This window comes from Serinus canaria, chromosome 1, assembly GCF_022539315.1.
Source record: "Serinus canaria isolate serCan28SL12 chromosome 1, serCan2020, whole genome shotgun sequence".
Lineage (NCBI taxonomy): Eukaryota > Metazoa > Chordata > Aves > Passeriformes > Fringillidae > Serinus > Serinus canaria.
Genome location: NC_066313.1, coordinates 83,187,378 through 83,313,166, shown reverse-complemented (window position 1 = coordinate 83,313,166; position 125,789 = coordinate 83,187,378). Strand labels below are relative to the sequence as shown.

General features: G+C 40.3%; 2 protein-coding genes across 12 annotated transcripts; one reads left to right on the top strand and one right to left on the bottom strand.

The window, feature by feature from the left end:
* The first annotated feature begins 12,050 nt into the window (after window positions 1-12,050).
* CNGA3 (cyclic nucleotide gated channel subunit alpha 3) lies at window positions 12,051-42,208 on the top strand. Of its 3 annotated transcripts, XM_030235017.2 has the most exons (9): window positions 12,051-12,141; window positions 21,201-21,332; window positions 24,942-25,058; window positions 26,325-26,504; window positions 28,065-28,118; window positions 31,770-31,889; window positions 33,953-34,060; window positions 34,960-35,066; window positions 38,292-42,208. In XM_030235017.2, exons 2-9 carry the CDS (start codon window positions 21,232-21,234, stop codon window positions 39,695-39,697), a joined length of 2,193 nt encoding a protein of 730 aa, XP_030090877.1. In that variant the 5' UTR covers window positions 12,051-12,141; window positions 21,201-21,231; the 3' UTR covers window positions 39,698-42,208. The 3 variants fall into 3 exon arrangements, with proteins under 3 accessions (XP_030090877.1, XP_030090875.1, XP_030090876.1); XM_030235015.2 differs by lacking the exons at window positions 28,065-28,118; window positions 31,770-31,889; XM_030235016.2 differs by lacking the exons at window positions 12,051-12,141; window positions 21,201-21,332; window positions 28,065-28,118; window positions 31,770-31,889 and adding an exon at window positions 23,800-24,168.
* A 924-nt stretch (window positions 42,209-43,132) lies between these two features.
* On the bottom strand, window positions 43,133-102,690 carry UBE3A (ubiquitin protein ligase E3A). Of its 9 annotated transcripts, none has more exons than XR_007776968.1 (16): window positions 102,542-102,676; window positions 98,741-98,948; window positions 93,210-93,277; window positions 85,595-85,741; window positions 84,873-84,991; window positions 81,437-81,481; window positions 71,404-71,714; window positions 67,062-68,317; window positions 59,071-59,215; window positions 55,455-55,660; window positions 53,145-53,309; window positions 52,595-52,750; window positions 52,426-52,499; window positions 51,811-51,954; window positions 46,547-51,593; window positions 43,133-43,563 (listed from the first exon to the last, which is right to left on the bottom strand). XR_007776968.1 is itself a non-coding variant. In XM_050971427.1 (15 exons), the coding sequence occupies exons 5-15, from the start codon at window positions 84,890-84,892 to the stop codon at window positions 51,473-51,475; spliced, it is 2,643 nt and encodes an 880-aa protein (XP_050827384.1). In that variant the 5' UTR covers window positions 84,893-84,991; window positions 85,595-85,741; window positions 93,210-93,277; window positions 98,741-98,830; window positions 102,542-102,685; the 3' UTR covers window positions 43,133-51,472. The 9 variants fall into 9 exon arrangements, 5 of the variants coding, with proteins under 5 accessions (XP_050827384.1, XP_050827378.1, XP_050827397.1 ...); XR_007776970.1 differs by having other exon boundaries at window positions 43,133-46,720; window positions 47,881-51,593; XR_007776972.1 differs by having other exon boundaries at window positions 43,133-48,296; window positions 48,464-51,593.
* Window positions 102,691-125,789: the final 23,099 nt, after the last annotated feature.

Sequence of the window (125,789 nt, the reverse complement as noted above, 5' to 3'; positions counted from 1 at the left end):
GCAAAACTGTGTGAGGGATGATTTCAACACGTTGTAAGCTCAGCCTTCTAATTACAGGGCTGTAAGAAAAGGCCAGAAGCAAACAAATACAAACACATCTGTGACCTAAACTAAACACCAGCTTTTTTTTGCCCAGTTCTTCCACTCCAAAAGCTATTAAGGTTGGGGTCTCAGCACTGGCAGTGTCATCCCTTCCTGTGAAAGTTGCCCCATGTCTCAGTCCTTAGCAGGTTTAGAAGAGGTAATTGTAGGTAACTGAGAGCTGAGCATTACAGCATCCAAGCAGCTGCCTCTCTGCCTCTTTTCCACATGATCTTTAGTTACTTGTGGGTTTTGAGGAGAGGATGTTGGGAAATTTGTGATACAGGCCTTGACATGTAGTGACAGCTACCTGCATGCACTGATCTAGAGCTCAGATTTGTGACTGAAAGCTGAGTTTTTGCTACATCAGACAGTGATGAGGAGAATGGGGATCCCTGCACACTTCACCTTTGTTTTATATGGTATGTATGCAGATTTTTTTTTTTGCAAACAGCTCCATCAGTGCCCTGAATCAACCAGAAGCCACCTGACAGTGGCTGTTGCAGCACTGATGCTGCATTGACTAGCCCAGACAAGAAGCAGCCTGCAGTGGTTTGAGACCCTCTCTACAATACTGGTGCTACACAGCTGCTCACAGGCTCAGAGTTAATGCAGAGCTTGGGTGCTTGTGCTTGAAAACAGAATCTGGGACAGCAGTAAGTAATAAATATTTGGGGATGATGATTTTTCAAGCCCACCATTCTCCTCAGACAGATGACTGGCATGCCACCCTCCCTGGAGTGTCCTGTTAGCCCCAGCCTGAAGGCACAGCGGGTGCCCCTGCCCCGCAGCACTCCAGGCGCTGCTGCAGCTGCTGCAGCCTCTGGCTCTTCAGGTCTTGGAGCACTGCTCTCCCTGCTGGCTGGGATGTGTGGGACTGTGCTGGGAACATGACTGGGGGGCCTGGGGGGAGATGGTCTCCTTACATGCCAGAAATTCACAGCTTCACCATCTCCCCATGCTCTTTCTAATACAGCATGCTGTGAATCTACTCACTTTTTACAGACAAAATGGAAACCGAAGTCTTTAACCAAGAAATGTGGGAGGGGAGAAAATTCAGGCAATGCAGTGAGTACAGATGGCAAATATAGCAGAATTGGTTTTTATTTTCTTTCTACTATATTTCATATTTTCAACCTTCTCTGCCTGTCTGCAGAGCCTGGTTTTGTTCTGAAAGTATTTTCATGTGTAGAGCATTCGTTTACCACAGATGCTGCCTGTTTATTCTCTTCTGTTTTCATTGATCTAACATGAAAGTCACCTTGAACTGAAAGAGCTTTGTCCTTGCTAGGTGTGCAAAATATTAAAAGGTATAAATACAATCATACAAATACAAGGACTAAGCAAGATTTTGTAGGGGTTACTGCTACAGGAAGTCATGGGTACTGAATCCGAATTGTCCATAAAAAAGCAAGATGCTCTTGGATTTAATAGATAGCTCACAGAATGATGGCAGACTAAACACCAAGGCAGGGTGTGCTATATGTGTTATACCTTTCATTATTTATCTTGGTCCTTTTCTTCCTGAACAGAAATATATTTTGGCATTTACTGACCATTTTTTTTACTTATATCTTAAAGGGTGACATGAGTTAATTTGCCTGTGGATAAATTATAAGAGGTATAGCACCAGAAAAAATTTCTTTCACAAGAAAATTCATGCCAGGATTTACTATCAATATTTATTTAATGCAGCTGCTTTACAGATGAAGGAAACTCAGAGCCTCCCTCAACAAACAAGAGGCAGCACTTCAGTCTAACAGCTTTGTATTGAGTGCCTAAATCTCTTTTGCACGTGAATTTAACAATATGTTTCCAGACAATTGCATTGTGAGTATGCCTGCAGGGCTGGCAGCTGAGTGTTGGCCTGTTTGTTCCCTTAATTAAATATATGGCCAAATGCATTCAGCCACGTCAGCTCTGGCTGGGATGAGCAATGCTGTGCTTGCTGATCCCTTCAGCTCTGCCAGCCCATGTGGTCAGAGAGCAGCTACACTCTGTCGCTGTGTTTTCAGCCCGAGCACAGAAGCTACACAGACTTCCTTTGTGTGCTGAGGACAAAAATTAATTTTCTCTGCCTCTTCTTTCTCATTATGGAATCTTTAGCTTAATTCTGGCTGTAAGAGGAGCAGGAGATTGCAGGTTTTAACTCCACAGAGAAATGGGTTACATTGGAAAGCTTCAGGGGTTGTGCTTTTTATTGGCACAAAACAGCAAAACCCCAACATTGTCCAAGGTTGGTGGCAATTTTGGGAATCCTTTCTCTCATAAATGTGTAACATTTTGTGCAGGATGTCTGATCCACCAAGAGGAACTTTCCTAGTGACAAACTGGCAGCTGACTAATAGCTTGTGGTCCTTTTTTTCTCTGTTTTCCAAGCCTACCCACTTTGTGTTGCTTTAAGAGATCAATACAATCAAATGACCAGTCTGACCAGTTTTGACCATTACCCTTACAACTGGGCTGCAAAAGCCTTGAAGTTCACAGCATGCCAAAGCACTGAACACAAAATTCCTCACCTCCCACCAGTGACTAAAACTCTTGTTCCTGTATAAATGTGACCTCGTGTGTACGTGGTTTGCAGGTGCTTTGCAGTGGCAAAGACTTCTTAACTTCAAAGAAGTCAGGGGGAAGCTGAGAGGACAAGGCCACTCCTGCACAGAAACCAGCAAAGACAGAGGTCAGAATATTTGTGCAGTGGCTCTGGCAAAGTAGGTAATAATCAAGAAAGTTTTATTATACCTTGTATCTACATGCACATCTATTGCTGTTTGGCTTTTTTTTTTTTTTTTTTTTTTTTTTTTTTTTTTTTTTTATTAGACTATGAACACTTCTACAAGGGCTTTGGACTTCTTACAAGCTGTGTGATGCTGAGCTCAGTGGCACTGCCCTTTTTTGATCCTCCCAGCAGCGGTCCCCGATAAGTGTGAGGGCTTCTTGTTGCAGGAACTCTGGACACAATGTGCCTTCAGTTAATTCCCCATAATACTTACCTGATTATATACACAATAAAATACAATACTTTAAAAATGTGTCTCATTTATGATGTTCATGGGGTTTTATGAACTAAAATGTACATTGAAATGTACAAAAATAAATGTAGCCAAGTTTGTGGTAAGGCCCACACAATTTTCATCTGAGAGTTGAAATCTAAATGCAAGCACTTGGTGTGTGTCCAGGACACAGATTTAGCATCCAAGTGAATGGAAAGGGAGGAAAATCCCATGATTCAGGATTTCACATGTGATGCTCACAAATGCTGTAGCCACAAATATGTTTCCTGAGGCCCTCTGAATAAATTAAGGAATTTTTTAAATCTCTCTATATATTCTTTCTCTTCAGACCCACAGATTTGAAACAAACAGGATGAAGTCCAGCTGCTTAAGCATCAGTCCAGAGCTGTCTGAGATGCTTAAGGGTGCCCAAGACATCTGGTTCAGGCTGGCATATATGACATAATACTTATTAAAGACTCATTTTTTTCTGGCTGCTAGATGCTGGGGGAAATAATCCACAGCACCTAAAACAGCACTGAGCCTGTCAGTAAAGTAACTCCCTCTGGTGAGTACTGAATGAGAGGCTTAGGTTTGTCCATTTATATCCATTACCATTTATATCTGCCTAATTATGGGAAGAGTGGAAGAAATTGTTTTGACATTAGGAAACTGCAGAAGACATAGGCAAATCTAGTGATACTGAGACATGCTATATAAAAAAAAATCTACTTGAAAACATTTTCTGAGCTGCTATCCAGAAAGTCATCAAAATAATAATTATCCAATCTGCAAGCTACATTGAAAAATCATTCAAGTCTACTAATTAGTCAAGAATGACATAAAAACAAAGGGGCAGTCTCTTCTGCCAGGTAACAAATGACAGAATGAGAGAAAATGGCCTCAAACTGTGCCAGGAGCGGTTCAGATTAGATATTAGGAAAAACTTCTTCACTGAAAGGATTGTCAAGCACTGAAACAGGCTGCCTGGGTAATGGTGAAGTCATCATCCCTGGAGATATTTTTAAGATGTGTAGATGGGACACTTGGGGTCATGGTTTAGTGGTGCCAGATTAATAGATGGACTCAATGATCTTAGAAGTAATTTCCAATCTAAATAATTGTAAAATTCTGTGATTTTAACAGGAGTTTGCTTGCAATTCTCTTTTTTTCCCCTTTACTTTGCTCTTGAGGTGAGGTCATGGACAGGTTCCCTACTGCCATTAGCACCAAGACACAAGGTACTTCCCAGCACCTGATTTTTTCTTGTTGCAAATTGTATTAAACAGAACATATTCCACAGAGTTAACTCAAGTTTTCCTTTAAGCTAACACCCTCTACTGTTCACTCCTGCATATTATCCATAAACAAAACATAGCCATGATTAAAGCAACTACTGACTTTGGTGTGGTACAGCAATTTCTAGAGTATTGTCCTAATTTTAGTTTTGTCATTCTTTGAAAGGAGTGCAGCAGTGACTTAGTCACCCGACCTCCCTACATCTTTCAGAAAAAGAAACATGCTGCAATGTCCCTTTTCAATAGTTTTGATGTAGTACACATCTTTATGATTTATTTTTGAAAATAACTGTGAGTCCTGCAGTGCCAAGAACAGCCTGATCACAATTTGATGTTGTTGAATGCTGGGGTATTACTTTAGCAACCAGAAGATTCTGAAGTTGACTTCAGTCATTTTTATGCTGTATTTTTGACATAGTTACGAAAGTTGAATGGAGTTTCCTTGTGAATGATGATTGCTAACATTTCAAGGTTTTGATTTTGGAGAAGACAGTCCTCTTCTGTCTTTAGAGTCCATGTGAACGAGTTATCTGACTCAGAACTGCCATGCAAACCAGACATCTGGCTTGCCTCCCTCTGAATTACAGCCATATGCCAGTCACCAGCTGTTTCTATACTGATCAGTTCCTGCTTTGAGGGTGAGGACAATGTAAATGAAATAGCCCCAGAATTAAATATTATTTGTCACTCAGAGAAGGGTGCTAATGCCAAAACGACTCTTAGCTCTTCTCTAGAAAAGACAGCTGCATGGCAATGGAAGGGGCAGAAGAAACTGCAGAGCTCTCCTTGCCAGTCTCTCAGTAGTGTCACACAAGTGTCTGAAGCTCAGTTTTAATCTCTTTTTTCTGTATAAAACACCTAGGACATCATGCTTTCTAACAATCCCCACCTCCCTTGGCAAGAAAAGGGTTTAAGGATAAACTTTAGGAATGCTTCTTGCTAAGCTCATGAAACTTGTCCTTCATGCTATTCTTCATAGGTAATATGAAGAATATGCAATAAATGGGAAGCTAATCTTAATGAATATATTCTGTGAAAACACTCCTTCCCCTCTAACCATTACCAGCATCAAATTAGCCCCTATTTGTTGTTCTGTGCATGGGAAGGTGCAAGCATTCTTAAGTCTTATTAGCTACTCAGGATTTTAGCAGTGTTAATCTCATAAATTATTGTGTCTTACTGCCATCCTCTGAAGCTTTTCCCAAAAACTCCCTGGGGTCTGCGTCTAGCCCTCAGGAAAACCACTCAAAGTTTTCCCTGAGTTTCCTCTGTGCTGAAAAGAAGGCACCATTCCCGGAAAACCCTTTTCCCAATGGCAGCTGTGCTGCCATGTCTCATTTGACTTTCAAGTGACATCAGAAGATTAGCTGCAATCTCTTTGCAGGCTGCTAATCCAGAGAGCTGCATTACGCTGCCTTGATGTCCCTCTGAACATGACATTATTTGACAAGAAGCAGAATAGTGTTCATAGGTACAACAGAGATATTGGCAAAGACATCTTGATACCCCTGCCTTGAGGCCCATAAAAATAGCTGTAACACCCACCCCCTCCCCCCCCCCAACTCCCAGGCAATTCCACAGGTCCGTTTGGGCAAAGAGGCACAACTTGAGGCTGTTGAGGCTGTTTTGTCTTGTCCTGTCACTGGCTATCTGGCAGAAGAGACCTGGCTGCACCATCCTCTCAAGTGGCTGTAGACACCAATAAGGTGCCCCCTGAGCCTCCTCTTCTCCAGGCTAAACAACTCCAGCTCCCTCAGCTCCTCCTCAAAAGTCCTACTCATTCCTCATGCACAGGCAGCATCAACTTTGAAACTTAGGTTTTGCTGGTAGTTACTGCATGGAAGGTCTTTGACCACTGTTACAGTGCTTTCAAGTGTGTATTAGTTTGCTGAAATAAAACTCCTGTTGGTATGGAACTGGTACAAGCTGGCTTGGAATCAAGATGATTTCACTCTCTGGGGGAATATCTGCATTCTGGTCAGCTCTGATGGGCTATACCAGGCCATGGTAAGCTATCGTGCTGTAGCCATGTGTGTGTGTAACCCAAAAGGGGACAGGCATGGGTAGCCTGGCACTCTACAAAAGAAGGCATCTCCCCCCAAAACAGACAAGAGTCATCCAGCAGGAACCTGTCTCTCCTGCCAGGATTACAGGGAGAGCCAGTAACCTGCTCAGATCAGGTACATCATCAGAGCAGCACAGCAGTCACTGACCCCAGCCCTCAGACAGCTTGTTTGTTTAAGTAAAGCCTGTATACAGAATGTTCCCATTGGCAAAGATTTCCTGGGTCTTTGCCTTTGTTTTCTGTGGTTGTTTCCACCTCACAAGACAACAGTTCCCACCTGTCCCAGCCAGTGATATTTGTTCTTTAGAAGCATTTCTTATTTTAGCATTTTGCCTTTGCCTTATCTAACTTGTATGAGCTGGACTGCTCCTGCCCTGCTGTAATCTCTGGTCCACAGAAACCCTAGAGACATTTAACAATGACAGATAAATGAAGATTCAGCAGAACTCAGCACTCTACTGAAATATTGAACATTCTGTCACATTTTCAAATGCTTGCTTTTTATGACTACTGTAACATGAGTATTAGTGAGACATATCTTACACCTTGAGCCTTGTAAACAGCAGGTGGAAATAAATGGTGTTGCCTAAAAGCAAATCATAGAATGGCTTGGTTTGAAAGGGACCTTACAGATCATCTAGTTCCAACCCCTAAAATGAAGTGGATAGGATTTTTTCTTCTCCTCCTTCCTCAGTTGTTGAGGTAAATCACTGCTACCTGCTAAGGGTCATTTGACTACTCAAACTGCTGTTGAAATGAAGGACAGAACAATGAGGGCCAGAACAAGGATCCTTGGAGCTGTCAGCTCCTAGTAGCCCTCCTATACACATTTTTTAGTTCTTTGATTTCTGTAGTTCTAAGTTTACACCTTGACACAGTGCTTACAGAGATCTACCACTCTCTGACAGTGCAGTCAGAGATCTACCACTCATCATTTGTCTCCTGTACCTCAGAACAGTCCATCACAGAGCCTGTGCAGGCTTAGATCCAAGTAAAGATATTTCTGAGTTCATGAAAGAGATGTCTTTAATCTGTGATTACCAACATTTGGCTGCAGATTTGTCAGCTGGCTTTCCTCAGACTCATTAGCAAAGCCCAGCAATGGCAGTGACTGCCATCATAGAGCACGATGGGAAAGGTTTTTAAGCCCTAATTTATATTTCACATAAGTGTCTCTCTTTCCTGTGCTTGCTGCTAATGGACCGCCATTATGTGAAATGGAATTCACAAAAATGGAAATGTCAATTCATTCTGTTTGCAAGAGCTGGGCCGTCTCCCAGTCTGTGCCTGACTAGCATTTTGCTGAAAATCCCTTAAGAGACAGCAAGATAGTTTTATTTTCATTAAGAGATAGGATTGTCCTGAGAACCATAATAACAAAATAAGTGCTATTGTGTATACTTACTATCTGCAGCTAGCCACCTGGGGAACACTAACAAGGCTACATTTACGAATGTGTTTGTTTAAATAGAGGAGCATGAAAATTCACAGGAGAATTCCACAGCTCCCTGCTCCTCTGTAGTGCTGGCTCACAGAGCCGGTGTCTTCAGGCAGTGTGACTCACACAGGATGGTGAGGGAGCTCACAGCTCGGCTTGCAGTCAGCAGGAATTTCCACACCTCTCCTAGGCCAGGAGCCAGAGTCCCTGCTAGCAGGTGACCGTGTGCTCCCCATCCCTCAGGGCTCTCTCCTGTGACAGAGAACAGGGCTGGGGCACCTGTGACAAAACTGCCCCAGCTGAGTGAGCAGTGCTGGGACAACAGGCAGGAAGACTCCTCTCCTGTCTGCGCCCTGCTCTGCTCTTGTGCAATGCCTCCGTTTGCTGAGGCAGGAACACCAACCAAAGTTAGAGGGCTACCATTCATTCTTTGCAGAGTCCAGCCTGTAAGGGCTTGCACTGTGATTTTGCTTGGAAAAAATGACTGGTTTTAGGTGGATGCTAAGGCTTTTGTGTATGTAACAAGGACCCAACCCCATTACACCAAAACCTGGGGGATGCTTTTCATTCATTTCAAAGGGACACAGTGCCTACTTGCATTCAGCATTCATTTTTACTCAAGCCAGGTAAGAGCTCATTAATTTTGATTAAAAAAGAATACCAGATTCCTATCTTGCCCCCTTACTGCACCTCACCCCAGTGGTGCAGAGTAAGGCAAAATAAATATATTGTTCATTATACTTAGGACACCATGGAGCTTTCAGTGTAGAACACTACACAGGTATTTGTGACCATTTTCTTTTATTTATCAGGACTTCCTTGGCTCTGGTGGGGCTAGTTTATGAAAGTAGCTTGGCTGTGTTCCGTTTTCTACAGTAGTTAGTTCTTCACAGGATCAGGCTGTTCAAAAACTATGAAATACCTATGATGTGGATTTCACATGCCTCATTTGGATGTTTCTATTCTTTGTTTCTATTTATTCTGTCTTTTGAATCCTTTTGTCTTGCATTTGCACATGTTGACTTTACAGTTTTGTTCAGTGGAGCTCCAATCCTGCAGGTCCTCTCAGAATCGTAACTCACATTGTTCAAATGAGAATGGCTTTCTAAGGCGGATCTAATCAGCGTTTCTCTTGGGAGCAAAACCAAATGAGCTTTTCTAAGGTTGGCAATTCAGTCCAATTATTTCACAGATCTTTGTTCATTTAATTCCTCTGAAGTGGAACAATCAGAAGAAACAGGGCAGAACTACAATGCAAACAGGAAATTATGGCTTCTCAATTTGAAGAAAATGAGATTTTATAACACATTCCTCTATTTATTTATTTATTTATTTATTTATTTATTTATTTATTTATTAAGCCTTACTCTTTTGTCATGCATACTGGCAGCGCTTCACTGCAGAGCACAGCAGTTTTGAGAGAACTATCAGAGTAATGTCAGAGCTCCTCAAAATGGAGCTGTGCAGACAAAGCCACAGGTACTGTGAATAAACTCAACTCCATTGATTACCTGGGACCTGTATCAGTTTAGAGCAACTGAGAACTTGCAGTTTAATGCAGTGAAAGGATGCTTTCTTCACTCCTTTCTATCATTATATAGAATCATAAAATATCCTGAGCTGGAAGGGACCCACAAGGATCACTGAAGTCCAACTGTGCTGGAATTCCAGATTTTCCCTTTCTTATTAATTATAATTTCCAGTCACAAACTATAATGGAGGCTTTGCTTAATTGCATACATCATGGTACAAGATTAATCTTTAGTTTGCATATAAAACTGAAAAATACTTTGTTGAAATTAGACATGGTAATTCAGGGTTGTGTTTTAAAGAGGTGTCTATCTAAGACAAATAACTTTAGGCCACTGAGATAAATCTCCAGTAGTGCCTTGATGAACATAATAATTTTGATGGATGATACCTTGCAGCTGTCAGCAGGTTGAACATACTTGTTGATGGCTCTCAGGGGACTGGCTTAATGATTGTACAAATGAAGCAAGAACTAAACTTGGAAAGAAAACATGGAAATGATGAATATGTTGGAAAGAAGCAATATTTTCTCCCTGAATAAGCATGTTCTAATTTATACTTAAAAATTCAGAAAATGGAAAAGGAAAACAGATTTTTTTATTCCTGTCATCTTCAATTCCTAGGCAACTGGTTTAGAGGTACTGTGAAGATGTTTACAACTTTAACCCAGTCTTTTCTCCAGAATTCCTTGCAGCAGTACCACTGAATTCAACAACAGACTTTGGACGGTGATACCATTCTGGATGTGGACATTCATTTTTGTTCATTCAGCCTGATCCCCTTACTGTCCATATCTGGGACCTTCTGGAAGTCTCCACAACTTTTTCTTGTGTTCCAGTCACAGGCTTCCTTCACGTAGCAACCAGAACATAAGGGCAAGATGTACAACCAGACCTTGTCTAAGGAGTAACACAGGACCTGCAAGGGGAATGCATCTACATGGAACACCTGGGAAATGCAACCAGTGCTTGAGCCTTTGAAAGGACGACAGTAGCCTGGCACTTGGTGCACACCTGGCTGGTCAGTTGCGGTCCCAGTGCTTTCAAAATGCTGCCTGGAGAACTCCTGAGGGGTCAGCCCAGCATGAAAGGACATAAAAAAGGATGCTCTTCAAATGTTTTCTGCCTTCTGCTTTTCTGCCTTCTGCTTTTCTGCCTGGGGTTTATATTCTAATCCTTAACAACTCTCTTACTCTGAAGACTGGTGTGTGACAGCTATAGGAGACAGACACCACGAGAATCTGATGGGTTTAAAGAGTTTTAGCCATGGTCTTTTCCTCTCCTCAGTCCTTTTTGCGTGATGCGGTTCATCTTTCTTGACAAGCACGATAGTAACTCGAGCACTCAGTGCTTTTCTAATGTCCCGTTGTGTTCAATGTAGCTCAATTGACACGCAGAAAAGTGCAGCAGCCTTTCAGTTAGGAATGACATGGCTTCTGCTGACATTTCCCAGCTGAAGAATCATTTTATGAATCATACACACTCTTTGTTTCCAACTCTCCTGAACCCTGTGAAAAGCAGAATCAGAACTGAACAGATTGAGGTCGGGGGAGTGTAAAAGCCTTGAGGGAGCTTCAGCACAGGAAAATGAGGGTCAGCACCCTCAAGGAGGTCAGGGAGCAAGGGCCAGAGAGCTGAAGAAGAAACCTATTCATCGGTACGGCGAGGAGATGCGCCTCTTATGATGGAGAGGGTGTCGGCCCCAGCAGCAGTGCTGGGAGCGGCTGTGGGGTTCCATCCGTCCCCTCGCGGTTCACCTCCGGCAGGTCCCGCAGGGACGGCGGAGCCAGAGCCCCGGGAAATACACTCCCCGACGGCTGCCGAGAGGGAAGCGCTTCGAGCTGGCAGCGGCACGTCCCCACCCGCCCTCCTGAGCATCCCCGCTGCCTCCGGCCCCTCCGCCGGCGGCAGATGAAGGAGCCGCGGGCGGCGTGTGCGAGGGGAGGGCGGCGGGAGCCGGCTCTCCCTGCCGGCCCCGAGCTCTCCTGCCGAGCGCGGCCGTGAGCGCCGCCGAGCCCCCCGCTCTACACGGGCCCTCCCGGCAGCACGGCCCACGGCGGCTGAAGTGCAGCAGGAGACGGATGGCGGCAGCCGGACCCTGCCCGGCCCAGGGGCGCTGGGGCCGCGGCCCCCGCCCCGGCGAGCAGGGCTGAAGGCTCTCCCGGCACGGCTCCGCCCCGCCCGAGGCACGGCGGCTGCCGCGGGCAGCGGGGCGTGTGGCCGCCCGCGGCCGCCCCTCACGGCCCCGCCGCTCCTCGCATCGCCGCCCGGGGCTGCGGATCCTCGCTCCGCCGGCGGCCCCGGGCCGGCCCTGCCCTGCCCTGCCCGCGCCGCGCTCCCAACTTTCCTCGGCGTGGCACGAAATGTGCCGGGCGCCGCCGAGCCCCTTTGACGTCTTGATCCTCTCCGAGAACTTAACAGGATCGCAAAGCCCTTCGAGCGGCTTTTCCCGGTGAGCCGGGCTTAGGCGCTCGGGCTGCGGCCGTAATCCGCCCGCGCCGCGCAGAGGGGCGGCTCGGCGGGCCCTGCCCTGCCCCGCCGCCCCCGCCGGGCCGGGCGGCTGCGCTGCCGCGGCTCCCGGCGCGGCCGGAGCGCGTCCGGGCCGGCCAGGGGCAGCGCTGCCCGCAGCGGCGCCAGGGAGAGCGCCCCTGGGCCCCGCATCCAGGCAAGCGGACGGACGGACGGACCGACGGAGCTCCAGAGTTCGGATGCTGCGGAGGAAGGAGAGCGTGGGCAGGTGAGTGTGGAGCAGGAGGCAGTAAGCCTTCGGTCGCGCCTGTGAGAGCGGCATCGTGTCCTGCACCAGACTTCAGTTCCAAGCCTTAGCTCAAAAGCTTGAAATGGAAACGTAAACTTTGTTTATTTATTTATTTTTAAAGAAAAGTTGTAATTTGATTAATTGATGCAGAGATCTCTGTGCTTACAATTAAATTGGATTCAGGGCACAAATCTGAACAGAAGTGGGGCTGAGGGGATTTATTCCACTCCTGCTGACTGACACTTAATTTTACTAGCTTGATCCATGTCTCTCTTCACTTCTCCAATGTCCGGTGCCTGAGGCTATTAAATCCTGTATTAAAAAAATGCTAGCAAATACTACAAGCAGTGAATAATTTTCTGGTGATTCCTGATGCTTCCCATAAATTTACCTTGGTTCTAGAAATATGACATCTTTTGCAAAAGTCCTGTACTGTAACCCAGGCCATAGTCTGCCTAAGAATGTAGAAGATAAGGTAATAATAAGTGTCTTTCTGTAATGCAAGATCCTCTCACTTGCCAAGAGGAAAAGTCTAAAGAAGATAAGGAAAAATGACCTGAACAGTACTTTAGATCTCTGAAGATATTAAGTGTAAAATGTTGGTACCTGTTGATCTACCTGCTTTAACTATATTATGTTTTCCAGATACGTAGTTGCTGGATTCAAAGCAAATAATTAAAGGATTGTTGTATTTAAAATCTGTAATTTTCATTTTTACAACTGAGTAAAATTACATCTGCAGTTTCAGATCTTACCGATTTTGAAATAGCGTAACTGTGTGTATTCAGTTAGCACAGTCTTTGTTTTTTTCCCTTGCTATTTTTCATGTTGTTTTCTTTGAGTATGCATGCTACAACCACCTGATTAGAAAAATACATGTTGCAAATGAAAATGGGACTGTCGGGATGTTGAATCAGCAAGGGTAATCATTGTAAACAAGTAGTGAATGGCTTGAGGGAAGAACACATCAGCTTTAAAAAATTATACCTCATCCTTCCATATCAGCATGTGTCAGCTTTGCCTTCTGTGTATCCCGGTCTTTGTCATCCAATTTGCACCCAAGCTCAGTCATTTCGGTTCAGCACGTTGTCCGGCAGCCTTCTCCAATGTTCCCATCTCTTTTCATTAGCATCTTTTAAATCCTCTTCGGTAGGATGCCTCCTTACGGCTTGTGAAACGTGACACGATTTACCCCTAGTGTTCCTCTTCCCCAGGCAAATGAGATGGCTCCGATGGTTTGCATAAAATGGGCAGGGGGTGAATTTAAATGGGTAACAGTCACACATATGCACGTGCACACCTGCCAACATACATATTTATTTTATAGGCACACATTCAGGACTGTAAACCTGCTGTGTTCATGCTGTATCCATGCCCCTGCTATGTTTACTTTTAAGAGTTACCTTGATATATGAATGCATTGACAGGAGACATTGGCAGAACCAGTGAATTTTAGGCAGTGGCTACAGAAGCCTTGCACAGAGCTTATTTGCTGTATAGAAACATGGACACCTGTGCCGTGTTAACCCATGTTGGCTGCAGAAACAGCATGATAGGACTTGCTTGTCCAGTCAGCTGTAATTTTTAATTTTCTGTGTTTTAATTTACAATATTAAATTCAATATCCACAGCTAGTTTCTCCTGAAAAGTGTCCAGTCTAAAAAAAGAATTCATCTGCAGAAAATGGTCTGCAGAAAACTTTAGTAAATCTTAGAAAATTGAACTATATTGCTAATAGTTCATAGTTACAGAAGGAAAAACTTCATCCAAATAATTTGGTTTATTTGAATGATTATTTTGGTACTAAAAGGTGCCAGAGACTCAGGCTTCAAATAGATCAAAGGTAATCATGTGCATTTCATTGTAAAACTATAAATTATACATACATGAATAATGCAATGCTTTATGAAGTGCATGCACATCTAAAGTACCTGTGAAAGGTAGAGTATTTGACATCCTTGGTTGGTCCTGAGGCTACTGGGCTATGCATATGAATTATGTGCATTCTCAGGAGATGTCAGTGCTTCATAGACTGTAGAAAATGCAATATGATGTAGCAGAGAGAAATAAATTTTGAAAAGTGTGCTTTTAAGAGAGGCCCTAGAATTTAAGAATTGTTGATTTAAACTGTAATGAATTCATGAGGGTAAGTTGGTACTGCTGATTGTTTTTTTCAGCTCCCTGAGTTTGATCTAATAGCCTTCATACAGAGCTGATTTCCATATGAGTGTGCCAGAGTCCAATGTGCAGGTGAATTTGCAAACCTCCTAATCCTTGAAGAAAAGGTTGTGCCTTATCTTCAAACCATGTTGTTATTTAGAAGTTCCAGTGTCCAGTCTTTGATGTCCATTTGTTGCCATTAGTGGTTGCATCACTGGAGCTGCAGCCTGTCGCACAGAACACACACAAGATACATAATGCACAGCTGAGCTACAACTATTAGCAAGTGATGTAACAAGGATCATGTAGGTGGAGGTCAAATCCCAGAATAAATCCCAAAGACTTATCAGGGTTGAACCTGAGAGGCTGTGTGAGGATTTGGAATGTGTCTTAACTAAAATGATGTTAGTGATCCTATGAAGCTTATCACTGCTTCTACAGCAATAAAATGCTGAAAGCTTCAAGAAAACAGTGTTTTAAAAACTACATGAACACATAGGATGCATTATAAAATCGTATGTAAAGTCATCTTTTACTTTGTGGTGGTGATACATATTTCACCTTGAAAAGCTCTTTTTTGAATTTTGCCATGTTTTCTTTCGGGAGTCCTTTTACTCTAAACAAATAAGCATTAAGAAAACTAAGTGGTGGTATAAATAGCTTGATCTGTCATTATTACTTGATAAACAACTACATTTACTTTGTATCAGGTGTATTAATTCTTGGTTGGTTAACAATTTTGGATTAAGTTAGGTTGGGTTGGCATATTCTGCCCCAAAAGGGAACTGCTAGAGTAGCCCAAACATCAACTCTCAGTGCTCTTGAGAGGGAGACTGCAGTGATTCAAAGATCCTTCATATATATTTGACAATCTGCACAGCTCACTTTGATGGCTTAGTGGATAGCTATCAACTTCCTAATTTTGTTATAATTTGTAATATTAAATTGTGTGCTTGTGTGCTGGGGTTTTTTTTTCTTGCTGAGAGGGTGCAAAATTGTCTGAAACCCAGCCACAAAGCTGCTCAGAGGCCTTGACTGTGTCCAGATTGCAATGGGTGCTGAAAACAGATACTGCTGCTGCCATTGGTGTTCTAAAGCACTGAAAACCCATGAGAAAGCTATTTGGAGCCCATAAGCTACTGGCAGCAGGCTCTGGAAGAAGGAGGAAAATTGGTTTTTTCTTGCTTAATTTGAAGCAGGCTTGAGAAGGTTTCTCATTTTTGAGGTGCAGCTGCTCAGCACAATGCAATTTTCTGCAAATAGCTGAATTGACTTCAGAAAGAGGGGAGTTATGGCTGTGAACTGGGTGCCACTCCTTTGGGCCTGGAATTAGAAGCCCAGTCATTCTTCATATCCCAGTTTGGTTTCAGTCATTTCACATATGTACCTTCCTTCTTAGTGCCATATTCCTGCTTACCTGCATTTCTGCATTCCTACTTCAGGAAATCCAGTGGATGGCAGAGCTCCTGAAATTTAGATATTGCAACCTTCATAGCTCTACTTCTAGGTCTTTAATGATGTAGCCCTAAAGAGACAAGTAGAACCTGATTTTCAAAATTAGGAAATACTTACGTGAATCCAAAATTTTCATATGTTACTTGAACTCATACCTGTTGTCAAACTGGCTGTTTTGTTAAAAATGCTTCTTTTATACCAGACAGTGCCTTTAAAATAGTTTGACACAAAACCTCAGTTGCTATTGAATCCAAAAGGAAGAGGATAAAAGAGCCTTACCATTTACATTTCAAATAGGAAGTACTATCATGTATGTAATAATTACATGTATGTAATTTGTTACATTTTTAGTAGGATAATACATGTCTCGTTTAGCTGTAGTTTCAGTCTCAGTGATTTAGGCACTGAAGAGGAATATTCTTGAGTGTGGAATTATTAATCTCTTTCAGGTAAGTATATTGGGTAGCAAGGAAGAAAAGACTAGGAGAGAAAGCTTGTTAAAACTCTCCTTAAGGCATTGGTAAAGATGCCAGTCTTTCACAAGCTAGGAGGGATTCAAGTTTTATTTTGGCTGGTGACTAGACTGAGGCAAAGAGGACAATGTGTCTGTCTGTCTATCTATTCTTTTGTTAAATGACTTGTGAGCTTAATACCTGTTCTAAGTGCCTAATATGGATTTATCAGACTTGTCAGCTTTTAGGTAATCAAGTTTTACCCTCAGTGTAATTATTAGCATTAAATATTCAGCAGAGAATGTAGTTCCCAGGTAGGAGCTGTTATTTATAAAAGGCAGGTACCAGGGTGGATGCAGTGTCCATGGCCTGGCAGGGGCTGTGGGGCTGATGTGAGCAGCAGCCAGGGCTGCCTGTGCTGGACACAAATGGCTCCAGCCAGCTCCAGCTCATCCCCTGTGGCCAAGAGGGAAGAAGCACTTCAGAAAGAGGAGGATGCCACAAAGGCAGTGTGAGTGGACTGAGGGGAAAAGAAAGAGTGAAAACCATCTCTGCAGAAAGCAAGATTGGAGAAGAAGCAGAGGTGGTGTTGTGAGCATTGGAGCTTGATTCCCCTTGGAGCTTGATTCCCCTTGTAAGTCTTGGAGGGCTCCATGATGGAGCAGACATCCACTGTGGAGGACCCTTTGGTGGAGCCGTTCCTGAAGCAGCCAGTGAGAAGGAGCCAGTGCAGGAACAGGTTCTCCCAACAAGTACTGTGGTCCATGGAGGACCCACAGTGGAGCAAGTTTATCCTGCAGGACTGCAGCCTGTGGAGTGGACCCACCCTGGAGCAGTTTGTGAAGAACTGCAGCCTGCAGCAAGGACCCACACTGGGTCAGGGCATGGTGTGAGGAGGAAGGAGTGGCAAGGAGGAAACATTATGGACTGACTGCAGCTTCCCATTTCCCAGACCCTGTGCTGCTCGGTAGGGTAGAGGAGCTGGAGGAGTTGGGAATGTAAAGTTGAATCTAGGGAAAATGAGTGGTATAGTGTTTTGTCTTTGTTTCCCACCATCCAACTCCATTTCAATTTGCACTAAATTGAGTTTTCCCCAGTTTGAGCCCATTGCCTGTGATGACAATTGGTCTTCCAATGTCCTTTTCCTTCCTGTTTTTTCCTCTTGCCCCATGATGAGCTTTCTCATCTTATTTTCTCCCACTGGGCTGCTGAGGAGGGGAAGTGCAATAGCAGCTCTGTGGGCATCTGGCAGCCAGCCAAGGTCAACCCACCACTCTGCCTGGTTTTAAATATGAAACTGAGCTCTATTCACTTCTTAAAACTGCCTTGTGAGAACCAGTGTTTAGTGGCAGTTTTGGGATTGCAGGTCCCAGATGGTTGGAGCTCTGTGTGGCCCTGCAGAAGGTGTTTGTGGAGCCTCCTGATTCCTCAGGACTTTCCTGCTGGCTGACTCCTGTTAAGTTGCTCCTTAGTTAATTACTTGCCGTATTTTGGATCCAATGTTGAAATGTCAATCTCCTCCCTAGACTATTAAAAATATTTATTATTAGGGTTCTTAGAGGCCTGTAAAGAACAAATATTTCTTCTTCATCTTCTTCATCAGATAGTTAGTAATTTGTCAGAACTTTATGGGCTTTATTGCAGTGCCAAACCATGTTGCTTCAAGAGATCTCAGCACCTGCACTGTACCCAAATTACCTCGCTGTTTCTTTCTATCTGTCCTGTCTCTCTCTACCATAGCTAGGCACATGTAACACACTTTCACCCACTCTTCCTACCTCTTTCCAAAAATATATTAATGTATTTTATTGCTTAATAGTAGAGTTGTATTTCTGTGGAATTTTCTCCCCCTCCTTTCCTCCAGTGTAGTGCAGAAAAAGAGTTCACATCACACTGTGTATCGAACGTGAATTTTACAGCTGAAATGATTGTAAGGGATCTGAAATGAGCTGAAATTTTACCTACATATTTTTATCTTATAACTTTTTAGTCTTCACCTTTTAGGGTGAGCAGGCCCTATTTTCCTTTCTCTCCCTTTTCCAGGTCTTTAATCATTCTTGCCATGCTGTTATTCTGCTTTGTCTTTCTACTTAAGAGAAGGACTTGGATTGTTCCAGATAAGTCTGCACTGTTGTTTCATGGAGCAGTTTTAATGGTTTTTGTGTCATTAACACGTTCCATGTAACATTGTCAGTTGTTGTGTCAGCAAGGCTGCCCTGCAGTGAGCACGCTGTTCCACTGAGCTGTACCTGTGTCCTAAGTTCCTAAGTTGGTTTGGGTTTGAAAGGACCATAAGGACCATGTAGTTCCAACCCCTCTTCCACCAAACCAGTTTGCTCAAAGCCTCATCCAACTTGGCCTTGGACACTTGCAGGGATGGGGCATAAACAGCTTCTCTGGACAACATGTGTTTCAACACCATCATAGCGAAGAATTTCTTCCTAATATTTAATCCAAAACTACCCTTTCAGGTTCCCTTTCTGGGTGCATATGGTTCATTTGGAAGCATGTAGGGCAGTGGTTTGCATGCTGTTCACCTGTATTCATGGGTTGTATTTGCTTGTGTTGCACATCACTGATCAAATTGAGAAATTGCTGTAGTTGATGTTGGCCACCCTGAGGTTCTCTGCAGTCGTTTTGTTTCTCTTGCCTATACAATTTTTTGCCATCCTGAGATCTTACTGTATCACCACTTCATCTTTCCATCAGCATCATTAACAACAGGTTTTCCACCAGAGCCCTGAGGAATACTGTTAATAAACTTCTGCAGTGGTGAAGGTGACTATTTTGTTCTGGTTTTCCTGTCTTCTTGTTTTTTTTAATTCAATATAGTGTTTGGCTTCATATGCTATTATTTTTTTTTCTTCTTTAGTGAAAATCTGAATAAGGTTTCCTGTATTCAGTGCTCCACTAGCATACTCAAGCCTTTCAAGAGGTTTGGAATATGTAATTCCAATATCTATTAAAAGTGTTTAATTCCAGATTAGTAATATCCAATTTCAGCCATAAGTGTAAAGAAATACTGTACTTCATGTTTTTTAATCAAACTTCTGGGAAATGATGCACAAATGCATCTGGAAATCCATGTGCCACACCTACAGCATTTGCAACATAGAAAGGCATTGTTCACTCATCTCCAGTTTCAGAAGCAATATGTCTTTTCAGTGAGAGAATCCATGGTGTTGGTAGCAAATTATCTACATCACCCCAAGGCTTCAGAAGGTTTCATTATCTCATGCTTTTATTGTTTTAACAGTTTTATTTCTTTAACAGAGTTGCTTACTTTGTTGGAGGTTGTAAACCAGCAGGTTTATAAACCAGGTGACCCTTGTTTTTAAGAACTGCTGTAGGTAGACATCAATCTGGTTGTGAATCACCAGAACTGATAAGTGCAACTGATAAGTGTCAGAACTAGTCAAGAGCTTCACTCAGTGCTAAATTTGCTCTGAAATTACAACTTTGGAAAAAAGGTTAATGCTTTGTTACTTATGAATAATTCTTCCCACTGTCAAGCTTTTAAAACTCTAATTTATGTTTTTAACATAAATTACCTGCACTTTAGAAGTTAATTCTTCTGAGTGAACGTTCCAATCTGAAAATGGGTTGAAAGAATTGAATTTTTTCGTATCAGTGTGTCATAAAAATGCCCATTTTTCCCCCAGTTAGACTTCAGTTAATCAGCATGAACAAGGCTCAGTTTAAGGGGAAACACAGACATTCACTGATTTAAATTGAGGCAAAATTAGTGATGGGGAGTACTAATAAAATTTTTGAATATTAAGTGATGCCCAAGGCTGTTTGTTTCTAGACTAATTTCATTATTTCTGGATGAAAAAAAAATCCAATTTAAAATATATTAAATAATTTTTTAAATTGATTAATTGTCTGGGAATTGAGTGGGGGTAAGTCAGTATGTTGTTTTCAAGAAAGTGGATGCATAATGTTCTAATAATCGATAGTGAGCTTTGCTTCACTTTTGCTTCAGGAATACTTCAGGTCACAAAGTTGGTTTCTGAAAGATCTGTATTTCATTTAGTGTTGAAGGTGGATCTTGTGTGGTCAGTGAGACAGAGGATTACAGGTGAAAAATGGACATGACCTAGTGTGAGGGAGTTGATTGATCCTGAGAGAATTTCATTCTAGTCATATTTCAAACAAAATAGGTTCCTGAATGGAGTTTCTAAACATTTTTTTTTCTTTTTGAAAAATGCAAAGCTGTCACTGAAATTCTTTCAGTCCTTCATTTGTAAGACACTTGTCTTGAGTCTTAAAAATAATTTTGTAAGTAGTAGATATGATTTGAATTTGGAAAGGCATTAAAGATCAAATCTGGAAAGGAATTCTGACAAATATTTTAAAACCTGAAGGAGTTGAGCTGCTAAATATCTTAACAGAGACTGTTTTGAAGCACTGTAATAAAAACCCCTAATGTGTGTTTACTACAGAGTTTTAATAATATAGAATTATAGCTTGGCCTGCATTAAACTAAAGGGTAAATATCATTAATTATCTGGTTAATATGGATTTTTGGAATAAAAATCTTCATCATAAAATAGATAAAATTAGCACAGAGGAATCAATGTAAAGTGGAATAGGTTGTCCTAGTACATGTATTACCTGGCCTTTTTTGGTTGACTTTTTCACTAACCTTCTTTTAATTAGATTTTAAATGCAATTTCACTATGAATAATAAGTATGGTAGTGTAGGTAGTCCATAAAGTCCAGAGACTAAAAGAATATGATGTCATGTTACCCTTCTTCTTTGGTCATGATGAATCTTTACTAACACATTTTTTTCTGTCTACTGCAAATAAATCAAGAAACACATGTCATATGTGTGTATAAATATCACTGACCATCTTTCAAATGGTTGACATTGCTTTTTGCTGTTCTACTGTTTTAATAAATAACTCTTTTTGAGTACTGAGCACATTCCTTCTGAAGCCTTCATAATTCTTTTTCCCATTTCAGCTGTCATTTAGATGTTGATATGTAAATCAAAATGGCAAAAATCAACACCCAGCACTCCTACCCTGGTGTACACAGCCTGTCTGTCAGAACTGCTGATGAAGATATCGAAAGGATTGAAAATGGTTTTATCAGGTAATATGTTCCTTTCATCACAGTCAAGAGGACAGATTGCTGCATAGTTTGTGGAACTCCTGTAGCTCTGGGAATGGAAGGTAGCATTATGGGAATGTTGTGTTGTGGTATTGTTGGCCCAGTGCACTTTACAGCCTTGACAACATCTATCCAAAGTGTAGAAGAGACAGACATAGGGAGGTTGTCATGGTTTGCAGTTTTGGAACCAGGAGCTGTATTACCTCAGGAAAAAAGCCTATTTTCACATCAGTGGGAATTGTACTGACTCATTAAGGAGAAGAAACCTCTTTCTCAAGTCACCACACAGATAGCACACAGGGTCTGTGCTTCCAATAGAGTATCTAGGATTTGGTCAAGAAAAAAATCCTTTGAGCACCATGCAGTGAGAAGCCTTGGGAATGTTTGTTTTTCTTAAAGCAGCCTCTGCAAATTGCCTATTCATGTGATAGGGAAAATCTGTAGTGTATAAGGAGTATCAGCATTTTTGTGCTGGATTTTCAGAGTGTCCCACTGTATAGAGGAAATATAATAGTTTCTTTACATTCACTTTTCTCTAGTTTTGATAGTTTTAAAGTGAACTGTGCAAGTGAGCTTGCACTTACCTATTGCACAGTAGCAGTCATTCCTCTAGACTGGGCAAAGCCTTCTGGGCCTGTGGAAAGATGCCTGATGATCCATAGCATCCCTAAAGGCTGGAAAAAGTTTTCTGCTTTTGGCTTGTTATGGCAAACCACTTCGTCTATGTGGATCTTGTCAGGCTGTCTCTTGCTGTTCAAATGCACACCCAGACTAGAGCACCCAAAATCCTGATGGGCTGATGGGACTCCCTGCATTATGGTGATTTTTGGATTGCATGTCCCTAGCATCTGCAATGGATACTCTGCTTGAATTGGTGCTTTTTTTCTTCTTGCTTTGCTTACATGATACCTGCTGTCACATAGATGTACCTACAGTAGTGAAAATGGATCTGATTTGTTCTGCACAGTAAGGCTTGCCTCCTGTTGTTGCACTATCCCATGGTCTCCTTAGGGAGATTTAAGAGCCCTGTCCCTTTCTCTCCATTAACACTGCTGTATTAGAAAAAGTGAAAACACAGATTGAAATGAGTCTCTTCCTTTCCTTTTTTTTAATGTCCTGTTTGTAGTGGATGTCAGTGATTGGCAGCTCGCAGAATGGAATTACTGTCTGCAATGTGAGAGCGGGGTTATAAAGGTTTAAACGTAGAATTAAATCCCTGCGGTCATCTGCAATTTCAGAGGCAATGACTTTGACAGAGGGACTGAAATATGAATTGCACTTTATCATCATGGTGATGGTCTTGAAGAGGCATTTTTTTAAAGGAAAGTTTAATATTATCAGCATTAATTGCAGGGCTTCATAGATGGGTAAGAAGATATAGTCTTGCTCTGTAAGAGATCTCATATTTAAGGTTTCTGGATTTTTGAAATGAGTGCTGCTAAGTTTATACAATATCTTTATAATACCATTAATTATTTTTTTAAATTCACATTTGCTTTAGAATATGTCTGTACCAAAAGATAGAAACCATCCAGGATTTTAGGTTTTCTCTATCTTACATCAAAATACACAACTATAGATATTGGGGAAAAAAGCACATTTGCTAGAGTTAGCAGCATTCCTTCTTTGCCTTTGCTTTCCTCCAGTTCTTCCTATTTGCTATAGTTCAACAGAGCAATTAAACACATTACTTAGTTCTTAATAAAGTCAGTGGGTGTTAAATTTATGCTTAATGCTGAGGATGTGCTTAAGCACTTTTCTGCTGTGAAATGAGGTGTCACCAAGAAAAGCATTCACTGCAGCAGTTTACAGAAAGCTGCTCCTGATCTTTAAAATGCTGTTCTCGTTTATGCTGCAGTGATTCATGTACCCATATTCTTACTCTCTAGTGTGTTATAAAGTTGGTTCATTTTGTTAAAACAAAAATAAAAAAAAACCTCCAGAAATAACAAATTAATCTCCATTTTTAAAACCCGGCCTCTGTATAGAAACAGCTCAAATAGGAGAGGCAGCACATCAGCTTATAGACACAGGTTGGCTATCTAAAGTTGAAAGTAGGATTCAGCTGTGCCCTGTAGACATCTGGATTTCAGTGTCTTCATGTGAGCAGGTGCCTACATTCCTGCTGTCCTGAGCAGAGATGTAGTCAGTTCTGATGGTCAGCAGCACCCAGGGAACTGCTCAGCTTACCCTCAAATTCAGAAACTCTTCAGGCTGCTTTGGCTCCCTTGATTATGAGAGGTATTTTGTTGCCTGAAATAGGCATCTAATGCTATTTGAGATACTACAGAGTATTTGAAGCATTTAGCTGGCACTAGTGGATGTGAGGAGAGAGCTGTGTGCTCTGAGAAGTCCAATAACGTATTCAGAGGTGTTATAAATTGTACCTGATTCTATTCTGAAGCAGATGAATCAAGCCCTGAGATGGCCATTGGCTATAATGGGAACTTAGATGCTTCTTAGGCACTGGCATTCCAATATTAGAATTTATTGCTAAGATCACACAAAATGTATATTACTTGGTAAACGAGAATAAAATACTTAAAACCAGCCATGGTAGTGCCGTCTAAAACACTGACTAGTTCTATATCCTTTCTCCAGCAGGTCTGTAGGCAATTTCTCCAGGAAATACTAAAAAAGGTGGACAAACTCTTCTATTCTCTCAGCATTCAGCTCAAGAGAGTTCTTGGGCTGAGTGTGAGCTCTGTGAATCTGGTAATCTGTGATGAATGCCTGTTCTATGGGTTTGTTCATTGTCCCTTAGAAGGATGTTAACTTTGGCAACCATAATATTCTCAGCACTGGCAACATAAACAAGGTAGTAAAAGTTTTTCAATACTAAATGGTGTTTTGTTAATGGAGGAGAAGTAGAAAACAGTTAACAAGCTGAGAATCCTGGGACTGTTTAGCATTGTTCTTTGGGTAGAAATAATAAAGTTTTAATTCTTTGTTTGTTAGTTTCTCAGCTGTGAGTGCACATAAAATTGAGCTGCTGATTATCCCTTTGTGGGCATTCACAATGCTGCTGTCAGCTCTTATGAAGATACTGCAAGTATCATTTTTGTCAGTGTTTTCCTGGCAATACAGATTAACAGACCCATGTGAGAATTCTTGTTTGCATTACAAAGAGTGAAGAAAGTGATTCTTAATGGACGTAAAAAAGTCTTGTAAAAGTGAATACTAAGGACTGAAAAACACAGAGAAAACCAAGGAGTACTATAAAAAAATCTGGAGTGAACCCTCATAAAGTCCAGCTTCCAGTGAAGTCAATTTCAAAACTCTGTTTCTGAAAGATGAGGCTAAAATTTAATCTTTTTTCCTCAAATGCAAATTTTTTAAGAGCTAATAAGTTGTCTTTAGTTTCTGAGCTTGCTGGAATGTATGGCAGAGCCTCCACTGACTTCAGTTCATATTGGATGGCTCCAGAAGAATAGGGGCACAGATTAGCAATATGGTTATCAAATATATGCCGTATTACTAGGGAGAGGACAATGTGCTGGACTGTTTCCTGATGCAGTGGTGGAGAGAACCAGATGGAAGAAGGCTCTGTGGTATTCCCTAAAAAAAAAAAAAATAAATTTTTTTTTGCAGAACCCATTCACTGCACGAGGATGCATCTTCAGAACTGCAGGGAGTCATTTCTGTGGAGGGAGGACATGTACCTGAATCCCAGGCGAGCTCCTTCACTGGCAGGGGAGCAATGGCAAGGTAACATACTAACTAATAGAATGTTATCTAACTAATGGAATTTCAAGTATTAAGTTCAATTAGCTGGAAAAGACTGGTCACAATCTGGAGGTAAAGAAAAAAGACCCATCACTTTCCAAAGAAAATTTGCATTTGTCCTTGATTCATCACTTATGTATTGCTAATAAAAGTCTTAGAATCTGACAGAGGCTGAATAAGCCCAGAGAAATTTTTAAAATATAAAAAAATAAAGTATTTTTACATAACTGTACCTGAAAATACTGAATGCTGGGGAATGCATGAAGTGAGGCCAGACTGTAAAATAAATGGGTAAGTGTTTGGTTCTGGCTGATAGCTGGCACAGTGTTTGTTTCCTGTCAAACAAAACATGATTGTCTCCTTTTGGGAGATGGCTCTGGAAAGGGAGGAGACAGGGGGTCTTTGTGTTTTGAGTGCAAGAATTTCTAAAATTTCAGTTTTTAGAATCCGGTTATGTTTATAACAGATTTGGAGCCCTAGTCAGCAAAATTGAATCCAACCATTGTCTAAAGTTGTTTGTGTTACTGGGACTTAAATATAAACCTGAAGTGGAGCTTCAAAACTTTACTGTGTCTGCTTTGTGTCTGAGACTGCAGGACTCTGCCTTCAGATACCATTGTTCCACACAACAGAGACCACAGTCACTTTAAGCACAGTGTATTTCAAAGAGCAAAGAAAAAAATTATTGTAATAATTATTTCAGCTAATGGCACCACCAGATGTAGATGACAAAGTCTGCAAGAATTTTTGTAAACATAATGCACATGAATATATAAATTCATACTGAGAGCTTCCTTTTTAATCTTTGTTTATCCTTTTTTCAGGATAGATTGAATTATATGTGTGGGTAGTTATGTATGCTCTGAATATACAGGGAAGTTTGTAATGTAAACATGAATGCCTAGTAATTTAAATATTAGGGTAACACAACAAGACTCTTGAATGGAAATTCCCAAGGATCTAAGACGACTGCATTGGATGGACTTCACTGGCTATCTCACTTTGAGATGCAAAGTCCCCCACTCAGCACGAATATTCTGTTGCTCCTACAGTGGGGATACAGTAGAATAAGAACTGATGTGTGAGGTATTTTCCTGATCCACTGCAGAAGGTGATCTACGACATCAAGTTTAATTTCATCACAGGTGGAGATGTGGAGAAAAATCCTGGCTGGTGTTTGTGGGTATGTTTTAAGACACCTCTTGTTTCTGTCTGGTTCAGTCCATTTTGTGTGTGTGTTCCACGCAGGCTGTCACGGTTTGTCTTATCCGTAAGGTCATGGGCCACAAGACACTCACACCGTGAGGACCAAAGGCCTGATTCTTTCCTGGAACGGATCCGGGGCCCGGAGCTCGTGGAGGTGTCCACCAGGCAAAGCAACATCCGCTCCTTCCTTGGTGCCCGTGAGCGGCCCGGGGGAGCAAGCAGGTAAGAAGACATATTTGTACTTGAAGATGACTGAGGTTATCATGTTTTCTTGGTAATTAGGATATTAGTTGTATTTTAAGAAGAAAGTAAGGAGCTTACCGTGGGAGATGAACAGAGTATCAAATGCTGCCCAGGAATCTTCACATAACTAAAGTATTGCACTTTCAACAGATTTTCTTCTTCAAACACTCTGTGACCAAGATCTTGAAGTAAAGGACTTTGATCATGCTGCTTCAAGCAGAGTGATTTCTCAGAACTGGAATTTTATCATATGCAAATTGATGTTGCTAAACTGCTCTCTGCAGAGGAGAATGCAATTTCTGTTTCAAGAATCTACGTTTTTTCTACTTTTGGCTTTTCAGGATCTTAATGTGCATTATCTGCAAGTGTTGGGAAACTCTGAAGAAGCAGTTGTGCAAAATGTGTAATTGCTTTGTTATATCTACTCAGAAGTCCATCTGATAACGTTACAGAAAGCTTCTGATGCAGAAATGACAAAATCATTTGGGTGCTGACTTCACTTATTTAAGGTCTTTGGTATTGAAGGCAGGTTCAGTCTTAATTTTTTTCCAGTAAAACGAAAGAGAAACCTTTATGTGTTTACAGTTCCTTGACTTGATAACTTATTATTACTCTATAAATGTATAATACAGTGTTTTAAATTTAACTCCAGCTAAAATGGGAAAATGAAATCCCAAGACAAAAGCTGTCTTTCTGTTTGGCATTAGGCTTTGAAGCAGAGACTCCTATTTTTTTTTTGCATGATAAAGACTGGTAGGTAAGCAAGTAATTAGTTTCAAAAATCTCAGCAAGCAATTCAGATTAAAGCAAAAACCTTTGAGTATCTGTGCATTACACAGGTTACTTTGATTGTTGCAGTCCAGCACAGCCTTATTATCTTCACTTGATCTGCTTCTTAGAAATTCATCTCAAGAGCACATTTTGTAGAATTTGCCAGACTGTTGCCTGATTTCTCAGGTGTCTGGATCAGTAGCAACTGCAGATGGGAAGTAATTAGGTAGAGCAACATTGATCATAGGCCAACAAACCTCTGCATAAGGCTATTTGAAATTAATTTGAGGGCACCCATCCTTGCCTTCTCAGTTTTATGCTGGTGGACAGGAACTCTCAGTTGTTGGATCATGAAGGCTTAATTCTGCAGCAGTGGGTAGGTATGCTCATTACTTATCCACAAGTCTTGGCACTGCATCTGTGAAGAGGACTTGAAAGGATTGAAGAAAGTTTAAAATAGTAGCCCAATGAGTACAGGGCTAGAAATAGTGAGGTGCATCTTGCCGTGCACTAATACGCCTAAGAACAGGCTTCAGACATCAGATGTGGTTGCAAATGTGTATGCCAGGCACATGACAGAAAGGAACTGGTGCCATGAAGCAGTTATGCAAAGGGGCTTATCACAACAGTCAAAATTGACCTTGCTAATCTTATCAGTGCCTATGTGAGAAGCTCGTGAATCCATCTGTCGTGTCAGCAAACACGTGCGTGAAACCCTAGCAGCCTTTACTGACACTCTTTAATGTGTTTTATTTAACTTGCTTGCAGTCACTGGCCCTTGGCCAGGTTCAATGTCAACTTCAGCAACAACACTAATGAAGAGTAAGTACTGTTAACTTCCAAAGACCTTTCTACTACCAGAACCTTCTCTTTTTCCCTATCCAGCCTAGTAACATTTGTAGTATAAACTCCTTTGTTCTATGCCTTTCCTAAGAGTGTAGTTTTATTATAGAGAAATGTCTAGTTTTCTTAGTATGAAAAGCATCCTTTGTGCTCCCTGTGAACTTCTTTTTGTCTGAAGTTACCCCTTCCTCTCGAGGAGTGAATTTGACTAAGCATTTAGTCCCTACCTTCTCTAGTTCAACTGGCTGATTTTACTGCATTACCAATTGGTGCATTTTTCAGTTTTTAAATGAGATTCATGTGTAAATTTTCTAATAGTGGTTTTCCTCTTTTAGCACTCTGGTCCCTTTTTGCAAATGAAGTGCCCCAAAAATTTCAGGTTGTCCAATAAGAAGTGGTAACTGATGAGGGCACCAAACCCCATTTATTTGTCCATCTTTTAAAAGTGTGTGTTTCAGTTCATCAGGTACTGTTGTTTTAGAGAGAGTGACAGGCACCATAATAAGGCTGGTATTGCCACAGAGTGTCTGATAGAAGCTGTCCTTTTGAGTTTATTTCATATAATTTACAAGCTATTTCAGTGTTACACCAAAGAGAAATTTATGAAACAATGTGAAGTGCTCCTGTAATTTAAAATCACCCAACATCAATGTTTCTTGCTTGTCTTAAACCACAGCAATCTGAAGACATATCTGCTCTTTAGTATCCAGCAGCAGATCTGTTCTCATGCATAATAATAGTAGGTTTTTTTCTTTGCTTTCCAGATGAAAATGAAAAATTTAAAAGTAATCAGTACATCTTTTGATTGTGTCAGAAATACTTCTAGAAAACTCTTGGTTTCTTTTTTCTCCAAATAATTCTATCATAGGCAAGTTTATATTGTATGTGCAAAACCTTTGTGCACATAGCTGAACAAGAGATCTTCCTGCTCCTAAAGCAACTTTTTGGTTTGGTTTGCGTAACTTTTATTCAAAAGGAAAATCTGTGTGCAGTGAACAGTGAGAGAAATATGCAGGGTTTTATTTAGACTGATATGAAAGAAGTGCTATAAGCTTGGAGCCGAGCCTGCTAGATGGAGCCCAAAGGACTGGTTAGGACAGAAATACTTCTGCCTTACTCTGTTTCTGACAATGACTCAGATACCTTGGGCAAACCTTTCATCCTTTCACTGTTTCATTGTTTTTAAATGAAGACAAGACCTGTCTGTCTACCGGCCCGACAGTCTGAAACATACTTGATTTGCAAAGTACTTGACAGATGAGAAATGCAAATATTTGAGTCATTCAAAGACTATGACAGTGTTTTTATAAGGGCTGATGAAGTAGATTTTAAAGTCTAAAGCTGCGCAGAGCTTAGAAACAGCATGGATTCTGCTGTGTTGAGGTCAAAGAGGACAGACACAAACTGTTTTATTAGTTACTGGATTCCAGTTTACTCAGTGTTACTGGTAAAGAAGAATAAATGTGGACTTTTCGTTATGTTAAAGACCTAAGTGTGCCATGTCTGGGGGAGCTGTACATGGTGCTTTCAAGACTTTGATTATGGGCAACCTTTTCCTCTGAACTACTTCCAGTCAGACTGCAAGTAGATGTGAATATGATAAATTGGGAGTTACCACAACAGGAAAATAAACAGAGGCAACATGAATGGAAGAAACTCATCTACTAAAGGTACCTGTAGTTGACAGATGAGTTTGTAGGAGATCTTGGGCCAGGGAAAAATAAGTGTTGGCATTAGATGCTCTGTGAAATATAGTTTTTTCACTTTTTAGAAAATAAAACACAAACATAGGAGGGAGTTGGAATTGTCAAAATACTCCCTCCATAGTTCACCATCACTGAGACTTTTTAGCTGATTCTTAATCTCAGCCTACATTTCCCTGCATAACAAGATCCACAAAAGTATAGGTAGCCCTTCCCTTTGAAAATTTTGCTTACTGGTAGTTCTTCCTTTCTGCTAAGAATGACAGGCATTTGCAGTATTGAGGATCTACATTAATGCTAACAACAGCAACTGAGCATTTGCCTTTAGATCAGACACCATGCATGGCAATCTGAAGTGAAGTCCTGACATGTTTTTTAAACAGGAAGGAGTTTTGGGGGCACATTGGAAAATGAAGAGGTAAAGTTCTGGACAGTCAGTCCAGAGAAATAAATGCTTGAGAAGCTGTTCCCACTGCTGTGTAGGAATCAGCTTTGGGAAATGAAAAACTCTTTCTTTGATTTGAGATGCAAGTAGAAATAGAAGATCAGTCAGGCGAAAGGATCTTTTCCCCTCCAGTTCTGCTCCCTTGTCATTTTGAAGGTGTCAGTGGTGTTTGTCAGCTTGGTAGTATTTACCTGGATGTGGCAGGGTGTGGGATCTCAGCGTTTTTTAGCAAATGAATCTTGGCTTTTCCAAAGTACACTGTTGGTTATGCATCACTGGAAATGTCTGAGTGTAAGGACTGGAACAGGTGCTCATTGCTGATTGGTGAAAGTTGCTACGGTCTTAAAATTGGTGGCTGTCATCTCCATTGAAGCACTTCCTTCTCCTTGTATCAAGCACTTTGCTAGGTCTGACTGCCATTCACAGCCCAGACCTTTCTGTCTGAACAGTATGAGCAGGTGTGCCTGGAAAGCACAAGTCCCATGAGCAGCACTGTTACATACTCTGTCCTTGCTGTGGGTGTTATTGTAATTAAACTCATTTGTCCTTTCTTGACACCAGTGCAAAGGGAGACTCAGACCCAGTCTTGGCAGTTCAGAGGAGAAGACAGAGCTCCCATGGGAGCACAAATCCATGGCTTTCATTTACACCAGACATTATGTGTAGGGAGTTTTGTTATCCACATACACTGTAGTGTGAGGAACACTCTTAGGCTTTTCTGTCTGAGGGGGACATTTCCTTCTTCAAGGACTAGAAATGTTTCAAATAAAAAAGGAGATCTCGGATGATGGATTTTCTGCTTCTGCGAGTGAGCACCATTATTCACAACACATTACCTGATTCTTGACCAAGGCATGTAGCAAATCTAGCTTTAAGATCAACATCTTGAGAAAGATGTTGACTTCCTGTAAGTTTAAAAAGTATTTGTGGGCCTGTCTGTCTAAGTTAACATATTTCAAGACTCTTCTGTTCAGACAAACCTAAGAATGGGCAGTTCAGATCCAGACGCGATTAATTAATTAAAATTGTGCTGGTTTTAAAGAAACATGAGTGGAGATTCATCCTCATTTTTTAGAATTGCTGTGAAGGCTTCAGACAGTCGTGTTGAGGTTTTAGCTGTGCAAAGAATGCTGACTGTTAAGCCATTTCACATTCTGTCATCATTTGATAGGTTTCTTTTTAAGTGCCTGGGTTCTTAAGAGTCAATCAAACTGAAAGCATTTACTTAAAATCAGCCTGGTACACTGATGTCTGAAAAGGTCAAGAAGGTGTGGGTGACTAATGCAGAGAATCAGCCAGCTGGTTACCTGATGTGATGGTGTGGTGGTGTCAGGGTGAGAGGTCTCAGCCCGAGAACCCTTTTTTCCAGTTGGATCCTTGTCCTATTCTGTCTGGAGTTTAGAATAGTTTCCCAAACCTTCACCCTCTCCCTTAACTGCTCAGTTATGGTAATACTGCTAAGCCTTGCATTATGTTGTACAGCAAAAAGGAAGAAAAGAAAGAGGTTAAAGAGGAGAAAAAAGAGGAAAAGAAAGAGGAGAAAAAAGAGGAAAAGAAAGAGGAGAAAAAAGATGACAAAAAAGATGATAAAAAAAAGGAAGAGTAAGTATAAAGAATGAATGTGTGATTGTAACATGTCTCCTACTCTACAAAACATGGTATAGCATTTCATTGTAATGTTTACAATTGTTCTATAAACTGCAGATTCTTAGCCTGTCAAATCTTTAATATATTTTCCCCTTTGGGAAGTTTTCAACTGCTCAGCAAAGTTGTTGTATCTTGAAGACCCATGTTTAGATCTTTTAGAAACAGCTGCCTACATCAGTAAAAGGGAATTGAGCTACCTTTGGTCACTTTGAGCTGAAGATCACTTTTCAATTATGACAACTTTAGGACAGAAGCCTGCTTTGCAGAGCTGCAGACTTTTCATTGTTCCAGAATTTCCATAATGATTCAGAGCAGATGAACCAAAAGTCTGGTTCATCTTACCATGTAGAAAATTAAAGGTTTGTTAATATGTTTACTTATTTCACTGACTAGTTATTTAATTACTTAATACAGTGCAGTTCATTGCTAGCAATCACTAAAATTTGCTTCTGTTGGTTAGGGGATGATGTATTTCTGCAACAAAATTAGCTAATTTGAATGATTTTGACAAAAATGGATCGTGTTCTTGCTTTGTTTCCCTAAAGCTGGCCCAAATATACTGCAACTTACTATTACCAGTGATTAAAAGTAACGATGATGGCAGATAAAAAAAAAATGCATTTGAGTGCATTTCACAGTTAAGGAGTATGTTACAGTAATATATTGTAAGTTTATATGTATGTATATGGTGGCACTCCATATACATACATAGACATGAGGGCATTCCAAATGGAATATGATTGATCCCAAGATCTTTAATAATCAAAGCTTTTATTTTTTTTTCCAATTACAAAGCCTTTGTTCTAAACACTCTCTTTTGTCTTTAATTACTATGCAGTGAAAGTGTAAGCTTTGCAGTAGCCAAGAGTGTTTTAAAACATTTTCTCAAAGAAAATTAATGTTTTAATGCCTACAAGGTAGTATAATCTGGTGTATCATGACCATATTTCATGGTCACCAGTTTTGAGATGGTGATGAGTTTTCTAGAAGAAATGGTTTAAAACCAGTAGTGAAGGTAGGAAATACATTTCAGATTAAAGCCTCTTCCTTTACTCACATTGCCTGAGTATTCAGCTAACAGCAATGGCAATGCCAGAAATACACACAGATTTGAAATAAATTATCATTATATTTTAATATATTTGCATTCTTGGAGATAGGAAATGTCCCACAAATACATATTCAAGCTTTGCCTTGCCACATATTCTGCACACTATTATACAGTCCCCAGATCACAGTTTTACTGTTGAAATAATTTTGCAGCTGTGGACCTCAAATCCACTGGTGTATATTTCCTCTGATTACAAGCCTAATTGCTCTCTATTCCATATCAACCTTTCTCATGCTGGAGGTGAGCACTTCTGAGCATACCCTGTGCCATTAGCCATGCTGTTCTTCAAATCTTTACATTCCAGACCTGTATGCTTCCTTTAGCATCACTTCTTTGTTGTGAGGCCTAAGGAGCCAGGACTGTGAATGTTTGAAATTTGCCTTTGATAAAGACATGTTTTGGCTCTAGTCACACACACTGTATGTGCATATGGACACAGAGTTTCTTACTTGTACAGACATGTATTTGGATACATACATGTTTTACTTGTTCAAATGCATGCTTATACAGTCAAATTCCATAGAATTTGCTAAAAATCAATAATTAGCCAGCAAAGGAAGCCTCTTTCTCTAGCCATGAAATGCAACTTTCTAATCTGAGTGATAATTTAACAATTAAGGTGGTTTTTTCAGTGTGGGGCTTTATACAGAAAGCTGTGGGTTTCACCCTGGGAGATATGAATGTCTGTGTTTTTCTTTCCACTCTTACTTACTTACTTTTTCCAAAGCTGTGTCAAACAAAGAAGTAGAGCTTGTCAGATGGTATCTCATCTGCATTGCCTGTGTGGATACTTTCTCTTCTCGGGCAGCTGTGAGTTCATGGTGAAATGAGCAGCCTCTAGAAGAGGGAAATCCAGCAGGTTGCTTGCTTACATTTCCAGTGTAAATCTGCATGTTTTGCTTTCCAGGCAGAAAAAGGAAGTCTTTGTGATAGATCCTTCAAGCAATCTGTACTACAACTGGCTGACTGTAATTGCAGCACCCGTGTTCTATAACTGGTGTATGCTAGTGTGCAGGTATGGATTTAAGTTAATAACAATTTTACATTTCAATCATTATGTTTCCTATGTAAATCACCCTCTTATGTCCCTGCAGTATCTTTTGAGTGACTTACCTAGAAGGTTTACAGTTCATATTCCCTTAGGGATGCATCATATGCCTACCACTGGAAATAGATTGCCAGTGTTTCTTCTTTTTTTTTCCTTTTGTCTAAAAGCAGGTGGATGTCACTTGCCGTGAGTGTCCTCATGAGCGCTGGTGTGGCCTTTGTGTGCCACCTGGCGGCTGAGCTGTGTCCTGGCCACTGCATCCCAGGGCACTGCCAGGGATGAAGGCTTCATACCACCCAAGGAGAGAACAGAAAGGAGGGATGGGGGGAGTGGTGGGGCCTCTTAAATTCATATAATGCATCTTTTGGATGCTCGAAGGGCAGGAAGATATAACTCAAGTATTTCTTTTCCATGGTAGAATGTAGAAATCAGTTTCAGTCAAAGTGATGAAGAGCTGTGAGTAGAAAAAGATATGGTTTCCTTACGCTGTGTAAGATGGTAGGGAGAGATGAGGATGGCTTGCCACTGAGAAAAAAACCTTTTATTTGGGAATTATCTTCATGGAGATATGTATCCCATGAAATCTGATGCACTTTTATTGGAGGAATAGGTGTAATCCTCCCTAAGTGCACTTGTGTGGCATTTATGTGTTTGAGTTTTATTCCTGTCCAGAACACCTGAATTCTGAAAGATCCTGGTATCTGTTTGGACATAGCTTTGCTGTGCAGAGGTCTGGACGTGGAGATATGCTGTAATATTTTGGGAACAGAAATGTGCACTAACATGCTGTGACGACATGTAATGCAAGTACTCTGCTTATGCAGTTGGTCTAATTTTTTTTTTTTTTTTAATATTTATTTCTTTAGAGCCTGCTTTGATGAGCTACAAATGGACCATGTTAAAATGTGGCTGTTCCTGGATTATCTCTCTGATATTATCTATGTCATTGACATGTTCGTCAGGTTCAGAACAGGTGAGCCTTTCAGGGATTTGTTTTCTAATACTTCATGTATTTAAAGGCTGGAAACAAAAGTTGCCCTGTGGGGTATGGCCACGGTAATATCCTGTCAGAGTGCAACAGTAGAGGCTTTTGGAAGGTGAAGTGTCTAATCAGCTTCCTTTTTTTAAGGCCATACATTCCAACACTTGCTCTTCACTTGTCTCTAAATTCAATTCTGTCAGTAATAGGCATGCCAGATGCTGAGTGCATAGCCACTGTAAGAGGCTGTGTGGGGAAGGGACAATAGGGAACTTGGGGGAGGAAACCAACTGCACCCCACAAGTGCTGTTTTCTTAACCCAGCTGTGTAGCATCCTGGTCAGAAGTGGTTATTGAATTGGTCAAGTGCAAGACCTAGCAACAGTCTCAGCCTTCAGTCCTATGCCTGGAACAGGCAGTGTGGCCCCTCTGCCACCATCTGCCACCATCTGTGCTTCCTGCAGGCTCTACGAGGTCCTGGCAGGGTTTCCTACTGCCTGGTGATAGGATAGGGTTAACCCAGGAACCTCTGCTTAGGTCTTGGCTTCCTGGAGGAAGTGTGAACCCAGAGGATCTGTGCCATGCTGTGTGTGAAGTGTTTATCTTCAGCTTCTTGTCCCTGTTTCTGTAATCCAGCAGGCTGAGATTCCAGCCTTAAGGTGGTATCTGTTTTAAATTGAGCAAGGTCATAATATAGGCCTAAGCAATGACATACAGTGATCCATGTCACCAGGTTACTGAATAGCCCTTGATGCACTTTGGTGCTTGTGCTTTGGTCCATGCCAATGAGCACCCAGTGTCTGGGGACAGCTAGGAGGACAGCAGAGGTTGGGTGTTGTTCATGGTGGTGTTTTTGGAGGGGCCTAGAAGAACTTACCTGTGCATAGAAGCTGTCATGGTAGCCGGTCTTGGGCCAGAAAACATCTGCTGTCTCATTCTCTTCACTGGTACAGGCACAGCTTCAAAATGTCCCTTAAAAGGGTCCAAAACAACACTGATCATTTAAAAATGAGAGTAATTTTATATCTTTAATTTTAACATCTTATCCATTTTTATCTATTTATTTATTCAACTTTGTGCTGACAGCTTGATGTTAATTATGGCCTGTGAGAAGTTGTAAACATAATTACAAGATGGGCTAAAAATGCTGTCATGTGGGAAGCACACAACCTATGGCAAGCCAAATTCTTAAACTTAGCAAGTACCTTGTTCAACAGGAAAGTCAGTTTCAGGTACCAGCCAAAATCACAAGACTGCTTTATTTGGGGCAGGATGGGGAGGGGTGTTCACCTTCTTTATGTTGTTAAAATGTCAACTGTGCCAACTAATTTACCTTCTGCAGTTATATCTGTTAATGTAATGGGAAATAACAAAGCAGAAATTAGGCATGTCCGGGCAAAGCAAGTTATAGATATCCATGGGCTGTCCTGATAATGATTATATGGCTGTTAAAGCCTGACTGGAATTTGAATTTTCAGGCCTGGCTTGCAACTGCAGAATTGCTGGAGCTGTCTCCCAAATGCTTCAGTGCAGGTGTCTGCTGTAGTTCCAGGCACTTCAAGAAAGAATTTGCTTCTTTTAGGTGGCAAAATCTTTGTCAGCTCTCTTAACAGTTCCTCCTGGCTCTGCCTTTGCTTGCTGCCTTTTCGTGTGAGTCCACAAGGTCCATCTGCCCTCGGGACAGAGGTTCTGGAAACCTTTGGGGAAGAGTGAGACTTTCTGAGGGCAGGGTCTGCCTTGGAACTGAGATCTAGGTAGCCCCACGACTACTCTGATCATCAGCTTCTCCATGGTGCATTTCTGTCTAGCTGCAGGGCCAGTTGGACTGCATTTCACCTGTTTGGTGACTGTGCACTGTGAAACAGGAAAGATTCATGTCTCAGCAGCTGGTTGTGTTTAGCATAACCTGTGTTCTAAAGCTTTCAAAAGATTTTACTGTAAGACTTTAGTTCCATAAGGGAACAAAAAGCCAAGAGATTTTATCTCCTTTCAGAAGGAAGGTGTTTTCAAAGTTGGAAACATACATATCTGTATCAGAATTGATCAGTTTGCCCAGCTTTTCTGTTTAATTGTACAACTAATGGGCATATTTGACCAGCTTTTTCAGCAGTGTTCTGGGAGGCAGCACATGCATGGCACAGGAACTACTTCCGTTTGTAGTCATCATCAGTTTGCAGATCCAAAGCCAGATACACCCAAATAGATGTGGCATTTACAGATGAACCACACATCCCAGAAATACCTTGCTGTGTAGGGCACAAAGAAATGCAGCTTGGTGTTCCTCAGCAGAGGCTTCCCTGAGAAAGCTATAGGTGCCTTGTAGATTGCTAAGGGGTTAGTAAGATGTGATAATCCAGGATATACTGGGAATGTTTTGGTGTTTTCTCAGTGGACTTTTTCTCCTGAGTGGCCCAATGGGCTGACAGTTGGATATCTCCATTGCAATTGCAGCAAGTGTTTTGCAGTGCATAGGTTGTTCCTCGTGGAACATTTTTAATGCCCTCAGAGGCACAAAAGAGAGCTGTGACTGTACTGTCTGCAGTAAATGTCTCTCACTGCAGTTTATATATGTTTGTACATTTTTTAAATTTAATACTTTTCAAAGTCTTTGGAATGAGGAAATACTGATGTGTGAAAGTCTCCTTAGTAGCTCTCTCACTAGAAACACAAAATTCAAACCAAGGAAAATCAACATCGGACACAAGAGGAAAAACATCGGACACAAGAGGAAAAACATGACTTAGAGAGGGGGGTAACTGCATTTCTTTTTCTCAAGGATATTGATATTGTTTGGAAAAAGTTTCCAACAATCTATTATACCTACTTATTCTTGGTCTTTATTTTAAAAAATTCCACTCCTATTTTATACACAATTGCTTAACACTTGCTTAACTTTAGTTATGACTCATGCCAGTGATTCATGAAAAATTAGACATTTGAATATCCCTGTTTTTTTGCAAAGATACTTTAAAGAAAAAGATACAGCTGTTGCAGGAAAGAGTGGAAAGCCTGAGGGAGCACTGTGGTGATAATAGAGTCATTGTTCTTAGTCATCATATATCAGCTTTGAAGCTTGATTGAAATATTTAAATATGCAATTAAATGACCTCAATATCTGTAGGCAAACAGTACAAATTTTAACATTCTTAGGCCTGGAATGTTTAGTTACTACTGTTGATGGTATTTTTACTCTGACGTAAAATCTTTTTATTCTCTGAAGGCTTCCTTGAACAAGGCTTGCTAGTTAAGGATGAGAAGAAATTACGAGAACATTACACCAAAACTGTGCAGTTCAAACTGGACGTGCTGTCTCTTGTGCCAACAGACCTGGCATATTTCAAGCTTGGTTTGAACTACCCCGAGCTCCGATTTAACCGCTTGCTGAGGATCGCTCGGCTCTTTGAGTTTTTTGACCGTACCGAGACCAGGACAAATTATCCAAACATGTTCCGTATTGGCAATCTGGTGTTATACATTCTTATCATCATCCACTGGAACGCCTGCATATACTTTGCGATATCGAAGGTGATCGGGTTCGGAACCGACACCTGGGTGTATCCCAACGTGTCCGTCCCGGAGTACGCGCGCCTGTCCAGGAAGTACATTTACAGCCTGTACTGGTCAACGCTCACACTGACGACCATCGGGGAGACGCCGCCCCCGGTGAAGGACGAGGAGTATCTCTTCGTGGTCATCGACTTCCTGGTGGGCGTGCTCATCTTCGCCACCATTGTCGGTAATGTCGGCTCCATGATCTCCAACATGAATGCTTCCAGGGCAGAGTTCCAGGCCAAAGTGGATTCCATTAAACAGTACATGCAATTCCGAAAGGTGACTAAGGATTTGGAAGCCAGGGTTATTAAGTGGTTTGATTATCTCTGGACCAACAAGAAAACGGTAGATGAGAAGGAAGTTCTCAAAAATCTGCCTGACAAGTTGAAGGCTGAAATTGCCATCAATGTCCATTTGGACACGCTGAGGAAGGTGCGTATATTCCAGGATTGTGAAGCTGGACTTCTCATTGAGCTGGTGCTGAAGCTGAAACCTACGGTCTTCAGTCCTGGTGACTACATTTGCAAAAAAGGAGATATTGGAAGAGAAATGTACATTATTAAAGAGGGAAAATTGGCTGTGGTGGCGGATGATGGCATAACCCAATTTGTAGTCCTAAGCGATGGCAGCTACTTTGGTGAAATCAGCATCCTAAACATCAAAGGTAGCAAATCTGGCAACAGGAGGACAGCCAACATCAGGAGTATTGGTTATTCTGATTTGTTCTGCTTGTCTAAGGATGATTTAATGGAAGCCCTCACAGAATATCCAGATGCCAAAAAGGCTCTGGAAGAGAAAGGACGTCAAATTCTGATGAAAGACAATTTAATAGATGAGGAGGCAGCAAAAGCGGGAGCTGACCCAAAAGACTTGGAAGAAAAAATAGGACGACTCGAAGTAGCTCTGGATACGCTGCAGACTAGGTTTGCGAGGCTCATGGCAGAATACACTGCATCTCAACAAAAGGTGAAACAGAGACTTGCCAGAGTAGAAACCCGAGTGAAAAAATACGGTAGTGGCAGCTTATCAATTGCAGAAGCAGAGGGTGAAAAACCTGAGGAGAAAAAGCAGTAGTGGAGTATTTATAGTTCCTCATTTATTGGAGAAAGTTGAAGCACTGAAAGCCATAAATGTATGTAAATATGTGTGTGCATACATAGACATAATTATTTTTATATGAACTCAAGAGAATGGTTTTTAGCATTTTTAACTGAAGCAGTATTTTCTTGTAAATAGAACGCTGCCACCTTCTTCTTGGGGGGAGATTTGGTCCAGCACTTGGTACTTTTTTGTACTGAGAGTGGGCTTCTTACAAGTCATGCTCAGAATGTCTGTTGTATTTGGTACCTGTAGGTCTTGACACATTGTCTCTTCCTGCGCATTGTGTGTTAAGAAGGCATCGTACTTGAAGTAGAAGAGATTAAATTTTTCCTTTTTAAAAGCTTAAAAAATGTTTATAGGGTACCCTGCTCTAACTTGCCACTTTGGTAGCTGATTAAATGCATGGATGGATGTCTGGGTTTCTCAAAATTTTTGTTCTTTCACAGTCTGGTCAAGCAGTTGGACAACAGCTAAGCAGTGTCAGGTACCTGGCCATTGCAGTGCACCCTGCACGTGTCTGAAACAGCTGTGCACTTGATGCTTTAGTGTGATTCTCTCTAATGAGCTGGGCTCTGCACAAAGGACCATGCTGACAGAGTAGCAGTGCTCATTCATGTCCCTTCTGGCAGGGTCTGTGACAGCCATTGCTGCTCTGCAGCTGCTTCACTAGGGGAGAAAACAGGGGATGCTCCCTTCTGGTTTTTTTAGCCCAGTTTCATCAGCGCTGGTAAAATCCTCACTTGGAAAGGAGTCCCCCTAAAGCTCACTGGTGGAAGGGTAATACAGTTTCACCAAACCAGGGAGGAGAAGAGACGGCCCTGGTGTGTGCAGCTCCCCTATGTAGGGTGCTGAGTGAACTCCCTGGCAAGTGAGCAGTCCCGAGGGAGGCTAGTGAGAAATCCCATGGGCTGGCAGGGCAGGCTGTCACTGCCTGCCATGCAGCTTCCCCCCACAACAGGCTTTCTGCAAGACAGGGATAACAAGCCCTGTGTTGCAAAGCCTTTCTGGTCACTTAGGCCTATGTTTTCTTCCTTGAGGATGTCTACTCCATCTCCTTTTGCTCTTAACTGCTGTCTTTTCTCCAAAGTAGTTGTCACACTACCTTGTTTGTTTGTTTGTTTGTTTTGTAGTTAGGGAGAATGCAGAAGATACTAGCTTTCATTTTTTGCTGTACAGTATTTTGCTGTCTTGCAACTTTCCCAGTGTTACTTTCATCTTCCTGTATCTCACTGGCTTTTGGAAGGTTTGGAATAGTGGAGGCTGTTGAGCATGTATGGCATGGCATCCTCCAGTGGCATCAGGTGTTACTATGGGCAGTGCTCTGATTTTAGTTGTCCTCAGGCCTGAGTTATGACAGCATCTGGGATCAATGGCCTGTTGGAAAATTGGTGAGGAGCCCACTGAGAAGAGGGTGGTTTAACTGGGTGGCAGTGGAATGGAAAGAGACAGTTTTGCTAAACTGAGTACAACTGCTCAGAGTAAGTCCTCGTCTCCAGGCAAGCAGCTGTTCCCTTCTATTGACACTTCTGAGCCTGCTGAGGGGGGGAGACAAATCTGTCAGTGATTAAGGAATGGAGCTTTGCCAGCAACACTGGCCAAGGGACAACTGGGTAGTAATATCCACACATGGCCCTTGTCTGAACTCATGTTAGTGTTAGCCTAGAAGCCAGCTATGCTTACAGATCCTCCCTAGATTGGACTTAACCTCTATTATCAAAATATCCACTGATTGTAATAAGTAGTTTGGGAAGTAGTCAATATCTCTTTGTGGTCAGTGGCACTCAGGAGTATTGGTCCATCAGCTGAATCTTGTCCTTCTTTTCTTTAAGGGCTTGAGAGAAATGGGGGAGCTCTGAGAGGCTGGTTTTGGCAGGGGTGTAGTGCCCTTGGTCCCACCCAGAGGCTGGCAGGGCTGAGGTGGAGCTGGGCTCCCTGCAGGGAGCCTGAGACAGCACAGACAGTGCTGTCTCAGGCTGCTCAACTTAGAACTTCCACCTTGTGACAGAGCCAGGTACCATACTCACCTTGGCTGACATTCACTGGTGTGTGACTCAAACCCATTGTATGTGGTAAGGGTTTCATGCATATTGACATGTTCTCCATCATTCTCTGTAAATACCTATCTACCCAGCATAGCACAGCTGTTCCAGCCCACTAGGTATGTATGAGTAAAACTGTTTAAAGTACTCTTTATACCAAATTTATACCTGTTTAAAAACCCTAAAAACCACAGGACTGCGTCTTTACCTGATGGATCAGAACAGCCTAATCTATCAGTTTGCTCTTCCCTTTCTGTGCCTCTTTATCTGGTTTTCATACACCAGAAAAGGAGCATTTTGATGCTGTTGGCTTCAGTCACTTTGAAACATACAGCTTCTGGCATGAAATCACATCCTTTGGCATCTTTCATCTCTGTAAGATGTTTTTTCCTGTTCTTTAATGTGGCTACAGCGTGTACATTAAAATATTTTGAGTAATGTTCAAGCAACTCTGTTTTCTCTTACCCATATCCCTCTAGATTTTAGTGTTTCAGAAAGATGTTGATCATTTCACCATTACATGGCCTGGAAAATTGCTAGCTGGAACAGAGATCTGAAGTGACAGAAAGTTGTGTGGGAATGGTGTCTCCCCTCACTACAGGGCAGCTGGCACACAGCTTTGGTCCTGGGCCCAGTTTTGACAGCATCCCTGTGTTTGCAGGTCCCACACAGGCACAAGAGACTGACCATTATGCCACTGCCCAAGGGGTTCCAAGTCCCATGGGGCACAGAACTTGCCAGGCTGCTGCCACCCATCTCCTGTCTTCCCTTCCAGCTCCAGGCAGGGTGGCACGGCAGGGACAGTGGCTTGTCTAGCAGAAATAAGCGTGTGCAGCTTTCTGCTACTCGCACACAGGTCACCTGCAAAAATTGCCTGGCACAGACTGGGCTGGGCTGGTTCCTCAACACTGCCACGAGAGAATTTAAGCACAGGGCAGTTCTTACAGAGCATTTGAACATAGGCCTGAATCTAGAAATAGGTTTAATGGCCACAGCACTCACTTCACATGGGCCTAAGCAGGTAGCCATGGGCTGGCACTGCTGCTCCAAACTGCCTGTGCTGAGTGAGACACCAGATGGGCAAAGTCGGAGAGGTTTGAACATCTGCTCCACATGCAAAAGGAGAGGAGAGGTGGTGGAGTGGCACACCATGCTCCAGCTGCTGCTTGGAGTGAGCTTTTCCAGGGAAAGGGCCTCAAACTGTGGACCCTCTACCCTGACAGTAAACAATTTCAGTCTTGCTCTTCTCTGAAGTTCTCTCAGGGCTCTCCCTATCCTTTCACCCTCATCCCCTATTATTTTACATTACAGTTTTTACAGCAGAAAACTGCCCCGGCAAATTCAATGAACTAGACTTCAGAAGCAGCAGTAACAGCAAAACAGCTCATGTATTTGTACAGCCAAGGATTGGGGTTTTCTTTACAGTGCAGTTCTTTCTTCAGAAACAGCCCAGGGAAAGTACAATCATGCTTTTCTCCAAGGCATTTGCTTTAGAGTTTCATTCCTGCCAAATATTTATTAATGTACAATACAAGGGCTCTACTTTACATTAGAAACCAAACTGCTCATTGTCCTTGGTGCTGTCTCTGAGCTGGTCCGTGTGTTGGTGGCTTTGGAAGACACACTTGTGTCTGTATTACTGCTGGCACCAAAGATGAGACATTCACAGGCCAAACCTAGGCCAGGCTGTCCAGTGGTGACACAGGTGGACTGAAGGAGAGCTACTCTTCACCCTCAAGAAGATGACAGCATTTGCACTTGGCTTCAAGGTCCCCCAGCTCTTCTATTAATGTTTCCAACCTGGAACAAACAGAATGAATCAAACCCTTGTCTACATAATTCAGCATTTGCAAAAACATCTCATGTATCCCTGAGAGCAAAATGAATTATGCACTAAATGGATCTGGCAACTGTACAGGCAGTTAAAGCACAAGATTTCAGTTGTGGCAGCTTTCCTGAGGGAAGCCATCAATCTGGGACTCTCCTCTCCTCCCCAATCCCATTCATAGCCCAGAGCATGAGAAGGGTGCCTGAAGGGGGAAACCACACAAGCTCTGAGGAACAAGCACTAGGGCTGAAGATGGTCAGGCCTTTTGTTTCTGAAATTCAGATTTTGCAATCATTTCCAGCTCACGAGGGCTGAGGCTTGCTGCTGCCAGCTGCTCTTGCAGCCTCACTGCAGCAAATACAGTTCTGCTGTTTTGTGTTGGCAATCCTCCCTCTTCCATGCCCTAGGAGCAAAGGGAGGAGGAAAGGCTTGCACTCTTTAAGCAGTTATTTAAGGATGAGCACAAACATTAGCTTTACTCCAGAAGCAGCAGCAGTTCTCACAGATTTCCTTCATCAGAAGCTGGGAGATCACCTGGGCTCCTGCAAGGAGAGTGCAGGTTGCAGTGCCAATGGCTCAGCTTCCATGGGCTGCCTTCCCAAGAGGCTGAGAACACTAGCCAGCTCTAACAGAGGCCTCTCTTATTTGTACAGGTAAATCAGGAGTAGAGTACTAAAACCAGAAGTGCAGAAGTATGGAAGGAATTTACTAATGGATGCTATTCCAATTTTCTTTCCTTAGCATTAGTGGTGCCTGGTACCAGCCTTTCTGTAAGAGGGCAACTGAAGAACACTAATGTGGAAAATCAGGGAAAGCATGGCTGTATTTAAAACAATGGGCAACTTGATAAAGAGCTATTAATTTCTCAGCTTTTTAATATGTAATTTCTTTAACTTTCTGACGAGGAAAAAACCCCACACCTTTGTGTTCTTCTAGCCAACAGTAACATCCCCTCATTTCCCTGAAAGAGGAACCACCTCCAGGTGCTTACACCTGAGCAGCCCCTTTAGGTGAGTAGCATGGGCATTACTTGCCTTTCCAGAGAAGGAGAGAAGCACAAAACCTTTTTTTTTTTTTTTTTTTTTTTTTTTGTGTAGCCTGCCACCCGGTCTGATGAATCAGTTCAACCGTGCTGTAAAGATCTGCTCTTTTTAGGAGAACCAATTGCCAGTTCCTCATCAAAGTACAAATATTTCACTTGCAGAATAATGCAGGTAATTAACCCAGCTTCCTGCAGTAGGATTCCCACTGTTTTCAGATTACTTGTTAATTTAGGCTGTTTTAAGCAAGTCCTCAGGGTGCTTGTTCACAGGTCCAATGCTTGGCACAGAAGTCCTCTCTTACAGCAGCAGCTTTGGGTACTATCAGTGAAGGTAATGATCCAGAGGTGGGAATTTTAAGTTCTGACTACTGAAAACCCAGTGCCTCATCTCCTAGCAATAAAAGCTCCCTCTGACCACACTTGCATCAAGGTCAGGAAAAAAGCTTATGTCTAGCAGCACAAAGCTGCAGAGCTTTTCTAGCAAAGCACCTCATGCCTTTCCAAACACATTGGTTGCCTCCACAATTCATTTAGCCCGTCAGCCAGAGCCAGGCTTCTTGGTGCATGGTTCAGCCTGAGCACTGACAGCACAGGCAAGGCTCGTGGCTCAAGGCAGATTGACACAGGAGCTGTCCCAAGCAGGAACACTTTCAGTTCAGGGCTTCAAGGCTGGCAGTTTCATTGCCACAACCTGACTGCACCAGCTGTGAGCACTGGCAGCCCAAGAAGAGAAAGTGTGGTGAGGAAGAAGAGGAGCAAGAAAAGAGCCATGCAGCACCTCTGGGGAGCTGGTGGCAGTTCAAAACCGCAGCCACCCTAGAGCAGGGGTGACAGATGTGCTGGGTAAGGGAGACACCCCAAGCTGCTCAGGTTCCTGTCACCAGGGAAGGGAGGTTAGTACAGAAGTGATACTGCAATCTGGAGCCAGAGAGAGAAAGCAGACAGGGGAGCCCCTGTAGAGTTTTCTAAACTGATTTACACTTTGGTGGCCAGAAGGGACCCGAGCCAGACCAATGGGCAACAGGAATAACTCCAGAAGGGCATGTTCCCCCTCCCCAGCCACTGCCAGTGCTGAGAGCAAACCTGCTGTGCAGCACAGCAGTGCTGCCTGCTCCATATAGGGCTCAGTCCTACACAGCTTCACTCTCAGTTGGGCAGGGCAAAGGGAAAATTTCAGAGCAAACTCAGGACGTGCTGAGACCAATTGGAAGAGCCTGTTTTTACCACCCAAAACCCGGCAGCACTGGCTTGGAGGCAGCAGGCAAATCATTGCCACCAACTGCCCCAAGGGTCACTGCTGGGCTGCAGCAGGACATGGTGTTCAAAAGCGCTGGCTCCAGGCCAGCCCTTGTTCTGGAGAAGCCAAGAGCACAAAAGAGAAAGAAGGGACTAATCTATCCTCTGAAGGTGGCAACAGAGGGCAGGGGTGGTCCCAAACCCAGGAAACCTTTCCTAAGGCTTAAACAATGAGAAATCCTCTCCTCCAAAATCAAAGCTGTTTAGGATGACAAAACTTCTTGTCCAAACTGCTGCAGGTCTGGAGCAAGATTGCTTCCGAAAGGCCTGAGGATATTGTCTGGAACAACTCCTGGCACAGCAGCAATGTTCTCACCTAGTGCAAGAGCAACCCTTATCAAATGCTCACAAAGAGATCTGTGTTGAGCTTTTAAAGGAAAATACCCATATTGGAGAAACCAAAATGTAATTTATTTCAGGTGCCTTGCTACAAAATTCATTGTATTCTCCATGCATAGATGACAAAAATTAAAAATCAGTGTGCATGGCACAAGGGAGATTTTTCTTTTGAAAACACTCTTTCATCTAGAAAACATTCTTGTGCCAAGTTTCCAATTTTTATTAAAATCAGTTATATTAGGAAACAAAACCCCTTCAATAGTAACATATTGGCTTACCTGATCTTTATCCCTTGCTGCTCAAACACAGATGCTTGCAAAAGGAAATATTAAATCAAAGGCAGCAACACATGATGTATGGCAGCTCAGCCTGGGACAGGGAAGTTCAGCTAGTCGCCATTTCATGGCCACTTGCTCCTGAGCACTGTTGCTCCCTCTGCTGTCCTTACAGGTCTGCAAGCAGAAGGTTGCAGTGGGAAGACAGTTTTAAAGGACTTTCTCTGTACATGACCCCAGTGGCACAGCAGATACACCAGAGCCTTTGGTGATATTAAGAAAGGCTTCATGTCAGCTTTGCATGTAGCAGCTGAGCCACAAATCTCTGCAGTTTTTATCTTCACTTGACATTGGTCAGTCCAAGCTGTGAGCCAAGGCTGCAGGAGCAGCAGCATCCCTGCATGTGCAGTTGTTTGCCATTGAGCTGTGCTGCCTGTCCTTCAAAGGGCAGAAGTCTAACTCCAGCAATTGGCTGTCTGACTTTCACAGTCAGCTCTGGTCTCAATTTTTAGGTCTCAAAACTATGCAAAAACCTACCCAGCAAAATAATGTAGGAGTTCCTAACACAATCTTATTGTCCTAAAATAGAATAATGATTCCCACCCTCCACTTGCATCTCCAATGTCTTCGTTTCTGGGACATTTCCCCACACAGAAATCCCAACGCAGGATCTATATTGAGCAAGACATCCATCAACACAAGCACACTAGGCAAACTTCAGCTGTTTATCAGAACTGCTCTCTTGATGTATTCTACAAATACAGAACAGAACAAAACTATACTTGTATATCTACAACTAAAATCACCTTCCCACACACTTTTTAATTGGGTTAATGAAGAAGAACAATAAGAACCAACAGCTGAAGACATCTTCAGATGGATAAAAGTACTGACATTTCATGGATTTCATGAATTCATCTGGGTAAGAAATGACCTCAAGACTAATGCCAGTATTAACTCTTATTTCCAAAGCAGCATTCCTTCCATGATTCAGTATAAATCTGAATTTTTAAAAATTAATTTTATTAAGTCCCCACTGGTCTTACAGATTTTATGACAATTAAATTAAACTTTCAGCTATGAACAAGAACTGTAACTAATCACAAACTCTTGTGACTCAGACTAAGCATAATAAACTCAGATCTTGTTAGGAAAAGCTTGGTTTTCAATAGCTTAACTTGGAAGAAATTCCTGCTCCATCTTGCATGCTGAAATGATGGAGTTTTTCTGCATAATAAATAAAGCATAGCTCAAACATTCCACCCAATTCATATTCACATAAAAACTCTTGAGGCAACCAGGAAATTCTTAATCCTCATGTGAGAATAAAAATCTACCTGGAGGTAACTGGGTGCAGCAATGCGAAGGAAACACCTTAAAGCTGATGATGTGGGGATTGTCCTTTTCCAAAACATCAGCATGGAACCCTTTGTCCTGGAAACATACAGCAGCATGGAAACCTGTGTCCAATTCCCTGCTCCACAGAGCAGAAGCCCAAGCAGGCATGTGGGCAGCTCACACTGCAGCTCCTAGTGGGAGGTTGAGCCCACTAGGTCCATCACACCTGTATGGTGTCAGATGGGACAGGAAGCTCCTGCTTCAGCAGTGAAGCCACTGCTGGATGAGAGGCATGGACTGACTACTGTAACACGGAGTTCCTTGGAGCCCTGGGCCCTTTTCAGCATCAGCTCTCCTCAGAATGCAGGGTTGGAGGTGTCCACTTGGCTGCCACCATTCTGTCTCAGGCTGCTGCCTGCCAAGTGGAAGACAAGCCCAGTGAGAAGTTCACAAAACACTATTCCTTAGTTAACTGAACTATGCTCACTGCTGACAGCTGTTCCTGAAATCTTTTTAGCAAGAAGCAAAAGCTTTGATCTTTCAAAAGGTGAGTCTCTGTTTATGCATTATGTGCTAACATACCTCCAGAACTAAACAAAATCATTTCTTCACTCCTAATTAAATCTGAAACAGTGCCACATTAAGATGACTCTTTACACGGCATTACTTCTCTTGCACTACTATAATTTTTGAAGCATGTGATGGTACAATACACAGAAGCCTGATGGCCCCTTTGCACTGATGTTGGAAACATTCAGGCAGTCGGTTAGGGTGCAGAAGGAGATACTTGAAGAGGTATTTTTCATTTGTCAAATGAGGCAGTGCTGAGATGTCCAAAATATTTTCTTGTCAACACATTGGCACCCTGTGGAGAGAACATCACCACACTGGCATCAGACTATTGCCTTGGAACAGGAATCTTCTGTCTCACTGAAGAGAGGTATTTCCATGACACATAAGTACACTTAAGTCTCCAAGTTTTGTAGACCTAAACTTTGCTAGACACTGTGAAAGACATTCCAGGTGTGCCAGGAGCCAGGAAAAAAACCCCAAATCAAGTCCAATTTAAAATGACATTTTGCCCTTCAAACAGAACACTGGCTGAAACTTCTGTAGGACAGGAATGCAGCCTGCAGCTATAAGACTTCAAGATTTATTTATTTTAAACCTTATCAGCTGGTGCTGCCGAGCAACTAGTGCACTTACACCAGACCTAAAGAGATAAGGTTCTAATACAGTGGTATCTGGGGGGAGGCAGTATATATTTACATGAGAAATCAGTCAAATATTATGTATTATATCTTACCTGAAAATGATTCCTTGAAAAACAACTTATGCTTTTGAAGGCCAATACCATTATGTATTATTTTAATCTTAATGCTAAAGGAAAACAGAAAGAGCATATTTACAATGTCAACAATTAAGAGAATGTTGTATTGCTATCCAGTAATGCTGTCTGCACAGCTTTTGGACCTATATAAAAAAAACCCAACATGAATCACATACACCTGTCAGCTGGGTGCAACCACAAACCACAGCTAAATTAGTGTAAGAAGAGTTACAGGGATAGAGCTTAACACATCAGACTGTGAACACAGTATCATGATGTGTTCATGCTTGCAGTGAATAACCTTAAGGCACTTGGCAAATGTTCTTACCACCTACGCTACGAGTAAGAGTTGCTCCAAACTTGAAGGGCTCAGCAGGCACTGTTGTCAACCACTCTACACTGAGAGGTAGGGTATCTTGTGGTTTCCTCCTCTGGGACATACAACAAGGTAGACATACAAGAGGGCAGGCCCTAAGGGCCACCTCTGAGATGGGCCAGAAGACAGACAGCACCTTTCCCTCCCCAGTAAGTTTCAGTCCCATGTGTCCGGGCCATCTGGCATTGGCTTGAATTTGAGAGGAGAACATGGCTGGACCCGACATCACTACAGTTCACTTGTGGAGAGCTTTCCGTACCTGCAACCTCAAATTATTCAGTACTACAACAACGTCTAATCAAACCATTTAATATCTAATTTATCAAAGTAAGAAAGTAACTTGTTTTCTTTTTCACTGAACCATGGTGAAAAAAGGTCATTGTTTTATTCAGCATCATAGTTACATAACAGTTGTCTGTTTCTATTACTAGAAAGAATTTATTAAAATAGTCCTGAAAGACATCTTTTCTTTTTCCAATGATTTCAAAACTAAGCCTTTTAATGCCAATTCCACACAGTCACGGGTTGGATCGCTAGTAGCCAGTTATAGCAATTGTCAAGGCACAAGCTCAGCTCTGCACACCCGCTGCAGCTTGTATTGGAAAAGAGATATGCCAGTTCCATCTGCACTTACAAATGCAGAATCCCTTCATCATATATTGCAACAGGAGAAATTAACATTAAACACAGACTAAGAAAGGTAAAGGATTTATTTCTGATATGATTTGTAGAGTTAAATTAAAAACCTACTGAATACTTTATGTAGTAGATGAACATAACCTTAGTACTTACTTTCTAACAGTTTATTTAATGGCTGGAAGTGTACAACATGAAGTAGGCCTCACGTTTAATATTGTTCAATTTTGCTTATTGTTAGATGAGATTAAAATACAGTAGCCATCCCTTTAGACTATGGTGCAACACTGATCATGTGCCTTGATAGGTAGGAAAAATGATTCATTAAATAAATGATGACATAACATGTAGGGAAGACTTTGGATTGTCTATTTTAAATGTCAACATAATAGGCAATTAAGAATAGAACTTCATTTTAAGTGCACTTCCACATGCTTTGTTTATAATATAGCAAAAACTTCCTATCTTTTTTTCCAGACACTTCACTCCCTACTCTAAAGCTGTTCAGTTGAAAATGCACTTTCCCCAGTAAACTTTTTTTAAAAAAGTAACTAAAATTTCTACCCTTTCATATGCTAAGAAATGTTTCCTAATTAAAAACACAGTTTATTACAAGACATGTGAAGACAACATATAGTGAAATGAATTTTAATTGTTGTGCTGTGACTAAAGTAAAGTTCTCAAGGCTGCAATTTAACATTCCAAGTTCTCCCTTCCATCTTTATTGATTCTTAAGATTTTGCACAGAAACTCTTTGGGGGCTAGAACAGCAGTAATTGCATCACACTGTTTTTCAAGACTTCAAGTTTCAAAAGCAAACTCTTCAAAAAGTACAGTTCTTGATTTGATTAGATACAGGGACAAAAATATAGCACATACTTGAAGGTTACATGGTCTACAAATGATGGCAATATTTTCCTTGGGAGAGTACAGTTTGTTTTCTTGTAAATACTCAAAAAGGCTCAACTTCAAGCAGTAATAAACACAAGCAAAAGTGATTTAACCCTTAAAATAAATATTCAGGAAAACCTCTCTGTACATACAAGTGAAAGAATATGTAACACTTTCACGCTAAAAGAAAAAATAAAGATTTTGTTCATATAAGCAGCTGAAATCTGCTGTTCCAGCCCAATGTCCCCAGTAGAGAAGGGAGGCACAAACACAGGTGACTACTGTAGCTCACTATCTTATGGCCTTTTTGGACAGGGACATCATCACCATCATTTTTAAATCCCTTTTGTTATACTTATTACAGCATGCCAAATCCTTTGGCATATGTGATGGCCTTCAATAATCTTTCTTTAAGCTTTTCTTTGCTTGAGTACTCCGGAAGCAAAAGTACATTAAAGCATGTGTGAGATGTAGGTAACCTGTGGGACAAAAATACAAGAATTCAGATTTTGGAACATGCAAAAGAAATACATCTCTATTTAACAAGTTGAAAAATAATGAATTTGAAGAAAATAAACTTTTCTTACAGATTCAACTTTCAGATTTAACTAGGTTAATAATATAAAAGCACATAATTCACTTCCATTTATAAAAAAACAAGCAAAATGCAGATTTTTTTTTTTTTTTTTTTTTTACCTCTCTGTATCTGGGCCATTTTTGGCTATGATCATCTTTAACTTTCCAAGTCCTCCCACAGGGGCTCTGTCTGTGCCTGTTGTAAACTGTAAGAACAGTCTTTTCTGTTCATCTGTAAATGAATGGACTATTTCCCAGAATTCCCTATCAAAGAAGAAATTAAAAAGTAAATAAACTGTAAACTTTCTTTGGTATAAATATGAATTTCAAAAGTAATTGAGCTTTGAAGGTGTAATAATTCTAATCAGTCTTAACATCAAGTTTACAAGTTGCATTCATAAACCAAAACTCTCAGAATGTATTTACCAATAAATGAGATTCAGAAATAAAAATCAGAAATATTACTAAACACTGCAGTTTAACTGTCTTTAAACATTAATTTGGCTGTGTCCTGCAGCTATTTTATTATTCCTGTTTCCTAAGGAATTATATTGATTCAACAATGCTTATACCATCTCCTCTTCTGTAATGACAATACTTGAGAAAAGTGAAATTACACATATGACATTTGCATCTCCAGTACTACAAAACTACTAAATCTTACAATATTAAAATCATTATGAAGAAACAAGCAGATGAAGTGCTTTTTATCTTTACAAAATTAGAAAAAATTACCTAATAATAAGAGAGTCTCTTGTATAGCCACCATCATATTCTGTAGTTTCTTCTAGTGCTTGAAAATCTAAATTCTGTAAGAAGATGATATTTTTAAAGATGACCACTAATTATATACTTAGTATCAAAAAAAAAGCTCCACTCTCTAGTGTGTATTTAAAATTCTTACCCTACTTCCGCAAATAAGTAATTCAATTTCCTCTGGTCTAAATAAATATTTCAAAGGAGATTCATTGGTCACCATGTGGAATCCTCTCCGAAAGGCCTTGAACTGCTTTTCTACTGATTTATTGAGTATATAGTCAGCATACAGATTGACAAATTCCTGCAAGGAAATACACCCCAAAAAACCTTAGTGTTTCAACACATGCCACTTGAAATACCTCCCAAAAATACAAGACCCCAAAATAGTACAGAACATATAGTTCTGTAATTGTATGCAAATTATCTGAGCTCAGTTTTTATTCAGCAACACAAAAGAACAAGTCTCAAATACTGCTCAAACAGGTCATACATCCCACCCAGAAGCTACATATCCATGTATCAAAACTTTCTTTAATAGAAGCCTTTTCTGTTCACAACCACACTGTGCTATGGCAATTTTAAAAGCTTTTTAAACTTAAAAATTATAAGTGAAACCAAACCTTTGTAGGGTTCTACACAGTTCTACATACAGTATATCAAAGAACTCCAGATTCTGTTTAAAAAGCTGAATGTACCTTTCTGTTTTCATTTGTAATAGGGATTTTATCACCGTTTTCCTTTAAATCATGCATCATTGGATTGCCAAAGAGATCCGTGTGAGATATTTGAAACGTTATCATCATATCATCTTCCACACTTCCTTCATACTCCAGTAAGTCTCTCAAACTCTGATACAGAACCTAACAGAATAAGAAATACATGTCTGTCAAAAATAAGCTTTGATAGATTCCACTGAGTAATACATAAAGACATGAAACCACCCGCCTCAAAAAAGGGTTGTTATATTCTATGACACAAGTCACCTAAAAATCTCCCACAGCAGTCCAAACAATTATTTATTATGCTCAGTATCTGTACAGAGAAACAATAGAAGATATTAAGGTAAAAAAGAAACATGATAATCAGTGAGGACTCCCTTAAAAGAGCCTTTTGGTACCTACCAATCTTCCAAAATGCAATGGTCAAACCTGCAGTTTAAGAGCCTTCAATAACATCTCAAGTCTTTTGAATCTGTTTTTACTTTAGGCATCCAGAATATGTTACACAAGTAAGGGGAACATTTATAAGTTAAAAATCAAAGAAATCCCAGTATTTTATATCAGATAAAATTCAGACAGCAGGCTTCCATCTTCCACTTTTTATTTAAAACTGAAACCAACTAGGAAGAAATCCCAAAACAACACAGATGGGGCAGTTTTAACATAAGAAGACATTTATGAACCAAAAATAAAAAATCACAAGTTTGATCAGAATTTACCAAGTGGAATCTGAAATTACCTGTAAAAGTTTGCTCTATGCAAACGAGCAACCAGCTTTCCTTCCTGCTATACCTTAGGAAAAGCCTAAGACTCTCTTGGAAACCAAAGCCTATGCAGCAAAGGAACAATTATCTGGCTGCAATAGAGGCAGAGTGGCAAAAAAACACAAAGCGAAGGTGGACGTGACAACTGTGTGCAACTGTATTTTTATAGTGAAATACAAAAAATTAATTTCCCCTTAATGTTTTAACTGAAACATGAAAGTTAATATGTAAGCCTCAACCTCTCATTGTGTGTTTTTGATTCTTCCACAGGACCTTTAAAAAGGACCTTGCACTGAAAAGTCACTGGACTTGGAACCATTGGTGGTGAGGGTTGGTGAACATCCTATTCTCCATGCTCTACAGGATTAGAAAAAGCACTAGGAGGCTTGACTACTGTGAATTTCATTTTGGGTTTCAGAAGCTCTAAAATTTAAGTCATATGAGAATAGAAGGAGTTAACAAAGGATTATTTTAAAAGAAATCACCATAGGTATTAGAGAAGAAACCTAAGACCAGGCGAGAAAAATTAGAAAATGCCCTGACTGTCCTGTTCTATAGACATACATTCACTTTTTTTTGTCACAAAAAGTTTTGAGTATGTAATAAAAGCTAGAGAAAACTCAGGGCACTATTTCTCAACATTATACAGAGAAACTGGTCAAAACTGGCATGTTGTTGTATGTAGCCATCCAAAGCAGACCAGGTAACATATTTTTTGATGAAACACGCTTATTTTCAATCATGAAAGCCAAGTTCTTTTTAGATAATATCATTTTACTGATCTTTTTGGAAAAGATGAAGATTTTGTATAACTGCTTATAAAAGGAAAGTGTCCCATTGTTTAAAACCAAATGAAGCTTGCTAAAAACTCCTACCAGCAACCTGAGGGGAAGCCACTGGTGATCTCTGACTGCAGGTGGAGCAGGGCCAAGACATCCTGCACACACACTTGTGTGCTCTATCTAATAAAGCACAGGTACAGCTCAGTGCTTGTGAACAGCCACTGGCTGGGAATGGGTGTGTAAAGATGGACACTGATCACTGCTCTGATATGACATTCATTAACTGTAGGGATATTCATAAACTGCCTCATCTGTCTCTTGCTTTAGACAAAAACCAGTAAGAACATCACATCTTTGCATATTTATTCTTACTTGCACTTCTTTTGGGTAGAAATTTACTTCTACAAATAGCTGTAAACAGCCAAATTTTACAAGTCTCTTTGAGAAGAGACATGCTTGTTTATACTTAATAATTCTTAGTAACATTTGGAAGTTTATATAGCAAAAAAAAAAGCTTTATTGATACTGAGCCCTATTCATTGATGTTACAATTTGCCTCCTCCAAACTGAATGTAGCAAGAAGTTTTCTTGCTTATGAATTTAACAAATACAGACTTGTAATGCAAGTCACTGGTTATTTCACTTTCACTTCTGACAGTGATCTTGTGTTTAATTGAAATATAGATTAAATTATTGCATGGAAAGTGCACTATTTAACTTGAAGAACATAAGGAACTTACAGGATGAGAGTCTGCCAGATCACGGAAAGTTCCTTTTTTGCCCATTAGCTTCCTGTAGACAACCATGGGGAAATGTACATCCAGTATACAGTTGTTGTAAATAGCCAGTCCCAGTACTATGCCAATCAGGGTAAACTGACCCTCAGTTTCAAAAGAGGACGGATTAAACCAAAACAATTTTGTAGACTCATCATATGTGAACATCCCTGTTAAAAAAAAAAACCCAACAATTATGGTTACAATTCAATAAAAATGGCACATAAAACCATTATAAACCCATTTGCACTAGCCTTTAAGCAATATTTGACTTAACGTTATACTGAATTGAATGGCAAAGATAAACTATTTGTGGTAACTGGAGCTGCTCAAAACACTTGTTACATCACCACTGAAAGCATGTAAGAGACCTGTGATAAAATATCCTGCAACACTCACTGAAGCTGCATGTACACAAGCCTTCATCGCCTCCTCTACTGAGGAACCAGCAGCACACTGATAACAGTGATTCTGACTTTGATAAATACAGCAGTACAAGAAAAGAACACAGTCAAAAACACGTGGATGAAACAATCCCAAAGGACTCTAATTATTAAGAAGTGACAGCCTTTCCTCAAAGGCCAGGTCCAGCAAAGGAACAGGACTAGATGCAGCCCTACTACTTAATTAGAAGCTATGATGATGGAGCAGGGATAGACCATCACCCATGATTTTAGAGTTAGATGCCCAACAGATTTGTTTGCTTGTTTCAAGGACCATTGTTACTGCAGCTATTAAACACGTCTTGAGGGGAAAATGAACCATGATCTCACAGGAGTTGTAATTTTAACAGCTCGTCACTGTCTAAAGAGAGTGGCTTTGCGTCTCTCATTCAGTTCTGTATTTCAGGAGACCAATTTCCTGCCCAGCTCATGAGCTGAGCACTGAAGCCTTCAACAAACAGCTGAACTGGCACTGAACTGCCAGAAGCTGCAAGGAGAAAATGTGAAGACAAGACACAGGCAGAGTTCCTTACCCTTTTGGCTGTAGCAAGACATGAGATAGGTCTTGTTTATGAAACTGGAGTGCGCAGACTATAAATTATTTACATAAATATTATTTATATATAAATAACATCCACAATAAAATCTATTGCTTACCTGACTAGATACTGAAACAAAATAAATGCAAACCCTATAGACTTAAGGTGAGAGAGAGACCACCCTGGACAGGCACAGTCCAAATCACCTGCTGCTTGTACAGCTGCCACGATTTTCCAGCAGAGCCTAAGAAAAACTGCCCCAGGGTCCTTATTCTCAACACACCCTGTCAGATCCATGTGAAGAATATCAAATACATTTGCTACAAGGATTTATCTTGTCAACTCTTAAAAGATACTCTTGTTTACAACCTATGCAGATGTACAAATTGATTACAAAGCCACATGAACACAAAATTACTCTGAAGACTGAAAATATTATCTTCAGCCAAGAGATAAAGACTCTTTCCTCATTCCATGTAAGGCAATAAACTGCAAGCTCATTCAAAGACTCTGGCTATTCCTCAGAATGGATTAATTATCTCAATAAGTGACATGGGCTAGGTCAGTCATTAGAGGAGCACACAAATAAGAGACTAACCCATCAGATAAGGCAACTGGAAATCAGAAATGGATGACCAACTCAGGCATATATAGGCCAAACATTATATAGAATCCTGTATGCCATTTTCTGAACTGACTGAAGTAACTTCTGGATTACTGGTACGTAAAGCAATGACTTGAACTTTTTGGAATATGATGGAAAAGTTGAACTGTCAAAACCAACAACTTCAGCAAATGTCTAATAATGAAACATCAACGGTTTACTCAGTTCCACGTCTGGAAATACTTTAAGGTGTAATACAGTATTTTACTCCCTTACCAAAATTAAGACTACAGTACATTAAAATCATAATGAAACACCAGAAGAAACTGGAATCCACAAGAAGACAAAACCAATTGTCCTTTAAGTTATATGAAGTTATCACTTATTCCTTTACCATGGAATATCTTTACCAGTATTTTTCTGAGTTATTGCCTCCTTTGAGTAAAGTTTTAAGGTAGGTTAATATCGAAATACTCAAAAAGTCTAAGAAACTATAATAACAATATACATCTCTCCAAATATACCTATTGAAGATAGACATTTTAAATTCCACTTAAAGGATCTCCTCTGTTTTCTCAGGAAAGAAGGCATTTATAAATCAACAAAAGTCACACGTGGTATATCTGGTGCATACATGAACTGCTATACTGCAATGCATATATATACACACACATACACACAGTGAATGCAAGGTACATTTTCTGCTTTTACACATTTATTCCAAAAGCCACTAAAAGCTTTTTCCACCCCAGAATTACTATGAATACAAAATATGTGCATACTTTTTTACATTTTTAATACAGATGTCACACCTAACACATGCATACATTTTCAATATATTACCTACCTTTAAATGCAAGGAGTATATACACACTGCTTGGATCTTAGCTTAAGCACACTTTAGCACTACTAAATAAAGAGTATTTCAATACACCCACACAACTTCTGTTTAGATAAACTCAAGTTGAAAATGTATTTATTTTGCAGTGAAAATAAAATTTCATCAAAGTATTAAAAGTTCTTTATTTTGCCATACTTCAAAGTAAGCTAATTCAGATTACAAATCTCTTTAAGTTAATAACATTTTTCAGAGAGAGTAAGACTTGTCTATGATTCTGTACCACTTGTTATAAGAACTGGTTTGCATATAGTGAAAAGCAGGTTCCAAGGTTCAGATTTTTGCTACTGATTCAGTACTTGATACTGATACCTCCTTTCTAACCCAGTCAAAATAGATTTCTGTGTATTTTAATCAATTTTCTAAGCTACAAAACCAAGAACAACAGTTTTATCTTTTAAAATAGTTCAGTGAAACCAAATTACCAGCCATGAGCTGTTAGGCTTCTTTAATGGAACCCATTACAGGAAATAAGAAGCATGTCCTTGCATAAATGATTGGTGCAGGAAGCAAGGGAAAAAAGAATATGATGAAAGTATGACTGCCAAAACACAAATGCAAAATTTTGGCTCTAGTATATCAAAATTTGGTTCTCTAACTACAATCAAATTTGACACTGCTGTGACACTTTGGATCTGCAGAACTGAGACTATCAGATTTATTAAGCTGGAGGAAGTGGAGGAAGTAACTCAAAAACTTCCATAGTCCAACTCTTGCTTTATTGCAGAAGCTCTTCCTCTTTGGTTTGATTACTAATTCTAGAAGCTAATTACAAAGCAAAGCAAGAGAACAAACGAACCCAGCAAAGAAACCCTGTACTACTGATTTGTATCCAAACAAGTAATGATGGTTTTCATTAACTATACACAGTTACTCCTTCCATCATTTCTCCTTCAGGAGGATGACTGCTGACAATACAGTGAGCCTCAATGTCTGGCAAATACTTTGCTGACCATCAATGAACCTGGAGAGCTTCAGAGACAAGCAGCAGTGGATATAAAAAGCATAAACATAGAACAATCCAGTTTAGAAGATCATCCAGGCCAACTTTTTGTGAGAAAAATCTGTTAAATCAGAAAATTATTAGAACACATACCGATATCTGGATTGAAGATTTCTTCCACAACAAGTTGAAAAAATTCTTTGGAAACACCTCCTTCATCTACCCCTTGCTCTCCTTCAAATTCAACATACAATTGCTTCTTCAAGTCTGCAGGATTTTCCATGGCAATCATCTCTAGCTATTGAGTGAAGAGATAGAAATGTTTCATTAGCAAATCTGTTTACTAGAATAGTTTAGGAACAAATAATGAAACCAAAAGTACTCTCCAAATTTAAGAAGAAAGCGAGCACAAATCACAACAATAAAATAAGAGAAATCAATAGTAACCCTAAACTACTCTAAACATGTTTTACAATCTGGGGATAAACAGCAAGAAACTTGCCACAGAACTTATCTGTCAGCCCATTAAAGCTCACTGGCTGTTAGCATTCTCTATTTCTATTCTTTTAAGCACTTATTTTAAACCAGTTATCATTGTGTTGCACACAATTCACAGAAAATGGAAGAAAACAAGATATATTACTGGGATAATTAAATTCATCTGACAATGAAAATTCTGCAATATGATCTACATGTTTTACAATAAACAGCTTTATGAAGGGATTACACAGATATGTTTTCAGAGGGGGAGACAGAAAACAAGGCTTTGATGAGTACTTGCATCTCTCAAACAAAGAACTGGGGGAAAAAACCTAAGAACAAAAAAGACACTAGTATTACAGTCAAATCAATTCCCTCTTCTTGATCCTAATGAAGTCTCAAAACTCTCTTGCTCTTATTTCTTCAGTGCCTTTAAACAGATAGACTGCACTGCTGCTGTGAAAGTGAAAATTCATTTAAAACCAAATAGAAAGTCTGACATTTTTCAAGGATTTCAAGTCTATTTAAAGGCCATTAGAGGCCACAGAATCACAAAATAGTTTGGGTTGGAAGGGACCTGGAAAGATCATCTAGTTCCAAACCCTTCTGCCATGGGCTGGGAAACATTCCAGTAAACCAGCTTGCTCAAAGCCCCATCTAGCATGGCCTTCAATAGTTCCAGGGATGGGACACTGCCAACTTTCCTGGGCAACCTGCTGCAGTGCTCACCACTTACACAGCAAAGAAATTCTTCTGAATATCTAATCTAAACCTCTCCTCTATCACATGAGGTCATTTGCCATTGTCCCATCACTACATGTCTTTGTAAAAAACTTCCTCTCAAGTTCTCAGCAGCCCCCTTTAAGTGCTGAAAGTTTCTATATCATCTCCCAGGAGCCTTCTCTTTGGCTGAGCAACCCCAACTCTCCCAGCCTGTCTTTATAGGAGAGGTGCTCTAGCCCTCTGATCATTTTTGCATCCCTCCTCTGGACTCAACCCAACAGGTCCCCATCCTTCTTATGCTGGGGACACAGAGCTGGATGCAGCACTCCAGGGGGGAGTCTCACAAGGGTAGAGTAGAAGGGAACAGTCACCTCTCTTGACCTGCTGGCCATGCTGCTTTTGATGCAGCCCAGGGTATGGCTGGATTTCTAGGCTGGGAGTGCACATTGCCAGGTCCTTCACTTCCTTACACCAAAAATGTATCCTTCCAGTAAATCAGAAGTTAAGCAGGAATATTTCTCAGCTGATAAGAAATATGCTACTTAAAAGCATAATCACACCAGTGACACGGATGCAGCACAATCAGCCTAAACATACCTATGTGGCAAAGAAAACTCAATAGCAGTAAATTAAGGCACAGAAGGACCTGTATACTCTTTTAACAAGACCATATTACTTGTGAGATTTGCCTCTGATGCGGGTTACTACAAATTGTACTTACTAGCAGGGGTCCTTAACATGCCAAACCTTACTTTTTATTTTGCTCCCCTACCTTATCCACACATGTTAATGCTCTTCACAGCCCAGAATTTTACTAAAGAAGTGTAAAGTAAAAAAGAAACAGAACAGAGAAAGTAAAGGTAGCAGCAATGACACTATGGACTCACAAAGTCACACCACCAGCAAGACACATTTTCTCCTTCTAACTGCCAAGTGAGCCAGACATGATCCAAGCAGCGCAGCAGGGCAGGATGCTACAGAGTTTGGGGGGTTATCATAATGGGCTTGAAGACTTTGAAACACCCCATGCAAAAAGAGAATGTGGAGAAAAAATTCCATTACCTGGTACTGACAACTAAATTTGGAAAGAGAGGGACTGTAACATCAATCTCCATTAAAAAACCACAAAGGCAAGCTATGAAGACCCCAATAGTGACAGTAAATGATATCAATCTATTTTTCAATCAGCAAACTATAACATTTTCAGAAAAACTTAGTTATGTACCACCTAAGCCATTTGTATAAAAAATTCTTTTCCTAGGACAACAATAGAGCTTAATCCATGTTCCAAGTAAAACCTGCAACTATTGAAAAACAGAACTAGCATTTAATTTAAAACTGTAAATACAGGTTAAATGCTTAAGCTGGACAGACAGAAATTCTCTTATTTGGATCCCTTCCACTTACAACCAACAGCAATAAAGCTGTGGTTTTTTCCACCCCAGTCATGACTTTTTTGGCTTTGTAGTCTTTACCACCAGTAATTTAATACATTGCATGATTTATGAATTTTCATGAGTTATGAGAAAGCATATGCTGTCTCTGCATTTCTTCTGGGATAGCAACCCTATGTCATAGAGTGAAGATTCCATTGTGTCATGGAAATGCACTAATTTATATAAATTCAAATTTATATAAATTCATATTTATACATATAGAGCAGTTAAACAAATTTCAAAATTATTTTTTGGCTGAAAAAAAAAAGCCTAAAAAAAGAGGAAGGAAACAGTCATAGTTGAGCAATGCTGGCTAGGCAGATTAGAACAGCGCACTGGATGTCTGCAAGGGAGTCAGATAAAGGATTATCAAAAATCCAGTATTTTGAGCAAAGCCTGATGCTCCTTGAAGTAGATTCTATAAGCAGGAAAACGCTGCTAAGCTGCTCAACTCAAAGTTCTGGGTTTAGCTGCTCCTTTGAGTATCTGTGTCAACACTGATGCTTCACAATAAAAAATCTAATGCAGTGGGCAAGAGCAGCAAACAACTGTAAGGAGGCACTGAATTTAAGCAGAACTGTAGCAGTGTTTCTATAGGAGGGAAGTATGAACTTCAGTTATTACTGTCTGGTTCTTAGGTTTTTTGGGGCCTGCCTTTGTTTGTTTTTAATAATCACAGCTATCTCAACACTGTCAACAAAGATGCTGCTAGGGAAACACAATCCATCTGTATGAATGACTGAAGTTTTAGAAGTTGTTTTCTGTCATGATGGTTTGACTGGCCATGTCATTGAAATAATCATTACGTTTTCCAGGGACTTCCTAAAAAGCAGACCCTTCCTAAAATTCCTAAAAATGTCTAAAGCAGCAGAAGAATGTATGAACTGAAATGCTGAAAGATGAGAGATGACATCATAAAGAGTATCTGTATTTTGTTTGCTTTAACACAATGATGTTCCACAATTTAAGACATTGAGTGATTTTACTTTGTTTACAGAGTAACACTGCTTTCCTGAAAGACAGGAATGTTCACTGAATGACCGAAATATGACAACATTTAAAATCTTAATGTAACACCAGTGTATGGCAACCTGCTTAAAATTGATAGCAACTGAACTAATTTCTATTTAGTTAAAAATGATCACAAACCACCTTAAGTTTTATCATAACATAAAGGTTCTCTTTAAGGCAGAGACAGGAATGCTTTCCACACTAGACAGAAAAATGACAGAACACAGCTAATTTAAACTTGAAAGTACCAGTGACACATCACGACATAAGTCGGTCAACACACTTTTCTAAAAACTGGTATGGAAAGTAATAGTTATAGTGACAAAGCAGCCTTTGCTCCAGCTGGTTTATTTTTACAGTTCATGCATTTGGAGGCTGCCCACATCAACTGTCACATGCTCTGCACCCAACCAATGCATACCAGGGCTGACATTTTCACCTGAACCCATAAACTTCAACGTGGTCTGAAACAACATGAAATCTCCTGAAGTACTTTGCTGCTAATACAGGAGAGAATCTGCCTACTGGGTCCAGGTGTCACAGAAGAGTTTTGGTCATCAATACACTCAGCAGAGACATTTACAAGCAGGAAAGGGTTGCTGCCCAGCAGCAACCCTTTGTCTGCATTTCATGTGGAATTTGTCAAAGTGAGTTTCTAATTTGCAAGCCAAGTACAAGCCTGATTCTGCTGAAGGAATCCACCACATTTTCACTTGCAGAAGTTGTGTGTCATAACTCACACCCTTTAAATTACTGCTACCTGAGAAGAATGCCACATTTAACCTGGGCCAAGGGGGTGGGGGAAAAGTAAACTCCAAAGAAGGGGATGAAAGAAATAGTTCTTGGGCAATGAAAAGGCAGAAGAGAGGATTTAAAGAGGTATTTCCTTTCATTACTACCACACTCACACAACGTGACTCAGCAGTGCAGCTTACCTATTAAATCTGCTAGACAGTAAAAAGCATGCTAACTACCTTCAGGAACTGCAAACTGAGCTACCAAGTCCCAAATACCAGACTTCCTTAAAAAAAGTGGGGACTAAAGTGTTACAAATTCTAGCATCCCACCCTTGTCCCCAGGTGACTTTTCAGACTAACATGCATACAAGTAAGTACACAATAAGTATATACTAAAAAGAAAGATGTTTCATTAAATAATTTCCAATAAAAAAGGAAAAATAAAGTTTCTGAGGCAAGTTTCATATATGCAAAGAAACTGAACAGGGACTTTGTAAATAAAATATTTCCTTAGATGTATGTGTTTTAGGGAACTATGATTCTCTCAATAAGCAACTTTAAACAAGAGAACGCCTTCAAGGTATTTAGAAAGTATTGCTTCAAATTCTTAGTAGAAGAAAAAAAGTCCTACGTTGTTAACAGTAACAAAAAAATCACTTACCAGTGTTCATATTTGCCTTACTAAAGTCCAAGAAGTGAGAATATATACATATTGAATTATAAAAACTAAAATATTAAGTATTGATTGGAGAAAAATCTGTAAATATCCAAATCTCTGAAGTTCAAAAATACGAAATTTGAGGGTAAATATGTTGGTACTCATAATTAATTATCTGTATATTAAGCATGTTCAGAAACATTTTGTCACTGAACAGACATAAGAACATACTTTCACTAATGAATATTATTATCTTTGAAAGATCTTTCTGGTATTTTTCAGTGAAACTCTTCCTGAGTTCAATACTGTACACCCAAAACAGCAGCCATCCCTGATGCAAAGTAACCCAGTGCAGCTTTCACTTAGATCTGATGCTGTCAGTACTGCTACAGAAGCTCATGGTATCCATCTTAGGTTCCCATTAGTGAGAGAGCAAACTGTTTTAAGGCTTAGGACATAAGACTGAAGAGACTCCACCAGAGCTATTTCAGACCAATTAGGAAGTAATTGTGGAAATTACTAAAATCACTTCTGAACCAATTACAAAGACTCCCAGTAACAACAGCATGCAATTCTTGAACAGATAGGCACTTTCTGACAAAAGACAACAGTGTGGAGCAGTATCTCCCCCAGAATAACTTCCCAGCTACCAGCAGAATTGCAGCTTAGAGATTTCCTGAGGTTTGTGTCTGGCTCACACCAAAATGCCCGTCATGTCCATTAGCTTTTGATGGATCTTTCTTTCACAAAGAGTTACAGGTCCCGGGCAAAGACACCCATCCTCTTGAGGTACACAGTGTGGAAAACAAAATGCCATTTTGCTTATGTTAAGCCTGATTTCTGATAATAAAACTAGGGGCTACCAGTTGTAAAAAACAGTATTACTCATTCAACTTCTCCCTTCATCTTTTATGTTCTCTCCATCATTGTTTTTACCCTTAAGGGGACTTTAGAGTTTCTTTGAAGAGACTCTAAGCTTTCCAAATGTATTTCTACTGCATCTTTTCTGATATTAAAATGAGAAGAAATGAAAGAGAATAGGAACACTGTGGCCAACAGTGACATTAGAGCATTCCATTCACTAACACTTCCTGGGGAACATTTAAAATATATTCACTAAGCAGTGATACTTTGTATCATCAGTTAAAACACATCAGTAGTTAAAAGGTGGATTCTGTACCCACTTCATACAATACAACAAGATTTTCCCTACTTCCACATCATGACACAACAGGTACTTTGTAACATCTTTTTGAAACAGCACACACTCTCTTCCTTCACTTTGGATGGCACCTCTGTGTTCATCTCCATTTTACTGAATATAATCTATTTTCCACTTCTGAGAAATGCCTTGGCTGCACTTGGTCTTTTTAGATACCACTACAGTTTAGTTCATACTATCTGAATTTAGAACAATTTTATCTTTTCCCTTTATTTTCTGTCCCCAAATAAACAGTTTAAAATCCTTACTTTCCTCCTGGCTCCGACAACCAGGTCACCATAATTTAGCATGCTCTGACAGCTTAAATTAACAGCCATAGGAGGATCCATGGCAACTGCCCAGGCATGTAACTCGGGCTGGTAGGCTGAGCAAGGGCTGCTGTAAGTGCATCATAACTTAGATTAGTTTGTTTAAGCTTAACCTAATTTAAATTTCCTAAACTTCTTACAGGTCAAGAATGTGCACAGCAGTGACTGCTATGCCCCTGCTGCAACTTGATGTTGCCCACAAGCTTTTTAACCTATTTTTTTGTCCTCAAAGATTTCAACTTCTACAACAAGCACTATGTAAAAGAATGCCTTTTCTCATATTTATGGATTTTCCTTATTATTGAATAAAGAGGGAGGTTTGCTTTTGCTCTGCTGAAAATGACATTAAAAGAACATCCTAAAACTAGCTTTTATGCTCTTTTACCTCTTCACTTCCCAAAGAGAAAGAATTATCCCTCTCTTTCTTCGAGTATTTATGTGTCCAAAGCTGAACATTCAAGGAATCAACTCCATTACAGTAATATGACAAAATGTAACTGGACACAACTGTAAGTCTGATAGGTAGACAAATTACAAAGAGTATTCTTAAATTAAAAAAAAATGGTACACAGTATTTTTATATTTATTTGCCTAATATAAAGTTGAGTTTACAGACAGCACCCACTTCTGCACTGCAATTTCATTTTTTCTTTTGGTACTGAAGAGAAATGTTTTCCCTGACAAATCATAATATCAGCAATTCCCATGAAGCAGCTAACTCAGCTGGAAATTCCTAGGCATACAGAAAAATCAAGGCAGGAGGTCATTTAGAGTTCTCACAATTGACTTTCACTGGCAGTTACAGTCATCCAGTTTAAGTACAAGTAACAGCTAGGTTGAGAGGCAGAATTAGTTAATTTCCCCAAACCCTCTCTAAACACCTCTCTAGGTCTTCAGTAACAAGTTTTAAAGCCATCAGTAAATTTAAAAAATTGCAAACCTTGTGCTTTAATAAAAGAACGTAGGAAAATGAGTTTTTGAAAATTACCAGCTTTAAAAAAAAAGGAAGGGTCCTAAAATAAAGAACTTATTAAGGCTCCTATACAGACCTATTTACTGTAAAATAGCTCTCACACTGCTTTGGTGTTAACAAGTCTGTCTTCTTTTCTCAGTTGTATCAGTATTTGCACCAAATTAAAATAATGCTTTATTTCTAGAAATTTGTAAGTCCACAAGAAGAGTACAAAACCAAAATGTTTTAATTCTAACTTCCATCTGAAAATCCCTACCATCAGAAGACCATTCAGGACAGTGCAGAAGACAAAAAAGCAGAAGTTGGTTACTCCCACCATCAAGATCTGTGCAGGATCTAATAGTGGGGAATAAGAGCTATTTGATACTTTATAACATCTAAATCTGCAGAAGTAGTTCTGAGCAGAAGTAGTTCTGCTGAACATAGAAATCTTCAGCATCATGCTTAGAATTCAAACAATAAAGCTATCTGAGATTCTTCTAGAGGAAATCTAGTATATGTGCACTCACACAGAGTCCTTTTCAGTGGCTCCAAGCCCATGTAGTTTGCACGAGTCAGAGCCAACAAACCCACGGGCACGTTGCTGCGGGACTTACCCGGACAAGCGCGTCATCAATGATGTGATCACGCCTCACTTTCAGCCGCAAGTACGGGTTGAGCTGCTGCCCCTGAACTAAGCTGTAGAGCACAGTTATGCGTCTTTCACTGTACATCCGGATCCTATTGTCGTAATACAATCCCAGGTTCTTGGTAACAGCATTCAATATGAAGGGACAGGTCATAAATGAGAATTTATTCTCTGTTTCTACTTTGAAGAAAGTGTAGTCTTTGTCCATTTCTAGAACATCATTCAGTGGTTCATTAATAAATTCTTCAAAAGGGATAAGTGGTTTTCTGCAATCTATAGTTTTAACACCAAGTTCAGTTTCCAGTGGGTCTACTCGAGGACCTTTTTTATTTCTTCTTTCCTCACCCAACAGCTCTTGAAGAGTTAGTTCACTTGATTCTGGGATGGGTTCTTCATCTTCCTCTTCGTTATGATCTGTATCCACATCCCCTCCTACTACATTTGCATAGTAAACCATTTTCAAGCACTTCGAAGCAGCAACAACAGCATCATCATCATTCACTAGGTTACGACTATTGAACTCGTTGCTTATGACTTTGTAAGTAATAAGCTGCTGAAATGTTTCCATCATTCTCCGAATTTGATCTGCTCTGTACTTAGACCACAATCTGACCAGTTTTGCTTGAGCTGCAAGGGGCAGTTTGCTCATTGCTTTGCAAAACAATGGTAGAGCCATTTCCAGATATTCTGGGCTATGAAGATTGCCATTCTCCATAACGATAATAAACAAATTCAGATAGTTAGGATCCCGAGAGTACACATTATGGTAAGTCAAGTCACATTCCACATTAGGTGACAAGTACACAAGTGCATTTAAAAAGGCAGTTTCTATTTTTTCATTAGAAAGTAACCTATCATAGACCCGTCTGACTGCTTCAATATCTACAGACACTTCATCTGGGCCTAGTTTTTGGAGGTTATTATCTCCCTGTGTGCTATCACCTATTCTTGATGATGAAGATGATGATGCACCAGAATCCTCTTCCATAGCAGCAGCCGAACAGGCAGCTTTTTCCTTTTCATCTTCATCTTTGTCTTCATCCTTTCCTTGAAGAGACTTGAGCTCCTCCTTGGTGTGTTGCTTGGTTTTTCGGAAACTCTGTACCAGTGCTTCAGCACTAGAAAACACTCTCCCAATCACCCGGATTAAAGGGGAATAATCCTCTTTTTCTCGACATAGTTCAAGAATTTCATATATCTTGTCTTCTGTTAGGAAGGTCACATCTATAAAAAGATAAAGATATTAGTTTTACTAATATAAAAATTTAAAAAGATAATATATTTCTGGTTTGCCCTGCCTAAGAAACCTGTGTGTCATATCATCACTAAAACTGCAAAAACAGTGTCAGTGCTGAATAAATTCAAGACAGATACTTTATAATTTCATTAGCATGAAAAATCATTACTTCATTCACTGACTTAGTAAAATATTTTATTCATGGATGTCAATCAGAGAATGTTCACAATAGTGAAACTGTTTTGCAGCCAATTAGCTACATTAGGTAGTTAACAGTACTGTATTGTCTAAACAAGTGCAATCAGTAAGAGGTTTAAACTTTAAAAGCATTAATGAATAAGGCTGCGACAATACAGTCTTCTGGTAAATCTGCATAGTAAGTCATTAAACAAACTAGACTGTATCAACCTCTTTTTTTTTAAGCAGACCTTGAACAAAAGACTCAATCACTTGTTTTGTTGTATGTTAATGGGCATATAAGATTTCTTATTTCTCTTTTTAATGCTTTCTGCAACTGTTTTTAGACTAAACTGATGCCTGAAAACCCTCCCAAACCCCTCAATATATGCTCTGAAATTTATGCTGCCTTCTAAATTACATATACAGCGTGGCATGTAGATTATGTCTTTGTACATTAGGCCTCACTAAGATAAGCAGCTTGGGTATACTAATCAACATGTTATTCAGAGGAACAAGATGGTTTACACACATCATCTGCTCCAAATACCTGTCTGTTCTCCCTCTCCCCAAACTCCTGATACAAAATAAGTCATTCGAAGAGTCCATTTGTTATTTGAAATCTTCCTTTCTCTTTAGAAAAAAGAAAGAAAACATTATTTATAGCTTTCTATGTTACTTCTCAAACAGAACCCACAGATGCTTTCACATCAGGATATGATTTACAGTAGAATTACTGTAAACATGATCAGACCCTGAAAAGATATTCTAGTTTAAGCATTCTTCTGAACTGACACATAATTTAGAACTAAAATAGAATCAGTTTAATAGCATCTCTAGAGAAAACATCTCAAAATTGTATTCACCAACCATGCTAGAACTATCTACCTCTGCAGAAAGAAGTGTATCATTTTAATAAAAACGTTTAATAAAGGTGTTGTATCACCTACACTGATACTCATTCCAAGAAGTCTTTAAATTAAAAAAAAACCTAGATGATGCAAAGACAGACAACCTATTGACTTTCACAGAACCCCAAGCCACTCTCAGAGCACATGTAACACAGGAAAGGTTAGGCTTATGTCTTAAGATTAGACTGCCTTCCAATCTGAAGACACTGACAAATCTCAAAACTAACATCTGTCCTATTAAAAAACCAGCTCTACTGAAAACATTTTGAAAGGATTCAAGCTTAGCACAACATCTATTTTTATCTGCTGCAGTGCATGCTCAAGGAAGCAAAACTTGTCTTAAAAGAAGTCTTAATTTTCTTGTTTTAAGACAAATTTACCTGCTGATACAAATGATATTTCATGACATGGCTCCTTTAAAATGAGGACCAGAGTCTCAAGTTTATTGACTCTGGACCACAGACATTATTCATAGCAAAAAAATTATCAGCACACATTGACAATTCAACAATATTATAAATTTCAGATTTCCATACTTAAACAGGAATTTCCTCATTCACTCTTCTAAAGGTTTTAGTATTTCATGAACTCCAGAAAAGTAATTTAATTATTTCTGAAGCATATTTCTTTCAACTTATTTAGAACTTTTAATCGTATGTCAAGCATAGAAGCAAGCTACACATCCTTTTCCTCAGCTTTGCTAAACTTTGCTGCAGATTTTCTAGTAACTGTTGTAGCAGACCTTAAAAAAATTCAGAGTGCTAGATTCCTTAGACATCACCCAATTCAAACGGTAACTAAGCCTCAGATGAACTTTAAGAATGCAGTAAAAGCCCTCTGTGTATACAGCTACAAAGAAAGGCCAATACTTGTGATGCTCCAAGAGAGGAAGTCTGAGTCACTGCTGTAGCCAACAGACTGTCTCTGGAGTAGATTCAGAAGACTCTTAGGTACCTGCCTTGGGGAGAGGGGATGGTTAGACAGAATAAGGAAAATTCTGTATCTGAAAAGCTCCATTAATAGTACAAAAAAAAAAAATCAAGAGAAAAAAATACGAAAGACTTAATGTGCCTCTTGCTCATCTAATGCTACATTTCCTTCCCTTTCCCGTTCCTTGTGTTTGCCTCTCGGCTTATCCAGATCATAAGCAATTTGGGAATAAATTTATCCTTGCATCAGATAAAGAAGAAACTGGTGCTGGAATATTTTGGGTTGCTTACAACACAGTACTATGTTTTATTTCTAATTCTGTAGGGTTTTTAAAATCTTTGCTGTAAACAATTTTACCTTCTTTAGCTAAAATAAATTAATTTGGACTTGTGTTTTACACCACTTTTTCCACAATACTTACAGGTGGTCTGCTCAAAGGTTAATGGCTTTAAAAACCATTTGGCCTGGTTTCTGGACATGTTTGCATCATGGGTTAAGGTGACAATTAACATTAGTATGTATTTACTATTACAGATTGTTTGAAAAGCTAAACAGAAGTTAGAAAACATATGCACAGAATAGTACTTCATTCTACACTAGCCTAAAAATAACTGTGCTAAAACACTTTTTACCTTGGTGAATGTATTGCCTATCACTTACTGTATCATTCATTTCATCTGTTAAGTTTCTCAACATAGAATCTGAAATTAGTTAAAGCATAACTTTTATAATATATTAACTGCAGAATAACTACGAAACTATCAAAACTAAAAGAGTCATACAACAGCACTTAAAACTTTTCCATATTTGCAAAAATCACTATTCTTGTAAGACAACAAATGCATGTTAATTTTAACAGAGATGTGATCAAGATCTAGATTTGGAATCAGTGTTCAGCATTAATCCATCCATTTTTCTGAATCTATAATAAAATATTCAATTGTCTAATACTCTACTTTACTAAAGTCAGCAGAACACCACCAGAGTGAATTCTGTTGGCTTGTACTTGTGCATATGAAATGTGTTTTATTTTATGAAAATTGTAAACATCTTACCTTTAAAGTCATCTCTCGGGCCTTGCATTTCCTTCTTGTTCATTTTTCTGTCAGTGCAGGAATTGTTATGGGCACCTTTGGAATTGTTTTCTAGGTAAGCTGAGCTCGTTCCTTTCTTGGAGGGATGAGGATCACAGAGTTTTGCATTAATCTTATAAAGCTCGAGGGCCTTAATGGCTGCTGCATTGTTATCCATACGGAGAAAAGTTGGACAGGAAGCACAAAATTCATTCGTGCAGGCTTCATTTCCACAGCCCTCGGTTAACTGGTGGTAGTAGCGCTCTATTAGATGCTTTGCAGCTGCTCGCTTCCTGTAGCAAACATTCAAACAGTAAGTACAAGGATTAGTGGAGCTTTCACATACAAAGCTCATTCAATAGCATCAGCAAGGCAGAGATTAGTCAGGCACTGAAACACAAGACTTCTGTCAGAGAGAACACATCAGAAGATTTTTTTAAATGCAGGATTCTCATCTTGACAAATGCAAATATATTTAACACACAACTTAATTTGTAGTTTCTATGTAAGTAAAAGATAAATCCTGTTTATGCAGTTTTCAGCTTTACATGGCAGTGCTACAGTGGAGACAATCTTGTACAGTTCTGAACAATCTCAACTGTCGCTAAAAAGAGAGCAATTTGGATGCAAAACAAGGCTCCAACTGAAACAAAACTGAAAGTTGTACAGGTGTTGAATCTAATATATAGTACTGAGGCATGGCTGCCACTGACAGATGAAAGAGGCATGAAACACAAACAATTCAGACATTTATTTAGCAATACTATCAATACTATACTATTTTACCCATTTTAACAAGATTCCAGATGACTAAATTATCATATTTAGTCTATTTAAATCGGTACCAAAAATATTCCTTGATTAATTAAACTGATGCTAAAAACACAATTACAGATGAGCTCAAGGCTGGATGTATTTCTCCTCAGCCCAAATAAATTATATGGTTGCCTAAATAAAATAAAAAAACCACCTCAAAAAGTGCTATCTGCCAAATCCCTCTGTTTCTCGTACCATTATAGGTGCCACGTATGTATTCTGAAAAATCACAGCTGTATCACTGTACAAGTCTAGTGCTCAGTACTATATATATGCAAAAAAGAAAATGTAAACTGCCTTATTAATAAGGTCCCAGACTTCTACAGAAACATGCAAATAGTAAAGAAATCACTGGAAAGCTGCAGGTAACTAGGACAGAAGCAGCTGCATGCAGCACCAAGAGCACGATGTTTGACAACATTTCAGAAAGAAACCACCAAACCTTGACTGCATTTAAAATAATAAGTTATTAATGAAAACTACCAACGTTGAAAGATTTCAAATATTCTGACTAGGTTTAACATACAGGCTTTTTTGGAACTTCAGTGACACAGTACTGCTAAGATATAGCATCAGAGATTGTGATACTAACTTAAAATTGCCTTTCCTGATGTCAATGTATGCACAGATTCTGCATAGAACAAGTACTTCAGAACTGAAGTGCCAGACCCACTGGCACTACTCAGCATTTGCTGCACCTTGCTGTTAATAATGGCTGGTTAAATAGCAGTTTCAATGCAGTTACTTCAAAAGGGAAAATGTTCTGAGAGTGACTACTGATTATTCAGCAATAAGACCTCTGCTTCTTTCTCTTCACCCTTCAAGATCTCATAATCCCAGAGAAGAAAATACATCTTACAAGGAAAACAATTATTTTGATGCCTACCTGAGCTTTCAAATCCCCCAGTACATTCCAAGGAAAAGAAAACAAACAAAAAACCAACTGAGGAGAAAGGTTTCCGTAGCATTTTGAGATGGATGTGGAAAGAAAAAGCAGCATGAGCAATATCATTAAAACCATTACTGTGTAACAGGGAATAGCTATATTCTAATCTAAGGGAAGTGTTCTGGTCTCACATTTTTGTATCTAGACTTACAAAAATCTGCCTCTTTCCATGTACATCTAAAAATAAGTGGGATTTTTAAATCTTGTATTTTATACTTCAGCCATTACTACAGAGGCTTTAAGAAAAACCACCCAAATCCCCTCAAAGCAACAGTGTTTTAGTACAATTTGGAACAGTAAATTATTTCAGAGACAACTGTATTTGAATGCAAAATGTCATGCTTTGATCATTCCTGAAAGTTAATCATTCCAGACCTCCAGATTTAGAGTGTGAAATATTGTAATTTGCAAGCAGGTTAAGTATTTATATATGAAAAACTGAATTTTTACACCTGAGCTGTGGCCACCAACATGCACACCCTTCCAGCTCGCACATCTAGTTTGAATTAAGTTATATCGATGTATAAACACTGATACATGAACAACATATTTTATCATGTTAAACAACACTTTAACCAGGTCATGTCTGAGATGCCAGTAAAGAAAGCTAAGCTTAGACTTGTCCCTAACAGTTAAATTCTGAAGGACTCAATATTTTTTTTCTTTTAGTTTTTAGCTACTGATTACTTCTCAAACTTTGTCATGTCTACAATAAGTCTGTTTGTACAAACACTTTTATGTTAACCTGTGGCTGGTGACTCACGGACTCAAGTTCTCTGAAACTCTATTAGAGACAGAAGGTCTGACTGAAGGTTGTATTTTTAATTTTTCTTTTTTAAATCAAGTATGGAAGCAAAAATATGGTGTACAACAATGCTAGAATACAGCAGCATTAGAATTTCATAGAATATCCTTAGCTGGAAGTGACCCACAAGGATCACCAACGTTCAACTTCTGGCCCTGCACAGAACCATCACCAAGAATCACACCACGTGCCTAACAAACACTTCTTGAACTTCAGCCTGGCACTGTGACCATGTCCTTGGGGAGCCTGTTCCAGTGCCCAACCACCCTCTGAGTGAAGAACTTTTTCCAACCCAAACCTTCCCTGACACAGTTTCATGCCATTCCCTCAGGTCCTGTCACCACAGAGAAGAGACCAGTGTCTGCCCGCTGCTTCCCCTCATAAGGACGCTGTAGAACATGATGAAATCTCCCCTCAGTGTCCCTCTCCAGGCTGAACAGCCCAAGTGGACTCAGCCACTCCTCATACAGCTTCTCCTCAAGGTGCTTCATCTCTGTAGCCCTCCTTCAGATGCGAACAGGTTTGTATCTTTCTCATATTGCAATATCCAAAACTCCACACAATATTCAAGGTGAGGCTGCCCCAGTGCAGAGCAGAGCAGGACAAACCCCACCCTTGCCCAGCTGGCCATGCTGTGCCTGATGCACCCCAGGGCATGGCTGGCCATCCTGGCTGCCAGGGCACTGATGGCTCATGTTCAACTTGCCACTGAGCAGGGCCCCACAGGGGGCCTTTCTGTGATATAGGTCCCAGGAGCACTTGTTCTTGTTGAACTTCATGAGGCTGATTATTTGCCCAGCCCTCTAATTCGATGAGGTCTCTCTTCACAACCTGGCTGCCTTCCAAGGACTCAACAGCACCTCCCAATTTAGTATCACTGGCAAACCTACTCTGTATACCTTCAAGACCTGTGTCCAAGTCATTCATGAAGACGTTGAGGAAGGGCAAGGATGGAGCCCTGTGGAGCTCCACTAGTGACAGGTCACCAGTTTGATGTCACCCCATTTACTGAAACCCTGTGTGCCTGACCTGTGAGCCAGTTGCTCATCCCTCACATGATGTATTTATCCAGCTGTGTTCTGGACAATTTATCCAGAAGGATAGTGTGAGAGACAGTATTGAAAACTTTATGGAAATCCAAAAAGATGACATCAACTGGCTTCCCTTGCTCAACTAGATGGGTTACTTTATCATAAAAAGAAATTATGTTTGACATGAACCAACACTGGCTATGACTGATGTCTGTGGTGTCCTTTAGGTGTTTTTCAGTAACTCCCAGAATAATCTTCTCCATAATTTTACCAAGCACTGACATCAGACTGACAGTCCTGTAGTTTGGAGGGTCATTCTTCCTGCCCTTCTTGAATATTGGGCCAATATTGGCCAGTGTCCAGTTGACTGAGATGTCTCCAGATTGCCAAGATCATTGAAAAATCCTTGAGAGAGGCCTTGTGATAACATCAGCCATCTCCTTGAGTATTCTTGTAAGAATTCCCTAAGTCCCCATAAACTTAAAGGATTCCCCCTCCTCTCCCTGGCAGCTACTCCACAGACTTTTCACATTACCTCAGACAAATGATTTAAGTATATAAATAAAATAAATTTCAGCAAGGATACAGACCTCAGAAGGTAGAAGAGAATTTACCAATCCTTTCACAAGAGCTACCCTTACGTTGAGGTTCACCAACGAAAGGACTTACAGAAAATGCAGCTCTGAGTAAGTCAGTGTGAGATCTTCAGACATTCCATACCTGGTATACCACACTGGTATACTTCACATGTTAGTATCACTGTTGGTTACCAAAACCCCACATTTCCTATTTCTACATTATTCAGCAAAAGAATTTGTGTAGCATACTCTCTCTATTGTCCACGAGTGAAAACTTGATCTCTTTCTACATTCCCCTGCTTATTTAGTATGCTGAAAATGAAAGTTCTTGGCCTGAGGCATTAAAATGGGTTCATCAAGCTAAGTAACATAAAACCACTCTCTATTCTTAGCTCATGCTACACACGTGAAGAGCGCAGCTCTCTTCAAGTTCCTATAAAGGGAACAGATGGGCAGGAGCAACTGGTCCCTTAGAAAACCCAAGGCCTAGTGCACTGCCCAGTAACTGTGTGTGCTCACACAGTTACAGTAGTAAGCACACACAGTTACTACTGTAGCTCAGGCTGTAGTGACTGACTTGCATACACATTTCCAAATACTCATTGTTGTTGCACATCCAACTATGAAAACTGCACCGGTGTGGCTGTAGTTGTAAACATTTCACAGACATATTCTTCACAGACTGAAAGATAACTTCCCACTCAGTGGGCCTTGTATAACCTCCTCAAGCAATGCTTCAGTGAGGAGAGGCACCCAAAATAGACACCCGACTTCCTTCCTTAAAGTCCAACAATTTCACAAGCACATTTTATGTTTAAAATGAAATTAGCATTCATTAGTTTGTAGTAGTTACAGAAAAAAAGAATTGCTTTTAGGCTTTCCATATGTTCTTTAGCTAATAAAAAGCCAGATAGTAAGTACTTTGCATTTGTAATTTAAATGGTGCCAAAATTGCAGAGTATCACAAGAAACATGTACGACCAAGACAAAGGGGAACTGGAATTTTTGAATGTCTAAAACCTGTAAAAAACAGGGATTGAGTGTACTCGTTAAAAGTTCCTATGAAACAGAATGTAACTTGCATTTCTCAAATACCATGTAAAGGAATCTCTTGCCACAGAGAAAATCAGAAGTTTAAACATTAAAGGAATTTTTGAAGGATTTGAAGCATGTAATAATTTAAAATTCACCTACAAAGCATTTACATTCAAGTTTACATTAACATTAAAAATGTGCCTGAAGTTTAAAACATCTGCATAACTGCATCACTTTTGCTTGTAAATTCATCTAAATTTTAGAAATACACATGGATGTTTCATACGTGTCTGGAAATAGCAGCACGAAATAACACACTTCTGAATGGTTTTGCTTAGGATACAATAACTATGATATTATTTCTACAAATAAATCTCACACTGGACAGGAATGCTGACCTGCTGGAGGGCAGGAAGGGATCTGGACAGGATGGATTGACAGGGCCAAGGCCAATAGCATGAAGTTTAACAGGATGAAGTGTCAGGTCCTCCACTTGGGCTACAACAATCTGTGAGGTGCTACAGGCTGGAGCAGAGTGGCTGGGAAGCTGCCCAGTGGAAAAGTACCTGGAAGTGCTGGTCCACAGCAGCTGAAAATAAGCCAGTGTGTGCCCAGGTGGCCAAGAAGGCCAATGGTGACCTGGCCTGTATCAGCAATAGTGTGGCCAGCAGGATGAGGCTGTGATCTCCCTGTTCTTAGACCTTGAATTCCATCTCCAGCTTTGGGCCACTCACTACAAGGAAGTCATTACGGTCCTGGAGTGTGTCCAGAATAGGGCAATGGAGCTAATGAAGAGTCTGGAGCACAAGTCTTAGGAACACCAGCTGAGGGAGCTAGGAGTGTTTAGCCTGGACAAAAGGAGGGTGGAAAGTGACCTAATCACTCTCTACAACCACCTGAAAGGAGGCTGTAGCTAGGTGAGGGTTGGTCTCTTTTCTCAGGCAACCAGTGACAGGACAGGAGGAAAATGGCATCAAGCTGTACCAGGGGAAGTTCAGGTTCGACATCAGAACAAATTTCTTCACTGCAAGGGCTGTCAAGCTTTGGAATGGGCAGCCCATAGAGGTAGTGGAGTCACCATTCCTTCCTGGAATTGTTCAAGAAACGACTGGACATGGAATGTACTGCGATGGTCTAATTGATAAGGTGGTGATTGGTCAAGGGTTGGACTCTGTGATCTTGAAGTTCTTTTTCAGTCTTGATGATTCTATGATTGCTCCAAGATGGCTAATTTTATTAAACAGAAATCTACAACAACCAGTTTTATGATGGCTGTTAGGAACTTAGAAGTGCCAAAATGTTCATAAGCAATTTTAATAGAAAAAAAAAAAGCATTAACATGCATAGAAACCCAGGAAACAGTTTTTTTAGTACTAACAGCAAAACAACTTTCAATAGATGTGTTTGCAGAGGCATAAAGAGACATCTGCAGCAGTTATAGTACACTTCGGAAAGAAGATGACCAGCAGACCAAAAACTGTTAAAGAAGGTGTTGGAAATGGTCATCTTTGTGAAGTTAAATATTGCTTTGTGCAAGTTTCAGCTTCAGACCTTGCATGCTGATTTTCCTGATTCTGTTTAGTCAGATAAGAAGAGCAGTGCTAGAAAAGACAGGCTTCCAGTAACAGCACTGCCCACTCAGAGCCTTTTGAAGAGCCCTGCACACCGAACTGCCAAACAGTCCACCCACAGCTGGAGCCCAGCCCTTTGTTCCAGCAGTGCTGCAACACCTTTTCCCTGCCTCAGCCTCTGGCATCACAGCAAATGTGGATCTGGCAAATGCGCATGTGCATGGAGCTCACATTTTCCAAACCCCACTCCTTCCAGTGGGGTGGACCCCAATAGCAGGGGTGGATTCTGAGCCCCGCTTAGACCTACTGGCTTAACCCACGGGACCTCCCTTCCCACTGTGGATTCTAGATCAAGCGTGCCTCTGGGAATATCATGTGTGCCTCTGGGAATATCATGTGTGACAAAAGCATGGCATTTCCTGAGAAAGGGCAACCCTGAGAACAGAAGGTCTGTCCTAGCTATATGGAGCAATGCAGGAAGACAGAGAAAGAGAGCGAAAAACATAGTCAGCATTTATCTCGCAACCTTGTCTCGGAAAAATTGACTTTCTACAGTCATATTAAAAAACAGAGAAGTGTTTCAAAATTGCAAAGAATCCCATCCTCAATATGAGAAGGAAAGATGAATGCACAGAAAGCCATATGAAGACAGCCATACCTTTGCCTTGATAAAAAAAGGTAAAAAACAAAGAGTGAAAACACATGAACATATAAGAAGTTATTGTTAAACAATCAAATTACATGATTTAGTGCTAAAGAGGTTTTAAGAAATTTATCTTAATCAAAGGGGAAAGTCAATGGAGATGTGTGACAGGAGCAGTCAGAAAATGCTGACCTTAACAATTCTAAGATAAAAGATTTGTAAAATTTGAGCTAGCACCAAGATTTTCATCACATGGAGACCCAGAATTTGAAAAGCCTGGGATAAATAAGACTTACATATGGAAAATTTTGCTGTGTAAGAATCTGAATATTTTCTTTAAGTTTCTTTTCATGCAAACATGTGAAACATATATGACTATGCTCTTGGTATGAAGCTTTGCAATTCAAAACATGGAAATAAATAAAGCAATTATATCAGCCAACCAGAGCAAAACCAACCATTCATTGTGCAAACAAAAAAACCACTTGTTTTAGTCCCTGCATTTACTAATGAATTTTAGGCATGTAAATAACACAGTAACTATTTTAGCAACATAGCAGGCTTGCAGGTCACAACTCTACCACTCAACCTGCCATTCCACCTTATGTGGCAAGAGCAGCTATGCAGGAGGATTGCAAACATTCTCTGTAACAGGTGCAGTAACACATCACATTGTGATACAGTTCAAAAAACATTTAGTTTAGCAAATGTACTGTATAACTACTTGTCAAATATGTGAATTCCTACAGCTTGAGTGGCTAATATTTATTTTAGACAGATAGCTAAAATTTATGAAGTCAAGGCCACTCTGATCACTGGTGTACATTAAAAAGAAAAAGTATTCAGCTACAACACAGAAAAGCTTACTACTGTAAATTTTTTTTTATGTTCAGTTTTAAGGAAGATAAATTTACACACACACAAGAACTTTCAAACTTCTAAAAGGAAAAAAGCTTTACTGCCTTTTCCTTCTGATTTATGCTAGGTTGTTAAAGTCTTTGTTTCACACCAGTCTAGGTGAGTGCTGCTGATACATCTTTGCTTAAAATGCATAAAAACCAGTAATCCAACTGGTAACATCCAGAGTGGACTACAGGCAGCCTGCAGCCATATTTCCTCTGTTTGGATAGGCCAGGGAGGGAAACTAAAGGACACAACTTGCTGCAGGAACAATAAACCACAATGCAGCATGGGCCACTACTGGAGCACGAATAAGAGACCATGGGAGGGCTTTTGCCCTGTGACCTCTAACGCAGCAACACATGGAGTCCACGCACCAACAGGCAGAGTCACCTTTCAGGTGACTCTGCAACCTTCACTGCATTCCTAAGAAAGCAGCTGGACAGCACTTCTGTAGCAGATGGTATGAATCAGGGAAAAGAAATCTGTCATACCAGGAGAATTGCTTCTTCTCGTGCAAGAAAAGGCTTCACTGCAGTGAATTGCTTATGACACAGCAGAAAAGCCCTCGCTGTTCCCTCCTCCTCATTTTTTAGGTATGCAGCCCAATGGACGGGGGGGCTCACTGCAGTTTTGCTCCTCCTTAGGTTGGGCAGCTACAGCAGAGTAGTCCTTGAGCAATTCACACTATGTCACTAGGCTGCAAAACATCCTGAAAATGGCATCCAGCTCATGGCATGTACAATATGAGACTGCTTGGGGGGAAGGCGTGAAGGAGACAGTTTAAGGTCAGAGAAGAAGTTGGTGGCAGAAGAGAAATGAACCCATATTCTTTGAAGCCTCAGACAGCACACCAACTACTGAGCTACATTCCCTCTATTATTTTGGAACTTGTGCTGTTATCCAGAAGACCAGTTTGTGGTTTCCCTGTTTGAGTTCTATGACAGAACAGTTTGAATAGCTAAAAAAGAATTTTGTTTGCTAACTCACAGAAGAATAAAGTCTCAAAATACTCTTTTTGTTTTTAAACAGTCCTCTAAATTCCTGCAACCCCTTTGAATTTTGAATTGAAATGAATGTTTCAGTCCACCACAATCTTGATTTTAGTTCATCCTGGCTTCTAACCTAATGAAGACAGACAAAAAGGTTCAGACCTGTCAGCAAGATGTTCTGTGAATACTGTTTAGTGAAAGACAGCTAGTTTTCTGTTTCTAAAAGTAACTGGCATATAAATTCATCAAATTAAGTCACAATTTCTTTTTCTTAGTTCAACAATCCATCTGCCACAAGAGATACCAGCAGGTATTGTGCCTTAGTACTGAAGAGTCTTCAAAGCCATGCAAGATGTTAGTGAACGGCAGGTAGAAATTACATCCTTTCTGTGAAGTCTGAATATAGGCTGTAAGATTTCTGACACTGTATTATGCTACCATCTACTGGTTTATGTTAAATTAAACCTCTGAACTTTCCCTCCAACTCATTGACCCTCCAAACAAAACAAAACAAAATAAAAAATCAGTTTCTACAGAGGCTAAAAATTGCAAAATATTAATTAGAAATTTTCTAAGGTAATTTCACAGTTCTACTCAGCTTTTGTCTTCTTTTTATTAAGCAGATGCAAGAGTGACTGTTACATATACTCAGAACATTCTTATCAAGGTAAACCAAACTCATCCACTCATTTACTTACATTCGGCTAGTTTCAATGTTCTCAGAGTGTGGTTCTCCTGGTGATCTGCAAAACCAGACAGAAAAACTTAAGCACTGCTTGTTCTTTTAAGTCATTACAATGTGAAGGTATGAAAGATGGAATGTGATGAGTGTATTAATGCCACTAAAAGCATCAACTGTTTGATACTTGCAGATTTAACTGATCAAACTCTAGAATACAGTTTATCACACAAAACATGATAGTATAATTAAGCTAAATTTGCCTAAGAAGCAGAGCACTTTTTCTCCACACTCATGCAACAGGAGCCAGTAGGAGAGAGATCTGCTGGCAGTACTTCCGCATTCAGGCAGCAGAGTGATCCAGGTCTGGGTTAATTCTTCATAAATGCTTCTGTAACCAAGTGTGTACTCAAAGATTATCAGTGATCAACTGCAACCAACAAATTCTCTACAGAGCTGGACTCTAAGAAGTAGCAGCTCAGAAACAGGGTCCAAAAAGATATCAAAACAAATCTCCTAATTCTCTCTGTCAGGACAGCCAGAGGGATGTCCTGGGTCCTGACACCTCTCCACCTGAATTCATGGAGCTAATCTCACAGATTTCTGTTTTCTTCAATCCAGCCAAGTGATCAGACAGTAATATTCAGAATTAAGTGTTATTGCCTAGCACAAGCAGCACCTGTGTTTAGCTTGGCAACCCCACTGACTTAATTTACAGACTAATTCAAGGGGTATAGCTCCATACTAACTTAAAGTAGACTAAATTATAGTTATTTAGCTCCTCCTTATTCCCATCTTCCTTAAGACAGCACTGATTCAACTGTTAATTTTTTTCAGACAGTATTTTTTTTCTCTCTTTGAGACAGAACTTCCCCCTAGCCTGTGAGTTTGTAGCCAGACAAGCCAGAAGACAAGGCAGTACAAATGCAGCAGTTTTGATTCCCATCATCTTAGGATGCCTTGAAATCAGACCTTATGGAACCTTTGCTTGGGAACAACCTTTGGTACAGTTGACCAGAACTGCCATGCTGGAAATACTGTGCAAGGAGTGGAAACAAAGCACAGCCATTACAGTAAAACTCTGCAGCTTAGATGAACAAAAATGTCTTTTATGACAGCTCTCTAAAAACAGAAGTGAGCTAAAATCTGCAAACAGAATTAACTTTTTAGGTTTCACCAGAGTCTGCTGGGAGACTTCAGTCAGGACAGCTAAGCAGGCTTTCCCACAGCTTTACAGGGGAAAAAAAAATCAGTATTTACAGGAATGCAACTTCTAAATTTCTCTATTTATTATATTGCTATCTATAAAATTCTAAATGCTATTGGAAATGCTATCTCCACATGTAGCCTGATACATTCCTTTTTTCCTGTTTCATTGTGCTATTTTACTGGATGGTCTCTCCTATTAAAAACGCTCTACTAAAATTTGAGTTCCTTTTCTAAAATACCAGATCTTAACAACTTTTTGGATTCCACTACACAGACCCGGTGCCTAGAAGGCATTTCTGACAGACAACTTATAATTCCCAGGTTAGCTGGATACTGTGTGGTGACAGATGATGCAGAACACAGGAAATCTATTTGTATTTCACTAACTTATAAAATTTAACGGACACTAGGGACAGAATTCTGAACTTCTTATCCAACTAACATTATACTCATGCTTAAAATGTAAATACCCTTTAACTGGAAAATAACATAAAAACTGCCCAATCTCAAAATTTAGCCGCTATTTATTACCTCCAAATTATGCTTCCCTCACTCATTAAATTCAGGACTGACAAGGCAGTTGCTGACAAAAATACTGCTCAGCAGCAAAACAAATAAGAATTTCCCTTTAATTCTGGTGACCAAAGCAAGCATCTAAATGCTTAGTGAAAAGAATATAAATTTTTTTCCCCCACTCCTTCACCTGAACATTCAAGTGTTAGAAGCTGGAATAGTAGATACATGTTTATATTCATCCTGGTTAGCTCCTCTATTTACTTCCAGGACTTTGAAAAAGGGTTGCAAAATGTCTGAACATTTAAGGATTTGCTCTCTTAATTCTAGTATTGGGACATACAACATATTGAGGCTTTGGGAAAGAGTAGTGCTTGTAGTTGCTATGAAAATATAAAGGAAATAGTGGTATTAAAAGAAAAACATTGAGAATACTTAAAGCCTTTCAGTCTTTAAAATAAACAGCAGCATGAAGAATTACAGAAAAAGAGCAGACTGGCATCTAAACTCTGCATGTAAAAAAAGCAGCCTGGTGATCTGCAGTACAGACATGAAAACAGCTAGCAGAATAGAAAATCTTTTCCTATCCTCACTATTTGTGAGAATATTATTAGGCTGTAAAGAAAAAATACAGTTCAGTACATGTTACTAAACAAAATAAAGTTGTATCTATAAGATAAACAATTTAAGAAAAAAAATACCATCTAGCTGGGTCAAAAAAGGTTTAGTCCTCTAAGGTAAGTGGTTCTGCAGAACACAGGTGAAAATTCCTTCAGGTTATTGTTTTCTAAAACATGAACAGGCCTACTATAACTATGATTTACAGAACTATGAATGGACATATTAACTCGATTTTAAAAGGTTTCAAATGACAACATAAGCACCTAATAAAATGAGCTTTCAATACTCAGTAAAATGAAGCGGAAAACCAATCTAATTACAGGAATTGTACTTGTTTGCTGAGAAGCTATTTATTTTGCAATACCCAATTGTTTACAAACAAGATACCTTGTTATTTCCTGTGAGCGGGCAACAGTATTGAAAAACAACTATATAGTACGGCAAGACGTCCTTTCATCATGCTTAAAATCTGAAACAAGAGTTCTGTTCAGAGAAAATCTCAGAGCAAATGCTCTTAAAAATTTCAGCTTTCAATTAGATTGTAGATACTGAATCACAAGACAACAACTAATCTGAATACTGCAGTATGAGCTCGCAAATTCAAATGGTGGCTCATTTCCAATAATACAGGGAGCAACTTCTCTATTCTACAAGCCACTCCTTTTACTTCTAGTGTACCTCTCTAGATGAGAAAAGTAATGGTATGCAAGCTTACACACACTTTAACATCATCAAGCCATCCGGATAAATACTTTAAAACAAAAACTGAACACGTGCTTGGATAAGTATGCTAAACAGTTTATACAGAAATTCAGTATGACAGCAAAAACTATCAGGGACTTAGAAATGATAGTATTGTTCTTAAGAGGGATATCATGGAGCACCACAGCGTTTGCTTGTATTTTAAAAGCAGGCAAGGGCAAACTAAGCGAGCTTTGAAATCACCGTCAGCAAGAGTGTAAGTCAACTTTGCCAGCTGACTTATCTAAAACAAACAATGTAACTTAATATTATTTATAAAACTAACTTCAGGCCATACAAATTAAATACCTTAAAATAAACATTATAGTAGAAAAACTTCTGAGAAACAACCTGATATGCTTCATGCTTACCTTTTACAAGCTGTGGCCATTCGGTGACATCAGGGTGATCACAATTTTGAGTCACTGATCAAAACTGAGTTGTCGCACCAGTCCTGTATCACGCTGGGCTAAGCATAAGCTTAACAATTCTAAATAGGTAAAAATAATGTAGTTAAAAGTTCTTAAAAATTATTTTCAGCCAATTGTCTAAATAAAAAAAAATAATAAAAAGAAGAAAAATGTTGATGCTAAGCATTGTTTTATCAGCGAGATTAAGACTTACATTCATTTTCTGCATGGCATTTTAACTTCTAGAGTAACTCGCTACAGTACAATCAACTGGTAAACTTGAAAATTCAGCAACTTATTTTTAGTTTAAAAAACCAAAAGCCATACCCATCTCTTGGACCAGTGCAGAACACCCAATGTCAAGACAACAAGAATTCTAAGATCTGGAAGCGTGTGCATAAATATGAACTGTAATTTCTAACTACAACAAAATTCTGGTAGATGTGCTGCTGCCACAACTTGGCTAACATTGTTTCTTAGCAAGCAAGGCTCTGCTCCCAGGGGAGCAACAAAGTAACCTGAACTTTGTTGCGTGCCTCTCCCCAAAAAGAAGCAAGCTATAGATACGTAAAAATTTCAGAGGAGCAACTTTTGCTACCTATGGCAAATCTTTTAGCTTCTTTGCTCCATTTTTATCATGTGTCCTCTCTCTTCTCCCTTAAATTTTCAAAAGTATATTTTACCTGTCAATTGTTTCCCGTGATCTGGCTCCACTGGTATAAATTGAAGGGTTGGTCCTTTACTTTGTCACGCAGGTGGCAGCCAATGATCACTCAGCAATACTCGTGCCCAGAGCGCCCTGGGACCACCCCAGCTGATTACTTCCATGGCTGAAAAGGAACCAGTTAGTCTCTTACCTACTGCTATTATCTACTCTAAACTAAAGTTAATGGATAAAATATTTCCAAACATAATCCTCAACACTCAATTCATCCCATTCTCTCTCCCCCCCAAGCTCCTAAGTGCACTGGAGAAAGCCAGAAAAGAAAAAGTCTCTGAAGGAGAATCAGATGACAAACAGCATTCGCTTTCTGCTAATATAAAGTTTTGATAAAAATTGCAATGTTAATATTGGATTTAGTAAATAAAAACTCATCTTACTTTCTCTTTAAAGCAATAGCTATGAAGACAGACCTCTGTATAGTATCCTGAGAAGTTTATTCCTGTGGTAACCCAGATGAACCCCACATTTGCAGGTTGCCATGCAGCAAAAGCCTCACACAGAATGAAAGTGCACAAAGCTATTGATGGCACAACCACAGCTCTCTGCAACACCTGCAGACATAACAATCTGGTGCAAATACTAAGAGAGCACATCAGACAGCTTGAAATATTTAGTAAAAAAACACTTATTTCTTTACTGCAGCTTCTTTTGTGCTTCAGTCCAATGTATTATAAGAGTATTACAGTAAGATCTCAGCAAGGCTCATGATTTTCTAAAGTTTGTCAGAAAAGCTGCCCAGTTTTGCCAATCTACTACAATTTGCCATTCTGCCACAAACTCAGCCCAGAACAAAATTTGTCTTAGTTTCAGAATGATGCATATTAGTTTTATCATTCATTGAGATAGGTAAAGTGCCATCTGTGGATTTTAACATCAGCAATATTTAAGTGTTCTCATTGTAACACAAGTACAGTTGACACAAGGAAAGTAAAAAAGAAATAGGCGACCAAAAATCTCCAAAAAAAACCAGAGGTTCTCCAGTACTTATGTTTCATGGGTGTAAATTGTCAAAATTTAACTGAGTTAATTCCAGGAACCCAGAACAATGATTAAAAGTCAGTTGGAAAGGTTCCTCATCTGTCAACATTACAGAACAGGCTAAAGACTTTCCATTTAACATTTGTGATGATCAGCTATACAGAAAGGCAACAACCCAAGATGCTGATGCAAAACTAAGAAGCTGTAAAACACTACTTATGACATTCTGATTAAGATCTGAAAACTTCCACTTTTAGGTAATCCGTAGTTTTGAGGAAACAGACACCTATTCTAAAACTGCTTCTAGCACTTTGCCCAAGTAACTTTTAGTACACTGGTCAGAGCACAATGGTATAATCTCTGAAACCTCATTGGTTGGGAAACCTGCCTACTCGAATTCTGACTACTCAAAGTATCAGCTCAGGTTCTGGAGTGTGCCTGACCAATGACTCCCTACCTAGACTTGCTCCTATACCACTCAGACTATTGAAAAAAATGTGTTACAGTGCCTTCCATTCAAATGGAAGCATCCTAGAATAGCAGGCTGCCATCAACCTTATTAAAACAAAGTTTTCCTGAGGCTGTTTCATATAGGAAAAGTTATGAATGTGACTGACAACAGTGAAGGAGCACATGAAGTGCTGGTGCTGGATTCAAACACCACTAGATTTTGGAATATTAAAAAATACACTTTAGGTTGGCAGCTCCACAGCCATAGTCAAGACAAGCTTATGCCAAGGCCTGATCCAGATCCAACTCTGTTAGTCTCATTTACCACACTACCAGTGCTGTGATGGGAGGCAGGGTCTGAACTGCTGCAAATCTCACTGAGCTGAAGTTAACTCATCAAAGTTTTGTTGTGAAACTTGGACTTACAAACTGAATTTCTCATGAGTCAGAGCTTTGAGTTGGGTAGTTTCAGCATTTCTCATTTGTTGCACAATACCTTAAATCTAGACATATTGTACTGTGGTCTAAAATTCTCATGCTCCTTCTCAGCAGTCTACATGCAAAAAACCTTAATGAATCATTTTTCTCTTCTATCTCCTTCTCATCCTACCTTCCCCACCTATCCTTGCTGTCACTCCTGTGGGACAGAATATGATTGGCAAGGATTCCCTAGCACAGATGAAAGACTTAATTTTTCTAAAACCTTACTCATTCATGCATCAGCAGAGTAGAGTCTGTGGGCAAAGAGACCAGCACGTTGGAACACAAAGTGGGTGGTGAAGGAGACTGCCATCAAAAATTTATTCTGAATATATTTCAAAGGACATTTAGACTGCTTGATACAAACAAGGCACAAAAACCTCCAACCTGGTTAAGAGAGTCAAAAGACACTACTTGATTAGGAAAGGAAAACCACACTGATGAATACACTAAGATCCTGGAAAATGGTATTATGAATTGTGAATTGGTCTAAATCAACAGATTTTCTGTCACAGGAATTTCTCTACAAAAAACCTTCTCTGTTTGTAACTTACCTTATAGAAGATAGGAACAGCCCCAGAGCAGATATTTATTCACATTACTCAAACAAATTTCTCAGATCCTAACTGCTATGATCAGCATGGCTTACTGCTTAGGCTTTTACAGACACACTGAGCAGCTGAAGACATGAAAGGAACTTTGTGCCTATGGAGTACGCCCAAAAAACCCAAGATGACTGCCAGGCACTTTGGGACTGGCACATCTGTGTCTGCCTAGTGACTATTTACTAGAAGTAGAATCAACTAGGGCTGCAACTACACCTATTACAGTTAGCAAGACATGAAGACATGTCTTCAAACCATGTATCTGAAGAAATTTGTGACTTGAACAAGCTCTTATCAAAAAATAACAGGATAACTAATGTTTATGCAGTGATTTGTAGCAACATCCATTTCTCCAAGATGGCACAGGTGAATATTCTCTTAAAAGAATGTCCCTATCGACTCAAGGAGTTAAACAATGAGAACAAGATGTCAGAAAGCAAGTTCAGAGGCATCAAAAGGGGCTGAAAGCAAGTGTGATGAAAGATCTCAGCACATTTCCTTAAATCTTGAAAGTCTACAAGCATGAGGAAAAGGTCCCCAACTTCAACATACAGAACCTAAAGCCACACCCTGGAGATAAGTACTTATTTTCAGCAACCAAAAAAAAAAAACCAAATAACTTCCAGGCTGAAATCACTTATTTGAACATTGTTACCTACATGATTTACCTAAATCTGCTACTATCCTACTATTTGATGGTCACCTTCTGTGAGAGCAATGCAGTCTCGCAGTTGACACACAGTTTCTGAGGCCTAGGAAGATCCCCTAGAGGATGAACACTTTCCATATTTAAACTATAACTTTTGATTGACTTATCGAAAGAGTGGCACTTGTAAGAATTTAAGTTTCCTTTACAAAGGAATTTTAACTATCTACCCAAGTAATCTTTGATCCAAATTTAATATTCTCTTTTTCATCTATGATGAAAATAGGGGTAATCCACCATACAATGAAGTACCATGATCTACCTTACCTTTCAGTACCAGAATTTTAGTTGCTTAATGAAATATAACCATCTCTTTTAAGAATATAGCATTAAAGACAGCTTTTGAAGGTCTTCTGAAGAGTCCCTATGAATGCTCCCAGAATGAGTCTTATATATTTCCAGAATGACTTTGAGTACCACAACGAAACCATCATCTATACAGTAAGAAACTGACACCTAATAGGAGAGTGGGCCTTTTATAACTTGAGATTGAGTCAAGTGACCAGGAGAATATTCACCAAACCCCTAATTCAATCTTAACTGTCATATGCAGAAGAAAGAAAAAAAAAAGGTAATAGGCATGTTTGAGCCTATATTTGTTCATAAAGTTGGAAGTACAAATTACTTTTCTTGCCTGTATGCTGCTTCCAATGAACAAAACATAAAGAGAAGCTTTCTTCATCTAATTAGTAGGCAAAATTATTACTGATTCTACAGTAAAATAAAACCGCCACTAATACAACCTGATCATATAAATCCTAATGGGGCTAAAAAAAAGTTCTAACCAAATACTAATAAGGCCTCTATATGATTTTTTTTCCCCCACTGCCTGCACTGCCTGGTAAACCAAGCAATTCAACTAGTAACAACAAATACAAAATCACATGAGTTAGAAAACCAAAAGAATTGGGTTCTAGCCTGGAAAATGCCAACCTAAAGTGACTAAAGCAGTCACAACTGATGTACAAATGTACACATGCTCACATGTATTACAGAAAGAATGACAGATATGGCTCATGAAGTGTCCCTGGCACAACGCACTTCACACATCTTCCAAACTTAAACCCAGTTCTCCAATTATTCAATATTCTTCAAAAGTGTTCCAGAAGTAGTAGAAAAGAACCACAAAGACATCATGAAGGCAGAAGAAAATGCCTTGTGATTAAACAATGAAAAGAGTTCAAAGTTAATCAAGCCTACCAATATAGATACTGGAAAAAACTAAGTCTTCTCATAGCACAAAAAGAATACATAAAGATCTTCAAACTGAAAGAATGCATATAAAATCCCCTTTAATAGAAACTGAAGGCCCACAAATTCAATAAGAGAAGGAACACAAGCATGAGAACAATTAACACTTGAATAAATTATTTGGGATGGGAATCTGAATTTGTTACTAACTTTAATTTAAAGTTACTGCTACTCTGGAATTTACATTTCAGTACAATCACAAGTTACTGAATTTCATAAAGGTAAAATTTTGTGTATCTCAATACAGAAAGATCAAACATAGATTTACATAAAAGCTCCATCCTATAATATCTGTATACTTACTTGATGTCAATACTCCCCACTGTACTGGTTTTGTCTGGAATAGAGTTAATTTTCTTCATAGTAGCTAGTGTAGGGCTGTGTTTTGGATCTGTGTTAACACAGGGATGTTTCTGTTATTGCTGTTTGTGTTACAGCTTTCATAGAGTCAAGGCCTTTTCTGCTCCTCACCCCACCAGGGAGGAGGCTGGGGTGCACAGGGAGTGAGGAGGGTTCACAGCTGGGACAGCTGACCCCAGCTGACCATAGAGACATTCCATATTATAAGGCATCATGCTCAGTGTATAAAGCTGGGGGAAGAAGGAAAAAGGGGGAATGTTTGGAGTTATGGCATTTGTCTTCCCAAGTCACTGTTACATATGATGGAGCCCTGCTTTTCTGGAGAGGACAGAACACGTGCTTGTCCAAGAAAAGAGGTGAATGAATTCCTTATTTCGCATTGCTTCATGCACAGCTTTTGCTTTACCTATTAAATTATCTTTATCTCAACCCACGAGTTTTCTCACTTTTACTCCTCCAATTCTCTTCCACATCCCACTGTGTGGGTAGGTGAGAGAGTAGCTGTTTGGTGTTTAGTTGCCAGCTGGGGTTAAACTATGATATCCATAAATCACAGAGTAAAAGAAAAATATCTATTGTTTGCTCCATTCCCTCCCCTCAGGCCAAAAGCAAGAGGCCTGCATGTTATTCCCATTTTCTACATCTGCTCCTGCAACTTTGGACTCTAGATCTTGCCTTCAATATCTGGTTTTGGTTTAATATTTCAGTGAGATCATATACATATTTTGGTCACCTTTGTAAAAACAGGAAAGATCCAAAATTATCCTTAGCTTCTGTGTTTTACACTTAGATCACAGCTGATTTTTTTTCTTCCGCTACACACACACACACACCTCTGATTTTTTTTGGTTTTTTTGCAGCAGAACCATTTGTTTCTATTTCAGTTACATTATACCTGTCACTTCAGGCTCCCTCCAAAACGATACACAGCCATGAACAAAAAGCCCTTTCTACACCAGCAGGTGAAATCCAATCACCTATTTAAATGTCATTCACTAACTCTTTTATTGACTACTCATCATGTCAACTTACTTTGCAGTCAGGTAAGTTTTACAGCTCCACTTCAGCTTTACTAATTAAACCTTTATTCTGTCTGTCCTTTTGCTTATTCTCTATTTTTATTTCTTTTGCCACCCATCTTTCATGTTGCCTTCCATGTAAAGCATCTTTCTGTTCACCAAGTTCTTCAGCATTTGTTTAAATGCTGCAAGTTCTTCAGTTTGTTTAAATACAATTGATATTAAAACCAAGCAACCATGCAATTCTGTAGTACGACATTTAGCTTTTTTGATGTTCCATTAGTATTTATTACTCACAATTTGTGAGGGATTAGAGGGGAATTCTTCATCAATTTATGAAGCACATACCACTACAAAGACTCTATGCATACAATGGCAAGCAGTTAAACATTCAGAAGAAAAGTAGCCAGCAGGCATAATGGCAATAAAGAAATAATGGCTTAGGTTTGAAGAAGAGCCATCATACACAGAACTGGTATTGACACTGGAGAGCAAGAAGCAGGTGGGTGGTCCCAGTGGTGCTGTGGGTGCAAAAATGAATATACACTACCTGCCAGATGCCTGCTAGAGTAAAGGACCAATCTATACAATTCTCTCAGGAACATCTGGATGGTGACAATGTAACATTGTAGCTTTTTGAGAGACTTACAATTTTTAATTAGTACATACTACAGCTAAAGTTTCAGCTTAGAATTAACAGTTTTATTAGAGCCTGTCTATCACTTCCTACAAAACAGAACTTAAAAAGACACCAAACAACTGTTCTGCAAGTTTGAGATTTCTAAACTTTAAGTATATTTCTAAGTTAATTATCTTGAAAAGAAAAATCCAGACATAAACCCATGGCATAGAAAACTCAGATCAGCTTCCCTGCAATTGAAGTGATTAAAAGTACACACATGGCTTAGGAGCTGTTATTGAAATAACTACATACAATCTTGTATATGCATTAACAGACACATTTAATATGGCAGAAAAATTAACTTAATTGTTGTTTTTCTCAATGTAGTGGTGCTAAAAGTTTCAAAAATTCTCAATGTACCAAGTTGCAGAACTACAGAACTTGAAAAGATATTACAAAGTAGTGCAGTAATACCAGGTATTACTAGAGAACTACACCAAAATTAAGTTAGGAATGGCAATTAAAACAACTGCAAGTTCAAGTTTCAGTCCTGCCACAATATATGTACATACTTTTAAACCGGCTGGACATTTAAGAGCCTAGACAAAAAAGAGATATGATATACCATGGGTTTATGTTAACACTGCTAAAAGACTGTATTTCTGTATTTCCCAGCATTCCTATTTGTAAACTTGACTTACATAGATGATTACAAAAATTTTCTGCCAGTTCTAAGCTTATTTTTCAAGTCATAGCCTCACTATAAATATGTTCAGTAGCAAATAAAAACCAAAAACATACAGCTTTCAGAAACACACCAGCTCTTATCCAATCCATGGAGAAATAAATGGATGGTAGCAGCATGATGATGAGCTTGTTAAATCAAAAGGGAATTCACCAATGTTATATCATCAGTATTTATTTTCCCCAAGAAAAATCAAATAAGTCAGTTTTCTAGAGAACTATGATTAAGTAATAAATATCATAGCTATAAAGGGAATATTTAATGTGTGCTTCTTCCTGAAATCTCAGTGAAGAAAATATAATTATTTGCTATAACAATTATTAGCACACAAACAATGTAAGTGGAAACATAAACATACCATATCTTTCCAGAGCTGCAGAATCTTGTTCTTTCAAATTCTAAAATGGACTTCTACAGTTCTTGTACCTACAAAGCAAAAGATTACAATTCAGTTCTTGCACTATGCTTCATACTATTCTGAAGCTCCATACAACTTCAAGACAATACATTCAAAAGTGCCTATTTGACTAGTCACAAATCTGCAACTAAAGGAAACACAGAATCATAGAATATGTCTAGTCAGAAGGGACCTACAAGGATCATCACACCAAACTCCCCACTCCTCACAGGACTACCTAAAACTAAACCATATAAAACTAAATCACACCTCTCATAGAAAAGCACAACAGAAAATAATTTTTATGTTAGATAAGCTACAAAAGCATGAAGTTCATACACACAGAACTCCCTATTCTTTCCCCTGTAGTGATGCAATAGAGTTTTACAATTCCATTCATCCAGTTCATTACAAATATCAATTTCCTTTCTCCTTCCCACCCCTTATTTTGTACTTTTTGTTTTTCTTTTCATTAAGAACTGGAATTTATAATAAGTAAAAAAAACAACAAACCACTCAGGAGAAGTCACAGATAGAACCAAATCTTTGTTCTGGGTGCGTAAGATTGCTGGAGTTCAGTGCTTTTCTATGTATTCATTTTCAGAGAAGTCATAATTAACAAGGGACTAAAACATACTTGAAATATTTTCAACAAACACCTAAAGGCACAACCAGCCTCAAGGGAAAAGGTGACAGAAACAGACACATATGCATATAACTAAAGAAAGATAGGGGTTGTGGATTCCCCATCACTGAAGGTGTTAAAAACCAAGCTGAATGGGGCTCTCAGTGAACTGGTCTAGTGAAATGTGTCCCTGCCCATGGATGAGGCTTGTAGTTAGATTTTTTCTTTAAGGTTCCCTACCAACCCAAACCATTCCCTGATTCTATGAAATCTACTAATTACTTTCCAAAAAAGTTAATAATTTGGCACAGAATATCACATTTTCAGCAGTGTGAAGATTAATACATAATTTCTTGGCTTAAAACTCCATTAAGAACAAACAAATCCAATGCAGCTGATCTAGGCTAATCTCCAATATAGATCAGGGTTCCCACATAGGAAACCTCAATCTGGTTACCTTAATTCCATTCAGTTTTATTTTAGAAGATGTCAAACCAGCAAGAAATCATTTGGTGTCAGGGGCCAAATTCTTTATCAGGGAACTGTAGTGGGGTGATGATCCTCCACCAGTTTTGCCACTAAAGCTCCAAGCACTAACAATGTGAGCACACTCTTTTGTATTTTAAAAAAATTGGCTATATACAGCAGCCTACAAGTTTTGTGGAAAAGGACTATTGCTATTTCAACAAGCAAGTCTACTAATTATGTAGCTTTCTGTACAGTTAGGATTACTGTGTTAATGATACGCAACTGTGTCAATAAAACTTTGCTACCATTCTGAAAAAAACCAGAAGAAAAATTCATCTAAACAACATGAGACAGTAACTGATGATTTTCCTATTTGCAAGTAGCACTTCCACTGCATATTCACAGCAGAAATCCAAAATACCTTATATTCTACCAGAGAATAATGCTTCATTCACTGTGGTGCCATTAGACAAACTCAGAAGTATTCTGACAAATGCAACCAATATTTTTACACCTTGTGTCGCAGGACTTCCAGATTCAATGTATACATTTGTTCCTCTACAGACACAGAGAGTGTCATCTGTATAAAATTCTCTCATTCTCCTCTAAGATACAGAAGCACAAATTTTCAGTATGCACAGAGTAGGAGGAGAGCATCAAGTACAGCTCGAAAAAGTATTGCAAATACATCTACCAGGGTTCTTAAGATAATTGCCCGGCAACAGAGACAAAAAAAAAAAAAAAAAGGTTCCCAAAAGAACTGAAGCTATGGAGTAGGGTAGGACTGTACAACTGATAGAGGAAACAAGACCACAATGGAGATGTAGACAGGTTATTTGCATAATAATGCACAGCAACAGAAAAGCAAATCCAACAACATAAAATTGAAGTTCCTGGACTTCCAGTTCTTCTCCTTCAGTTTCTCTCCAACAGTTAACACTAAGGCAGAACAGAGTTCAGCAGTCTACTAAGTCTAAAGTCTACATTCACTCAAAGGCTACATGACAACACAAAAAGAAATAAAGCTCTGTAATGCTTGTCTAAAAGGAATGAAAATTATTTCATGAAGTCAGATGTACTTCAACATTCACCCTCAGTATACTTAATCAGCACTAAGTCACATCTGCCTGAAAAAATGCACATGACAATATGACTTAAAGCATGGCCAACCTTATTGCTTCCACTACACATTAAAAAAAAATCTCAATCAATCATGCGACCAGAGCAAAAAAAGCTGCTTGTTTACAACTATGTCTTACATTTTCAATAAGGAGACTTCAAGGAACACTGAATTATATTAACAGAGACAGTAAAGCACTGAATTAACCACATTGTCGCATACAGAATTACAAAATATTTGAGAACTTAATTAAAAAATACAAAAACTATTTTGCAACTCTCATGTCTGGCCCGATAAAAAATAGAAAGAAATCATCTCTATCAGGTGCTTAGATTATGTTTTATGTTTATATCCTTCTTTCAGTCAGATATTCAGGTTGTAGGAATAATGCAAATGGAGTATTTTTCACAACCTTACTATGGAAAGGGCTCAATCTTTGCAAGCAGGAGATACCAGTGTTTCACAGAAGTGTTACACTCTCTCAGGAGCTCCCTTGTCCTAGAAATCTGATGGGATCTGCAGGTTGTGTGGACTCTTAGGCACGTATTTCTATTAGCTACAATAAGCAAATTTTGCTACAACAGCTGAAACACGAGGTGTTGCTACTCAGCCAGTGTACACTAGTATACCTTTGACTTTCTAAAAATAAACCTGGGTGTACACACATAGTAAAACACAACATTCATCACCAAGACTTTGGACATGAGATTTCACTATGAAAAAATAAGCAATCATTATCTGAGTATAGCCACACAAATAAGAAAAATGAAAGATTGTATTGAAAACACAAATTCTGAGGTAGTGACAGACCTCTTCAGTATTACCTAGCTTTGAAGAAGTTTTTGATTCCTTTTAAGAAAAAGGCAAATACCACATTTTAAAATAAAAATATTATAACTATTAGTTAGCTCAAACATACAACTAACCATAAAGCAAAAGCAAAACTCTTCTACAACTATGATAGCCATTCTTGAAGTATGTTGACCTACGCCCCATTTGAGAAGTTGAGTTCCTTTAAGAGCCACTCCACCACCCGCTAACAACCCAAGCCTCCTGAACTGCAGCTGCTCCAGCCTGGGTCCCAGGGAGCATACCAGAGCAGGAGTACACAAGGAGTGCCAGATCCTGGCTGCCTGGACAAGCCTGACATCTCTCAGTGCCGTGCAAGCTTGGCAACACAAGAAAGATCACTCTTGTGCCTAAGGCTCCTAAGGGTAAGGGAGAGGGTGTCTGTCATCCAGATCTCCTCATTTTATTGATTTCTTAGGTGTAATGATTATTAAGGAAGTATTAAAAAGTCCTAAAAGCAGTCTGCCAAAGGAAGCAAAGAACATGGTCTTCTCTATGGAGAGATGAACTAACTTCACACCTAAAACTCCAGCTCGGTCAGAAGTCCTGTCACTGTCCTCAAACACCAGAAAGAAATGCAAACAATGTGGACTAATCGTTGCTAGACCATTATGCAACAACCACCAAACCCAAACAGAGGTTCTGTAATTTTCTGCTTGTGATCCTACTGATCCATAGGCCACCAAGATCAAATTTCCTTTTGGTTTCAAACCACCCTTTAGTTTTTGATACTTAAATTTTGTCTTTAGTTTTTAGGTCACAGCTTTGACATTCCTTCACACAAGAAAGGAACATGAAGGCACATGGAGGCCAGGGAGATTTGAGACGGCCAGCATGGCTTCACCAAGGGCAAGTCTGGCTAGACCAACCTAATGGACTCCTGTGACAGAGTGACTGCATCATCGGACAAGGGAACAGCTACTCATGTCATCTATTTGGACTTCTGAGGCCTTTGATACAGTCCCCCACAATACCCTTCATCCTAAGTTGGAGAGATAATAGATGGACTCTTTGGTGGATGAGGAATTGGTTGGATGGTTGCATACAGAGGGAAGTGGTCAACAGCTTAATGTTTAGATGGACATCAATGACAAAAGGTGTCCCTCAGGGGTCCATACTTAGACCAGTTCATCAATGACAGATAGTGGAACCTAATGTACCCTCAGGAAACCTGCAAACAATACTAAGCTGTGTGGTGTGGCTGATATGGCTGAGGAATGGAATGCCATCCAGAGGGACCTGGACAACACTGAAAAGCGGGCTTATGAGAACCTCACCCAAAGAGTCCAAGTGCAAATCCTGAACCTGGGCTGGCAACACCTGATATCAATACAGGCCAGGGATGAGGGCACTGGCAGCAGAAGTAATTACAGAAGAACTTGGAGATCCTGACTGTTGGAAGGCCAGCCTTGTCCCAGCAATATGTCCAGAATGCATCCTTGCAGTCCAGAATATATCCTTGCCTGCATCAAGAGCAGCATGGCCAGCAGGACAAGGGAGACCAGTCTGCCCTTCTACTCCTCTGAGACCCCACCTGCAGTGCTGCATCCAGGCCTGGAGTCCTCAGCACATGACAGGCATGGACAAGTCGAGAGGAGGGCCACAAAAATGATCAGAGGGCTGGAGCAGCTCTCCTATGAAGAAAAGCTGAAAGAGTTAGCATTGTTCAGCCTGGAGAAGAGAAGGATCTGGAGAGACCCATTTGCTTTTGTTTAGTACTGAAGAGGAACTTACACAATAGAGGAGGACAAACTTTTTACAAGGGCCTGCTACGACAGGATAAGAGGTAATGGCTTTTAACTACAAGAGAGTAGATTAAGATGATATCAGAAAGTAATTTTTTACAATGAGGGTGGTAAAACACTGGAACAGATTGCCCAGGGACAGGAGATGCCCCATCCCTGGAAATATACACAGTTAAGCTGGACAGGGTTCTGAGCAACCTGATCTATTTGAAAATGTCCCTGCTTATTGCAGAGGAATTTGGACTAGATGACATTTAAAGGTCCCTTCCAACCCAAACTATTCCAAGTCTGTGGGGAAAAAAAAAGTAATGCGCTCCATATCAAGCAGTCAGTGGTATACGAGTTAAAGTTGTCCTATATCCATCACCACTATAATCCACCTCTGAGTGACAATCCCACTTCTGTCATACTACATAAGATAAACGTGATTCTCAGAAGCAAGTTATGTTAGTACACAGAGCATGTTTTTAAAGTTATTTGAATGGATGCAAACAGCAATGCTTTTCAATGAAAAATACTGGAAAAGCTACATACTGTGAATGCCCTTTTCAAGCCACCAGATTAAAAAAAAATCAGAATTCAAAACTCTGCTTCGCTAACTAGAAGTTTCTCTAAAAAAACCCACATATACTTCTGTCCTAAGGAAATGCAAGTAGCTTCAAAAGAGGCAGATCACCCCTCTTACCTAAGACAGTGAAGTGAGGGTCCAGAAGGAAGCCACCCACTTAGCTCCACTCAGCAGAACAACTGCAGCTTCTCCTAATTCTTCACCACTCTGTAAAACATGGGTAAAGAACCATGCAGGACGGTAACGGAAAGAGTATCGGTAAAGACTGACTTCCACCCCCTTCCTCCATTCAGCAGTTTGCATTACACAGGGAAGCAGGCTCAACCTATTAAAGTAAGTAAGAAGTAGTTAATGCTTCCTTTAAGAGACTCATTCATAAGAGTATTTGTTAGACAGAACTATGATAATATTTAATTCATAATGTAATTTTGCACCCAGCAAGTTATTTTGTCAATAAGCTCTATCCCTCCTAACCACAGGAAGGTGCAGCTATTCAAAAATAGCAATTTAAAATGCTATTTAGTCAATGTTACATTGCCAAACCTGAATCCTGAATCTCAACATTATTTGATTTTCATATTCTTCCTATGAGGTTATTTTCCTGAAGAAATGTGTCACCAGCTGCTGTAGTTACTGAAGTGTTGCTTCATTGCAAAATGTTACCTTTAGACTGTACTTGCTGGCTTTCTGCTAACCAACCAGATATGTTACACACATTACTATCCCTATGAACCAGCTTTTGTTCAAACTTTAATTCATGGGCAACACAACTTTATGAGGCCATCAGGCACTGCCACCTAATACAAGAAGTTACAGCAGTAAATGTTAAGGTCAAAATATTTAAGGTGACAAAATTCACTTCAAACATGAAATGTGCTCACTGCTGTTGTCTCTGGGAACCAGCTATTTAGCACAGCTTACAGAACTTCTGGGAGGGGGTACTTTTTTTTTCAAAGTAAATAACATACTCTAGATTTTTTTCATTACAGACCCTGATAGCAAATGTATTATTCTCCTCGTTCCAGGTACAAATCAGAATTTGATTAGTGACAGAAAACCTTTTAACGCTGCTTCTCTAAAAAATTTGCAGTTACGTTAAATACACTGGATATTTCAGAAAACTTGTAAAACACAGCTCCTTTGTTTAAAAATCAATATAAATTCATTAATTAGAGTGAAGACTTGGCCCACACTACCAGAAAGGAAGATTGATGCTGGAAATGAGACCTATGCCTAGATACTTTATGAATTATATTCCTTTTTCCCTCAATTGCATGTTCTATTTTTAAGAATTGGTGGCTTTCATCTTCAGGTGTATGAGTACACTGGTGTGAGGAGGGAGAAGAAGATGAATTTAAAAGAAGATGAATTCTCTCTGGACAGTTACTAAGTGAACTAAAACTAAAAGCAATGGGGGGGCGGGGGTGGAAATCATTCCTGCACAGCAAAAATTAGGATGATGCATATTTACAAAAGCATAAAAACTGAATTTATTCCATGGTAAGTTTCACATCATGTACTATGCTAATTACTGTTTATAAAAAATGTTATATGTTTGAACATGTTTACAATTAAACATGTTTATAACTTAAAACTCAACTCTGGTTAAGCAGAATCTGTGAATTCTGAGAACTAGTGAAAAATATATCAACAAAGGACATAATCATAGTGAAACAAACATGATTTTATACTGTGTTGCTGGGTCCTGGTGGTACACATGTCATTTTATACTTTCAAAAGAGAAGTTAAATTATATGAAAAAGAACCAGTTTATTTTCTCAAGTTGATTAAAACAACTGGGGACAATTTCCAGACACTTTAAGAGGGACTTCAACAGGCTGAGAACATCCCTAGATGTATTCAACATATACACACAGTTTTCAATTCCATTCACAAAAAGAATCATCGTTCCCATGTTTTTAAACAGCAGCAGCAATTTAAAAAAAAGGAGAACACCAGAAGTCTTGTTTGTTATTTAAAAAAAAGGATCAAACCCCCACAACTTTAAAATTCTGAAGAGGACTTGGACTGAGAAATTTAGGCTTTAAAACACACTGCTGTTTAAGCCTGACTTTTTTTACCAAGTCACAGAATCATACGCTGAAATAAACCTGAACAAATCCAATACTCATTTTGGTATCTAGCTTGGTGCTTTTGTTTCTATATTCTTGGGAGATGCTCAGGACACTCCAATGAGGAGAAATAACAAACACCTCTGATAAATAACAAAAAAAGAACTTCTTAATTCCAGCAGGAAAGATGCTATATTATATAGCAAACACTTAGAGTGGAATGGAAGGTATTGGTAAAAGAGAGATGAAGCATCTATAACATTGTACAGAAAAAATTTCAATTAAAAGTATCAGCTCTGTAAATGTAACTAGTGGACTAGACTTTCTTTCACTTTTAATGAGTTGACAGAATGATACTGCACTACAAACCGCACCTGTTTTAAAAGACAAGCACGTGTGATAGTTTTCCGGCACATCCATATCAATTTAGTGATACACATTTCATACTTTCAATTCAACACACTCAATTAAACTGAGTTTTGCCATATTTTCAAATTCCTAAAAAGTACCTTCAACTGTTTTCACAATGAAAGGGCACAGCTATTCAGAGCCAACATCTAAACTAAGCAGTTTGTGAGAACTGTAAGCCCATTTTCCAACAATTTTCATTCTTAACAAGTAGTACACCTCTCTCCATCTCCAACATTTTCCTCTCCCCCCACAGTAAGTGTCTAAAAACAAACACAGTACAACTCAGAGCGTGGCTTCTTCCTTAGCAGGTAATCTCTCTAACTGGATGCTATTTGCATGAATTAGGAACTTAATCTTATCTTTTAGACCTCTCCCTTTCAAACCAGTCAGCTAGTCAAAAAAAAAAAAAAAAAAGGAAGAAAAAGAGAAAGAAGATAAATTGACAATACAATCACGCAGGTCCTACTTTGTTAAGAATTCAAAGCTAAAATCGGGTACAATTTTCCACTAAGAAACTTTCTGCTAGAAATGCAAGAAGCATGGTAAAACCACTCTGAAAAGCTGATTTCTCACAGGGCTTCAGGTTTGCAGATTCTTACTGAAGCAGGTAAGTTTCCACACAGACAGACGGACCATCCCTTAAGTGATGTGTAAAACACACCCTTAATTAGACCAACACATCACAGAGAAGAAAATATAAACAAGTATTTCCATTAACTGCAGAAAAAAAGGAAAAGGAATGACTACAAGTCTACAAATTACAGGTTCTTGTCACTTAAAGAAGAATTGTGAAACATGTTTTGTTTCTTAAGCAGTAGTAACTGCTGAATGACCACAACACATCAGCTTAGACATCTCATTTACAAACATCCCTGAACAGAAATACTGTAGGTATGCTTAAAAATTGAAGCCCAGAAAGTCCTGCAGTCAGGAGCGACAGAACACATGCATCAACAAGGGAGCCTGCTCACAGGTTCAGATCAAACTCCTCAGACTGGACAGAAGGTAACATCAGCAAAGTGATCAGACCCACTTTGTCAAGCAGGCCTCGGCCACTAGTTAAGAGACCCTCGCAGTACTTCCCATTCCAGCCGGCCGCGCCGACAGCAACGAGCCGTCCCACGCCCACAGCAGCCCCGAAGAGTAGTGACCGAACCGGGAAACTGAGGCAGGCGCAGGCTGGGTTCACCCAAGGTCGCCCAGCGAGCCAGGTCTCCCGGAGGGGCGGGAGAAGCTCGGGGCCACCCGCCCGGCCGGCCTTCCCGGGGCGGCCCCGCACCCATGCGTCTTACGGCGCGGAAGGAGAGGACCCCCGGGGCTGCCGCCTTCCCCTCCCCGGCGCGGGGGAGCTGACAGGGCCGCCTCCCTCCCCTTCAGGGCCAGCATGAGCCGGGCGCCATCCCCGCTCCCGGCCCTGCGCAGCGCTCACACCGACCTGGCCACCTCGGCTGCTGCTCCCGGGCGCTCCCGCCGCCACTGCCGCCCGGGCTCATGCGGCGGCCGCGCCGCACTCTGGGCCGGGCCGCGGGAGAGAAGGAGGCGCCGCCGCTGCTGCTGCCGGTGCGGCCGGAGCCGCGGCCTGGCGGGGCGGGGAAGGCGAGGCGAGCGGACGGGCCGGGGCGGGCGGGCGCGTCTCCTCCTCCTGCTCCTGTGTCGGCCGGGCCGCGCTCAGCGCGAGCCCCGCACCTCCATCTTGGGACAACGCGGATGTCGGCGCGGCGCAGGCTCGGGGCGCGCAGGGGGGGCGCGCGGGAAGGAGGGAGGGAGAGAAGGAGGCCGGACCGGCCGTGTCCCGGCGTGCAGCGCGGGCGGGGGCGAGGCGAGGCGGCGGCGGCGCGCTACCCGCCGCGGGCAACCATAGAGAGCTGCCGGGCCGCGCCTTCCGGCCTTGTGCACTCGCGGCGGCGCCCGGCGGAAGAGCTGAGCCGCAGCGGCGCCTGCGCGCCCGCGCGCGCGAGGCGGGGGCCGCCATGTTGGAAGAGGGCAGCGCGGGGCCACGGGGTGGGGCCGCCGGCCAGGCGGGCGCGCGGGGCGGGGCGCGGCAGGGCCCGAGGCTGCGCGTGCGCTCGCGCAGGGTGCGGGGGTGCGGCGGGGGTGGGGCGGTGTGAGGCAAAACGGGGCTTCGTGTCGCGTGCGGCTGTACACGCACATATACAGACACGTACACATACGTGTACACAAGCATCTGGAAATATATACACGCGTGTGCACACGCACTGACCCACGCACAGACACACGCAGGTGCCCAGGGAGGCCGGCAGGCAGTCCAGCGACTGGTGGCACAGCAAGGTGCTATCGCTGCCGTGCGCAAGGAGAGTGGCCGCCACCAGCTCTGAGTCCCTCGGCAGGTCCCCACCGAGCCGAGTCCAGCCTGCCCGGCAGGCCCCATGGCAGCCCGCCCAGGGTTTATCGGGTTTAATCTGGGCAGAGAGCCGTGGCCGGCTGGCAGAAGGGAGCAGTGGAAGGGGAGCGGCCGGTGGGTGACCTCTGGAGGGGAGCCCATGCAGGAGCCATGAGTCAGCCAAGGCCTGAGAGTACGTGCAGTGCCAGGCCTGGCCCCTCCCAGGCAGGGGAGGAGAGGACGGGGAGACCGAGAGCTGGGTGACCCATAGGTGGCAAAGCGTGGGGACAGCCTTGCTGTCCCTGCCTGCCGCGCTGGGCAGAGAGCCAGCACGGTGTAAATTCAGGTCATCAAATGCCTGGTGTTATTCAAACCTAGCACCCTGGGGGGCACAGAGGGCAGAGCTGGCTGGTGGGGCTGGAAGGGTGAGGGATGGAGCCAGAAGGATGGACAGCACACCCTCTGGTCCTGTGCAGCCCTGCCTGACACCTGGCTCTCCCCTCTGCCCTCTGCATAATTTTTCCCTGTCCTCTTCGGTCGTTCTGTTCCTTCCCCTACCTACACCCAGGCCTATGCGTCGCAAGTATAATTTTAAAACTGGGCAATGCATACAAAATTTTACTTTTTTTGGACGTTGACTTCTTTAAACTTTAAATATGTGGTGCTACAAACATAAAAGGGGGAAGGAGTAAGTAGGAAAAAAAAAAGAAAAATAGATCAGACTCTTTTCTACATTATCCCTTAATAAAGTCAATTAAATAGACGTGCTTCTATCCTGGTAGAGATATGCTTTTTTGTTTTGTTTTGAAAAGCATAGACTAGAAATATGAGTAGTTCTTAAATGTTAGAATAAGCTGTTAAAACCATAAACACAAATTCTCAAAAATATGATACTAAAGCCAGGTTCTAGGAAATAGGTGTTTAGGAGAACATGTCTTCTTGGGCACAGTTTTGCAAGACTTATTGTGTTTGTTGCAGGGTAATAGCTGGTAAGACCAGTGGACTCAAATGGCATTATTACAAACCAGAGCACAGAGTCCTGGTGCTTGCAGAGGACATGGTGGGCAGGTGTATCATTGAAATATTAAGACTGAATGAAGCATTCTTATACTTCAGTGTGGTCTGAAAGCAGGATAGATTGCTGTGTTCAGATGGGCATTGGTAATCATCTAAAAATAATCACTGGCATGAACACAGCCTTCTGCATCTGGATTCTCTCTTCCACATAGTAGCGAAACCTGCCAACTTTCATGTATTAAAATTTCAGATTCAGGCCAAAGTTTATTGTGCCATGATCTTTCCTGTTACCTTAGAAGCAGTAATATTGAAAAAACTGTATCTGGAAAATGCACTGTCTTGCTACTTTTCTCTTGCTCTGTTGCAGAGCCCACATGTCCAGTCCTTACCTCCTGCTTAACTGTAAGGGTGCTATGGGGCAGCATGTCACAAGCTGAGTCCAAGTAAACTTCTGCTTTCTTCTTACCTACAGAACCTTCTCTTCTCAGCTCAGGCTGGTCAGGCATTATTTGCTTTTGGTATATCCATGCTGGCTGTTCCCAGTCTGGAAGTTCTTGATCTTACTGTGTCTGGAAATAATCTCCCAGACTTTCAGGTGAAGCTGCTCAGCTGTATCTTCCTTGATCTCCGTGCCTCAGATCTCCTTACCTGCAGCCCTTGGGGACCTCTCACAGACACTGTAATTATTGAGAGATGGCAGGAGGTGGCCTCACAGTGACATTGGCCAGCTCTGTTTGTGTTATCACTTGCCATCTGATCCCATGAGCTTACATATGTCCACTTTACCTAAGCAGTCTCTAACTACATGCTCCTCATCCAAGAAGCTTTGCTGCTCTCCATAGGGATCTGGGAGCTCCAAGACTACACCATGCCAGCAGTGATGGCACTGATGAACTCTTTTCTGTATACCTTGCCACTGGTGCTTTGTCCCATTTAGGAGAAGTGCCACAATTTCCTTAGTCCTCTTTTTGCTGCTGATGTACCTACAGATGCTGTTATATGTCCTTTAAATCCCTCTCCCGTTTCAACTCCATTTTAACTCTGGCCTTCACAATTTTATCCCTGCATACTGAGGTGATAGTCCTGACGACCTTCCTGGAATTTATGGCAGTAGATCATTCCATGGGAGTTGTCACCATAACTTTTATCAGGACCTTGGGTCATCTCTTTGTTTCCTTATAGCAGAAAAGACCAGTGTCCAAGATAGGACACAATTGATTTATATGATGATGGTATTCTTAAACCCTCAGTGTTTCCAAATAGTAGCTGACACTTATTTGGGTTTTTTGGCTGTTGGTGACCATCAGTTGTGTTTTTTCCAAGGATTGCAATCCTGAGATCTTGTCCCGTGTTAGAAATGAGCAGTTCATAACCCTTCTCTGCTCTGAGGTAATATAGTGTAGATGTGTCACATGTTTTCTTCTGAAGAAACCAATGCAGTTATGAGGAAGGGGCAGATGATATTGGATGGAGGAAATTTGCAGGATGGAACAAGCTGCTGTGGATGCTGGTGGTTATTTATTGCACTGGCTAGTTGCAGAGGTAGGGGAAGGAGACTTCTGAAAAGGATGCAGGTGTGGAAAGACTCACCTTCTGTTTTGAGATGTGAGACAAATCACACTGGCAGTGAACAGGTGAAGAATGATAAATTAAGGAATGTACCCCAAACTAATTGCAGTATAGCAGTGTTGCACAGATGACCAAGCTGCATGACGAATTTAATTTTGATTCCGCCAGGGACAAGTTGCCATTTTGGGGGAAATACTAGATCACTTTTAGGTTTTGTAGCATGTGTTTGGGGCTTCTTTTTTTTTACTTTGAGATAGTGCGACTAGCAGTAGACTAATGGTGGCCATTGATGTACCTACGTTGTTTGTGTTACAATGGGGATGATTGTACTTTCTTGCCTCATTTAAGTGTGTTACATATTCTGAAGTTATGAGATACTAGGGTACAGGAATGCTTTTGCTGCCATGAGTGCTTTAAGCTACTTTACATTGGTGTAGCCAGCTGCTGGAAAGCAACTGGATCTGCCTAGATGAGCAGGCTTTGAATTTGTAGAAATGTGACTGGAACTCCCAGTGGAAAGGCCGCCACTCCCTCTTTGCTTCCTTACTAATCCCTGCAACTCTAGGGCCTGGGTATGGACTACAGCTGAAGAGAAAGAATGGTTTGACTGCCTTTTGCAGTGATCCTTTCACAGAGCAGGCTCTGGTGAGATGCTTCAATTACATTCTTGAAGTAATTACATTATTAAAGCTTGGTAAAAAAGTAAAAGTAAAAATCAACTATTATGGCTAATAACTTGGTCATAAAGCCCAAGTCCTGCAGAAAATCTAGTTTTAACCTCTGAATATTTGGAAACAAACAGGTTTTTTTAACTGCTGAAGGGAACAAATACAACTTGTCTCATAGACAAGTTGTATGGAATAGGCAGTGGTTCCCAGCAGGAGGAAAAAGGCTTTAAAAATAGAATCCCAAGCCTCATCCACAATTTACTTCTGATGCTGGAGAAATGCCATTGTGAACCAAGTCTGCTGCATATTAATTTCAGTAATGTTGATATCTCATTTCAGAACTTTGTAGCAAATAGTTTCCTGTCTTTGTAAATACACACAGAGTGCTATGTGTGTTCTGTTCTCATTTAATTTGAAACCCCCAATATAAATGGTTTGATAATACTTTTTTTGGCATTCATTTCAAATAGTTATGTAAGTGAAAATTAGATAGTGTAGCTCTGTAAGTGAAACCCCTTGGGAGACAGGGGTGCGCTGAAGCGTACAGAGACCTTGTGAGTCAAGCCAAATGCTTCAGCAACACTTTGCAGATAAAAAGATAAGGGATGGGAAAAGGTCATCAGTGATGGAGTGAAATACTGAAGTTTTGAGTTGGGGCTTAGTCTGGGCAACTGGAAGATTCAAGAAATTCCCTTTATCCAGGCATTTCTGAAAGGCTATGCATAGTTCTGAGTCCTGAAAAGCATACATGTTCTCCCTTTTCTCCACACAAATAGATGATTTGGTTAAGCTGTGATGTGAAGGTTCATGTCATCTTGAAGTGGCTCCCATTTCTGAAGACTTATCTCAATCGAGTGAGGTTGTTTCAGTTCCTCCCTGTAAGCTGAGGGAAGTTTCAAAATCCATTTGCTGAAATAAGCTTGTCAGGGAGAGTCTTATTTCCCTGAATGCTTTGCCCAGCCCAGTGGCCTCTGGAAGGAAATAGGGTGAAAGGAGAAGCAGCTCACATGCACCTCTTTTTCTCCAAGTCCAGTGTATCATCTTTCTGCAAGACTGGCACTTATGTTCTCCAGTCTTCTTGTAGATGGGGCAGAATACAGGCAATTTTAGTTCTTTCTCAGGGGGTGAGAGCTTTGTGGTTTGCTGCAGGTTTTCATCGGATTTCTGTTGGTCACCTGCACACATGAACTGGAAATGCTCCTTTTTTGACCATTCTGTGGTTTTTGGTGGGTTTTTTTGCCTTTTAACTTGCTGCTGTGCTGTATTACATATTTTTCTGCATTCACAGCCTGGCCCTGGTTCCTGACATATCTGTTTTCAGAAAGAAGTCTTGAGAAGTTGTAGCTGTGAAAGATGCTTAGGAGCAACACTTTTATTTACTCAGAGATTTTGTGGGGACACCTTGGTGTGTTTTGCAGCACTCAACACAGCTGAAGCTGCCTTACATTACATAGCTGTGCAGGTTTGGGCTAGCCATTGTTTTAGTTGTAGAAGAGGAGCCTGACTGACAGCTGTTTTTCTGACCACATGCCTACTTTTTTTTTCCAAGATATAAATAGAAGTCTGATTTGCTGAGCAGAGCAAAATGGCTTTGTGCAATTAATGTGATGTGCTTAATAATGCTTGGAAGGATGTAGGCAACTGCATTTATAAACCTGCCATGGCTAAAATAATTACAAAAATTTGACAAGCAATCCTAGTGCAAATACATTTTTTTCTAAAAAAAAAAAAAAAAAAAAAACATTTAGTGCAACGTAATATTGCTTTTGAGACAAAACACTCTTTTTCCAAGAGAACTTGTGTCATGCCAGAAGCTTACTTTATCCTTGAATTATCCTACACAGTGACAAATTCAATTTATGACTTTTTTTTTCTTCTTTGGAATTTTAATGTCATTATTACTTTCCTATTTAAACAGCTCATTCCTTGAATACTGAGTATGGTTTGGTTATTAGTACTGCAGTGGCACCTTGGTGAAATCAGGTTCAACCAGCTTGCCATATTTTTTCCAGTCTATAAATGATTTTTAAAAGGTCATCATGATATAATTGAAAAGCTGAAGGCTCAGGTAATTAGCATCAATATTCAGCTTTCTCCACCCAGTATTTTATAAGCAGCTGTACTATTACTGTTGTCTGGGGAGATTTTAACTTGAAAAGGGCATTCACAAGGGGTGTCTGCGTGAAGATGAAACCTTATTTAGCTTGAGAAGAATCAGCCACAGCTCTAACATCTCTTGTCTTAGGGGCAAGAGGATGTTAGAAGACAAGCCTATCTCTCCTCCTTTCTTCAGCAGCAGTATCATTTTACTCTAGGTGTTGCCACTGCAGATCACACCAGCTACAGCCACACACCAAGTTCAACCTCCTGTAGCTATAAGGACGTACCCTGCAGTATGACCTTACTCTAAAGGTAGAATGTACAACTCACAGCATTTCTTCAGCTGTGTATAAACATCAGATGCTTGGCTGGCTGCCCCTTTCAGAAAAAAAGAGTAATGGGGAAGAAGATGGAGAGCTAAAGCTGCTTCATGTGGCTTGCCACAGTAGGTTTAGTATCAGGTGGAAGTTTAATTCCTGTAGTTTGTGTCTTGCTGCCTGTCTTACTTCCAAGGAACATCAGGGGAGGAGGAAGAAGAACAAGGATCTAGGAGGCATTGATCATTGAAGAATGTAGCTGGAGAGAAGAGGATGAAAATGTTAATTTATTATCAAAGAGGATATGAACTGTGTTTGAACCCAGAGCTTAAAAGCAGTATAGTTTGTGTCCTGAGGCAACCACTATCCCCAGTGCTGAACTCTCCTCAGAAGTGTAGGATTGAGAGACATCATACAGATAAAGTTTTATGCTTGGGGCCCCACTGGAGTGTGTTGGAGGCTGAATCTGACCCATGTGAACTTGGCATGTGACCCTGTCACACCTCTTAACCCCAGAACTGGAACTTATTCTAGACTGGTAATACCCATATTGCAGAAGAGATTACCCAGGCTATTTTGTACCCAGCAAAAGCATTTAATAAGTGTTTGATCTGGCAGAGCATTAACTTCTATCCCATTCATATTGATCCAACTATTGCCGAAACATCGATCTATGGTAATGGGTCTTGTTTGCATTTGTTCTTTTGCTTTCTGTTTTGCTTTCTTAATTTTGAATTTTGTAAGATTAGAAAATAAAACTTTCTGTCAGGCATGCTAAAGAAATACAGCTATTTTCATGGAGAAGGTAAAATCCTATGTGACAGAGGAAAATTGGCTTGAAATATGTGTGAGTTTTTCCCCGAATAAGCACTGAAATGTTTTGCCCTTGGGATGGACATAGACCTTGGAGTTTTAACAAGGTGCTTCAGAGATCCTTGCTCCCACTGCTTTTCTCTTTCAAAAATGATGACTGGAGCTGTCTGGATGCGGGACTCATTTGAACTAAAAATAAATATCTTTTAAAACAGGATCCTTATTCTCTGGTCTCTCAGAAAGGTATGTTACAATTTTTGGCGCTGATTTTTTAGGCTGGTTTTTAATCTGTGTAAACTGTGAAATGCTGATTTTATTTTATTTACATGGGAAAGACCAAGCTTGTGAGTACATTATTGTGTTGCTAAAGATCTGATAAGCTTTTTAGTACTAGCTCTTTCCTACCCTTCCATAGTCATTTATTGCAGGCACTTAAAACTAGCTACTTCACTTTGTTTGGAGACATTGAAGAAGAAATATAGAGCTTTTCATGCACAAGGGAATCAGATTCAAACAGATACAATGAATGTTAATTGTGACTTCTTATCATGTTTTCCTTTGTAAGCCTAAATGTTCCTTGACAGCCTTGCAATTGTGGAAAGAAATATTTTTAAAAGCCACAGAGCAGATGTGATTCTGTGCCCTGAAAGGCTGAACTGACACCACTTTGCAGAAGAGAACAATGGAGGAGTGCTTCTATGATTCTTCACAAGTAACATCTGATTTAAGAAGTATCCCTCACCATTCCAGAGAGAATATTGAAAATTTATATAATCTTGTGTTTCTAAATTTATCAAAATTGATGTCATTGTAGACTTAAAGTAAAGCTGGCTGAGTACTCACAAGGCAAGGTAGGGGAAAACCCTTAAATGATGTATGTTCTATAACAGTAGACATCACAGCATGGTCTACTGGGTTGCAGCTCCTTTCATTTGCTGCATGAACAAGACTAGAAGTTTGTCTATTATTTAGGACTTCTAACCAGTACTGACCATAAAGGAGGTGAAAATGAAAAGTTAATTTTCAACTGGTTTGCTGTTGGACCCAAAGGACTTAGAATTACATCTTCGAACTCAGTCACAAATTTCTGTGTTGGAATGCAAAATTTTCCTTCAAAGCACAGATTACCCTCTCCAGCTTGGAGTGAACAGTTGAAAATTGCTGAAGAATCTGTCCCTTGGAATAAATGGAAATGTGGCAAGATGCATTGTGTAGGATTGGAAGGTTTTCTTTTATTAAAATACCTACACTGAACTGATGTTACTAAGACTTGCATGTGACATTCCAGAAGGAATATCCTTCAGTTTCCAATTTTGGTTAATTCCATGCTTACAAATACTGTTAAGCTCTTCACTCTTAAACTAAGCTAATGAGCCCCTAAATGTAGTAAGTAGTACCCCACTATTTTTTTTCCTTATCCATAAAAATACTCCTATTGAACTCAAAAGCAAGATTTGCATGAGAAAGTCTTTCCCTAAGAGTGGATACTGCAGCTTGATTTCCCTGTCAAATCTTTCAAAAAGATTTTTCAAAAGCTTGTTTGCAGGGTCCTCAGCTAAGACTTGTATTTAGGAATAATTTATGAACTGGAATTAAAGTTGTAGAGTTATTTCTAATACTATAATGCTTGTAATGCTGGAAATAGTATTTTCATACAGCATGTCATATGCTTCATAACTAATTAAGATATAACTAGCTATCATGTCTAAGTAATCTTTCTCTTTTTTCCTGTTTTATTTTTATTATCTTTCAGAAAAATTAAGCCAAATCTGTGAACGAAAAATAGATGAAAATAATATAAAAATTAGTGTAAAACCACTCAGTGTTAGACATGATCTCTGAAGTTTAACACTAAGTGAAGTTCTGATCCACAGTTTTATTGTGATCAAATGGGAGACATTATAATACAATATAATACATGGGATACATCAAATATGGGATACATAAGGAACAATGGCTTTCTGCATCATGTTGAACTTTCCTTATATACTGGTTTTATCTGGGGTATAGTTAATTTTCTTCACAGTGGCTGATATGGGGCTACATTTGTGCTAAGCACAGAGTTATTAACATAGAGATGTTTTTGTTATTGGTGAGCAGAGCTTACACAGAGCCAAGGTCTCTTCTGCTTTTCCTACTGCCAGGCTGGTGTGAAGAGTGTGAGTCCATGGAAAATTTAGGAAAGACATAGCTGTGACAGATGACCCAAACTGACCAAAGGCATATTCCACACTATACAACATCCTTCCCTGTATGTAAAGTGGAGGGAAGAAGGAGGAACAGAAAGACATTTGGATTGATGGCATATGCCTTCCCAAGTCACCATTGTGCATGATGGACCCCTGCTGTCCTGTAGATGGCTGAACACCTGCCTGTCCCTGGGAAGCAGTGAACGAATTGCTCCTTTTGTTTTTCTTTCATGCAAGGCTTTTGCTTTCCCTATTAAACTGTCTTTATCTCAGCCTGTGGGGTTTCTGGCTTTTACACTTCTGATTCTCTCCGCAGTCCTGCTGGTGGGGGAGTGAGAAGTAGCTGTGTAGAGTTTGGCTGCTGGCTGGGGTTAAACCACGACACCTTAGATAAAGAGAAGACCTGTCATGCTGTCCCACAGAGGACATCATGAGATGTCATCAGAGACACAGAGGGCATGTGTGCCTTATCTTCTTTGCACAAACACACATTTATGGTGAGTGAGAACTGGAGAGGCCACCTCCCAGACTGACACCCATTAACAATTCCTTTGTGCTCATATTTCAGTTTCCACTCCCTTAAATTATAAATAAATAAATATAAATCTAGCGCAAGAGAAGATCTCTTTTCATGCTGTTTATATTACAGACTGCATGTAAGTCATATGAATGATGAAGTTTTGAACTGCAAGGTCTTTTGTATTACATTTACATTAAACAAAGTCTTTCCTGCCCTACTTGAGCAAATAATTCTCTTGTGTCTTGTGTACAGATATCATGACTTGTCTCATATTCAAATGTTTTTTGCTGGCAGTGGTTGGTCTAGAAAGTATTTTGTTTTCCCTAGTTTTTCTGTTCGTATTTATGTATCTATGGGGGGTGGGGGCAGAGGGAACGGGACACTGATGAGGGAAAAAAGAAGGAAAATGTATGATAAAGGCTAACATTTGAAAAAGTTGCTTTGGAGTATTAGAACATACCTGTATTGGGATATCATACATCTATGGGAAAGAAAATTTTTATTTTTATCCTCATGCTTATTTTAAATTGTCTTTTTAAACAAAGAGTCTGAATGAATCCATATACTGTTAAAGTGAAATGGGGATAACTGGAATAAATTGCTGGTTGTTTATATAGAGACATTGTCAATCTAAATTACTATTCATAAGGAATCACCTGACTGATAAGACTCAGTTCATACCCTCTTTGATAATCATGTAGAGTCTACATCAGTGGTTATCACTATCTAGTCTGCTGTGTTACAATTTCTTTTTTTTTTTTTTTTTCACCATTTGGGGTTGACTTGGTGTTTGAAAAGATGTGTGATATTGTTAGCTTTGTGACTGTGAAAATGTTTTCAGTCAGGGCAGCACAGATAAAAGGGCAGCAGGGAAAGCATCAGGGAGGGTTGTCTTTGCTCTGCGGGTGCTGACAGAAGTTGATTATTGAGAGAGTTGTTCTCTGGACATTTGTGCCAGGTTCTGGTAGCTGAAAATAGTGGTGATTGCTGTAGGGCTGTCTATGAAGAACTAAATTTTATCTGCAGATAAAGCAATTATAAAGGTACTGTATGTACTGCTGTCACAATACTATTTTTTACCCACTTGGGAAAATAATGTGAGAGGTTTGGACAGCCTCTGTTGATCTGTAAGCATCAGGGTCTTCAAGGTGACGAATTACTAGGCTGAAAATGCCTTGTTCTGGATTTGGACCAGAGAACTGGATTTGGAAACCAGTGGAGTTTATGCAGCATTGGAGTCATGTGGCCCCAGGGGACAAACCTGGATGTGCAGCTGCCTGAGATCTGAGTTAAGCACTGAGTAACAGCATTTGGGGAATTGTAGCAATGTCCACACCTCCAAGAGGGGCTTCTAATACCTCAGCCAACTGGACAGGAAGAAACATCCCTGACTACTGCTGCTAGCAATTCTATTGCAACAATATGGGATCCAAGCAGGAGATTTTACATTTGGGGCTCAGATTCCTGAGGGAGTGCAAAATGGCCCCCTCACATTTTCTGTACTGGGTAACAGATGAGTCATCCTCTCTGCAGAGTTTTGCACTGACTAGGGATGGAATTTTTTGGTACTGACCTAATAACTTTCTCATTGGTGTTATGCAGAACAGAAGTGGGCCAAAGCTAACCTTTTAGTGCAGCTATTTAAGTAAGTGGTGCAAGTAGCACCTCATGTGTGAAACTTGCAGGAAGTCCCAGGGTGTCTAGGTGGATGTCTGAGACACACTGAGGGGGTGTCACAGAAAAGGAGTTTCCTCCTCAGCTCTCTTGGCTTTTGTTCTCAAAGATTTATAACAGGTTTTGTCAGGATAAACCAAGTGGTTTTTCCCAACTGCATCCTGTAGGTCTGTGGTGCCCAAACTGAATGGCCTTTAACATTAGTCTTTAAATCTTTTAATGTAGTGATTAAACATGACAGGGATTAAGTCCCTGCCCAATAGAAGCTCACCTGGGTACGCTGTTGGTTCGATGCAAAGCACAAAGCCAAATGCTCTTAAGCACCCAAGCATAAGATGGTTTGGAAACATAGCAAGACCCATCATGTCTTGTGATTAGGAAGCATTTTTTCTTTATTGAAGATAGAGTGGAACAAAAAAAGTGGCAAAGAGAAAGCATTTCAGAGCAAAAGAAATAGATTGTGAACAAAGGTTGGAACAAAAACTGAAAAGATTTATCCTAAGTGTTTTTAAGGTATATGTATATAGTACAGTTTACATATATTTATGAGGTACCTACTGTAATGGAAAAAGAACTTAAAATTTCATAATTTCCTCAAGTATCCAGGCAAGAGCCAGGCAAGAGACTAAATTACTCATTTAAAGCAAAATAAATAGAATTTGACACGCAAACCATTAACTAATAAAAACATTCTTCTGGTTGCCAAGTCACTTTAAAATCTCTCAGGAAATGTCAGAAAGGAGGTATTTGCATGAGCCATAGAGCCTTTAATTATGCCAATGCTTGTTATATTTATTCTTGCAGGCTTTTTGCCTCAGTATTTTTTATTTTCTCATCATTGTTTTATGTGGATTTTATGGTTAACACACAGTTCATATGTGATTTAAACCCTGTTCTGGAGACAAAGTCCTTTGTCTCCTTATTGGCCTTTTCCTGTGATGCTAATTACTATAGCAACTGAGTGCTTCCCATGGCTTTATTTTCATAGCATCTCAAAATGTTGAGGGGGTAGCATTACTGTACTGTTCAGATTAACAACAGAAAGTTTGAGGTAAAAAAATGAAGTAAGTTTATTCATTTACAGAGGAGAAGTGCCATTTCAAAAAAATTAAGTTGTCCATTGATGAGTTTCTTTTTTAGCTAGAAAGTACTCTGGGAAATGGGATGATTGTTTTTTCCTCCAGAAGAATAAAATCAAAATATTTTCCTTCCATGTGCTTGAATTTCACAGGAACACTTTTGTGTGTTACTGGCTCCAAATATTTCATTTGAAATCTCTTCTCCTAAAACAAAGTGAAGTCAGACAGTGGAGCAGAGTCCTTGGCAGATTATGTCTCCTAATGCAGAGTCTCTGTACAGGAGTTACAGGATGCTGTGTGCTGCAGCAGATGGAAACATGATTGTAAGCCTGGGTATCTAAAAAGCAAAGAAAACATGTGGATTGATCATACTATTGATTTGTGTGTGCACATGCTAACAGCCAGGACAAAAATGTCAATTTCCCTGTGGAACAAACTCCCTGTGGTAGGTATGCAATGAGGAAGGTGGTAGAGAGCAGCTGCCAGCTGCCCTTTGTGGGTTGCCTGGGGGCTTTTGGGAGATCTGGGATGCTTTGTCAGAAACTTTCATGGGCATTTCTGGATGGAAAATTAAAAAAAGGAGACCCTCAATGCCTCTCACTTCCCAAAGCTTTTCCTTTAATCTTTCTACTTTTTCTTTGCATGCTGCTTTGCATCCCTTGCTCTCTTCTGATGCCACATGCTCGCCTTTCTCTGTATTCCTGGTTCTCCCCAGCCTTCTGTTCTTCTTGTACCATGTTTTATTTATGCATCACTCTTCCTACTAACATCAGCCCATGCTTTGCCCTTTCATGCTTTCACTACTCAGCCAGTCCCAGTTTTCCAGTTCCACTCCTCTGAATGTTATTTTCCTCATTGTCTTGACAGCGTCCAAACCCGTGTTCCCGATTTTGTCCTCTTGATCATCTTTTCTTTTTCCTGCCCAATTGCTGGTCCTCATCTGCCCCCTGCCTCGCCCAAACTCTGCAGACTGATGATCCCCATCCACTCCAGGTCTGAATTCAGGTGTCTTTTACATGGTGCTTGGATGGAATATTGCTATTCAGTTTCAACCACTTCTCAGTCTGAAGTGTCCCGGAGTCATGGAAGTGCAGCTCCAGGCTCAAGGGAGCAGATCAAGCATTTCACAACACCATCAGTCACTTTGAGGAGCCTTTTCTGAGACCAGACGGGCTGTGGACATCAGAAAGGCCGCTCATGGACAAGCAAGATGTGTAAAAAAGGATCCTTTGGCATGTCTTAGGAGGATGTGGGGGGCAGAGGGTAGTGGGGAGAGGGCGTGGGTGTCGGGCAGGGGCCCGAGGTGGAGACTGCCCCATTCCTCCAAGGTGCCCTTTTGGACAGCCTTGTTACTGCCAGCTCCTCTCGGGGTTTGCTTTTCCCATGCCTTCCGAGGCAACAAGAGTTAATATAAAGGGAGGCAGCTGGACATGGCTGAAGCCCTTGGCAGGCCAGCCTAATCCATCCCTGCCTCCTTCACTGTGTCTGACCAGCACCCTCCACACACAGGGCTGCCTCCTCTCTCAGCCTGGAGGACAGCATGAGGTGGGTGCTCTTTTGACCCTGCTCTCTTTTTGATGCACAGTGGCATGATCAGACTAGGATTTTGTGAGGAAGAGCAAAGGATACTCTGACCCTTTTCACAAAATCCCGTTGCATGAACTGCTGCTAGAGGGAAGCTGCCCCCACAGTGGTGAGAGATTTTTCAATGGAGGAGATTATTTGCAGCAATGTGTGCAGGGATGGTCCGAGCAGTTTTCCAGTGTAGTTGCTGCCTAACCCCAATTTTGAGATGGTTCAAGGAGGAGAAATGGGGAAATAGTGCATAAACTGAGGACAAAATACTGAAACTGAAAAATGATGCAATGCAAGACCCATCCACATGGCAAAGAATCCACAGATTCCACAGAATCCACAGAGGTCTGTACTTCCTGCTGGACTTATCTGTACCTTACTTCTGAAAACTGTTCATCTGTATGGGCAGCATAGCTGAGTTAAGTTTAAGGAAACAAAGACTTTGCCCAAAGGTATTCTCTATCCAAGCAAATGAACTGAAAATATAAAACATATGGGGCAATCTGATTTTTAACAATGCTTAAAAACAAAAAAGGAAAACACTTTCACTGTGTATTTTAGAATTTCAAGGACAGCAAAAAGTCACTGGCATGATTAAGCTGTACCTGGAGAGCTGATGCAATCCTTATCAGTAGGGAGTTATTTAACAAATCTGGGCCAAGTTCCTGCTGGTGGCAGACATCTTTGCAGTGTAATAGGTGATATGTGGATGTTTTAGGGTCCCTGCTCTAGGTTCCTCTGTTAGAGCCTGTCAGTTCTGCTTGCTGACAGTCTTTGGAGCTGGGCTCTCCTATCAATCACAGACATTTGATCCAATGTGCCTTGGATCCCCAGAAAGTACAGCTAGAAATTATAGAGGCCTTTCTGATAGCTTAAATGGGGGTATTTTGCTATCATTTGTATTTCTTTTGAGCTGAGAGGCTCATGAAAGAGGATTTAGGTACCCTTGCATTGAGCTTCACAGGGAAAATAATCACGAGCATTGTCAATAAAAGTGCCCTTTGTGGAGAGAAGCAGGAGGTGAAGACAGCAGGTGCCTTGAACATTGCCACAGTGATGGTCACTGCGGTAAGCAGAGGTCCTCAGAAAGCTGTTTAGCCCTTTCAGCCAAAATAAATCACTGCAGCTTCCCTCTCACAGTAGACCAGAGATTTAGGCATTTTATACTCAGTTTAAGATCCTCCCAAAGCTCTTGCAGCCTCTTGTGAACTCCTGCACACACATAATCCCCAGCTCCTGCTAAGTGTCCAGGCAGCCCAAAAATACTTTATATCTGTGTGCTTTCAAATATCACTGTTGCTAAGGGGAAATTCCTGCTGTTTCCTCCTCATCTGTCCCTTTGCTTCTCTCCCCCTTGCCAGTGAGGATTAGGTTTGACTGTAGCTGACTTTGCTGTCTCATTTCCTGCAATGGGGTGCCAAGCGTTCCACAGTGATACAGCAGTTTTTCCTCTGTTCCCTCCATCTCCCCTGGCTGCCCCACTCATTCAAAGCCACAGGGCTGATGATTTTGCCTGGTTCAGGGATGTAATAAGGCTCTGAATTTTGCTGGGGGCTGGCTTGCTACAGTGGGTCTGGAAAGTGCAGCAAGGTGAAGGAGCAAGTGAGGGCCCACAGGATTTTCATGATTTTCACTTTACCAAGAATGAACCAATTCAGAGTTTACTAACATTTTGCATTGGTAAAACAACACAACCTCTTTTTAATTTTTTTTTTTTTTGGGAGGAAGGAAAGCATTATGAAAAAGTTGTCAGTTGTATATCCATGCATGAATGTGTTCACACATGCTTGTTTGGATTCAGAAGTGGAATTGATAGCAACTAACACTGAAAAAAAAGCAAGAACATTTTTAAAATTTCTGTCAGACTTTTTCATGACACAGGACTTGACTGGTTGCTGATTTTCAAAAATTCACTCAATCTCACTGTGATCTCTCTGATATTTCTATGAGTTTTAATAAGTACAAGTTATTAAGACAGTGAATAAAACCTAAAAGACCTAGTTTTTCTCTTGATTTTGAAATATGGGGATTTATTATTATTGTTGTCATTCTTGCTGCCAGTCTGGGGTGTAGAAGCTAAATTTCAATATCTTTGAAGACACTACTGGAAAACAAATGAGTAAAAATTCTGCATTAGCATGGATGGCTCACATTCTGCTTTACTTGGTACATTATAATTTTCCCTCTTCTAATTTTCCTTCTGATTGTCAAAAGTAGCTTTTAATTTCTCCAAATCACTCTGTAAATTTGCACTCTGGCTTAGCTGGCCTATTTTTCTATTTTAGAAAATTCAGATTGAGTTGGCTTGGCAAAGTAAATTACTTTTCTTCAGATGAGAGGGGTTTTACTCAAGTGTTGGTTCACAGGGTGCACAGTTCCCTAACTGCCAAGCTGCATTAATTGACACAGATGCAAAGTTGTCCAGCTGAAGTTCTTGCTACTTGTAAAGGCTTGAGTAGGAAGGAAAGTTCTTCCCTTCCCCCCCCCACCCCCACTCCCTGCAGTATGTGATCCAAGACCAGGTCCAAGTCTTTGGGTGCAGTGCCTGCAGGGCAAACCTGAGGATGAGCAGCAGCAGAAGGAATCTTTCCTCTGCTTTTTGTTTCAGGTTTCATACACATCCTCATTCTCTGCCACAATCACTTTGGTCTTCACTGGGTTAAGTTTTTAGCTCAAGTTGCCTGTCTCAACTGGACTTCAGTAAACCTAGGGAAGCACATTATCAGTTTACAGGGAGAGGGGTGCAGAACCAGGTGATATGAGAGCACCTGATGCCAGTGAAGAGGCTGAAGATATCCGACTTTCTAAGTTTTTTGGTTTTCTGTTTATACTTTACCCTGCTGTTGTCTTCAGAGGAGTTTGAGCTGTAGATGATTGTGAAGACAAGGTTGTCTTTTCTGTCTCATTGATGTTCCTCATCTGTTCAAAAAATTTTATACATTCTAAGCTGCTTAAAGTCTTTTGGCTTTACTTTTTTTCCCCCCACTGAAATCCTTGTACCTATCTCTGACTCGAGAAGTCTTATGCAGACTGAGAACCTGATTGTGAAAGGTCTGTGAATCAGTATTTCTACTGGTTAATATTCTGGCCTGATGCTGGAGAGCAAAATATTTCTGTCTGTATTAAAATGCTAACCATTCTAAGTACTGGTTCAAAGCTTATATTGATTATGGCAAAACCTCATCATCTTTCTGATCATTATCTGTGTAGTGGAACAGTCCCTCTATACAAAAATTAAAAACTAAAGAGCAGATCAGATGGATGGTGTTCTCAGTCATATTTCTTTCTGTCAGTGTGTGTCTAGGGACTAAAGGAAAGAGGTGTCTGAATTTTCCCAGCCTGTTCTTGTCTTGTTTTCCCTGCTGCTATGCCTGGCTCTCCCCTCTGGCTGAGAGTGGAGGATGAACTCTTGTGCAGAAATGGGGAAAATCTCGGAGTAAGTGCACGACCCTCAAAAAAATCAGCCTATCCTTTATAGAAGAAAGAATTCTAGCAAGTAATGTTCTATTCCCTTCTTTAAGGGAAAGGAATACTACTTGCAAAAACTGATTTTATATGTCATGGAATTTCAAGTCACTAAGCAAAAAGAAACACATATAATGCATGAATAGAGTTGTCAAGGAAATCTTTTCATCTGGACTTTTGGAAAATGCTACCAATGAGTTGTGTAAAAGCTTATGTTATGTTCACCTCTTCAAGCAGGGTGGCTGCATAATTCACCATGCTACCTGGGGAGGATGCTGCATTAGAAGATCACGTGAGAGAAGTGAAGTAAAAATAGCACAACAATAAAAACCATGGAGCAGAACTGATGCTTGAAACAGCCATCCACATACACAAAGTAGTTGCAGTTGCATTTCAGGACTTCTGCTGCTCATGAAGAGACAGAACATCTCTGAAAACATGCTGAAACAAGGAAGAGGGTGGTCATTTCTGAAATACTGAGTATTGTGTATGTGTTACACCATCTCTTTCTGCTCACAAATCTTTGTTTGTAGGCTAGCTGTTTGGTTCACCCTGAGTTCCTGAACAGGCAGCAGAGAGAGAGGGGCTTCTGGCTGGAATCTCCAAAAGTGGTGAAACACCCCTGTTTGTTCATGTAATGCTTGAGAGCTGCACAGTGGGCCTTACTGAAAATTTTAACACAGACCTGAAAAAAGTGGAATACGGCAGCTATGCCAAAATTGGTCCTATTTCTCTATTTCATATGTTTAAAAAACCCCAAAAACCATTTAGTTTTAGTCAAGTCACTAAGAAAAAAAATGAAATTAATGTATCTGTTCTTACAGTGTGCTTCAACGATAGCAAAACCACAGGAAAGCTGTCCATTAATTGAGTATGAGTTAGTATGTGTGAGTGCCAGGGGTCAAAGTAAGACCAGTTAGCAAAACACAGGGCATCTTTCTTCCTCTTTAGAGCATAGACACCCTCTCCAGTCTTCACTTGACACAGCAGCTTATGTCAGTTAATGAATCTCTCCTTGTCCTAGGGTGACTTTATGATGCTTGTATCCCAAATTGTGTGTTCTGTTTCTGCTGGATGTTAGGTTCTGCACCTTTAAGAGTGGTTCCGGGAGCAAGTTGGGGAGAAGAAGCGCGCAGGTTGTTTGCAGAAACTGCATTTGGCTCCCCTGCTTTCCTTCTCACAGACTGTGGTGTCTGCAGCACAGACAGTGGGAGAGAGCTCTCCTTTGCTCTTAGTCAGTTTTTGTTTCTAGTTAGCTGAAGCCAGAAGGTTTTTGGAACTGTTCAGCTATTGTTCAGTCTGGGAGCACCAGGACTATGGTCCGGGGGCCCCCTGGGCTGCACTTCAGCCGGGGCACCCGACCCAAACCCCAGAAAGAAAGACCCGAGCCCCAAAAAATGGAGTGAGCCGAGCTACAGCCCATGAAAAGGATTCTGTCTCTGAATTTACTCTCTCTTCAGAACAATGAAAAATTCCATTATTTAATGCTATTTTTTTTTTCTGTTTGTGAGTACTTTACTTGTTAAATAAACAGTTTCATCCACTTCTCTCAAAAAATGTTTATATCTCCCAAACCAATGAGGAAAAGGGCAGCTTAAGTTTTCGTTCTAGAGGGACCCCATTCAGAAGTTTGCTCCCAAATTTGCCCTAAACCAAGACACTCCTGAAGACCATTTTGCCCAGAGCTTGTCTCTGTTTTCCCCTGCTGGTTTCCAAGTGGGAGCATTATTCTCTCAAAGTCTGGATGTTTGGGAACTGAGCTGAACTGTGGGTCTGGTTTTAATTTTTGCACTCCTGCAAGCTCTGTCTCTTTTTGTCTCCCTGTGGCCGCATTTAGTCTCTTCCAGATTTTTCCTGTTTGCTGGTACAGTAGAACAGGACCTCTTGCTCCATAATCAGCCACTCCTGCATCTATTCCAGCATCCTCTCTGGGACAGTGGTAAGTGCCAAGTTTGTCAGTGAAAGGTCTGAGAAATTCTAGAGCATGATAGTTAAATAGACTTTCCTTGGAAGGGAAAAAGTTTGTTCTTGCCCACCCTCAAAGATCCCTTTATGTCCTGCAGCCTACACTGGAAGATAGCCTCCATTAAAATCAAATCACATTTTTACTTTCAGCACTTGACATATTCTTTTTCTTTTTTCCCCATGAAAATGTTCATTCCTTTTTAATTTGTAAAAATCGACTCCTGGTCTCAGTTGTCTCTGATGGAGAGGAATAGCATCAGTCAGTTGCTGTGGGAAATGTTTGTTCTTCATCCTTTGTCTTTCATTTTCAGCAGATGCCCTTCTGCTCCTTTATGATGGGAAATGATGAGCAGAACCCACTTTCTTTGGTGCCATTCATTAATTTTGAACACCTTTATCTTTTTCCTTTTCTGAAGTGAACAGGTTTGATTTTATAATTCATCTAGAAGCTTTTCATGCCTCTAATTGTTTTCATTGTCATTTCTAAACTAATTTCATGTCTCTTTTGTCCTTCTCAAGGTGTCCAGAACTGATCATGATGTGCTCAGTTTGGGTAATAAAAAGTATTTTCAGTATTTCTTCTCTGTTCCATTATTTTCCCTTCCTAACTGTTCCTCTTTTTAGCACTATGAGACATCTCTGACAAAATGCCAGTGACACCCAAGTGTTTTTCTTACTCTTCACAGTTAAATTTAGAAGCCAGAAGATGTAGTTTATATTCTTGCTCTCAAAAAGCACCATCTTCTGTTTGAAAATGCTGCATTCATCTGTGATGGCATCTTGCTTTACTGGTATCTCACCCAAGTTCCTCTTTGATTTATTTATTTATTTTTTTTCCTTTCCACCACCTTCACTCTCCCATTTCTTTACTCATTTTCAAACTTTCTCAGCAAAAAATCTTTTGCTCTTGGCTGTCCAAGAGTGTTTTGTATGCCCATTTTATTCCTCTCCATTCCCAGAGCCAGAGTTTATAACAGGATAACTTGAGTAATCTTCTACATTTAGTATTGTACATATTTAAAATACTTTTAATCCAGGCCAGATCAAGACATTACCATGGTTTATTATTGGGTCTAAAAAAGCTTGGCTTGTCTATTCTGTACTTAGGGCAAAACCACTTCATCAACTAGGATAAATCACTCAAGTTCACTCAAAAGCACAGGTGCCCATCAGCTCATCAGTCAAACAGGCTGCAGAAGGCCATGGGACAGCAAACAGTAATAATTAATGGCAAATTTGTGGGCTTTTTGTTTTTCTCCCTGAGACATACTGACCTACAGACAAGGAGAACAGTGTAGCTGGACACTTTATGATTACATCAACTATCAGAGAGGCATATTGGCAGGTCAGAAAAGAAGATGACAAGCTTTCTTTTTAAATAAAAATTCTTACTTGGGAATTGATAAATATTTTCTCATTACTGTATAATAGTATTGGTTCAAAAAATGCAATTACGTATTTTAAAAAATAATCTAAAACACCTGCCCACAAATGCCTGTTTCTTCTTTCTCAATTGCCGTTTTCTGACTTGGGGACTGTTTCCAGGGCAACATAACAAACACTGAAGGAAGTACAAGAGAGAATTCCCTCTTCTGTTTTAGGTGAGAGTTATGTCCCTCCATTATTGCTAAGGAAATGAGGAGTATTTTGCATTGAAAAATACTTATCATGCATCTCTGCCTGAAGTACACAGAGCCCGTGCAGTCTGTTTTGTACCTGATGTTTGCCAAGAGATGGAGCTGCAGAGTAAGGCACCTCCCAAGCCTGACCCTGTAAATCAGGAGAGATATAATAAAACCCTTGGCAGCAAAAACCTGTAGCCTCTCATATTGATGCCTGTTACTCTTCCCCAAGTGGCGACGAGGTTTGTGTTGGGCACTTAGCCAACTCTGTTCAATCTATTCCAATTTATTTCATTAAGCTGTGGCTCAGAAAAGCCAAGAAACAAGCTATTATTAATCTTGCTGGATATCCTGGCCCCTGCTCAGATAATGTTATAGAAAATGCTCAGCAGCCCCACAGCTGAGCAGTAACAGGATGAAAACAGCTCAGCTGCTCTTTTGGACTTGCCTTAAAACCTCTGTTCCCTGCAAACACTCCAGTGAGATTTTTATTGCTCTGTACTGTTGTTGCTCAGCTGATAATTTTCTGGGGCTACCTTCACAATTGAGGCATTATGCAAAATATGTTTCAGTTTCCAGGCACCTGCAGTGTGAGACAGGAGACAGCAAAAGGATTCCCAAACTGCCAGAGAGCTGAGTTTGTCAATCTACGAAGTGTCCCTCCCCATATGGATTTACAGGCTTAGCTCTGGAAAGCTGTAAACCTGTGTTAGTACTGAGCAAAGCCAAGTATTTTTGGAGCAGAGCTCGGGTTCAATGCTGGGTTAATGCAGTGATCTGGCATGACTGAGCCAGCTGCCATCCATGCCATGCTCCTGTCCTTCCTGTCCCAGCACTCTGGCCTGTAGAACAAGACCAGGTTTGTCTGTACCTGCCTGTAATATCCTAGGATTGCCTGGAGCTACTTCAGGATTAGGTGCAGCATGGAGAGCCTTCTGAGCTAATCAGGCTCCCACCCCTCTCCAAGCCCCAGGGGATCCTCAGAGTAGACATTCCTGCAAACCAAGTCACTCCAGTTTCTGGGTCTCCCCAACATCTGCCACATCATTTCTCACAGGGAAAAAAAGAGCTGTGAAAGGGCAAGGGTTGACTTACCCAAGTACCCTCTTGTACCCATGAGCAGTCAGGGCATTTCTTTGTTTTCAAATCTGTGTTCTGCTTCATTTGCTTAATTCAAAATCCTTGTGCCTGCTGATTCTTTTGGTGAGAACCAGCAGATTAACACAGGATAAATTCTGCCTCTGTTGCTCCCAGGTGAGGGAGGAAGGAAGAGGGGGAGGTGGGTGAAGTCAGTCTACCTCTGCCTGTGGATTGCAGTGCAAACTTTGGGGCTGTGCCAAGTTTTGAGCCCTTCTTCTGATGAAGATTTCATAGAGTTCATCCTTTGTGTTATGCAAATAAGACAGAGACTCAAAACAAAATCAATTAGAAGAAAAGCCGCTTGTATATTTCCTAAACAGGGTTTTTCCTCCCTGTTTTTTCATGGGGAAAGGCTGCCCTGGGTTATAAGCATAACTCCAGCAGGAAAATCATGGCTGGGAACACTGATCAGACTGAGTGGTTCAAATACTTTTTGGGATAAGGATTCAGCAGCCTGTGTCTAGTTGGTGTTTCCCTTTGGGTGTCCAAGACAGCTCTTTGCTTGCTATTTTCTGCTCTTTTCCCTAATTTTGGGCTATGATTGGTCCCAGCTGTCAGATACTCAGAAGATTTTGCATGGTATCCCCGAGGTTGCTTTGGAGTTTTAAACTGCAGAGAGTTGGTGAATA

Coding starts and splice junctions, on each gene's coding strand:
- CNGA3 (XM_030235017.2), top strand. CDS start 21,232: ATGGCAAAAATCAACACCCAGCACTCCTACCCTGGTGTACACAGCCTG. Junction 25,059..26,324: donor GGCAGGGGAGCAATGGCAAG/GTAACATACTAA, acceptor TGTTCCACGCAG/GCTGTCACGGTTTGTCTTAT. Junction 28,119..31,769: donor AGCAACAACACTAATGAAGA/GTAAGTACTGTT, acceptor TATGTTGTACAG/CAAAAAGGAAGAAAAGAAAG.
- UBE3A (XM_050971440.1), bottom strand. CDS start 84,892: ATGGCCACAGCTTGTAAAAG. Junction 71,715..81,436: donor AACATTGAAACTAGCCGAAT/GTAAGTAAATGA, acceptor TGTTTGCTACAG/GAAGCGAGCAGCTGCAAAGC. Junction 68,318..71,403: donor CCCGAGAGATGACTTTAAAG/GTAAGATGTTTA, acceptor ATCTTTTTATAG/ATGTGACCTTCCTAACAGAA.